Consider the following 144,179-nt stretch of genomic DNA (forward strand, 5'->3'; position numbering starts at 1 on the left):
ACACCAAACTTTGCCTTGATGACGTCTACATGATATAAAAACATCTGGCCACCACCGGGACTCGAACAATGACACTTAGGACACAGCGCACTCAATCAGCAGACAACATTTTTGTTCTTTGCAAGCTTCAGATGATTTCTTGTAGCTTACGAAAGGTCTCTCAGGATGATGGGACACACTCATTGACCTCTTCTGACCGGGAGCAATTTACTTTGTTCTAACTAACCACACGATTTTTTCAGATAAGGAGGTCCCTTGGTAGTGAAAATCCCTCCAGAGCTGAATAAAATCGTCTCCAGGTAGGAAGAAGAAAATGGAAAAAATAGTGTTATAGTGGTAAAAGAGTCAAATAAGGTAGATAGAGCAGGGTAAGGTAGGGCTGGGGAGAAGTGCACGAGACTAGGATACCGTTTGTCTGGAACATTTAAGGGTAGGACACCAACCTACGCCCTGGTTACGTCCAAAGAGGGTTATTATCCCTGGTAACGTCTACATATCAAAACATCTGGCCACCTCCAGGACGCGAACCGTGGCACGTAGGGCAGCGGGAACAATCTGCTGACATCATCAGATTTTTACTCCTACTCTTTGCTAGCTACAGACGGTTTCATGGAGCTTAAGAAGACCCTCTCAAGATGACGGGACAGAAACACTAACTCCTTCTGACCGAGAACGATTTATGCCCAATGAACTCTATTACCGAAAAAAGTATGTCTATTTTAGTAAACAGCAAACGATTTTATTTATGTTAGCTGAAGATACACCACCACAGCTAATGGGTTCAAGTTCACACACGCACACACACACACACACACACACACACACACAATTATTTCTACTATTACTTGCATTTAGCAGGCCTATCGTACTGCCATATCCTATAAGCATGCAGTGCAACACATCCTATATTTTATAAGTCATATGTAAAAGAAATGGCTCACCCCACTATATAATACAGTAGTGGTGAAGATGATGTTGATGAAGTTGATGATAAGGGAGTAAAAGTGCGAGATTAGGACAACGAGAGAGAAGGATGAATTAATCTACTAGTGAATATCGTCTATACTAACGTGACAGATGCAGAGGCAAGCTGGTAGGGGAGATGTGCTATGGAACCAAACCCTACTGTGACACCTGGTTCTCATTTTATCACCAGACTATTTTAATCACCTTAGCAGCAATTCACTGCAGTTATGGGGTCACTGTACACAGTTCGCATCACTCTGACGGCGAGAGATCTAACCTAAGTTCAGCAAACTTGTCTACTGAGAGAAAATACAAGAAAGACATCATGAGAATGAAGAGGCTGACGAAATGATGTGAAAATACAATATGTATTGTAAACACTCACCTATATTCCCAAAACCTACACTCGAGCTTTCTGCCTGTCTCCCTGTCTCCTTCCTTTCCAACTCTGTTCCTCTAACGTAGTGTGTCCATACATGGTCTTGACTTTCACTTGCATCTGATTAACACTCCTTTCGTGCAAACTTGCGTAGGTGTGGAAATATATATATATATACACTGTATATAAATAGAGAGAGAGAGAGAGAGAGAGAGAGAGAGAGAGAGTGTCAGTATATTGTAAATTGCAACTTATTGTTAGGAATGAGGCTGACGGGAACAAGTATGAAAGGAAAAGAAAAAAAAAACAAAGAAAATGTCGGTTGTGTGTGTGTGTGTGTGTGTGTGTGTGTGTGTGTGTGTGTGTGTGTGTGTAGGCAGTAGGGTGTATGTATAGGTGTGGGTAGGGTGTGTGTAGGTGTGGGTAGGATGTGTGTAGGTGTGAGTAGGGTGTATGTAGGTGTGGGTAGGGTGTGTGTAGCTGTGGGTAGGGTGTGTATGTGTGGGTAAGGTTGTGTAGGTGTGGGTAGGGTGTGTAGGTGTGGGTAGGGTGTGTGTAGCTGTGGGTAGGGTGTGTGTAGCTGTGGGTAGGGTGTGTAGGTGTCGGTAGGGTGTGTGTAGCTGTGGGTAAGGTGTGTGTGTGTATAGGTGTCGGTAGGGTGTGTGTAGCTGTGGGTAAGGTGTGTGTGTATAGGTGTCGGTAGGGTGTGTGTAGCTGTGGGTAGGGTGTGTAGGTGAGGGTAAGGTGTATGTAGGTATGGGTGAGGTTTGTGTAGGTGTGGGTAGGGTGTGTGTAGGTATAGATATAGGTAGGCGTGGGTAGAGTTTGTGAAGGTGTGGGTTGGGTGTGTGTAGGTATAGGTGAGGTTTGTGTAGGTGTGGGTAGGGTGCGTGCAGGTATAGACATAGGTAGGTGTGGATAGAGTGTGTGAAGGTGTGGGCAAGTTGTTTGGAGGTGGGGTAGGGTGTGTAAAGGGGTAGGGTGTGTAGAGGTGCAGGGTGTGTGGAGGTGTGGGTATGGTTTATGGAGGTGTGGGTAGGGTATATGGAGGTGTGGATATGGTTTATGGAGGTGTGGGTAGGGTTTATGGAGGTGTGGGTAGGGCGTATGGGGGTGTGGGTACTACTGGTAGGGTGTGTATATGTGCGTAGGGAATGCTTAGGTATGGGTGGGGTATCCGGAGGTTTTGTGTGCGTGTGTGTGTGTGTGTGTGTGTGTGTGTGTGTGTGTGTGTGTGTGTGTGTGTGTGTGTGTGTGTGTGTGTGTGTGTGTGTGTGTGTGTGTGTGTGTGTGTGTGTGTGTGTGTGTGTGTGTGTGTGTGTGTGCGTGTGTGTGTGTGTGTGTGTAAGTGTGGCTTTGTGCATAGAGGTGTGGCTGTATGTGTGACGGTGTTGCTGCGTGTGTGTGGAGGTGTGGCTGTTTGCGTGAAGGTGCAGCTGCGTGTGTGGAGTTGTGGCTGTGTGTGGAGGTGTGGCTGTCCGTGTGATGGTGTAACTGTGTGTGTGTGTGTGTGTGTGTGTGTGTGTGTGTGTGTGTGTGTGTGTGTGTGTGTGTGTGTGTGTGTGTGTGTGTTCTTATCTAATTGTTCTTACCTAATTGTATCTTTACAGGAATGAGCCAAGATCGTACTGTCCCGTGTCTTAAACCATATTTATCGTACAGATTCTTAAATTTGTGAATTGTTTTGGCACACACTATTTCATTCGGCAGTGCATTCCACCGATCAATTGCTCTGTTTGGGAAACTGAATTTCTTCACGTCTTTATCACCTCTCTTCTTATGCAGTTTTTTGCAGTGTCCTCTTGCTGATGCTTCCCCATATGTTAAGTAATCATTTATGTCTATTTTCTCCTTCCCTGATATGCATTTATATAGCATTATCATGTCACCTCTTTTCCTTCTCTCCTGTAGTGTTGGTAGATTCAGTTTATTTAGTCTTTCTTCGTAGCTTAGATCCCTTAAGCTTGGTATCCATCTTGTAGCGGCCCTTTGAACTTTTTCAATCTTGTCTATGTGTTTTTTGAGATGAGGACTCCAGACTACTGATGCTTACTCCAGGGTTGGTCTGATGAATGATGTTATTATCCTTCTTAGCATGTCTTCATTTATGTATGTGAATGCTATTCTCATATTTGCAAGCAGTGTATACATGTTCCGTACCTTCTCACTGATGTGGTCAGCCGGAGATAGTCTGTTATTGATAATCACACCTAGGTCCTTCTCTCTTTCTGATGTGTGTAGGGTTTTATTTCCTAACGTATAATCCCAATCAGGTCTTTTTCCACTTTTACCAAACTTGATTACATGACACTTGTCCACACTGAATTCCATTTGCCATGTATTACTCCATTCATGAAGTTTATTTAATTCTTCTTGTAGCTCTTTACAAGAGTCTGTGTTAGTAATTCTCCTTTGTATTTTTGCATCATCTGCAAACATATTTAGATAGCTTTCATTTCCAGTGTTACTGTCTATATCATTTATATACACTAAAAACATGATTGGTGCCAGCACTGTGCCCTGTGGTACTCCACTAGTCACTTCTTTCCATGATGAGTAGTTTCCCCTTAGTACTGTTCTCATTTCTCTTTTTATGAGAAAATCTTGCATCCAACAAAACAGTTTGCCTCGAATTCCTCCTTGATGGTAGTTTCCATAAAAGTCTTTGGTGTGGTACTGTCAAATGCTTTCTTGAAATCTAAATAGATAGTGTCCACCCATCCTTCTCTTTCCTGTATTGTGTATGTTACTCTTGTCATAGTAGCTCAACAGATTAGTAACACATGATTTTCCTTTTCTGAAACCAAACTGTACTTTCTGTTATCATATTGTGTTCTTTTAGATGATTTACCCAAGCTTTTCTTATAAGCTTTTCTAATACCTTGCTTACAACACTGGTCAGTGATACTGGTCGGTAGTTGAGTGGATTTTGTTTATTTCCTTTCTTGAATAAGGGGACAATATTTGCTTTCTTCCAAATATCAGGTAGTTTATCTTGACTCAAGGATTTCTTGAAAATTAAAAATAATGGTATACTTATCTCCTTTGCACATTCTCGTAGCACCCAACATGAAATTTCATCAGGACCATTTGCTTTTCCTTTGTCTAATTTACTTAACTCCTCCTGTATTACTTTTTCTGCTATTTGTATATCTGGTAGTATGTGTGGGCATGCATGTTCCACATAGTCCCTCTCAAACTTTTTTTCTTCTGTAAAAACTGATTGGAAATTCTTATTTAATGCTTCACAAATATCTTTCTCTTGTGTATAGGTGATTCCCTCGTCCGTAATGGATTGTATTATATCTTTTACTTTGGTTTTGCTCCTGATGTAGCTGTAAAATAGCTTCGGTTGATCACTACTTTTATTTATGATATCCTCCTCAAACTGTTTTTGAGCTTCCCTCCTTATTCTTGTATAATCATTTCTTGCCTGTTTGTAATTATTATATGACCTTTCACTATTGTGTCTTCTGTATCTATTCCACAACAAATCCCTTCTTTCTTTTGATTTTTTACATTCTGTATTGAACCATTTCTGTATTTTCTTATCTGCTTCTCTGTGCTGTGGGATGTACTTCTGGACTCCTATTTCATAAAATTCACAGAATTTTTTATATACAGCATTTAAATCTTGTCCTCTAAGCTCATTTTCCCAATCAACTTCTAAGAAATACTTCTTTAGGTCATGATAATTTCCCTTTTTATAGTTTAGGCTCTTTTCTTAACTTTCATTGCTGTTAACTATGTCATATGCTATCCTGAAGTTGCAATTTAGTACTGCATGGTCGCTTTTGCCGAGTGGAGGGTGATATATTAAACTGTCAATATCATTTTCTTGCCTAGTAAACATGAGATCTAGCATTGAAGGTACATCGAGTCCTCTTTTTCTGGTGGTTTCCCTCACATGTTGCGTTAGGAAAAACTCTTGCACGAGATCCAGGAGATTTTGGTCCCAACAGCTTTCTTGGCTTCTTATATCTAGAGTATTCCAGTTTATATTTGTATTAAAATCTCCAGTTAGTATAAGTCTTTCCGATTTCTCTTCCATTTTATGTAGTAATGCTCTTAAACTCTGAATTGTACTCTCTGCCAGGTCCTCATATTCGTCTCTTTCCCATGTGTTTGATCTGGGTGGCATGTACAAATTGGCTACAATTACTTTCCCTTCAGATGTGTTGATCTCTACTGCAATCAGTTCTACTTGCGGGGGTATATCTAGTTTCATTTCATTGACTTTTAGATTTTGTGTGTGTGTGTGTGTGTGTGTGTGTGTGTGTGTGTGTGTGTGTGTGTGTGTGTGTGTGTGTGTGTGTGGAGGTGTGGCTGTGTGTGTAGAGGTATAGCTGTGTGTGTATCTGTTTGGCTGAGTGTGTGTGTCGGTATTTCTGTGGGTGTGCAAGTGAGGCTGTCTGTATGGAGTTGTGGCTGTGTGTATGTGCACGTGTGGCTGTGTGCTGGGGTGCGCTGTATGTGGGTGTAGGTGTGGCTGTTTGGAGGTGTGGCTGTGTGTGTGTGTGTGTGTGTGTGTGTGTGTGTGTGTGTGTGTGTGTGTGTGTGTGTGTGTGTGTGTGTGTGTGTGTGTGGAGGTGTGGCTGTGTGTGGAAGTGTGGCTATGTGTGTGGAGGTGTGGCTATGTGTGTGGAGGTGTGTCAACGTGTGTAGAGGTGTGGCAATGTGTATGGAGATGTGGCGATGTGTGTGGAGGTATGGCAATGTGTGTGGAGGTGTGGTTATGTGTGAGGAGGTGTGTCTACGTGTGTGGAGGTGTGGCAATGTGTGTCGAAGTGTGGCAATGTGTGTGGAGGTGTGGGTATGTGTGTCATCTCCAACAATGGATAAAGCCTCGTATTTCCTTATTACTGAATCGTCCATAGTCTGTTAAAACACAGTTGACATATATTTGCACACATTCACACAATAGTAGTTCTACCAATGACATATGCAGACTGACACTCATAAACATAACAGTACTTACAATTTTTCCACCTTCACAAACATCACTCTTACTACACACACCTCTTTCCCTGTTGTACTTCGCCAGCATGGGGAAGAGTTAATTCTGCTTACTACTCTCCCTCCCAATACTCAGTTCTCCACTTCCATTTGCATTAGCTTTCCTGCAACACCCCGTTCCCATTAGAAGCTTCACCAGCATGGAGAAGGGCTAATTCTGGATTTCATTCGTCTTCTGAGCAAACAGCTTTTCCACTTTCACATGCATCGCTCTTCCTACACACACACACACACACACACACACACACACACACTCTCTCTCTCTCTCTCTCTCTCTCTCTCTCTCTCTCTCTCTCTCCCATTAGTACTTTGCCAGCATGGGAAATAGTTGACTCAGGCTATCACTCTCCCTCCGAGTAGAAAATTCTGTCCTACACTGAACCTAAAATACACTGAGAGAAAAAGATACAGATTCAAGCTAATACTCCAGGATTATGTTAAACTGTGAGACGAACTAACCAAGTAACAGAGCAAAACACTATGTCGACTGGCCCTTACTACAGTGTACAAGTGTACAAAAAAGTATCGTTACTCACGGGTCCGATAGATACGTAACGAACACTACGATGGCTATTTCCGAAGGGTTGATACATTCAGATCGACACATTACCTCAAACACAGGAAATGCCTCTTGTACCACATGCATAACCAACATCGTTGGATATGCAGGGTTACCAACAGCTTCCTAGCCCTCTGCTTGTTTTTCCTTAACCATTGTCGTTTGTCATATTGTTTAGCACAACGTCGTAACGATACTTTTTTGTACAGTTGTACATGATGTTTATATCCCGGTACTTTTTCTTGTATCTATAACCAATCCCGGAAGCTGTGGCCAAAGACATACTGCCTCCATGTTACTCTGTCATCCAGCGTCAGGCTGTCCTCTCACCAGCCCACACCACCACCGCTCATATATTTCTCTTCCGCATCCCTACGCTTCATACTCGGTCTCCCACTACCCGTCTCCCCTTCCAGTTTACTCGGATACGTTCTTCTATATTCCTTTCACTCTAACTTGGCTTAAGTTTGCTTTCTCTCAGTGTCCAGTACTAAGTTGTAGCAATAAGAACACTGGAATATGATGCTAGTCAAGAAGAATCATTATGGCAAAAATATAGGACCGTAGCATTGTCTTTTCCTGTCACTGACCTACTTGATATAAACTACAGTAGGGCGAAATTCTGGTCGAAGTTTAGGTGGGAGAACTATAGATAATCTCTCATTCTTCATTCTCCCCGCGTGACCAATTTCTCTCAGGATACTTCTCCCCCAAGATCTGAAGACTATAGTCCTTAGATCTTGCTTATCCCAACACTTTCCAGCGCACCCGCATCAACACCACACCGTACCTTTACTTTTTTCAGACTAATACAAAATGTTTGGCACAGCTGAAAGAATTCGTAGTTATCAATGGACTAAAGAACAATATCCTCCCTTACCTTTCCATACTTCAAGAGGATAGGGAAGATTTTTACACACAATTATCACTGACGAAATATACACAGAGATCCTGCGTCCTCCCCCTCTCGCGGTTAGAGGATGACTAATGGGATTCGGAGCTTCTAGGGTTCAGAGACTTCCTGTTCGAGACAAAGATTCGTTTTTATCATGCTATGTAACATTTGTTTTAATTTCATCCTGACTATACTCTTTTCACCATAACTTGACCTACAATTGATATCCCTCCATCCTCAATATTAATTTGTATCAATAGACTGACACGAGAATATAGTCTTAGTCAAAGTCGTCACCCACTTGCTCACTCGCCACCCAATCACTCTGTCGCTCATTCTTTCACTTACTTTCTTCTTCTCCCTCCCCCCTTTTCCACTCGCCCAACCACTCACTCATTCATTCACTCATACATCCCATACTCACTCACTCACTCAGTCATGCACCTCCAAACTCACTGACTCACTTCCTCGTTACTCACTCAATCGCTCATTTATTTACTTTATCTCTCTCCCTTCCCCCTTACTCACTATTCACTCACTCATGAACCTCCATACTCACTCTGTCGCTCCTCGCTCATGCATTTCTTCACTCTCACATTTTCACTCACTCACCAATCTATCCGTCACTCACTAACTCAGTCTTGCACGGTTTGAAAATGTACACTGATCCGATAGAAAAACGCAGTGCCGTGTTTGCCTAATGTGTTTATACTTGCAATACGATAACTTGCCTCATGTATGTGTCAGTGTATCCTTTTGCTCTCATGTACCTTTCCCTTTGCTCCCAAGTACTCTTCCCTGTTTGGTATCTCTTGTACCCTTCCCTGCTTGGCCTTTGGCGATAACGTTTCTTTATAGATTTGGGGATTGTACTGAATGGTAAATAAAGAATCTAAATAATCAGTGTTCTTAGTCATAATTCTTCAGCAAATATACGTACATAGATTGATGGAGAGAGAGAGAGAGAGAGAGAGAGAGAGAGAGAGAGACTGTATTATGTGCTTCCTGTTAACAAAGCTTAAGAAACTAGTGTGATTTATATCAGTGTACCATTAAGAAATTACTAACCTTTAGGCTACGGATGATATGTAAAGAAAAAGGCAATATTTGAATAATTATAACGATGATGGAGGGTGAGGTGCTTGAGGGGGTGCAGCGGGTAGGGGTGGGGGGGTTGCTGGTTCTTTAAGGGCGGTGATGGGAAGCAGGGGGGTGGGCATGGAAGTGGGGGGATTGCTGCATGAGAGTGTTGTGATGCCAGCTCTGGCATGTGGCGGTGGGGCTTGGACGTTGTTGGGGGGACACAAGTCATGAGTGGAAGCAGTGGAGGTGGCTTGTTTGGGAGGAGCCTGTGGAGTCTCATGGGGGGGACAGGCTGGAGGGTTGGGATGTGGGGAGGGAGTTGTAGTGTGGATGTGGATGTGATGGGGAGCTTTGGGAGGAACACACTGATGTGGTTTGGACATGTGGAGAGGATGAAGGGTGAGAGACTGACGAGGAGAGTGTATGTGAGTGAGGTGGAGGGGGGAGAGGAAGGAGGAGGCCGAGGATGAGATGGAGAGATGGAGTGAAGAGGTATATGAGAAAGGGCGGTGTGAGCTGCAAGCAGGGCAGTGAAATGGCGGGGGACAGGGAGACGTGGAGGCGATTTGTTTGTGGCCACCCCGTATGGGATTAAGTGCATCATCAAGGTGAGAATGACATAAATGAAATGAAGTTAAGCTTCATGTTGCAGTTTAGTTTCATGCATGCAAGAGAACTATGGATGCATCCTTTATTGTTGGATGGCTCCAAAAGAAGTTTTGAAAATGGAGACAGCAGTACTTTTTTTTTTTTTTTTTTTATGGTGGTGGTGGTCTTCAGCAGAAGACACAGAGAGGTGGTGCAATGGGTTATGATGAAGATAGAAGCTGATGAGTCGACTGACAGAATGATCATAAAACTATACAAAGGAGCTATAGCTTCAGTGTGAGCGGGTGGTGAAATTGTGACAGATTTTCTGTGTATTCATCAGTGATTTGTCCTATGCCCACTCCTGTTCATTAAGGTGTTGGAGACCTTGTCACTCAAGTTCTGAAGTGGACTGCACTGGGAGCTGTTATATGCTGATTATCTAACACAGACTGTTGAAAGTATGGAAGGTAGCAGTGGAAACCTCTGGAAGTAGAGAGATGGTAATAAGGCCAAAGGCCTGACAGTGAAAGTGAATGTAGGTAAAACCTGGTTAACAGTCAGTAATTTGGATGATGTCCATAAGATGATAACTGGAGAACAGCCTTGTGTTATAAATAGGGAGGAAGTGGGCAGTAACTTAATTCTACAAACTGCACTGGTAACAACATATGAGTACAATAAAATTTTATTACTGTACAGGGTGGGCTGCAAAATACTGTGAAGTTTGAGTGTGACAAAAGCAAAGAGAATCACAAAAATGCCAATAGTTTCCATATGAGTACAATAAAATTTTATTACTGTACAGGGTGGGCTGCAAAATACTGTGAAGTTTGAGTGTGATAAAAGCAAAGAGAATCACAAAAACGCCAATAGTTTCAAAGGATTGTGTAAAGGAATTCTTCTATTAGGGTGATATGATCAGTGCTGGGAGTGAAGCAGATGATAGTTCTACTGCAAGAATCAGTAGTAGCTGAAAGAAGCTCAAAGAACTTCTGCCTCTTCTGACAATGAATGTAATCTCACTTACCATACACTGTAGGGGAAGTGTATGTTGCCACCTGTGGGAGAAATGTCATGTTGAATGACAGTAAACTGTTGCCAGTGAAGGATGATGCATGTTAACAAGCTTAAGCAAACTGTGATGGCTTTGTTGACATGGATGAATACCAGTATTGTCACATTAAGATAAATGTAAATGTAAAGATGGGATGTACCCTTCAGTCAAGCGATGCCTGCTGCTCGTACCAGTTTTCAAATCCTGGCACTACCTGGACAACAGCTTCGCAGCAAGTGATGCTGACCGCTTAGTTATCATGGCAGGACATGCTGAACTAAAGTACAGATTTTATTAATGTACTAGGGAGATGTGAACAGAAAGACTCAGGTGGTTCAGACATGCTGACAAAATGAAAAATGTTAACTGGACGAAGATATGGTGTAAAGTTTTATGTAAACACATCATGGTAAAGAACCTAACCAAAGTTCCCACAACAGACTGAGCATCCTGGAGAACCGCCATCAGGTGACCAAGACTTATAGATTACCACGGTCAAGGCTCTTCAAAATGTAACTGTAAATAAGTATGTATGTATTTAATCTACTACAGACACTTGTATCATACAAAATGAATAAGATTATAAATGGGGCCTCCTCTGCCTTTGATTTCTATGTCCAAAGAAATCTAAGAGACAAACTCAAATTCTTTCCATCCTCTGTGTACACTGTACAAGGAATCACAGTAAGAATGACAGTGATGTACAAATTTTCAAATTTTTACAAACACAATGTATTTCACTTACACCACACAATATAATACTGTTACTGCTACATAAGGCTAACATATCTGTTACAGAAATTATCACAGTCAAATCAATAATGTATGCTCATTCTCCAAAAAAAAATTTCTTAAGAATCACAGTTAGATCAGTTGTGTATTTTCATTCCACAAAAACAAAATTCTACAAGAATTGCAGTTTGATCACAACTGTATATTCATTCCAAACACACACACACACACAAAACTAAAGAATATAGTATAAAAATAACATGAGTTTTACTTCCCCACATACAGTATACATTCCCACTCTAGTTACGTGAACAAACCTGTTCTATCATTTGTCCTTAAAATAAAATTTAAAAAATTACAAAATCTGTTACTGACTACAGTGACACTCAAATTACAGTACAGCATATTTCTAATGCATGAAGAATCTGATGAAAGGTACAGAATTCACCCAATAGACTGAGTGGAAAATTAGTTGTGCCTCCATAAATAATCTAATGACTACACCGCTTCGGTATACTTCTGAATTTTGATGCTGGTTCACTTGTCACCTCAGAAATACTGGAGTAATTCAAAGCTCCAGTACTAGTTTTTGCAACATACATGCAGAAAAAAATGCTTTCGTTTTCAATAAAGTTTCACCATGAGTTCCATTCCAAGCTGAGGAAATTATAAGTGGGTGACCAGAATATAATACAAAAGCTGTTAGCTTAGTAAAAGACTTAATGGACTTTATTTCTAACCTCCAATACATGAGGTCCTTCCAAAGCAAAAATAAAATGATCAGAGATTTAGTAAGTCACTATCCTGTCTAATATGCATAGGTTCAAAGCTTCCAGAGGTGACTAAACTTTGTCATAAAATTGGTATTTTAAAAGTAGGTCAGACTCCTATTTTTACATCTGAACTACAGTAGCTTAGTCTCACATCCCTCATATCTTGAGGAAGTAACACTGGGTTGGGTCTCATCATAATAAAATGGATTAAAGACAGAAATGATAAATGATACAGACACATACACAAAACAAGCCATAAAGGGCAACTAAAAAAGATGGGCTAACATTAAAATTTCTTCAGTTGATGTATTTTCTGCCATCACTGGCCTCAGTACTAACAAGGCATATGGGCCTGATGGGGTCCCTCCTGTTGTTCTCAAGAACTGTGCTTCTGTGCTTACACCCTGCCTAGGCAAACTCTTTCGCCTTTGTCTGTCAACTTGTACCTTTCCTTCTTGCTGGAAGTTTGCTCTCATTCAGCCAGTCCCAAAGAAGGGTGACCACTCCCAACCCTCCAACTATCGTCCAATTGCTTTAACGTCCTGTATTTCAAAAGTTTTCGAGTCAATTCTCAATAGAAAAATTTTAAGGCATCTTTCCTATCACAACCTTCTTTCCGATTGTCAGTATGGGTTCCGTCAGGGACGCTCCACTGGCGATCTTCTCACCTACCTTTCAGACTCTTGGTCATCCTCCTTTCGGGACTTTGGCGAAAGCTTTGCCATTGCACTTGACATCTCAAAGGCTTTTGATCGAGTCTGGCATAAATCTTTAATTTCCAAACTGCCCTCCTACGGTTTCTATCCTTCTATCTGTGCCTTCATCGCTAGCTTCCTTTCTGGTCGTTCTATAGCCGCTGTTGTAGACGGCCATCGTTCTTCTCCTAGATCTATCAACAGTGGTGTTCCTCAGGCCTCTGTCCTATCACCAACTCTCTTCCTTTTATTCATCAATGATCTTCTAAGCTGTACATCTAACCCTATCCACTCATACGCTGATGACTTCACCCTTCACCTTTCCATTCTGTTCCCGCAACGCCCATCTCAACAGTTACTTCAGCAAACAAGGGATGAGGCTATGGCACACCTAATGTCTGACTTGGCTCGTATCTCTGACTGGGGTAAAAATAATATGGTTGTTTTTAATGCATCTAAGACTCAGTTCTTACACCTATCAACCCGACAAAATCTTCCACAGGTATACCCACTAATGTTTAATAATATTCAGCTTAATCCTGCATCATCCTTGAACATGCTTGGGGTTTCATTTACTCGGGACTTATCTTGGAAAGATCACATTACATCTCTTGTAAAATCTGCTTCCAAGAGATTGGGTGTGCTAAGCCAACTCCGCTCTTTCTTTACCCCTGCACAATTGTTGACTCTATACAGGGGTTTTATCCACCCCTGTGTGGAGTACAACTCTCATGTGTGGGAAGGCTCCCCATGTACAGCTCTTCTCAATAGGGTGGAGTCAAAGTCTTTTCCTCTCATTAACTCTCCTCCTCTTACTGACTCCCTTCAACCTCTGTCTCTTCGCTGCACTGTTGCATCTTTATCTCTTTTCTATCGCTACTTTAAAGGTCACTGCTCCTCTGAACTGTCTGCTTGCATTCCTCCACCTCTACGACGGGCGTGTAGCACCCATCTGGCAGCAAACTCTCATCCCTTTTCTGTCCAACTCTCTAATGCAAGAGTTAACTGTTACTCCCAGTCTTTCATTTATGCAACAGGTCAGCTCTGGAACTGTCTCCCTCTGTCTGTATTTCCTGCTGCCTATGATCTCCAGTCTTTCAAACGCAGTGTGTCCAGGCATCTCAAAATGATCGGATCTTGAATTTGGCTCTCTATTGTATTTTGTTTTTCTCTTGGAGGGAACTGTTACTGCGGGCTCATGGCCTTTGCTTCCTTCTTCCTCGCATAAAAAAAAATATATATATATATACTGGGCTGGAAGAGCTATGTTGCACCCTCAATGTCAAGTACCCACCATTTACAGTACTAATACAGTATAAGAAGCCTCGTGGCTGCTACAAAACTGGAGGATAAAAGTGGAATTGAGACTACCTTCACTTTTCATCCACATACTGGAAGACTTTCAAAAGTATGCTGTAAGTTCTTCATATCATGGGAACACGGGAAACAGGGTATCATCAGTTTGAAACATCAGAATACCAATACATATTGCATACCATGAAGTATCCCAGGTTTACAGTCACAATATATATTTAGGCTAGCTACAGTTTTTTTTAATATTCAAGAACTTACGTACACTAAATTCATCACACACTCTCAAAACAAAGACATTATAAACTGGCAAAAATCTTAAGGGCCCAACATATCCTTACGAGCAGATCAACATAGAAGGCTAATTGACATTTTATGAACCAAGGATAATAGTTCTTATCAAGCAATTCAGGACCATATGGTATGGATGAGTTTCTTCAAAAATTTTTTTTTACAAAGTTAATTGTGAAAATAAGGGTAAATTTTTATGTATTACACATTACTGTACAGAACTACACATCATCATCATTATCATCATCATCCTCTACACAACAAAAGATATAATAAAGTGATTTCTAGTAATCTTTTCTATGCTACTGGTACACCTAGAAATATAATTTATTTCATCGAGAAATTCTAGCAGTCAAATGGTTACGGCAACAGCAGGCATTGATAGTGCTGGGCACTATATAGTATCGATTGGTCAACTGCTATAGTTATACTGAATGATGAGCAACTTCCAGTGGTTCATTGTTAAAGTTGACTCTACACCCAATACTTGGGTTGATGCTGTACCTCGTACACAGCACTGAGGTACAAAAATAAAACTTAGAAACACTTTTATCATCCTTCGCATTGAGTTTTTCATCATCCTTCTCATAAACTGCATTCTGTTTTAATCTCAGTGGAGTGCATCAACATGATTTATCTCTATCTAACTGCACTGGAATGGATGGGTTGGATAGACTCACTTGTCATATGTTAATCCCTTCAGTATTATAGCCCCTTTCATTTATTCTTCTTATCACCAAATTAATTTGTTCATCATAGAAGAGACCTTCCACACTGAAGAGGTAAAATTACGAGTGAGAATACTGACATCATCAAAGTACAGTACTTCTGATTACAGTATACACTATTAAATTCAAAGTTAATACTGACTGGCTAAGTATAATAGAGAATTCTGCAGTCTAGCTTAAAAGCTGTTGCTGAACCCAGGTCTGTCTGACCAGGCAGACATGTCTGTCACAGATGATCAACCGCTTCTGTAGGGCTGTCCTACAGGTACAGCACAGTGCATACACCGTGTAGGGATCTGGCACCCCTTTATGGCTGACAGTGCCTCACCTTCGTTGGACTAGGGTCCTTCCTATGGTGAGGCACAGGAAAATACAAGAAAGTTTGATTCCCAGGTAGACACTATGGCTGTTCTACCCAGGTGCACAGTGCCACCCCACGTAGGTTCATCAGTGCCAGGTTAAAGATAAAACAACTTAGTATGCTGGAGGTTTAAGAAACTGGTTGCACAGTCATCCTTTGGTTAATGCGCATACCTTGTGCTGAACATGTTATGTGATAATGAAAACTCACAATGACAAAGACCCAGAATTTATGGAATTTATCCTAATTGGTCTCAGGCACACAAGATCCATCCTCAGTTCGACCATTTAAGACAATGTAGACCTACTATATACATACATAATGTTATCGCAAGTACAAGAAACACATATAGGTATGGTCTGGTTAACAGAAAGTACTGTAATGAAAAAGGGTACAATATGGGAAAGTATTTAATCTGTTACTAGGTACACAGACCTCAGAGAGACTTGAGGTATATTTGATATAAGGGGTTCCAAGGTTGAGGGATGGAGAGTTAGTGGTCCCAACAACCTGGGACCAACTCCTCAAGTAGTGCCTCATCTTATGCAAGTAAAGCGAGTGAGTGTGTTTATTCTCTTGGTTGGCCAGGCATCAGGCTTGGTCCAGCTCAGGCACATGTTAACAAGATTTTGGTCCCCAAAAACATACTAAACTCTCAATTATATGTTGTCGCAATATCCAGCCCAACACAATATCCGATGCTGCTGGCTTGGCTCTACTAGAGCAAAATCCACAAAAATGATGCAACATCCAGTCCCAAAATGGGATGTAACCAGCGGTTCTATGCAATAACTGGCATCAAGATGTACCTACCAGTTTGTAAGTGGTAGCCAACCAGCACCCCGGAAAGCTCCGAAACTCGTCAGCCAATGAGAATGCCCACTACGCACCAGCTAATCAGAATCTGTCATGGTAGCGGCTCACCCAGCACACCAATCATACCACCGGGCTCTCACTCTCACCTACGGATTTTGCATAGTAAAGACGTGTCTGCGCTTCACTCTTCTATCCATGAGGTCGCGAAACCCTAGAGCTGTGACTAAGTCTGTGGTGTACTATGCTCATTGTTGTTGCAAAGCTTATGGCCTGTCAGTGCTTGTGCCCTAGTGCTGTATTGTGATTCCAACATTACGAATGCACTTGGCTCAAACCCCTAGTGCAGTGCTGTACTGAATGGTGTACAACTCTACCCCCCATTGATTCCAATATTTGGTGGATACATACAGTACTACACTATGCACTGTATTACTGTGCTGTATCATTATTGTATTGTATTTTATGCTTAGTTCTCATCTTTAACTCATGGGAAAGTCTTCAGGACAGAGGGTCGAGATGGACAGTAAAACAATATCTGGTTCGATGCCAAAAGTTGAGCCAATGGGGGGGTACTATGCGATATCCAGAGTTTCACTTTATTCAGTGTAGGGCTTGGCTGAATTACACCAGAAAATTGAGAGTTTATAATGGCATCAGTACAGATTTTAATCTAGCCATGATAATGCAAACTGTGATAACAAAGTGCTATAACCTTGGAATTACTGTACAGAGATTGACTTAAAATACAGCAGTTTAATTAATATGACCAAAGTAGTGTGCTGGTTTGATTAATATATGAGTGTTGTAGTGGTTATATCCAATTCAAGTAAACTACAAGAAAATATGATACAAAACACCGACTGTCTGATTTGCTTGTACTTGTTCAATCATGGTCTGTCAGCAAATGCTTCAATAACAGGGCCTACTCATTGTGCTAGTCAATGCCTGGAACTAACTATATAAAAGATATTGTACTCTACATAGGAGATCTCTTTACTAGAAGCAGGACATCTACAGTATGTGAAAATATAGGCTACGTAACATCATTAGAGTTCAAAGTTTCTCCCACACAATGAAAGCTACTGACATTTATATGGAATGTAATTTTCTCTAGGCTCATTTTATTAGTCAAATTACCACTTCTCTCCAAAGACATCATTTTTCATTTTATTCTGTCCATCTCAAGACAATTTTTTTCAGCTTAGGGAAGACTTTTAAAATTAATGCGTTAGATATACATTTCCTTCATAAACCCCCTCAATACAAGAGGTTTTTCCTAAGCTGAATAAAACACTTTGTTTGGTAGAAGCAAGAAAAAACTAAGAAGGATACTACTGAGGGTCAAGCAGTTAACCCTATCCCATGAAGGGAGGAGCGTAAATTTTGGCTGTGCGCGTAACTCTCACTCAAGACCTTTCAGACCAGCCGCGTAGAGATATTTTACTTCTAACGCTCGTAGAAAAGTTACTATTCATCATGGAAGGGCCACTTTGGTCTCATTTTGAAGATGAAGAGCTTTGGTTTGTTGTACATTGTCCAAAAAGACCATCCATCCATCCATCATCCAATCCTACGGTGCCCCACGAGGAGCATTGGAGCCCAGGGCTAGGCAAGTTGGTCCTGGCATTTAAGATGAGAGTGACCAGCCTCACTCATCCCTGAGTGGCATTACATGAGCAATAAACCCCAAACACCCCCTGGATATAAACCTTCACCAGCTCAATTTGACTGGAGTGCTGTTATTACCCACTAAACCACCAGGTCCCAAAATTTGGTTATATGGTTACCACTCAGCATAGTAAACGGTTTCCTGGTGTACAAGAAACCATTTGGCTTGTCACTAAGTGTAGAGTCACCCACAGGCAGAGGGAAGAGGAAAGAATGAAGGAAAAAGACAGAAGAGGGATTATAAAGTCACTCACAGGCAAAAGAAAAAGGAAAGAATGAAGGAAAGAAAGACAGAAGAGGATGGATGGAAAGAAGGATAGAGGAGAGGAAAGGGCAGACACCTGAGAGCAGCACTACATCAAGTAAGTGGATGCTGAGTGCCCCCACCTACAATATATACAAAATAAAATGCAAAAAAAGTGAGCAGAATTTAGCTGACATGTTAAGTTTTACACTGTCCTTTAAAAAAATATTTGCCAAAAAAAACTATTCAAGAAGTAATAATAGTTTTTTGCTTCAGTATATATGTAGCAGAATAAATTTCCTTTCCAATAATGTATTATTTGTTGTATTTTCTTAAATAATAATGCCGCATATATACGCGAAAAAAAGAAGCATAAGTGTTCAGCGGGAGGTCAAGAGGTGTACATCCTACCTGTGAGGAACCTCACACCACACTGAGCCAAGCAAACCAAGTGAGCACGCATGCACCAGCTGTGGCAGGCTTAGCTCCACCCACTTTTGCCCGTCATCCAACAAAAATGTCCACTCCCTATATATTTCTTTTGAGATTACATTGGATGACGGGCAAAGTTGTCATACTGACGTCAGAGGTTGACAAATGCATGACGACCCAGGTCGTCATTGGTAAGTCAAAGGGTTAATAAGCTGTATATGAAGAATTCTGTTGTCATAATTACGATGGCCCTTCATATAATAACATCAAAACATATATACCATGAAAACACATGACAAAACTTAACTATAGAATACCCAGATTTCATGGGCTAAAATCTACTTTCATTGTTGGAGGGGTCTTGGTTGTGGTTTCTACTAGAGGGAGAGGTGTCCCTCTGATTTTCCTCTTGGTCTTCATTCACGTACTTATAACGAGCAGCCAGCACTGCAAACACCCCCATATCGATGAACATCAACACGGCAAACAGGAAGAACTCCATTGCCTGAAAGGTAAAACATCAAGCAGGAAATGAGTAGAGACCAGGTATGTACGATGTGGGGAAAAAAAAAAAAATGTTCTTTTCTTCACTTTCCTAAATACAGCATACTGCACAATGAGGTATACATGGATATGAAGATATTCATCATCATCATCATCAAAAGTAAGAACAAAAAACAAAACTTAGTACTGTAAACTGTAATGTTTAGTGCTTAAAGTCACCTTTGTTAGGCAACAAAGCAGATGCCCTGTTTTGTGACATTATTTAGGATGCTATACAGTACAGTGATCCTTGGTCAATGTACATAACTGGTACTGAGCCTAGTGCATGATAACGAAACTGCACAATAATGAATGCACAAAACCTGGGTATTTATCCTAACTGGTACCCCATTTATTAATCCAAATTTTCCACATTAAAACAATTTACACACACTGAATACATACATACTGATAAGGTAATTGTCAAGAACACACGTAGGCATGGTTAGGTTAATAGAAAAGACTGTAATGAAAGAGCATAGTAAGAAAGAAACACATACCATATAGAGTCCTGAGATAGGCTTGAGATAAGGGGTTCTGAGGCTTGGGGATGGAGAGTTAATGATTTCCAACAACAGGAATTGATTCCTTGAAAAGGGCTTCATCTTTGAATCCCTCAAAGCCATCAGAAACCATAAACTCTGCACCATCAATATAGGTAGAAACCAGATCGTGTCCGCAGTAATGATGTTCTTTAGCCAAAATATGCGCAACAATGGCAGGAGTGCAGATTTTCACTTAGCAGTGATAATGGAAACTGCTATAACCATGTACATGATACCCGAGGGTTCACTGTACAGAATACTACCTGTAACTGGCTATACTTCAAGAAGAAGACCTCCAGCTTACAACAGAGAACAGAACTGAACCATTTACAGGTGTGAGAGCTGGCAATGGACAAAGCATGACCAAAGAGGGAAGAGATATATGTTACAAGACAGTAGTTTTCTGCTGCGGCTATCCCTTGCGAGAGAGCTTTTGGTAGAGGGCAAGACATCAGTGGGACTGACAAACAGACAGATATGGATAATAGGCAGACATGGAGAGATAGACAGAAATAGATAAACAGATGATCCCTACCCTGACGTATGGAAGCGAGGCGTGGACCTTGCAAGAAGGGAACAAGTCAAGAGTGAGAGCAGTGGAAATGAGTTACTTGAGAGGAGCATGTGGAGTGACGTGGAGGGACAGGTTGACGAATGAAGAAGTGAAGGAACGTTGTGGGGTAGATGTGGATGTGGTTGAAAAGATTAGGAGAAATACACTGAGGTGGTTTGGACATGTGGAGAGGATGGAGAATGAAAGACTGACTAAGAGGGTGTATGTAGGTGAGGTGGAGGGAGGGAGAGGGAGGGGTAGACCGAGGATGAGGTGGAGGGATGGAGTTGAGAGGTATATGAGGGAGGGGGGGGTGAGTTGGGGGGAGGGGAGTCAAATGGTGGGTGACAGAGTGACTTGGAGGCGTTTTGTCTGCAGCCACCCTTTGCGGGATTAGGGCGTCGGGCTATAGATAGAATAGATAGATAGATGTACAGTATTTAAGAGCTGCTTTTACTGATCCATATTATCATGCCAAGGATAATCAACCTTTCACTAAGCTACTCGTCTAATGCCAGTTTATCAGTTCAAAATATATTCTGTCATGAAAAACAAACTACACCCATCATGACTGACTGGGTCTGATGGGACTACGAAGTAGCTAAGAATAAAAAATAAATTAAAATAAACAAATGAATAAATAAATACAGGTAATAAATAAAAAAAACAAGAGCTCTGATGTTCTGGTGATTAGAAGCACAGCACATCTACAGTAGAATATAAACTACTTTACCTGTCTACTGAAGAGATGTGCATTAGCAATAATAACCACAATGAGGTTACCAAATGACACAGTAAGGAGCCATCCGGCCTGTACAACTGACTTCATACTGCTGGGAGCCTGCAGAAGAAAATTTACATTTAACAACATAATACATTATATACAATATAACTGTCAAGAGCTACAAAGCAGATTGTGCATTGGAATTACTGCAAGCTGCTATTGCATTCAATAACAAATTATATAAAGCTAAGATACTAAAATACACATGCACTCCTTCCATTTGCCCAATATACAATACAATTTTATAGTGAATTCAAACACACAGCCACCATATGCATCCAAAACAGTCAGTCAAACAGCATTTCCCATGAACCCCCACCAAATAATCATCCCACAGAAAATGCCTTTTCTGGCCATGATGTGGCCATTACCTTTCTCTACCTCTGTATCAATATATCATACAACTCACAATCCATTCTGCCCTTTTTGTAATGCCACCTCACACCACAACATACTTACAGTATGCACCTTATGCACCTCACTTTCACACCACAAGCAAACCTTGAAAAAACTGTATTGCGACTTACACAAGGATTACATTCCCAAGGCCTCACGTTAAGTCAAAAATCGCATATAGCCAAAACACTCCACCTAACACTCCATAAATTGTTCCTAAACTTAAATATACAGTATATATATATATATATATATATAATGTAGGTGGGGGAGCTCACCATTATATATATATATATATATAACGTGGTAGGTGGGGGTACTCATCATATATATACTGTATATATATATATATATATATATATATATATATATATATATATATATATATAATGTGGTAGGTGGGGGCGCTCACCATTATATATATATATATATATATATATATATATATATAACGTGGTAGGTGGGGGCACTCATCACATATATATATACTATATCCATCCATCCATCATCCATTCCTACGTTGCCCCATGAGGAGCGTAGGAGCCCGGGGCTAGGCAGTTGGTCCTGACATTTAGGATGAGAGTGACCAACACTCATCCCTGAGTGGCATTACGTGAGCAATAAACCCCAACCATCCCTTGGATATAAACCTTCACCGGCTCAATCCGATTGGAGCACAATAATTACCCACTAAACCACCAGGCGCCGGAAAGAGGTGAAGAGAGTAAGACAGGGTGGAAGTGAAGTTAGCAGGGGAGTGAAAGATAAAAATGGTAGATTACTAGTGGTGAAGGGAGAATAAGTGAGTAGATGGAGAGAACACTTTAAGGAATTGCTGAACATAGAGGATGGAAGTGATGCGAATATAGGTGGCTGGGGAATGGTTGGGAGAAGGAGGGAGGTGAGAAGACAGGAAGAAATCAGTAGGATAGAAGTTGTGGAAGCAATGACGAAAGTTAAATTGGGGAAAGCCCCAGGAATTGATGGAGTGTGTGGTGAAATGTTGAAGCATGGGGGAGAGATAGTAGTAGAATGGATGTGGAAGATGTGCATATTGGCCTGGGAGGAAGGTAGAGTTCCGGAGGATTGGAAGTCAGGTATAATTATTCCCTTGTACAAAGGAAAAGGGGAAAAAGAAGTGTGTGGTAATCACAGGGGCATTTGTCTTCTTAGTATAATAGGAAAAGTGTATGGTAGGATACATATTGACAGAGTTAGGGAAATAACAGAGGAATTAGTTGGAGAAGAATAGGGAGGTTTTAGGAAGGGAAGAGGTTGTGTAAATCAGATATTCATTCTTAGATCTTAAGTGGAAATGTTTCCAGAGAAGGGATAGAAGTTGTATGCAGCTTTCGTGGATTTGGAGAAAGCATATGACAGGGTGGATAGACAAGTACTGTGGAAAGTATTAAGAATATATGGAGTAGATGGGAAGTTGTTCAATGCTGTGATGAGTATGTATGACAGTGCTAAGGCTGCAGTGCATGTGGATGGTGAACTGAGTGAATTTTCCTCTTTGAAGGTTGGGTTGAAACAGGGATGTGTCATGTCTCCATGGTTGTTCAATCTGCACATGAATGGGGTAATAAAAGAGGTACAAGGTAGGGTAGTGGATGTTGGAGTGGCCCTGATGAGAGAGGGTAGTGTTTGGAAACTCCCTGTACTGTTGTTTGCAGATGATACTGTGTTGTTGAGTGAAGATGAAGGAAAGCTGCAAGGCTTGGTGGATGAGTTTGGAAGAGTGTGTAAGAAACGGAATCTAAAGGTGAATGTAGGAAAGAGTAAAGTGATGGTCTTTGAGAGAGGTGAAGTCAGTGAATGTACGGCGAGGTTGGATGGTGAGGAATTGGAAAATGTGAGTACATTTAAGTACTTGGGTAGTGTGATGAGTAAGGATGGAGGTTTGGAGGGTGAAGAGCTTGAAAGGGTACAGCAGGGAAGAAAGGTTGCTGGTTCCTTGAATGCAGTGATAAGAAACAGGGAAGTGAGCATGGAAGTGAAAAAGTTACTACATGAAAGTATTGTGATACCAACTCTAACGTATGGAAGTGAAGCTTGGACATTGCTGGAAGGGCACAAGTCAAGAGTGAGAGCAGTGGAAATGAGTTATTTAAGAGGAGCCTGTGGAGTCACGTGGAGAGATAAGCTGATAAATGAGGATATAAAGGAGCGTTGTGGTGTGGATGTGATAGGAAGCGTTAGGAGGAATACACTGAGGTGGTTTGGCCATGTGGAGAGGATGGAGGGTGAAAGACTGACAAATAGAGTGTATGTGAGTGAAGTGGAGGGGGGGAGAGGGAGGGGGAGGCCGAGGAAGAGATGGAGGGATGGGGTGGAGAGGTATATGAGAGAAGGGGGTGTGAGTTGGGAGCAGGGCAGTGAAATGGCGGGGGACAGGGCGACGTGGAGGCGATTTGTTTGTGACCACCCTGAATGGGATTGAGGCATCTGGCAATAGATAGACAGACAGAGATATATTAATAGTTCAGAAATCATTCTTTACTAGTTCACATTGCAGATTTACATAGGTGCACTGGACTTATTCCAAATGTACTAGAGCATCAAACATTTACTTCATATTTGTTTGATCTTACTGGGCATCATTCGAAACAGTCCAACATACAGTAAGTCCTTGTTATGATTTTTTTTCCTGTTTAGACCACAACAACGTACAAAACAAAAACTGCACATTAAAATTTAATTGCTACCTGCATAGCCGATTTGAGCTTTTTCCACTTTATAGTATGAATGGTATGATAAAAGTTGTGAGATTTTGAAACACACAGCTACCTAGCTTACATCAGGACTTCTTGTAAAGCAGGAGGATCTTACTGGGACCAAATTTTGCGATTTTATTATCCAGCAAATAACTCCTGACCTGTGTAAATGAAAACTGAAGGCCAGTGATGGAGAACATGACCTCTGACACGGTGATGGTGAAATACTGAGGTACCAGCCACAGCATGTGTATTGAATTGGGTGGAGTCACTTCATACTGCTTCACAGTCTGTAGGGGGAATAAAATGGTTACCTGATGATACCTATGTACAAACATATACAATCCACCACTGCCACATCAGGAGAATAGGAGCCCGGAGACAGGCTACTCAGTCAAGACATTTAAGGTGAGTGAGACCAGTTTGTCACCCCCAGTAGCATTATGTGAGCAATAAAACCCAATTATCCATTATGCTTATATCTTTATGGGCCACATCTAACTGGAATATCTTAATCCATTAGACCATCAGGTATCCATTTGTTGGTTATATGGTTAATGGTGTGATGTGCATTTCAACTATACTGTGTCAGTCCAGCTGAGATTCAATGTAAAGCCAGACCCTTTTTTAGAGGAAGTGTCCTGGCCCTTCCTCATGGTAGATAATTACCTATCAAGAATTGCTGCTTGTAGTGAGTGGAGTACTGTACATGTAAAGTCAAACTGCAGCACTGACTAAGTATGTTTGTGTCTAGGTTTGTGTAAGTCCCTTTCTATAAAGTATGTCAACAATTAATCTCTCTCTCTCTCTCTCTCCCTCTCTCCCAGTTACAAATATGGCCCATGAGAGGCCTTTTGAATATAAAGAACACAAATCTTCCAGGTAAAGACTGAACATACTGTACATGATCGACAATCAACAATTTCTATCATAAATAAGAAACAACTAGGTACTTACTGAGGACCTGCTAGTGTTACTCAGAGACTTATGAACAAGCAGGTTGTATACCGCCCCTGCCTGTATCCACAACTCTGTTGCTGTCTCATTCTCTCTCGTCTCTACAATATTCTGCCTTGACAACAACTCATTCTCATCATTTTCTGTTCCATTATTCTCTAGTTCTTGCATATCCCACGGCACCAGCACATTGTACCTGTGAATAAAGAACAATGATACAATTCACTGAGCTCTGCTCACAGTATATCTTTTTCAGAATTACTTGTCGTGTTATGCTAATTAACAATGTACACCCCTGCTCGGCTTGTTTCACTAACAAGCCTCAACTTCCTTACCTAATACAGCATAACATCATCTTGTCCTATGTCTTCCCTGCATTGTCTGACTTTTTTTTTATTCAGTTCAGATATATCCAGTCTTTTCTGACAATGCAAGTTATCTTATATCCAGCCTAGAAAAGGAATGCTATAATAATTTAAAAGTGTTTCACATTTCTGATACCTACCACGATTTGTCTGTGAGTCACTACTTTCCTTGCAAGTGCCTGATATGTCTGTGAATGATCATTCAGAACGGAAGTGCTTAATTTTAATGTACAGCAAAAGACTTGATCTCACTGTGTACTTGATTTACCTACTATATGCCTGAGATGGCCTATGAGTAATGTATGAAATAAGACCTAAAGATCCTTTCCTACTGCAAAAGCCTGGATGAGCCACCTGAAGGGTGTTTAAAGTGCCTAACCTGCCTGGTTGCAGTTCCTGGTATGGTGTGGCTGAGATGAAGCCCTCAGGCTTTTCCTGCATGCAAAAACTGTAGTTTTTTTCAGTCCCCATCACCACCATACACTTGTTCAGGGCTGTCACTGGCACGTTGTACACAACTCTGAAGAAGTTGACATGAGTAAGGCTACGGTAGTTCTCTAATGTGTAAATGATATAACCCATACCAATACTTCCAATTACAAGGGATGTGTACACATGAATCCTGCACTGTAAAAATGATTTGCAAATACTTTACTGCACAAACTCATCCTTGAATAGTACAGTACCTAAGTTTTGGACGTCCAGAGGGTGACTTGTGGTAATCATCAGGCGGCCGGATGTTGACCACTTTCACAAAATCTGTATCTGCTGTTACCAGTATTAAGTGGGCCTGGATGATGGATGATGGTGGTGGTGGAAGATGGCGGTGGTTGTGGCAGTTGGTGGGGGGCGTCAGGTGAGGAGTGAGGATAAAGATGGGCATAATTAACTCAGTTTGTTAGCCACTGTCAAAAACATTTTGTCTGTCTTGGGTATTTCTGTTCATACACATTTACCATCTTTTGAAGATATTTCTTGTTTTCTACTAATGAAACTGGAGCATCAGCATGCAGGCACGCTAAACATGTTCATATGCTACCTTATGCAGCACACATCCGTTACCTGATGAGGTTGCATTAAGGAAAGTGGATTGGATAACAATTTATTGGATACCAGGACAATCATAACATGGACTCAATGGGGGTATGTTTGAGGCCAAGGGATGCAAAAAAAAAAAATCTCTTTGACTGGTTCCTAGACTTCCTCTAAAGCCTTGTCTTACTATTTTGCTTCAATGTGTCAACTATGGGTATGATGAAAAGAGTAATAAAGTGTTGAAACAAGTGCTGGGTCCTGGCTGAGTCATCATCATGGGTCCTTCCCCCAAGGGAGAGGGATAGTCTTATCCCTGGGCACTCTCTCATCATTCTCAGGAACATTTACATCAGGCAAGGGAGAGCGAGGTGGAAAGTAATGTGATGAGGAAGAAATAGTTGAACCAGGGGAGTCATGAGCAAGGGTTGTGGAGGTAGATGCGCATGTGATCAACTGGTGAAGGATTGAGGCTCATCCTCACTGTTGGTTGAGGGCCTTGATTTAAAGGTGGTAATGCTGGGCTGCTTGGCAGCCCTCCACTTCTCCACTAGGAGCTAGTGTAGCTGGTGACAGCCTTGTCCATGAAGGATGCAGACAGGTCACTGCAAGCTGGATTTGGGTCCCTTTCCTGAATGAGGTTTACCAGTTGTTTATCCTCCACTGAGGATCTACAGCGCTTGTCAGAAGTATCGAGCGCCTATGGCAGGGCGCGCAATACTTTGGTGAAAAAAGAATCACCCGTTTTTGGTACTAAAAATTGGGCCAGATGTTTGGGGCGCTAGCATGACGTCACAGGAGCTTGAGGCCTTACTGCACGCTGGTTGGCTCCCGCCTCAGTTGCCTACTGGCTGTGTGAGAGAGAGGAACTCCGCCGCGTCTCCCTCTCTTCTTTCGCCATTTTTTACCTAGCGTCCCGCAGTGTTCTGGCTTTTGCCACTTTGTTATGGTCCCTACCCATGAACTTTCGAGTGAAATCATATCCCAGACCATTGCTCTAAAGGAGGCAGGCCACCCCACGAAGGAAATTAGTGAATTGGTTGGTGTGGCTTGATCGACAGTGCATAGGTGGTGTGCCCGTTTTTGAGTGGAAAATAGTGGTGACATTCCCACAAAGAAACCGCGGTCTGGTAGGCCCAGGAAAACTTCCCCGAGGTCTGTTAATGTTTTAATATGTGCATTGGTGTCTAATCCTCGTGTGAGTGCAAGGAAAATTAAGGAGAGCAACCCGGAAGTGTTTGGTGAGGTTTCTGTGCGCACGGTGTCCCGAAGAGTCCATGAACTTGGTTACACAAGTCACAGGCCTGTAAGAAAGCCTCTTCTTACACGTTACCAGCGACCTCATAGGCTTGCCTTTGCTAACAAGTACCTTGACTGGGGTGAGGACCAATGGTTGTCAGTGTTGTGGTCTGATGAGGCAACGTTTAGTCTTACCTGTAATTGAGGAGCACGGGTGTACCGGTGCAAAGATAGTGACCCGCTTGACCCCCGTTACGTGGAGAGCACAGTTAAACACCCTGATTCACTCATGGTATGGGCTTGTCTCTCTGGTAAAGGTTTGGGGAAGCTTGTTGTGCTTCCCAAGAACTGCAGTGTGAATCAGGACACTTATCTTGAGCTTCTTTGTGATCATTTACCTGAGTCCTTCAAGCTCACAGGTGCACGAGTGTTTCAGCAGGACAGTGCACCTGCTCATCAAGCCAAATCAGTCACCAATTGGCTTCGTGACTGCGAGGTATCATTCATGAAAGACTGGCCAAGCAATAGCCCAGACCTCAACCAGATAGAAAACCTCTGGTACCTCGTAAAGAAGAATCTCCAAGGGGAGGAAGTGAGATCTCTGCCTAAGCTGGAAGCAGCCATTCATGACTCCTGGGAGAAGATACCACTCCAGCACCTCAGGAACCTCGCCCTTTCACTTTCACAATGTCTCAGGTCCGTGAAGAAGCGTAAAGGATACCCTATCAAGCATTAAAGGTAAATAAAATGCATTATATATATGTTTTTTCAATGTTGAAAGGTTTGTTTCGTAGGAGGGACGCAGGGTGCTCGATACTTCTGACAAGCACTGTATCACTGCACTGCCACGTCTAGCATCAGCACAAGCTCTGCCTTGCTCTCCTCCTGAACATGTGCACACTCCTCCAGCATACTCATTAGTTCTTTGCTGGAAAGCTCCTCCCTGTGACTCTCCAACACATCCTGGACATCATGTCTGTCCACGTCCTGGAATCTGGCCTCATGCGACATGTCCACAATGTCCCACCACTCCCCCTCTTGATGATATGCTCCTCTTCCTCCTCCTCACTCACTGGGAACTCAGCGAAGGAGTGGATGCACTTTGGCCACAACTTGTGCCACCCACCGTTCGTTATTGAAGTTGATGCCTCCTTTCATGCAACAGTTATGTTGTTAATGGCAGTGAGGATATTGTAGCCCTGCCAAAACTGCTTTATGCTGTCACACTCATAGGCACTGCTTGCATTCGGCATCTGTTGCATGGTGCGCTGCAGATACAGAGCTTGAAATGTAATGATGACTCCCTAGTTTACTGGTTGTAGTATGGCAGTAATGTTCGTGGACAGAAAGGTGACTTTGATGTTTTCTACTCAGTCACCCATGGAGGCAAGATGGCTCAGCATGTTGCAAATGACAAGCAGGAAGCAGATGGCAATGCTGAATTCCTCAGTGTAGGCACAAAGGGTGGGGGACAAGCAGCTGGCTTCGTAGGGCCAGCATAACACTGAAGTGTTGGGGTTGGACTCTCAAATTACACCTAGGTTTTTCTTGATGTAATCTCCCAATGCATGAGGATTTTGTGCATAGAACACCAAGAGTGGCTTCAGCTTTAAGCTCCCCCTCAGCACTGTCCCCCAGAAGGAGTGTCACATGGTCCTTCACAGCCTTAAAACCAGGTGCCTTCTTCTCCTCTGCCAAGAATGTCATTGATGACGTCCACTTCCAGGACAGCCCCAATTCATTGAAACTGGTGACTTGTTTCGGGCTGTACCCTCCCTGCTCTGTGCGCGCCTTGGGTTCCCTGAAGAATGCCGCTGTGGCTGCAAGGTGAAAACTGATGGCTTTGTCAGCAAGTGACACATGCCACAGGCCAATGCACCCCTTGCAGTGGCTGAACCACACTGGACTTGTCTTGATCACCTCCTTGAGCTCCATAACCAGCTTTTTCTTTACATTAGACTACAAGGAGAGAGTCATGGTACAGATCAGGCTAGAGCCCAGTGGCATGTCCCATCAGTTCTGATCCTGCACTCACATTGTCAGAGGCTACTCCATCTTCTCCATCAATGGGTCTCTAGCCTCCATGATCCTCTTAGCACTGAGGGAGGACACCTACTGCCCTGCAGCTAACATGTCAGCAGACCTTTTGATGATAGAAGAGATGGGCGACTGGAATATCTGCAGTGTGTCAGCAATGCAACTAGCACTCTGACTGCCTTGATGCTGCCTCATGATAACCATCTTCACTTCAGGGTTGATATTCTTCCTTAGGTGATTCACCTCCTCTTCACCAAGGGCAGCACCCTGAGCATCATGCTTTCCAGTGGGGGCAGCACCTCAGTCTGATATTATCACAAACTTTCAGTTGTTTCACAAAAAAAAACTTTACAGCACCCACACTACATGCAAATGATTGTATGTGCTCTGTGATGTAACGAAGGGGAGTGAGAGAAAGACGCAATGTGATCAATTCAAGAGATGAAATCACTGCCACAGGACACGTGAGAAAGAGAGAGAGAGAGAGAGAGAGAGAGAGAGAGAAGGCGAGTGGGGGATGGAGCAGCTCAGTTGTTCAAAAGAGTGGTGGGAGCTATGGGGCTTGGCCAGAAGCGTCTGAACAGGTTTCAGCACACATGAACACTGATGGTCATGTTGGCTCAGACAGGTTACAGTCGGCTTGTGTGTGTGTTGGTGCAAGAGGCGGACTTTTTGTCTGCTACCTTCAATGTTGTTAGAGCAGGACTGATGCATCAAATACTGGGAGATGATCATAACTTACTTTACATCATTACAGTGATTTATCAATTGCTGGGAGATTGGATAACAGGGGTGTGCTGGAATTCTAAATCACACCTTATCCTTGCTCTCCTACTCTTTTCACTCTTAATTCCTGGACTACTCTATTCATGCATAGATGAAAAATGGTGAGAGTCACTAATGTCTATGATAAGACCAAGATTAGAATATGCAGCAGTGGTATGGTCACCACGTCTGAAAAAACACACTGACAAACTAGAAAAGGTTGAAATAATGGCTATGAGGATGACACCGAAATTGAGAGTGTATTCCTATGAAGAGAGATTGAAGATGATGAAGTTTACCAATCTTATGAAAGAGGAGGGAGAGACGATATTTTATTAAGATGTTCAAAGGTGTAAGAGGATTGGAACAGGAGGACAGAGAGCACCTTTTAGTGATGGATACACTAGGACACTGATTTAAACTGAGAATAATTGGGTGTCTTAATCCGCACACACCAGGCAATATTCACCAGTCATCACCTCACAATGGGCAATTTTTCAGAAACTGCTGAAAACTGCTTGTTTTCAAACCTTCATACCCTGCAAAGTATAGAACGTAGGGAAACAAATTAATGACCATTTTACTCAATAACTCTTCCTCTTACGAATGAAAGTATCCCCATGTCTCAAGTTCACAGCGCTGATGAGTAATTACATGAGGAAGAAAACTCACTTTCACCACGAGAGTGACGTGCGAGCAGGAAGTGTTTGTGCGTCTGCCTGCGGTGCCAACTATGGCTTTGCTTTCAACGCGATAACTCACTCCATTACTAGATAAACTAGACACTGTTGCATCCAAGACATGCCTTATGGCATAATCACTGAGCCCTTTTCTAGTATTCTTGGATAGAGGCTTGGCAGGGGCGGATGATGCAAGGGTCCACATAAGGTGGAAACAGAACTGGGAGAGACATAAGAAAACATTATCCTACACCTGGCAGAGTCACAGAGACGACTGAAGTATACTTGCCTCGGGTGCCGGGAGGCTATCCCTACCCTTTGATGATGAGAAATGGCAGCCACTTCAGACTGTGGTGCGAAAACAATTGCAGTTATAGCCGTTACCCGGCATCCCCAATCCATCAATTTCGCATCGAATATAACCCTCACCTGGTGCATAGGGATTAAAAACCTAAATAAAATTTTGCTTCCTTGGCAGATGCATAGATACTTGGAGCAGCCTAGAAAAGGTGGTGGTGCAAGCAAAGAACATTCATGTATTTAAAACTAGATTTGATAAGAGTAGATAAAAGTGCACTACAACTACAGTGGAATCTCCTAAATCACATGATTCTAAATAGCGGATTCATAATATGCAGCCATATCATGCAAGTTTGCAACATCAGTAAATTGTGGAAATTACAAGAAATCTGTGGATGCAACCATCAAAAGTGACTCTTTTCTGATGCCTCGAGTTACATGCGCTACCATTACCTCACATCCACATATCTAGCTGGGCATAAACCAATCTTGGTAAAGCATGGAAATTACTAATCGTATTCAAGCATATCACTAACTATATGCCAATCACAGTGCTTCCTTCTCACACCAAGCACAAAGGTTGTTAGTGTTTGTTGGTGACCAGTTTGATGTAGGTTTGGGGATAAGGGGGACAACATTTCCAAGATGACACATAAGTAACTTTCCCCATAAGATTAGTTATTTCTAAATTGCAGAATTCTCAAATCGCAGCGTGTGCCCAGTCTCATAAGACCACGATTTAGGAGATTCTACAGTAGGTAAATAATAATACTTGCATTCATGCACAGTACTACCTTAACAAAATGATTTAACTGCCCACTTATTTCACTCAAATGCTATACTGTATGCAGTCTACTCTAAATTTTCCACAATCATTCTTAATCCACCCTTTTATACTGAATGTCATTGTCAACCTGACGAAGAGAGTGTATGTGAGTGAGGTGGAGGGGGGAAGAGGGAGGGGGAGGCCGAGGATGAGTTGGAGGGATGGGGTGGAGAGGTATATGAGAGAGGGGGGTGTGAGTTGGGAGCAGGTCAGTGAAATGGCGGGGGACAGGGCGACTTGGAGGCGATTTGTTTGTGGCCACCCCAAACGGGATTGAGGCGTCTGGCAATAGATAGATAGATAGATAGATAGATAGTCTTTGTCAACATTCATGAAGCCAATATACAGCTTTTTTTTAATTCATACAGTCAAGTCACCTATGGCGCGGACTTCTATGCCACAGTTTTCTATGACATGGCAAGGCGCCAGACCCCCCAAAATGAACCATGCGCATAAACTACCTATGGCGTGGGCGCGCCAAGGTTTGAAACGCGCAGGCAAATTCCCCTGGCAGTGCGCACCCATTTGTAAACAAAGAAGATGGTGACCACTTCAGCTCCATACTACAAGTGCTTCAACTGTGGACTTTTTTCTCTCTTATGAGGAGGTTAAACTTCACCAAATTCATTGTGTTAACAAGTGTGTTGGTGGAGGGTTAGTGCCCCTCCCCATAAAACCATTAATTCAAAGTCAAATGGCCACCCCTTACGAGATTATGGCATCTGGCAATAGATAGATAGATAGAAGTAATGAATCATTAAAGATTCTTTGGGTATTGTGACTAGTTTATAGATTTGTTCGTAAAACCGCTATGAATGGGTTGGTGATAAAGCACCAATCTCTGAACTAAGACGAAGTATAATGCCTCCCATTATCATCATCACATATATAAGAATGATTATTAATGTGTTAAATGTGAGTTTTGTTGACACTTGAACATACAAACTTTATCAAATAAACTTTTTCAATCAGTGCCTGACCAGGCAGCCTCTGTCATCTTTAAAGTTTTGGTCAGTCAGCTGATCTATGTCTACTTGGTCGAGCTTTTTTTCATTTGATCTGTAGCGCGTGGTATTGCCCAAGTAGACACAAGGCTGATCACCCTTCTGTTTTTTTGTGCCTACTGTTACGTGTAATACATGCACTGACTGACTTCTTGATTGTGTGGGGAAAAAAAGGGAAAAGTGGGTGAAAAGGGGGACTTTGGGTGAACGTCCTGAACCAAATTCCATTTTTCCCATAGCTTTAGTTATTTGTATGGCACAGTTTTCTATGGCACGGGCATGGTCCAAAACCAAGTAGCCGTACCTTAGGCAACTTGACTGTATATTTCTCTAACATTTTCAGAGTAAATGATTCACCTGCACATCCATTCCTATTTCTATGTCTTATTATACTTTGCCAAGTTTTGTCTCACTGTATACATCCTTGATCTTTTATCATGCCCAATTTTGACAACTTAAACCTTAACATGTCTTCTGCTACCTTTCTCACATATAACCTGACCTACATCAGTCTTCTGCACTACTATAATTCTCCTCTGGTTTTTATTAAATTCAGCCCAAAACTGGAAAAACCCACAATATGATTCCTGAACCAGTCAGACTCAGGAATTAAAGTCCATTACTCTTTTGACCCTGTCCACTCAGCGGTATAGGTGGAGACATGGATGCAAATTTAACTGTTTCATGTCCTAGCCTAGAGAAAGATCGAAGCAGTAAAAGGTTGACTGTCTACCCTAAAGGCCCTTGTATTGTATAGTCAACAGGCATTAACTTATGTCTTCTTCCTCTACTACCTTACCTGCTGTTGTGACAGCGTGAAGACATAGGATGGATGAGCAAATTTAATGCTTCCACAGCCATTATGGTCTAGGTTCACTGTCATGTTGACGTACTTATCTCCAGTCTCACCTATTTTTACATGCTCCACCACCTGCAAGGAAACACTTCATTGTAAATAAACTACATTACAGATATCTCTAAAAAATAATAAGATACTTTCCTCACCATTTTGCACAGTGTGGTTAAAAAAAAAAATCCTGTTTCCAATTAATCAAAGCCATGCCATTTTTTTAAGCCCTTGAATATAAGTACATGTGAGTGAGGTGGAGGGGGGAAGAGGGAGGGGGAGGCCGAGGATGAGATGGAGGGATGGGGTGGAGAGGTATATGAGAGAGGGGGGTGTGAGTTGGGAGCAGGTAATGGCATTTTTAATATACTCTTGCTGATATCAGACGATTTTATCTACCTCAGGAATGCTTTCAAATATTAAAAGGGTTTAATTACTGATACATCTAACCCCTTAATCCCTCCGTGGCCGAAGGCCCGGAATTTTCCTTGCACGCCAGGCCGACGCCGGGACCATTTTTTGAAGTTTCAAAAACTGATTTTTTTTTCTTGCCATATTGAAGAGAAAGTTCAAATGCACCTAACAGTGCAAATCCCAGCTTCCTAGACAAATTTTATGGCTTGCAATGGAGCGCGGAAGTTGCAGAAATATCGGCAACCGATATCTGCTGCCCAGGGGTCTGCTGCAACGCAACTGGGCAGGTGGTGTTATTTTTTTTTTTACCTCTCAAAACAATATGAATGGTGCTGAAATGTTGTGCACAGTAGATGAGATATGATGATATCGAATGATTTCAGTACATAATCTGTTTGGAATGACTGGAAAAAAAAAATTTTATGAATGCTTTTTCACCTTTTTGATATAAAATATGTTTATGGTAGTTTTGAGTTATTTTTTAAGTCATCGTTGTACCCATGCTTGGAAAAGGGAGTGAAAGAGTTGAATTTTCAGTCCTAAATGAGAAAACTGCACGTCCTCCAAGGTTAGACTCTGCCATAGGAGAATAAAGTGGAGGGTCAGATCCGATTAGCAATACGGAAGTTGAGTCGCAACTTCGAGCTCCCACACCATGAGCATGGCTAAAAATAGAATCGTAATGCAGTTTCAGAAGTCTAATTATTACGAATACAGATACAAAGCAGAAATAAATAAGTTTACAGGCGGGGGAAAACGAATTTTTTCCGTAATAACATGTTCATCTTTCTCTGTCATTTTACGTTCATCTTTATCGTTTTACCTTGTTATTTTCGCAATATATATTGCTGTCTCGTAAACAGGGTGGTTGTATGTGTTTTGCAAGGGAGGAAAAAGATTGTATTTTCTGTCTGGGTCGAGAAAATGGGTGTAACTATGTGTTTTTAGGCATGGCCACGAACGAAAAAATCATACATCCACCCGTCATAACAGCAGGCGGTGAACTGACAGATGATATGTGAGAGGGTGAAGTCAAGGTCAGTCTCATGTCCCAGATTTTCATTCACTTCTCGAAGGTTTTCACAGTTTTCTACACGTTGCACTGCATCAAATGATCCAAACCATTACAGCAAACCTGAGCAAATAGGTAAAGATATCAAGACAAAAATGTATTTTTCATTTATTATCATGTCTTTTATTGTATGTGCCTGTATTACTTCATAATCGTAAACAGGTGGTTGTGTGTGTTTTGCAAGAGAGGACAAAGATGATATGTTCTGCCTGGGTCAAGATAATGGGTGTAGTTGTGCTTGTTTAGGCATGGCTAAGAGCTAAAAAATCGAAAATCCACTCATCACACCAGCAGGCTTTGAACTGCTTGATGAGGTGTATGGGAGTGTAGTGTAGGTCAGTATGAAGACATTCAGAACGTTCGTTCACTTCCTTAAAATTTTTGCAGTTTTTTATAGGCCGCGCTCAAACGACGCCTGCGGCCATTGATCGGCTAAACGTCATTCGACGCCGGCGGCCATGGAGGGGTTAATTACTGATACATCTAACCCCTTAAGTTCAAAAAGTTTACCCTAAGCTGAGTAAAGTTGTCAGGAGATAACAAGACTAAATCAAAAAAGATATCCCAAGCAAAAAATAAAATACATAATTAAATAAATAAATGAAAAAAAGGTGAAGCAAAATAAGGACTCTTTGTGTAATAACCCTGGCTGCATACCTGACGTTGCAGTGGAGTGAGAGATGTGTTGGGGGGAAGCCAGGGAGCATCCAAGGTGACTTCACAAGGCAGGGCATTGACCAGGGTCACACGTGCTTCACCACCCATCACCTCAACTGGGTAGGTGCTCTTCAGTCCAGGCACAGAATGTGAAAATTTCAGAACTAACAAGACAGAATTAAGATAAGCTGACTCATGCCATTAGAGAAAAAAATATATCCACATCTGAAAAAGTTGCTTATTATATTTTCCTTGGCATAAACAAACCTCTCTCCACCCTCTCTCCTCTTGTTCTACCTTCCCTGCCTCAACTCTAGACATTTCTTTCCTTCCCCAGTCTCCTCCTCTTCAACTTTCCCTGCCTCACTTCCATACATAACCGACTTCTTCCTTCCATCCCTTAGATGCTCTTCTTCTACCTTTCCTACCTTACCTCCAGACATAACCTACTCCATCCTTCTTTTTTATCCTTGCCTCCCCTTCTTCTACCTTCCCTGCCTTACCTCTAGATGCATTTCCAGGAAGGCTGAGATGAGAAATGCCACACCAGCTAGTGACCCACCTAACAGCATTCTGGTCAGAGGTCGGGTAAGCCATCCTCGCTTACTCAAGCATGGATAAACCCAATTCTCAAATATGGGGATCAGCACCAGGATCAGCAGTGGGTTAATTATCTGCAAGACAGACATTTTTCAGTCTTTTCACCTTCTGTCACATAAGTTTAAAACAGTCTATCCTATCACAGACCACTGAATTATTACAAAAGTAAACAAATAAATAAATTCAACCAATTCAACCACCAAATAACTACTCAGCTTAGTAGTGACTTATAATCTTACCATCCATCCATCCATCCATCCATCCATCATCCAATCCTGCGCTGCCCCATGAGATGCGTAGGAGCTCAGGCCTAGGCAAGTTGGTCCTAACATTTAAGATGAGAGTGACCAGCCTCACTCATCCCTGAGTGGCATTACGTGGGCAATATACCCCAACCACCTCTTGGATATAAACCTTCACCAGCTCAATCCGACTGGAGCGCCATAATTACCCACTAAACCACCAGGCGCCAAAATTTGGTTATATGGTTACCATCCGGCACAGTAAATGGTTTCCTGGTGTACAGGAAACTATTTGGCTTGTCACTCAGTGTAGCGGCATCCACAGGTGGAATGAAGAGGAAAGAATGAAGGAAAGAAAGACAGAAGGAGTGTAAAGTCACCCATAGGTAGAAAGATGAGGAAAGGATGAAGGAAAGAACGACAGAAGAGAATGGAAGGAAAGATGGGTCGAGGAGAGGCAATGCCTGAAAATAACCTAACCTAATCCAAAACCTTGGACAACAACAAAAATATCAACCATTATATTCTCTCTACCATTAACTGATATTATTCTGACAAGGAATGGCTTCTTCCCACACAGGAGTTAGGTAGGACTAAACTAACTGCTCCAGCATGGTGGTCTAGTAGGTTACAGTGCTCTACCCAGGTGGGGCTCTTAATGGTTTAAATCCAAGGGTTGGTTGAGGTTTACTGCTAATATAATGCCACTCAGGGACAAGTGAGGCTAGTCACTCTCACCTTACATGTTAGGATTTACTACCCAAGCCCCAGGGCCTGACCACTATGCTCCTAACGGGGCAAAAAAGGACTAGATGACAAATGAAAACATCAAGACAGACCACTCCTAAGTTGAATAAAATTATCTAGCAGTTCTAAGAATATAATACTGAATACTTCTGCGGTCATTAGAGGAATATGAGTTTTTAACTGAACACAGTGGATACTGATAAGAGCAGCTATGAGTTTTAAGTATTTGGTAACATTATATTAGCTTTGGACTGTGTATATTACAGCATAACTTATTAAGCACTGCATAAAGAGGAACATCATACTGTAAAGAGAAATATCAGGATTGATGTTATTAATGTGTTCAACTGTGATATAATAATCTTTTTTACTTTTACTATAATAGTGCTCACTTTGCATGATTTACATCAGAACTGTAATGAACAAAGGACACAACTGAAATGACAATTATTCTTGCATTCTGCCAAATCTAATTACAGACTGCCAATCACACCTGCATCTGATCTGGCTTGATATCCCAATTTCCAAGCTGTCCATCCATCCTAGTAGCCTGAAAAGTCCACCGTGATCCCTGAAAAAACAAACAAATGCACAGTATAAATTCTCATTATATAATGGTGATGCATTCTTAAGTATAACAACTTTTCCACACAAATGGCACTGTAAACTGGGAAAAATGGTAAATCAGCTTTTGATGAAAAATTGAAACTTTGATAGGTAATTTTGTTGTAATCAGCATTAGACTTGACTTAAAAAAGGGCTACAAAAAAATAAATAAATAAATAAAAAAAGAGCAACACAAACTGAGAACATCTTGCACTGTATCTGTACAATATTATAATGACAGACCATTGTGCAAAACAGTCAATGCAATGAGCAGTAGTAGTAGCAATAGCACAGTAAATCTAAGAATCAAACATCTCAACATTCATTACTTTACTTTATGCATCACAAGTACAGTTAGGGAACGTTTCGCATTATCCACTTTTCGAAGCACTGGTGGTCGACGAATAGTCACAAAGCAGCAGCCAGACCCCACACGTCTGGTAACTGTGAGTGAGTGGGAGGGTGGCTGGGGGTGGGAGGGTTTGGAGAGTTGCTCACATCACAGTATCAATAGCCAATAACAATGCGTCCAACGTATTCTCAGAGTGCAAAACTTGGTGTCACACTGTTCTCTGAGTCTGTCTACATAACTGCATATGTAATACAGTACATGTTTACTTTCAAAGGTATGCTTCTTTGCCTTCGCTTTGCAATGTTCGATAGGAATGAGAGTTACAGAGATTGATCTTATAATTAGGACTTCCCATGTCATTTTGTCTTAAGGAAAACCAACTGTTATTCGCTCATATAGAGAGTTTTATTATGATCATTATTATTATTATTATTATTATTATTATTATTACTACACACTACCCCAGACTCTTCGAGATGAATAATTACCAGAATAACACTGGAAACGTTTGCAGGCAGATGTTTATAGTGGGATGACAGAAGATTAATGATTAAACAAGTTTATAAGAATTTATATACAGTAAGACCACACTATAACGGACTTATTGGGGCCCAAACCATTCCGAAAAATACAAAATTCTGATAAAAGCGACATCTAGACTTCCCCCTGCTAATCTGGACTTTTTCCGATATACAGGTATCAGACATTAGTCTGGATAGCATGAACAGTTTTTAAACTGTTTTGACTACCATTCTGGTACTGTACTGTGTAATAACTTCACAACATCAATAAAATGGTATAATATATATAATAATACTGTACTGTACACTGATAAACATGTATTTTATTTACCTTATTGTGGTGAACACAGCTGAAGTGGTCAGGCAGTCCAGACTGCTTCTGGCTTTATCAGACTTTTTTCAATATATAGGAATTTAGTCCGGTAGCTCCTCGAGTCCGATAAAAGCGAATTCCGATCTATTGAAATCCGTTATATTGAAGTTTTACCGATATATATATATATATATATATATATATATATAATAATCCCTCCACTATCCGACATAATAGAGTCAAAGGCATGTCCGGAAAGTGGTCCTGTCCGGATAGTGGGCACCAGCCTCCTGGACTTGTACTTATGGACCCTAACTCAGAAAAACACCTATACAACTCCCTCTGGACATGCATAGCACCTATTTAAGACCCAAATCACACCAATAAGGGACATAAAAGACTGAAATAAATGCAATAGAACCATAAAATGAGGTTTTTGAGGTAGGTTTATACAATATTAAACATTCTGCGTACTTACAAGTCCCTGGCTCCTGGACTGATAGTTATGGACCCTAACCTAGCCTAACTCAGAAAAACACCTCCCTACTGCACATCCATGGCACCTAAGACACTATTCACACCAACAAGGGACATAAAAGAGTGAAATGAGGTGTTAGAGGTAAGTACAGTATGGAAAATACAGTACAGTACAGTATGAAACATTCTGGGTACTTACGGCAAGTCCCTGGTCATCTCGATGAATAACCGCCTCCTCTCAGACTCTGACAGTAAGAATCCTGAAGCACTTGCAGTACACTGTTCATGAAGTCTTGCACTGAACTTAGTCATTCGCACTCAGAAGTCCATTCTCTTAACACTGTGCACTGTTATCTTACTTATGCTCCATTGTAACTTAATGAAATAAGTGTTGCACTCTGCACTTTAAGTCTTTCCACTCATAAAACCATCTTCTAAACACAACACACTCATGTTAATTTACGTTACATTTACAGTCCAAAAAATCTTTGTCTTTTCACTCAGATTTCTAATTTCTTAACAAAAACAATGCACTGTTTTTCATTCACTGCACAACACTAAATTCCCGTGTGTTCTAGTGGAGAAGCTCTTGCCGTTTAATCACTGTCAGAGTCTGAGAGTAGCACAGGGAGGTGACCTAGGGGTGCGTCGCTGGGTCGTGGTGATGGCATACCCACTGCAGACGACTCTAAAGATAGGCGCAAACTCACGTCGAGCGGTGACTCCACCGTGGCTGATGTGCTGGGCTGTGGCTCGGAGCATGAGGGCCTGTCCTGGGGAGGCAACGGAGTGGAGCCAGGGCTGGGCACAGTGGGGGTCATGGGCCTGAAAAAGCTGTCAAACGTTGATTGACGCAAGGAATGACGATTCTGACATTTAATGATGAAAGAACGCACTTCCTTCACAAGTCCCAAGGGCCCCATCTCCCTGTCACAGTCCGGGTGTTCCAGGTAGTCCAGAACGAACTTAAGGTGTTCCTGAAGTGCACTCAGCTTGGGGATGGCTGGAGTAATATCATGCTGAGAGGAGTCTGCATCATCGTCGCCGTCTTCGTCGGAATCTTCAAGCTGGGTACTGACACCTGCAAATGAAGATGCGATCTCGATATCAGACAGGGTCTGATACCCAGGATCGCCCTCGTCATCATCCAACCACTCACACACTTCGTCCACATCAACATCGTCCCCATGTGCACACAGACGTGTATGGAAGTCATCCATGTCGAAACCTAGGAAATCGTGCTCCACATCCGTTCCGAGAAGCAGACGAGACCAACCATTTTCTAGAGTCTTGACAGGGACTTCCTTCCATGCACTGGCCCAGTTGTAAATGGCAGACTTGATGTTGTAGTGGCAAAGGTTTTCCAAAGTCCGCTGGCCTCGTGTGTCCCGTCCCTCCCTGCGCTCATCCTCGTCCTCGAGAACAACCATCACCTCATCCAGGAACTTCCGTCGGTATAGCCGCTTCGTTGCCACGATCACTCCTTGGTCCATTGGTTGGATAAGAGCAGCAGTATTAGGTGGAAGAAACATGCACCTAATGCGGCCATTCTCAGCCACCAAGTCCTTGTTGCACGGGTGGACAGGTGCATTGTCGAGGAGGAGGGCCTTTACCTGGTCGCATGGGATTCCCAGTTTCTCCATCTGGTAATGTATGACCTCCTTGACGAATGGCGGTGGAACCAGTCTTCGAAGATGTGGGCTGTGAACCATGCCTTCAAGGAATGGTACCAAACGACAGGAAGGACATCCATCACCCCACAAAGACATCAAGGCTGTTTTGCATGGCCAACAATAACGGGTTTAAGCCGGTGCATGCCGTTAGCATTAGCACAACACAAAGCAGATATCCTTTATTTGGAAAGCTTGCGGCCAGGTACACGCTTCTCCGTCTCCTCGGCTAGAGTGTTCGTAGGCAAAGAGCGATAGAATAAACCAGTTTCGTCAGCGTTGTAGACTTGACCAAGAGTGAGGCCCTCCCTGTCGATTAAGCCCTTCACCTTGTGCCGAAATTCCTCTACTCCATTCTTGTTAGCGTCCAAAGCTTCGCCATGAGACTTGCGGTTGGTAAGGCCATGTCGTAAATTAAACGCGAAGAGCCAACCCTCGGATGCCTTGAAGTCTAGGGCGTCATGAAGCCTTGCGAACTTCTCAGCAGCAGCCTTCAGCTCCGTACCATGCATCATCACACCAGCAGCTCATTGCTGTCGATACTAAATCAATGTGGAGCGGTCGACTTCAGCATACTTGGGAGTAAACATCATCTTCCTCTCCACGTTGTGTTTGCTTTTCGACAAGAAGTCAGCCGTGTACTGCATGAGTTTGTCTCGGGATCTCTTGATATCAAACAAAGTAGATCGAGCCAGGTTGAACTCACAAAGGATGCGTGACGAAGACCATCCCGCATCTACTTTCTCCAATATCTCCCTCTTCTTCTCCAGAGTCAAAACCACTCTCTTCCACTTCTCAGGCGGCGGGGCCATCATCACACACACGAAGGAGAGGCACGAGAGCAGCAGGAGAGCCTGCAGCAGGTAAGGCACCACCAAAAAAGTAAGCACATGGGCAACCATGACGACAAGCGTACACTCCTGACAAGAGACGGGTGGTAAGTGGGGAGGATGCAGGGGCGCTCTAGCGGACGTCAGAGGAATAAGGCACCAAAATAAAGCTGTCCCGCGCCGCGTGTGCCAAGTTCAAATTACAAGCGGGAATAAGTCGGATTTTTTTCTAATTTTTTGCGGTTTTCGGACCATTTTGGGAATATTGGATCCCGAGACGATTATGTCTAGTAAGTGGGGATGTCCGGAAAGTGGTCATCCGGATAGTACGGGGATTACTGTATATATATAGTGTGTATATATATATATATATATATATATATATATATATATATATATATATATATATACAGTATATATATATATATATATATATATATATATATATATATATATATATATATATATATACAGTACTCGTCAGAAGTATTCAGCGTTGTCCGCCGGGCGCGCAATACTTATGGCCCAAAAAGAATCACCCATTTTTGGGGGTAAGAATTGAGCCACAAGTTTGAGCTCCGAGCATGACGTCACGGTAGCCTGAGGCCTACCGACACGCTGGTTGGGTCCCGCCTCAGTTGCCCACGGGCTGCCTGAGAGAGAGGAACTCCGCCGAGTGTCCCTCTCAAATTGCGCCATTTTTTACCGAGTGTCCCACAGTGTTTTGGCCTTTAAAACTTTGTTATGGCACCTACCCGTGAACTATCGAGTGAAATCATATCCCAGATCATTGCTCTAAAGGAGGCAGGACACCAGACAAAGGAAATTAGTGAATTGGTTGGTGTGGCACGATCGACAGTGCGTCGTTGGTGTGCGCGATTTCGGGAGGAAAACAGTGGTGAAGTTCCCACAAAGAAACCGAGGTCTGGTAGGCCTAGGAAAACTTCCCCAAGGTCTGTTAATGTTTTAAAACGTGCAGTGGAGTTTAATCCTCATGTGAGTGCAAGGAAAATTAAGGAGAGCAACCCAGAAGTGTTTGGTGAGGTGTCAGTGAGAACAGTGTCTCGTAGGGTGCATGAGCTTGGTTACACAAGTCACAGGCCTGTGAAAAAGCCTCTTCTCTCTAGCAGCCAGAGAATTCGTAGGCTTGCCTTTGCTAATAAATATCTAAACTGGGGTGAGGAGCAATGGTTGTCAGTGTTGTGGTCTGATGAGGCAACGTTTAGTGTTACCTGTAACAGAGGAGCACGAAAAGGTAGTGACCCACTTGACCCACGGTATGTAGAAAGCACAGTTAAACATCCTGATTCACTCATGGTATGGGGTTGTTTCTCAGGGAAGGGTTTGGGGAAGCTTGTTGTACTTCCCAAGAACCTCAGAGTGAATCAGGATGTTTACCTGGAGCTTCTGTGTGATCATTTACCAGACTCCTTCGAGCTAACAGGTGCACGAGTGTTTCAGCAGGATGGTGCACCTGCTCACAAGGCCAAATCGGTCACCAATTGGCTTCGTGACTGCGAGGTATCATTCATGACAGACTGGCCAGGAAATAGCCCAGACCTCAACCCGATTGAAAACCTCTGGTACCTCGTAAAGAAGAGTCTCCAAGGGAAGGACGTGAGCTCTCTGCCTAAGCTGGAAGCCGCCATTCGTGACTCCTGGGACAAAATACCGCTCCAGCACCTCAGGAGTCTCGCCCTTTCACTTCCAAGACGTCTCAGGTCCGTGAAGAAACGTAAAGGCTACCCTACAAAGCACTAAAGGTAAATAAAATGCATTATTTTTATGTTTTTTCAATGTTGAAAGGTTTGTTTCTCAGGAGGGACGCAGGGCGCTCCATACTTCTGACGAGCACTGTATATATATATATATATATATATATACAATTTGCTTGCCTACTGCACGAGCTCAGAGTGCGTGAATCACATTGTGCGCGAGTGACCAAAAATCATACCCAGAAACTTTGAATGCGCAAGTTTACCTCACAGAACGCGAGGCAGAGGCAAGGAGTGGCTCAAAAATGCTATTTTCCATTAGTACGTGGACCCCCCCCCCCACACACAAAGTGTCCATCATCACGTGTTGTCACGTTGATGTGCAGAAATTCCTGGGGCATTCCACTGCGCACCTCGGGGTAAGGGACGGCGCACCATTAGAGACAAGGCTCGTGAACAGTGCAGATCCTTTCTCTCAAGCTAACCTGTTGTGTACAACGTGTGGCGTTTTTTTGCTGCTCCATCCTGGCCTGTATTTCGCCGAACCATGCCTCCACCCCCAAGGGTTTAGAAACTTCTGACACAAGCAACCAAGTTAAAGATTATCAAGATGAAAGAGGCGGGACAAGGAAACACCGCTATCGGGAAAGCCATGGGACTGGCAGAATCAACAGTGAGGACTGTTTGGAAGAACCGTGATGCCATCAGGGCACTTGTGAAGATGTATGATGCATCTGAGCCTGACGGCCATTCCCAGGTGGGAAACCGTGTGATGATACTTATGGAACGGTATCTTGCCACCTACATTATGAGAAAGGAGAAGGTAGGTGTACCACAGAATGGCAGATTTATTCGGAACCAAGCTCTGCTACTTTACAAGGCAGCATCTCGCAAGTTTAATGTGGAGAAACCTTTCAAGGGATCGGTTGGATGGCTGCACCGGTTTTTGAAATGCAAGGAACTCTGTCACATCAAACTATCAGGTGAACGTGCCTCTGCCGATAAGCTGGCCGCGAGAGAGTATCCTGCGATATTTAGAGCGCTAATTGAAGACGGACAGTACACCAAGAACCAGATCTACAATGTCGACGAAACGTCGTTTTACTACAAGGCCATGGCCAAAATGACTTAATCGCTAGAAAACAGAAACAAGCCCCTGGTCGAAAGCTCCAGAAGTGTAGGATGACGGTAATGTTCACTGTAAACCTGTCTGGGAGCCACACGATGAGGCCAGTTGTTGTACACACAGCATCACACCCAAGGTGCTACAAAAGCCTTATGAACATGGACACTAGTGGTGTGTACTGGTACAAATCAGCAAATAGCTGGATGACCGGAAACATTATGGCAGGCTGGTTAATGAAGCACTGCATCCCCGATGCCAGGGCAAAGTGTCGGGAACTTGGCATTCCATTTAAGATGCTCCTTGTGCTGGACAATGCACCAAGTCACCCTCCACACCTAGAAGATCTGCACAAGGATTGTCGTGTTGTGTTTCTGCCGCTCCGGACGACATCACTCATGCATCCATTGGATCAAGAATTGATGGCCACTGTCAAGCACTTCTACCATAAGCAACTATAAGACTACCTACACAGGAAGACTGACACACAAGAGGAGCTTCATGCCCTACAAGAAGATCACAACGAAGACCTCGATGAGGCAGGTGCTCCCGTATCATCTCCGCCAGTGGCTGTATCCCAACCCGCCACACCTGACATGACTGTTGAGGCATTTTTGCGTCGTTTCACAGTGAAGGACACAGTTAACTTTCTCCTACAAGCCTGGCACCAGATTACACCTGCAACGATCAACCACGCATGGTGACTGCTTGTGCCTCACTTATGCCTGGAGAACGAGACGGCCATTCAAGCACTGGCCGAGGCTGAGGCTGCAACACTGACAGCAGCGCAAGCTGTACCAGGTTTTCAGGAAGTTATGATGGCGGACATGTGAGAAGTGCACGCTGCTACTGAGGAAAACAGCCTCCCGAGGAAGTCTTGCAACGGATAGACGAGGCTGACGCAGAGCCTGACGCCAGGCAGAGTCAAGCTGAGGAGCCTGGTGTAATGGAGGGCATGACAGAGCTGTGTATGTCAAGAATAAGCAAGATCTTTGCTGCCATGGATAAACTCAGGGAAGTGGTGATGGAACATGAAGTGAGCAACCTAAGAATGGAGGAGGTTCTCGGTGGTATTGACAAACTCCTCTGTTTCTACACAGACAGGCATGGGCAAGAAATAAACAGGAGAAGACAGATGCTAATAACAAGTTACACACAGCAGGCTCAAGTTAGTGACAGTGAGGAACCAGTGACATCGTCTGATCCTATTCCTGTTGTGGATGAAGAGGATACAATGTCAGATGTGTCAGCATTGGACTTCGAGGGGTTTATGGCCGAAGTGAGTGAGTTAGAGGCTCCTTGGGAAGGAGCTCAGGAGGAGTCTGTGGAGGGAAGTGTTGGTCCGGCGGGAGGTGCAGTGCTGTAAGTGTTGCCACGCCTCGGAACCCGTTATTTATGTCCATCAGGCCTGTTGTCTACTGTTGTTAAGGTGACTGCCCATATTTTTGTTATTGTTCCTATATCTGTAGTACAATGTCTGAAAAATTTGACCTTTATTATGTCTCTAAGGGCCAAAAAAGGTCCAGGTATGAGGGAGTACTGCCCATATGTAATTTTTCCCATAAGATTATGTATTCTAAGTGCGCGAATTTACACTGCGCGAGGTCACGGACCGCCCAATCTCTCACGCACTGTGCGAACAAACTGTGTATACACTCTATATATATATATATATATATATATCTATATATCCATCCATTCATCCATCATCCAATCCTATATTGCCCCATGAGGAGCATAGGAATCCAGGGCTAGGCAAGGCGGTCCTGACATTTAAGACGAGAGTGACCAGCCTCACTCATCCCTGACTGATATTATGTGAGCAACAAACCCCAACCACCCCTTGGATATAAACCTACACAGGCTTAATCCGATTGGAGCACCTTAATTACCCACTAACCACCAGGTGCCACAATTTGGTTATATGGTTACCACCGAGCATAGTACATGGTTTCCTAGTGTACAGGAAACCATTTGGCTTGTCGCTTAGTGTAGAGTTACCCATAGGCAGAAAGAAGAGGAAAGAATGAAGGAAAGAAAGACAGAAGAGGGAGTGTTAAGTCGCCCGTTGGCAGAAGGATGAGCAAAGAGTGAAGGAAAGAAAGACAGAAGAGAGAGGACGGAAGAGAGGAAAAGGCAGACACCTAAAGCTGCACTACATCAAGTGAGTGGATGGTGAGCACCCCCACCCACCGCAATAAATATATATATATATAATATATATATATATATATATATATATATATATATATATATATATATATATATATATATACATATATACAGTATACATACATACAGTACACATATATAGTGTGGCTTTGTTTTCGAGTCAACACAAAATATAAACATATGTTATATCGTTATGCATATCTCCTGAGGAAAAGTCTCATGTTAAAGTCGAGAAGGAATAAAAGCATTCAAACCTCTGTCCGAACCCAGCAAACTCCATAACTTTCCTGACTACACTTACTCTACAGACATCTATGTAATTTTTCAGGTAAAATGCTAGCATCATATTGTCATCTACCCTTACCAAATTAACTCAAACACACCATCCAAGTCATACATTGCAGAATTACATGAGATTCCCAACCTATCACCAAACCCTCCTGTGCCCCCAATCCCCCTCCATCACACTCACAGTTACCAGACATATGAGGTCTGGCTGCCGCTTCACATTCACCCATCACACATCAGTGCTTCGAGAGGTGGGTAAAGTGGAACTTTCCCTGACTATACATGCATAATGACTGATACTCTCACCTGTTGGTCAAACAGAGCCCAGAAAAGAGGAAGAGGGAGGAAAAGTACAAGGACTCTTAGTAACCTCCTCAGATCCGGAGTCAACTCTGAGTCTGGGGTTACTTCATATTCCCGGTTGCCCCTTCTTGTGACTTTCAGGAATACACCCTTCACTGCAGCCTGTTCAAGGTGATGGAAGTACATGCATAGCAGTAAATCAGTATATCAGTATGCACTATGCTATAAACATGGAAACTATATAAAATTACAGGTACTTTGTAGCAATCACCATCATCATCATCATCATCATCACGACCTTTTATCTCAATTGATGAGGTGAAGTAGGATCCTAAAAATGGAGAAAGTACAAAAGTGGGAGTACTATCAACAACATGACCAATAAAATGGGTTAAACACTCATTTACATATGATATCAGTTAAGCCTCCAGAGTCCTGGCCCCACATCACAGATCTAACCATCTGCACATTTTTAAAAAATTACTCTTAGAAAACATATGACAAATAAATTAGTATGAAGAGGTGCTAGACAGCCTCCTAAGCTACCTGAAACCTCTCTCAAATCTCACGCTATGGACACACATAAAAAATTAGATTTATAAGTATGCAGAAATTAAATTAACAACAGCAGACTAATACACTGAGGTGGTGTGGACATGTGGAGAGAATGGAGAATGAAAGACTGACTAAGAGGGTGTATGTGGGTGAGGTGGGGGAAGCGAGAGGGAGAGGTAGAACGAGGATGAGGTGGAGGGATGGAGTTGAGAGGTATATGAGGGATAGGGGGGTGAGTTGGAGGGAGGGTAGTCAAATGGTGGGTGACAGAGCGACTTGGAGGTGTTTTGTCTGCGGCCACCCCTTGCGGGATTAGGGCGTCAGGCTATAGATAGATAGATAGACTAACCATTATAACCAAGTACTTACAGCAAAACATGTGGCAGCTTCCATAATGCTGCTACCTTCTGCTGGGTTCTTGATATACATTTTTGAACCGAGCACAAACATCACTGTGAAAGAATATACATCATCTCAGTTGTCTGATAAATATATGGGATCATTTTATTACAAAAGCACACCTTGCCAGAGTACTTTAAGACAGAGAAATTTTGACTACAATATATTATATATATATATATATATATATACAGGATCATTTTATTACAAAAGCACACCTTGCCAGAATACTTTAAGACAGAGAAATTTTGACTACAATATATTATATATATTGCACTTCAAGTATAGTACAGTATATGGCAGAAGTAAAATTACACTGCATTGTGATAGCTTTGCAAACCATACTGGAAGTAGCCTCATACCCTTATGGCACAGTAGAGGGGAGATATAAGGGATTGTACACTTGATAAAAAAAGTATCAATGCACATTTGGCATGAAACAATCTGACTCCAATGACAATGGCTACTAGAAACTGCCGGATGATTTTTTCCCCATGCTGGTAAACCTGTCCTCATAAGGATGTCATATAATGCTTGCGTTTGACCTTTCCCGGTTGGTATTGTTATTATATGTGAATTCAGGTGATAACAGATGAATGTTCATGGGACTTCATAACCTATACTGATCAATTCGGATATCATCATCCCTCTCGTGCATGTTAGTTTTTTTTTATCAATTGTACACGGGGTTTCCTTCATTCTCTGTTTCATCCCCAAACCCGTGTTGCTACTGTTGCACACCCCCAGTCTGTCTGGCCAAGCAGACCCATTGACTAAATGTATGCAACTGAAAATACATCCATGGGGCTGTCCTACAGGTACAGTGCAGTATGTATACCATGCAAGGAGCCAGTGCCCCCTTTTGGTAGACAGCAACTTGCCTGAGTCCAGGGTCCTTCACCATGGCAAGGAGCATGGAAGTAATGAGTAGGTTTGGCTCTTGGGTGGATACCATAGCTGCTTATTTCCACCCATGGTGCACAGCACCACCACATATAGGCTCCTCATCAGTGCTTCCCCAGCCCATGTAAAGGTAGGAAACTGTGTTGTGATGATGATGATGATGAGTAATGATGTTTATAAAATTTCACTGGTATAGTAATTTACAAACCTGATAGGCTACATCTAACCAGCCAGCACCCTCAACTTCCCTGAGATGAATAATTAGCCTAAATGCATGTACTGTATCTATGAACCATTTGCCTGATGCCAAATCCAAGAACTCACCCATGGTGGCCACAATAAAAACACACTTAAGCTTTTTTGACAACACTCATCACTGGCCCGTCCCACTAACTCTCCTTTGCTCAAGCACTCTTCTACTCCATCACTTAACCTTGTTTTCAATCTTCCTCTCACCATTCTCTGAACTGTACAGTATTATGATAATTTTTCATCATTCACACATTCAAAATTCCAAACCTTCTCTTTAAACATTACTGTAAATCATGCCTATCAAATGTTAAACTCAACAGTATAAAACATAGGTTCATAACTCAGTCAAGTATTCACTGATGACAAATAAAAAAAGACAGACAGTACCCAGGGCAATAACCATGAGGATAGCTGGCACAGCAAAAGCCAAAGGGTAGCAGTCTTGCTGGAAGCAACTCACATCCGCCCTCAAGATTGGAGTGATGAAGGTGGACAACAGCGACCCAGCGTTGATACTATAATATGAATCAGTGATCAGGCATGGTTCTTATCAATTACATTCAATAAAGTGCATGTAAAATCAAAGTCAGGCTTACAAACAAATTATAAATTATAGACTGTTACTATCAGGACTGAGAGAAATTATACTGTGATCATTAAATGACTTACAGATATAGTATATAAACATTAAAAAAATCCTTAATTTAACATGGTCTGAAATATTTTTTACAAGTTACTTTTGTTTTGAATTACCAAGCACTGCTGTTCTGCACCAAATTTCAGATAATTAAAAATAAACACATTACATAAGAACAGGGAATAATGAACATAAAGAATATGACAGTTGTTGTTGATCACCCAAAGTCTGACTGAGAAGACTCATCAACCACAGGCAAGCAACTGCCCCCAGAGGGTTGTTCCATGCAGTGAACCAATGTTCCCCTAAGGTCAACTGTAACTCGCAACAGCAAGGCATGAGGAAAAGTGTGGAGGTTTGGTTCCTGGATGGATGCCACATTTGCATCTCTCCACCTAGTTCGCTAGGACACCACAGCAGGCTCCACATCACCCTATTACCTGGTTATATATTTATCACTCAGCACTGTAAATCACCTCCTGGGTTGCAGGAATTCACTAAGCTTATCATTTAGTGTAGAGCAACCTGAAGTGGAAAGAAGAGTAATAAAAAGTGACAAAAAGGAATGGGAGAAGTAGGAAAAGAGGAGGAAAGACACAGAAATAGAATGACAGAGGTGAAGGAAGAAGTAGGCAGCAATACATTATGAGCGGATAATGGCTGCAACCGCCTACCACATGAACATGACAATATAAGATGCAAATTTTGTTCAATATACACCAACTAGGGAGCACAGAAGCTGAAGAGAAGGAAAGAACATACAGAAAACCCACTACTACTTGAACTTCTCTCACGTGATTTAACTAATCTGTTGTTAGCCTGAACAAAGACATCCAAATGCATCAAGAACAGTGAAAGGATTAACTAACAGTTTTTAACTTCCTGACACCAAAGATTTCCTACTGCCAATAAAAAATCCCTTATGTTAACCTGGCTAAAATACCCAAGCGCAAGAAAGTTACTGGTAATTAGCATCCTTATTTCTGAATATTCTTACTTATCGCATTCAGGAAACTAGTGAAAATCTTTCAAAGTTTCATACATGATGAGCTTCATATATAATATTTTTCATTATATACAAAACATCAATGCATATACCTGAACTACTTTGCAAGCTTAATACTAAATAGTACTCTACAATCATTAAAGTATGGTTTCTTTCTGTCAGGTTCCCATAACATGGCTTTAACTCACCCCACATCTCATCTTACTACTGTCCATGGGCGATTTATCCACTCAGATGTTTCAAGGTTAACATGCTTATGAATAATAAAGAATAACCTAAAAAGGCAAATATACCTGTTTAGGGTAAACAATAGGAATATTTGCACTGGCCTAACTTATAACAACATATCAATACTCTGCCCATTCCATTATTTCGTTCCAGATGGTTTGTTTTCACCTGACAAAGCTTTTTAGCACATTTTCATTTCAGATGATAACCAAAATATTCAGACTGGAGGATGAATCTGACAAATAACCAAGGAGTCTCATTCCTACTTCATAACTATGGTTCATTAAATTTCATGCTGTTATATTTCTGCATTCAAGTTGCGAGAGTAGGCCAGTTTTATCAAATGAAAACAAACCAGCAAAAAGTCTGCTAGAACAATGAAAGACAAAATTACAGTCTCTTATTGCATGGAAGAGTGCCCGCTTTTACTCTAAGAATCATGTTTCTGTGTGTGGTTATACAAATACTGTAATCAGTTTTTTAAAATCAAAGTATAAACAATAAAAAATTATATCCCCAACAGCTAAAAGGTTATCATACCATTGTAGTAGAATGAAGAAAGCAAATTCCTGAATCATGGTAAACAATTATTAGGAAGAAAAAGAAAACAGGTATTACTGTACACTAACACATAACCCTACATCCCTACACTCCTGATGCAACAATATGGGATGATGCAATGGAATCAATACATGAAAGAGGACTGTACCTGAAGTAAAACATTGAAAAAAATTTAGCCAACTGTACTTCCTGGCTTGGCACAAGGAACTGGTCCCCTCCAAAGGCTGAGACACAGGGTTTGATGCCACCTGTTCCCACTGCAATCAACAAGAGACCAAGCATGGAAAACACACTGAGGAGGAAAAAGAAAAGTATACACAATTTAAAAAATAAGTATCATGAAGGTTGCATAAAATAACAACACGTGCTAAGAACAAGATAGAAAAAAATCACTTTGAAAAAATATTGCAGAACATCATGAAAGAAGCACTATGAACACCTGGCGCTTTGCAACATTCATTATCTCCGGTGTTACATTGCCCTGATCGGATTATGTAATGATATTTTTTGTTCATCGCACATACATGAGACTGCAGTACAGGAGTGGCTGTGACTTGCATGATGAGAAGGGAATGTAATATATAGTAGGTTAAGTATGAGCACATACACAGAACTGAAGTAGTGTATCTTCAGATGAATGGCAGACAGTAATGGTATGATTAATATAAGGGTGTACTAATACAAGATTAATGTATGTCTAGTTGAACTCTGTGAAAAAGTCCTATAAACTGCATTTGAATTTTGTTATGGAAGAGAAAGACGGACTATGGAATCTAATGAGTACAGGTATATGAACCATGAGAATGTTGCAGTTTAAAAGCGAGTGGGTAATGACAGCAAAAACATGAGTAATGTTACACTGTTTATGATGGATGATCTGAATAATGGAGTTGGTACAGTATGAGTCCTGTTATTGAAGCGAAGTATCATTTTGGCAAGCTGAAAGAAAATTATAAAAGGTGATGATTGAAAGAAAAGTTAGAAAAGAAAGGACAAATTAAGTAACTCATATTATAAACATACAGAAGTACAGGTACTGATACATAAAAACGCATAATACACTATTGAGCTATTAGAGTAAAAACAAAAGAAAAAAACAAACCATTCATCCATCCATCATCCAATCCTACGTTTCCCCATGAGGGGCGTAGGAGCCCGGGGCTAGGCAGTTGGTTCTGACATTTAAGATGAGAGTGACCAACCTCACTCATCCCTGAGTGGCATTACATGAGCAATAAACCCCAACCACCCCTTGGATATAAACCTTCACCAGCTCAAACTGATTGGAGCACAATAATTACCCACTAAACCACCAGGCGCCAAAATTTGGTTATATAGTTACCACCCAGCAAAGTAAATAGTTTCCTGGTGTACAGGAAACCACTTGGCTTGTCACTCAGTGTAGAGTCACCCATACGCAGAATGAAGAGGAAAGAATGAAGGAATGAAAGACAGAAGAGGGAGTGTTCTTACTATTGTCAATTTAAGCATACCAGGGCCTCACCCCCCTACATTAATAAGGGTACTAACACACCCTTACTGAGTCCTCTTTTAGTTCCTTCACTTAATTTTTTGTTCTATACAGTAATCCCTCATTTATCCAGACATAATGGAGCCAAAGGCGTGTCCGGGTAGTGGCAACATCCGAATAATGAACACTAGTCCCCTACCACACCCAAACCCTACTTATACCCACCTCCAACGTATACCTAACTTATCTGTGCAGTACCTATGCTTAATTTGGCAGTGTTTTCTGGTCATTCAGGCATATATAAATACACATAGGAATATCAAAAGCAATGCTAAACACTAAGAAAACTATGCACAAAAACCTGTGAATTCCAAAAAACTATCTATCTATCTATAGCCCGACGCCCTAATCCCGCAAAGGGTGGCCGCAGACAAAACGCCTCCAAGTCACTCTGTCACCCACTATTTGACTCCCCTCCCCCCAACTCACCCCCCCCTCCCTCATATACCTCTCAACTCCATCCCTCCACCTCATCCTCGGTCTACCCCTCCCTCTCCCTCCCTCCACCTCACCTACATACACCCTCTTAGTCAGTCTTTCATTCTCCATCCTCTCCACATGTCCAAACCACCTCAGTGTATTTCTCCTAATCTTTCCAACCACATCCACATCTACCCCACAACGTTCCTTCACTTCTTCATTCGTCAACCTGTCCCTCCATGTCACTCCACATGCTCCTCTCAAGTAACTCATTTCCACTGCTCTCACTCTTGACTTGTTCCCCTCTTGCAAGGTCCACGCCTCGCTTCCATACGTCAGGGTAGGGATCACAATACCATCATGCAGTGACTTCTTAACTTCCATACTCACCTCCCTATTTCTCATCACTGCTTTCAGTGTGCCAACAACCTTCCTTCCCTGCTGTACCCTTTCACGTACTTCATCCCCCAAAGTTCCATCCTTACTCATCACACTACCCAAGTACTTGAATGCACTCACATTCTCCAAAAAACACCCTACCTAAACACTACTGTGTGTACAGTACCCCTCCTTATTCTGGTAGTGTTTTCTTGTCATTCTGCCATATTTTGACATCAAAAAATATGTTGGATTATCCAAAATAATTTTTAAAACCAAGAAAACCATGCAAAAAAAAAAAAAAAACTGAAAACCAAAAAACACTGAAAACCAAAAAACACCCTACCTATACACCACTGTACTTACAGTACCCCTCCTAATTTTGGCACTGTTTTCAGGTCAATCTGCCACATTTAGACATCAAAACACACATAAGAATGTTGAAAGTCATGCAAAACACCAAGAAAAACATGAAAAAAAAAACTGAAAACCAAAAGACATCCTACCTATACACGACTGTATGTACTGTACAGTACCCCTCCTATTTTTGGCTCTGTTTTCAGGTCACTCTCCCATATTTATACATGAAAACACACATAAGAATATCCAAAGTAATGCTAAACATCAAGAAACCATGAAAAAAAACACCGAAAACCAAAAAACACCCAACTTATATATGAATGTATGTACAGTACCCGTCCTAATTTTGGCACTGTTTTCAGGTCAATCTACCATATTTGACATCAAAACATACATAGGAACATCCAAAGTCATGCAAAACACCAAGAAAACCATGAGAAAAAAACAATGAAAACCAAAAAACACTGACCTATACACCACTGTATGTACAGTACCCCTCCTAATTTTGGCACTGTTTTCAGGTAAATATGCCATTTTTAAACACCAAAACACACATAGGATTATCCATATTAATGGTAAACATCATGAAAACAATTCATAAACAACAAAAAATCCACAAAAAAAATGACAACAGTTTGAAAATCTGTTGTCTGTGACAAGTGACTGCCCCTTCCACAGCCAAATATGCCACCGTAAATTGGTTATACTGTATTGGCATATGTCGTACACCATCATCTTCACTGGTATTTATACTATAAGCTTATAAAAACACATAAAACTGATAAGTAAGAGTATGAAACTCAAGCAGGAATAAAGTGTTCAAGAGTAAAGCTTACCTACATATAAATTCCCACCATCCTAATTCAAAATTTTGCCAGCATCTTCGAAGAGTTAAGCATAAGTCTAGATGCAGAATTTCATGAGCTTTCTTGTGGTCACCACGAAATTTCCATACAACCAATAGCTGTCAAACAAATTGTAAAAAAAAATGTGAAAACTCACAAGTCATTACTATCACCACAGAAGAGGATAAGGAATGAAGAGGGAGTCAGGAGGGTATGGAGGAGGGATGGGAGGGGGAGATAGAGAGGCAAGGCTGTGGGGAAGATTCTCCCCCTTCTGTCAACAGGTGGATGAAAGCTTTTGCCAACATTTACTCAAGCCTTGGTCTGTTAGATGCCGAGCGGCCATGCGGAAACACAACGCAACCGTGACCGGGGAACTTTCGACCATCGATACAGGAGTAGACAGCCGCTGTCACCGAACATGCACTCATGGTTTGTGGTCTGTGTTCGATGGAGGTGGTGGTTGGGAAAGACTCAGCCGCCATGGCCGTCTGATATTAGACATTTTATGGGGAATGAGCACGGACGTTTTGACACCGTTTGCGGGTTACAGTCATATTACTTGGATGCTGGAGGTTCGTTGGGAGTGATAGGACGAGTGAGCAATTTTGACTATTCAGTACATGGGCAAACGGACATTTTAGCTCTGGTTGTGGGTTACGTACTACTTCCCTCTCACAGCTCAAGCCCAGCAGCAAAGATACTGAATGTTTGGAATGTCAGCTGGCCGGCCGAAGTTCTTGGGCACTTTTATGTCCGGATAATAGCAAGTAAATTCAGGAAGCAATCAGTAGGATAGAAGTTGTGGAAGCAATGAAGAAAGTTAAATTGGGGAAAGCCCCAGGAATTGATGGAGTGTGTGGTGAAATGCTGAAGTATGGGGGAGAGATGGTAGTAGAATGGATGTGGAAGATGTGCAGATTGGCCTGGGATGAAGGTAGAGTCCCGGAGGATTGGAAGTCAGGTATAATTATTCCCTTGTACAAAGGAAAAGGGGAAAAAGAAGTGTGTGGTAATCACAGGGGCATCTGTCTTCTTAGTATAATAGGAAAAGTGTATGGTAGGATACTTATTGACAGAGTTAGAAAAAGAACAGAGGAATTAGTTGGAGAAGTACAGGGAGGCTTTAGGAAGGGAAGAGGTTGTGTAGATCAGATATTCATTCTTAGATCTTTAGTGGAAAAGTTTCTAGAGAAGGGAAGGAAGTTGTATGCGGCTTTCATGGATTTGGAGAAAGCATATGACAGGGTGGATAGACATGTATTGTGGAAAGTATTAAGAATATATGGAGTAGATGGGAAGTTGTTGAATGCTGTGAAGAGTATGTATGATGGTGCTAAGGCTGCAGTGCATGTGGATGGTGAACTGAATGAATTTTTCTCTTTGAAAGTTGGGTTGAAACAGGGATGTGTCATGTCTCCATGGTTGTTCAATCTGTACTGTACATGGATGGGGTAATAAAAGAGGTACAAGGTAGGGTAGTGGATGCTGGAGTGGCCCTGGTGAAAGGGTAGTGTTTGGAAACTCCCTGTACTGTTGTTTGCAGATGATCTGTGTTGTTGAGTGAAGAAGAAGGAGAGCTGCAAGGCTTGGTGGATGAGTTTGGGAGAATGTGTAAGAAACGGAATCTAAAGGTGAATGTAGGGAAGAGTAAAGTGATGGTATTTGAGACAGGTGAAGTCAGTGAATGTAGAGCGAGGCTGGATGGTGAGGAATTGGAAAATGTGAGTACATTTAAGTACTTGGGTAGTGTGATGAGTAAGGATGGAGGTTTGGAGGATGAAGTGCTTGAAAGGGTACAGCAGGGAAGAAAGGTTGCTGGTTCCTTGAAAGCAGTGATAAGAAGCAGGGAAGTGGGCATGAGAGTGAAAAAGTTACTACATGACAGTATTGTGATACCAACTCTAAAGTATGGAAGTGAAGCTTGGACGTTGCTGGAAGGACACAAGTCAAGAGTGAGAGCAGTGGAAATGAGTTATTTAAGAGCAGCCTGTGGAGTCACATGGAGAGACAGGCTGACAAATGAGGATATAAACGAGCGTTGTGGTGTGGATGTGATAGGAAGCGTTAGGAGGAATACACTGAGGTGGTTTGGCCATGTGGAGAGGATGGAGGGTGAAAGACTGATGAAGAGAGTGTATGTGAGTGAGGTGGAGGGGGGAAGAGGGAGGGGGAGGCCGAGGATGAGATGGAGGGATGGGGTGGAAAGGTATATGAGAGAGGGGGGTGTGAGTTGGGAGGGGGGCAGTGAAATGGCGGGGGACAGGGCAACGTGGAGGTGATTTGTTTGTGGCCACCCCAAACTGGATTGAGGTGTCTGGCAATAGATAGATAGATAGAAATTCAGATAATGGTTTAATAGAGCCAAAACCCAGCATCTTGATACTAAACACGTACGGATAATGAATGTCTGGATAACTGGGGGATCACTGTATTAAGATTATCAATTTGTTTAGTGTGATTCATTTCATTTTGTTTATAAAAGCTCCAACAACCCTGCATGCGTTGGCTTTGGTCACCTAATAGAGGCTCTCCATGCTGCTCGACCTCTGGCAGCCTATTCAGTCCTTTATCCCTGATGTCACACTCTATGACCTCATCCCAGGTCTATTTTGGTCTGCCTCTCGTAACCCTACCCCCCAACATTCACACTCCTCACTTTTTGCACCCTACCATCATCCCCCATCCTCTCCACATGCCCAAACCATCTCAATCTATCCCTCCTCATCACAACACCAATACACTATTACATTCATTTACTTACTTTATATCTTGCTACCACTAGATCATTTTATTCAGCTTAAACAGACTTCTAACAGTGAAGGGATTACCGGCAATGAGGGCTATCTCTACCTCCTCCAGTGTGAAAAGACACTTCAAAGCTTAATATAATCATTTGGTGACAGCAATAACAGAAAATATACCAAAATACATCACTAGAATGATGTGGTTAAAGCATCAATCACACTATTTCCATGACCCATTCTATTCTTCACTTCCTTTGCATATTTGTCTCTTTTCCATCACTGCACTAAGGTATTTATAATCTTCCAACAACTCACACCTCTCCATTCATCACCATATCACGTTACAATTCAAAGTTTCTTTACCTAATAATAAAATTCAAGGGAATGAACTCTGCCCACACCCAGATTTTGCAAAACATGAATTCTACTTACTAAGTTAAAATAAGCATAAATCAAATGAAAATATGGATGAGTTTAAAAAATAATGATACATTTTTACATAGAAGCACAACTGAGTACAATGATTTATACATACTGCATCATCTTTAAACAAATTTGGGGTTTCATTCTCTTGGGAGTTATCATGGAAAGATCATATTACCTCACTTGTAAAATCTGCTTCCAAGAGATAAGGCATGCTAAGTCAAACTCCATGCATTTTTTACCCCTACGCAGTTCTTGACTTTATATAGGGGTTTTATTCGTCCCTGTGTAAAGTACAGCTCTCATGTGTGGAGAGGTTCCCCACACACAGCTCTTTTCGTCAAGGTGGAGTCAAATGGTTTTCATCTCATTAACTTTCCTCCTCTTACTGGCTCCCTTCAACCACTGTCTCTTCACTGCACTGTTGCATCTTTATATTTTTTCTATCTCTGCTTCAATGATTACTGCTCCTCTGAACTGTCTGTTTGCATCCCTCCACCACTACGGTGAGCACGTAGCACCTATCTAGCAAAAAACTCTCATCCCTTTTCTGTCCAACTCTCTAATGTAAGAGTTAACCATTACTCCCAGTCCTTCATGTTTGCAACAGGTCAACTATGGAACTGTCTTTCTTTTCTGCCCAACTCTTAATGCAAGAGTCAACTGTTACTCCCAGTCTTTCATGCATGCAACAGGTCAACTCTGAACTGTCTTCTTTTATCTGTATTTCCTACTGTCTATGACCTCCAGCCTTTCAAATGCAGTGCGTCCAAGCATCTTGAAATGAACAAATCTTGAATTTGGCTCTCCATTATCTTGTTTTTGTTTTATTCTTGTCGGAGGGAACAATCCTTTCAGGCTTCTGCCCTTCGGTTCCTACTTCCATGCATAAAAAAATAAAATTACAAACTATCAACAATAACAACAAAGTTGCTTATTGTCCTCTGTCCTTATTAATTTGGTCTAAAACTGCCATCTCTCTATCTTGATTGCTAAGCTTAAACAATGATGCTAGTCATAAAGAAGTGCTATGAAAACAATGTACAGGTTGAGCTGCACTTTTATCCTATTCTGTTACTAACCTATAGAAAGTAAGCTGAAAAAAAAAGAAAAAAACTGTTCCCATTAAGGCAGACAAACTGTAAATAACTAATGAGAACTAACATTTTGGCGGTAAGATCTGAGAAGAGGGGAGGAAGTGCAGCTGTTGCCAAAACAGTGTTCCCAATTGCGTACACTATTCCCAAGTAGAGGATGGTCCTGAGGAAAGAAAAAGATAGTTAGAACCACATAAGAAAAACACTGCTGCTGAAATTAATTAAAAATTCAATCACGTTAACCCCTGCTGTGCTGATTCTCTGTAAGGTAGTTTAACTTCCTTGAGTCATTGTTTTACAACCAAAGTAAATTGTACCTCACATGAGGCTTGCAGCATGGTCTGTGCAAACCTTCATAGTGTCTCATATGAGGTCTGCAGCTTGGCATGGGTTAATGCGTCTGTCTACAATGGACCTATCTATCTAAAGACATGATGCCTTAGTCCCACAAGGGGTGTTCACAAAGAAATTGCCTCCATGCCACCCTCTCCACAGCCATAAGACTGTCCTCTTTCCAACTCACCCACCTCACTAATCTCTCTCTCATCCCATCCCTCCATTTCATCCTTGGTCTCTCTTTTCTGCCCCTTTCATCTCACTAACATACTCTCTCCTAGTTATTCTCCATTCACTTCATGCAGCTAAATCATCTAAAGCTACGGTACCAGTGTTCTCCAGCACAGGCACATCAACACTAATAACCAAAAAGGATACATGTATATACCTGTATTCATTTTTTTGCTTCAAGGCCTGGGAATGTGTGGGCCAAGGATACTTTAGTAACAATCAGTCTTAAGAGTACATATACTCCACTCATACCCACCTGCAGAACAGGCATGAAAATACTAGAACTCCACCCACAGTTGAAGGGTTACAGATTCAACTACTAACATAAATACGGATGTCTATTACAGTATCTGCATAGTAATAAAATATCTTATTAACTGTTCTCCGTAGACAGATAACTAGAAAGTCTTATTTAAACTGGGTAAACATATCCATTTCTCATCATAAAAGCAACATCAATGAATAGGCTTTTAACCCGTCAACTGCGCAAGGCAGTTTTTTGGAGGTGTCCGTGGTGCGCAGACATATGGGTAAAAATGATATTTCCCAAAGGCCAAATTTTGTCTTAAGAATTGAGAGAACACATGCCAAAGTATATAGTAACGAAATATTAGCTCAATATTTACCTTGGTAAAGCCATGGATGAACATAGAAGTGTCTGATTCCCTATTGGAATGTATGGTTTTCGTTTTCTTTTTTGGTTTCGGTTTCGGTTTCATTTTTGAAGGCTCAAACATGCTTGCAAGGGTTGGCCTTGGTCACCATGGCACTATATTTGAAATTCACCAGCGCAGCCAGGGCTGTATTGAGCAGTCGCACTCGGAACAGCCCAGGCTGTATAGAGCAGTTAACGGGTTAATATGCCTCAAGCAGTTACAACAAACATGAGCACCACTATTGGCAGACAGAAAGTATCAGTGAAAATACAGTTATTCACTAGCTATTCATCTGCAAAACTTCAAACTCTGGTGCTATCACATCCCTACATCACTTAAATGAGGGGAGAGAGTAGGCTTCTGAACTGACAGCCACTCCTCTCAAGCTAACAGTCAAAGCTCTATAAATGATAACAGGATGCACAAAGATCTCTCATATAAACCACTTGCAAAAAGAAAAATAAGGTACAGTACATTCAATCAGGTGCAAACTTCACAGCTTCAACCCACCCCATGCCAGTGACATATATATACTGTACACTGGTTCCTGCATGTGTACAAAATGCCAGCAACATATATATACGTCATTGAGTTGAAATATTTGCCAAAATTCATAAAATTCAATATTGGAGTGAGATACCTGCTAGGGATACTCCCGCACCTGTCTAGGCCCAATACCCACACTGAGTCATCACCCAGTCCCTCCTCCCATGCAGGCCCCCCCCCCCAGCTCAGTCCCACTTTGTGAGTGAGTGAATGAGCACCACGATGCATCGTGGTATTCCCCAACACGAGATTGACGAGCTCCTGAACATCCCTTATGATGGTGAAAGTGATTCTCTCATTGATGATGATGTTGCTGATCAAGACTACATCCAACCTAAGTCTGACTCAAACAGCAAGGACGAGGTTCCATCACCAAGAAAGGCGAGGTATATGGCTGTCTGCATGACTGTATCTCACCCTGCACCACCACCAAACGCCACTTCCCTAAACTTATCATCGCACAAGGAACAAAAAAGATTCCCTAACACAGGTGCCACGTCTGCCAGCACAGCACAGCATGGCCGCAGACCCAGCGGAAGGACACCAGGTACCACTGTGTGGAGTGTGACGTGGGGCTGTGTCTAATCCCATGCTTTGAGGAATATCACACCCTTCTCCGCTTCTAAGTGTTAGAACCCTGTGTTATGTGCGAAAAAAGACGCCTATGAGTGTTACTGTAATGTATATATAAATTAGTGTAGGTTATTTCATAAGTAACTGTAATGTATATATAAATTAGTGTAAGAGATATCATAATAATAAGTGCAGTGTAAGTACTTCATACGTAAGTTGTGTAATGTGTCTTGTGTGTTCGAGAAACGACACACATAATGAGTACAATGTGCAAGAATAATTCATTGTGCGAAAAAAAGACACAAATGTAAAATATATATGTACAGGCAAACACTTGTGTGAAAACTAGAAAATTCAATAGTAAAAAATCGGAAAAATGCCACTCACTCACTTCATTGTCATAATGCGCCCCTGCACACAATTATGCTTGTGGACAGTTCCCACATCATCTATATACCTTCCGAGAGTTTCCCTGGATCATCTGGGATACTTACCCATGAAGGAAACAAAGATCTCCTACCTCAACTTGCTGGGAGTTGGCAGCAGCCCATGAAGTCTATGGGAGTTACTCCGAACATTTCAGCCACTCGCCAAGAAAGAATCGACCTCAAAACCAACCTTTTAGGCTTCTCTGAGTACTTTTATGGTTGTTCTCAATGTTTTCTCATCATTCCTAACCTATCTAGCAAAAAAAAAAAAAAAAATTAAAAAATTGACCATCCCTGGGGTGCCAAGAAGGTCCCAAGTCGGCCGGCACGCCGTAGGTTAAGATTACTCTCTGCCAGGTAACTGTCTGCAATATGTTACATTAAATCTCATGAAGCTATAACAAGATGAATTTCCTTGCACTATACATAATACATGTAGCTACCTTGAAAATATGAGAATTTCCCCTCAGAAACCATTCATTTAAATTACACAAATAAAATACCACTCCATAAACCCTTTCACGCCTTCACTTCAAAACTCAGTTTCTACATCTTTTGATCCACCATATCTTCCACTGGAGTGTCCATTGACATTTCATAATATTCCACGCCATCTTCCATCATCTCTGAATATACAGTACTTGAGAGTTCATTCTCTTGTGACATAACATGGAAAGATCATATTATTGTACTTCTCTTCCCAAATCTGCCTCAAGGAGAATAGGTGCACTAGGCCAACTCCAAACCTTCTTTATCCCTGCACAACTCTTGATTTTATACAGGCATTTTGTTTGTCCCTGTGTAAAATAAAACACTCATGTGAGGGGGTGCTCCCCACATACAGCTCTTCTCAACAAGGTGATATCAAAGGCTTTTTGTTTCAGCTCTCTTCTTCTTACTGACTCCTTTCACCTTCTGTCTTTCTGTCGCACTGCTGCATCTTTATCTCTTTTATATCGCTATTTCAACGGTCACTGCTCTTCTGAACTGTCTGCATGCATTCCTCCATTATAGCAGGCATGCAATAACTGTCTGGCAGCAAGCTCACACCCTTTTTCTGTTTAACTCTCTTATGCAAGAGTTAACTGATACTCCCAGTTGTTCAAATATGCAACAGGTCAAGTTTGGAACAGCCTTCTTCTTTCTGTATTTTCTTCTGCCTATGATCTCCAGGCTTTTAGATGCAATGTGTCCAAGCATCTTGAAATGACAAGACTTGAGTTTCTCTCTCTCTCTCTCTCTCTCTTTCTCTCTCTATTTTTTGGAGGGAACAATCTTGCCATCTTCCAGCCTTTGGTTCCTTCTATCCTACATAAAAAAAAAAAATCTTATTCTTGCTATCTCAAGGCAATTACATTCAGCCAAGAAGAGTTTTTCTTTTCAGTGTGGAGGTGTTGAATGTAGCATTCTCCAACTCTTTCAATACAGGTTTTTCCTAGGCTGAATAGCTCATCTGGAGGCAACAAAAATAAACTCAGCTACAGTACATTACATCAGCTCTAACCTGAAAAAGATCCCTAACCTCTTTCAGCTCAATTGATGGTCACGTGCAGTCAGACTGGAGGGATACTTTAACTTGTGCCCAAGGTGATTCATTCATACCTCATAACTATGCCTTATCAAGTTTCATTCAAACACAACACTGTATTCGAAGTGTGAGTGACCTAGTTCTCTTAACTGAAAATAAACCAACTACAGTACTGTACCATAAATCATCACAGTGAAAGGATTGAGCCAACTCACTCACACTACTGTAAATCCCATATTTTTCATACCCTCGCTTTGATTCTTTATTACAATGTTATTAACTAGTACGTAAATAGTTGAAAGAAATGTAGCTAGTGCATGTAACCTGTATTTCCCAAGTAAAGCATCTGCCAGGATGGCTCCAACGATGGGTAAGAAGTAACACAACATAGCCCAGGCATGGAAGATGACAGTAGTTGTATCCTCATTGTATCGCAGCTGGTGGTGCAGGTACAGGGTAAGGACAGCTGTGGGTATGATAAAGATAAATCAACATGCAGTACTGTAGTTATGTAATAGTAAAAGTCACAGCCACCCCATATTACTCCCATTAATGTGTAGGGACTTGAGACTAGGCTACAAAAGTCCCATATTTAGAGGCAGACAACCAGCCTACTTCCTTTGACAGCATTACATGACTGAAAATACTCTCAGCCCAGCTACTGGGCTATTGGTGTCACACAACTCTCATGGTTAAATATCCCAGACAATATTAACCAGTCATTTCCCGAATGTTATAAAAAGCAGAATTAATCTTACAAAAGATGCAATCCAACCAAACATCTCCCTAAATATGAGGAAAAAGTTAAGTATCAACAAATATAACATTCAGTCCATTTAAAATATACCATATACATGCAAAGAAGAGCTTCTTTACTTGTGAATGATAGTTGTCATGGTATAAACACTGCAATCTCTCATATATTTTTGATGGGAAAAATAGTTATAAAAATTTTCTCAAAATCTTCAATCATTCATTTATCATCTAATCCAGTGTTGCCCCATGAGGAGTGTACGAGCCTGGGGTTAAGCAAGTTGGTCCCGGCATTTAAGATGAGAGTGACCACCCTCACTCATTGCTGAGTGGCATTAGGTGAGCAAAAAAAAAAACCATCCACTCCTTGGATATAAACCTGTGCCAGCTCAATTTTATTGGAGTACCTTAATTACCTATTAAACCACCAGTTGCCACAGTTTGGTTATAATGTTACCACCCAACACAGTAAATGGTTTCCTGGTGTACAGGAAATCATTTGGCTTGTCACTCAGTGTAGAGTCATCTGTAGACAGAGGGAAGAGGAAAGTATGAAGGAAGGAAAGACAGAAGAGGAAGGAAGGAAAGAAAGAAGGAAGAGAGGAAGGTGCAGGGACCCAAGAGCAGCACTACATTGAGTAACTGGATGGTGGGTGTCCCCACCTACCACTACCTTATTTAAATAAATCATCACTAATAAAACATTACTTGGCCACAACATCTCACATATAAAGCAAATACAAGCCACAATGAGCAGAAGTATTGGCAGTTTTCTGATCTTTTCCAAATGCAGACTTACAGAAATGGGAAACATAGACTCACAATAATGGGAATATTACTGCACTCCCAAAACTAATTATAAAAAAAAATATAAACTGTGCAAAATCAAACATCATGAATCTGAAACCAGTGAATATGGGATCCTGATTGTAATTCCTCTAGGATTCAAACACACTGCTGTGTTGGTCATTTCCTGATACAATGATACAATAATTTCCTTTAATCTTATGTTAAAAATATTTTCTTAACATGTTCTCTGACGTTCATCATTTCCTCACCTTTAAATTCAACTTTACTTATACCTTAAAATAAACTCTGCATAACACTTATCTTTCTTCAACCTCATTTTACTGTATCCTCTAAATAACAACATCTATTCCCCCATAAACTATAACAATGCCAATATTAGCACATTCTCTGAATAACATGTACCAATCTCTTTATCCCTAAATTTTAACAGCTCTACCAATACACTGACCACTCCTGCTGATACTAAACTTTGAAAGATTATGTACTGTAGCTCTAACTTAATACTGCAGTTAACTTTTTGCTTTTTGTGGCAATATACTACTTCTACATTATTCTATACTAAAGTCATATAATTCTCCTGTGTTTCTACTGTTATTTAGCCTTTACAGCCAAACTTTACATGATACAGTAGGCTTGCACAGTGCGCGAGAGATTGGGCGGTCCACGACCTCGCGCACTGGGAATTCACGTACTGGGAATACATAATCTTATGGGAAAAATTACATATGGGCGGTACCCCCTAATACCTGGACATTTTTTGGCCCTTAGAGACATAAAAAAGGTCAAATTTTTCAGACAGTGTACTACAGATATAGCAGCAATAACTAAAATATGGGCAGTCACCTTAACAACAGTAGACAACAGGCCTGATGGACTTAAACAACAGGGGTTCTAAGGCGCAGCAACGCACTTACAGTGCCCCCGCCACCACCCCGGCCGCACCACGCTTGTTTAACGGTTGCCAATGTTGTATTATTCCAGGCTTTGACGAAGAAATTTACGGCCTGTTGAATGTTACATTTCTTCCAGAATGCAGCAACAGTCATTATGGTGGGGGTTGCAGGTATGCCAGGTGAAGCAGGTGAGTCAGGTGGGGCTGTGAAGGTGGAGAGGAAGGCAGCTGGAGAGTCAGGTGGGGCAGCGGAGGACAGCGGTGGGCGAGTCAGGAGAGGTGGTGAGGGGAGGATCCTCCCTCTCCTCCTCACTAGTGCTCACATTTTTGGCAATTTCCTTCATCTCTTCTTGCTTGTTTGTTTCATTCCTCATCTTGTTATGGACGTATTGGCAGTATAACAACTTGGTATTCGCAAAATAAACATCATTATTATAGAAACTGGGTATCTATTCTAACTTACTGTTAATGCCAAAAATGTTATTATTGAAGCAGTTATTGGCGACAACTTATTGTAGACTCCTCTTAAGCACCTTCCCCAAGAGCCTCTAGGTCACTATTGGCACGTTGTGTGGGGGGGGGGGTTGTGTACTGCTGGAAAATGGCATTTCCAAGCCACTTCTTGCCTCTACCTCGTGTTTTGTGGGGTAAACTCGCGCATTCAAGGTTTTTTGTTATGATTTTTGGTCACTCGCGCAAAATGCGATCCGCGCACTGTGATGACGCGCACAGGGTGAGCCTACTGTAGTTCTAAGTTTACATAACAGTACCCTAAACCTCTTTAAAATACTGCTTCCCACCACTCTGACTACAAAATACCTTTCCAACTGCTTTCTTTTCCTTTATTATTAGCTTCTTATTACCCTGACTGTTATCAATGCTTCTTTTGTATTCTCTCTTGATCCACCTTTTCATGCTATCACTGCTTCTTTTGCATTCTCTCTTGATCCACCTTTTCAAAGCATATTCTGGGTTGTTATTTAAAAATCCAATATTATTAACTAGGTCTAACTGACTATTAAACTCACATTGTCCAATACTAAGCTGTAATCATGAAAATATAGTAGTCAATGTCTATATTGCTTCAATTTGTTTGTGGTATACAGTATTTTGAATTAATTTCTTTGCTACTCGCTCATATTTCCTTTCTTTACTTTTCATTTCAATGACAGATTTTTCACCTGCAATCTCTTTTCATAACCTCATTTTCCACATTCATAATCTTACTTCACTTACTTTTTTTTCACTTTCCTTCGGTATAAACATTTAAGCATATAAATCAAGACAATATGTGCACACCTGCATGATGACTATGCATACTTATAACACCTCTCCTAGCCTAATTTAACTTTCTCATCTAAGGAAGAACTTGTGTATATATTTCTGGCCAAACAAGAATAGGACAAGAAACTATCTTAATCAAGCCTAGCTCTTTCACTGCTATGGAAATGATGACAAAGTTTAAATTCAGTCTACCATCAGATGATAGTGTTACCTAATACAAGTCTTTAGAGTACAGGCTGAATTCTAATTGAATTTGTGTCTTAATTTTCACCTTCAACAGTTTCCTACTCTATTTATTTATTTATTTAATATATATTTATGTGGTAGGTGGGGGCGCTCACCATCCACTCCCTCGATGTAGTGCTGCTGTTGGGTGTCTGCCCTTTCCTCTCCTCCATCTTTCTTTCCTTCCATCCTCTTCTGTCTTTCTTTCCTTCATTCTTTCCTTGTCTTTCTGCCTACGAGTGACTTTACACTCCCTCTTCTGTCTTTCTTTCCTTCATTCTTTCCTCTTCCTTCTGCCTGTGGGTGACTCTACACTGAGTGGCAAGCCAAATGGTTTCCCGTACACCAGGAAACTATTTACTATGCTGGGTGGTAACCATATAACCAAATTTTGGCACCTGGTGGTTTAGTGGGTAATTATTGCACTCCAGTCGGATTAAGCCGGTGAAGGTTTATATCCAAGGGATGGTTGGAGTTGACTGCTCATGTATTGCCACTCAGGGATGAGTGAGGTTGGTCACTCTCATCTCAAATGTTGGGACCAACTGCTTGGCCCTGGGCTCCTACGCTCCTCATGGGGCAATGTAGGATTGGATGATGGATGGATGGATGGATATATATTTACTTATTTTTATTCCTGATTTTATTGTATTTTTTTGTCTCCCAGGCACTTCAGAAGGATGGGTCACAGAGATCTCAGGTTGGAGGAAAGCATGCACTAGCCCAGCAAGATTCAAATCCCAGAGGTGCATGGAGGCTTTGCTGTTATCTAAATAATGACAGGAATGGAGGGTGGTTTTCAGCAGCTTACTGTAAATGATTTGCAGAATAACAGACCCTCAGATCCTCCTATGCCCAATGCCTTCCAAGTCCTAAAAAAGGAAAGGATTGGATGTTCCCACATTTTTGCCTCACATGGTGTTCATTATAATTAACTTGGCCCTCTCCAACTTCTCACAACCAGCAATTACAAAATATATATTACTTTGTAAATTATACAGTATACTGGATCTCTCCCAATAAAATAAATATATGTGCACTTTTATACCAGCAAGTACAGTACAGTACTGATATTGTATTCAGGCAACAGACTCTCTAGCTTTATGAAGGTATAGTTCCTAGTTTTAAGCCCTGTCTAAGACACTACATGAAAAAGGGTGGACCTTTTCCATTTACAGTCAGCACCCGTATAATGCGGGAATATTGTCCCAGGAAGCTCCTGTTTTATGAATATTCTGCATTATAGGGCCATATGTTTACATGTTAAAGGGTTTCATGGTACCTATGCCAACACCATGTTCACCTTTTGGGGCAATATTCAGGCTTTTTTTTCCAGGAAATTTCCCTACCTAATACAGACTTCATTACATACAAACACTGGAGGATTCCTCACCTTGAATGGAAGAGGTTGTGGGCTTGCTGGGGGGAGGTGGAGGGGGGGTTCCATGGCCAAAAAAAAAAAAAAAAAAAAAAAGAGCATAGGTCACACACAGCATGTGTGCTGCCAAAGGGAGGGGAGAGGGTAGGCTCAAATGGGGCAGGAATGCTCAAGTGGACCATGACAACACCCCACACAGACATGTGACAGCAGTATGTCATAGGATGATGCAATCCACGCTCTATCATTTGCCACATTCTTTGAAATCTAGCCGTAATTTTATGCCTCAAGTCATGTTCTGTCTATCACTAGCCATGTAGTGTGACTTTCAAACATAAACTGGGGCCTCCTGCCACGTTATGTCCATAGTCACCAAGTAGTCAGGTCCTGAAAAAAATTATCAGCACCCTCCGACCGCATTATATCAATTTTTCCCGTGTTATGACATTTTTGGACACAAAATGGTACCTCCCATGTTAAGAGAGATTCAAGCACTCTGACAGCATGTTATGCAAGCACTGACTGTATAATGGTCCACTTGCTAACCCAACATCAATTCAGTGTAGAGAGATAGGGCTCTACCCTCCTTGGTGAATTGTCACACACTGGACAAAAATTACCAAGGAAAAGAGAAGAAACCTCTTCTCACAAATACTGTAAGGTACAGACAAAGAAACAGGTATTTTCCCAAAGTTTGATGAATACATGGCGGAAATATCGAATCATCTGAAACACACATTAGTAGTGTTCTCAATGTGTTTCGTCAGTTACAAAATTTTTTCGGACAGAAATGGGAAGATAGTTGTTTGTCTGACTGTACATATCAGTATACTGTATAGGCAACATATGGTCTGATGAAGAAGAATGAGAATTCATATTGCAGTTATCATCATGATATTCATCACTCTGATTATGTTCTCTTCTGGATCTAAAACAAGAATATTTTATCTGCTCTCAGAACATGAATAAAGGTAGCAAGAAGAACGTACCAATTATAATCTTCTCCCACCAACTCCCTGGCTGGTATGGGGTTTCATCAGCTTAATAAACTACAGTATATTCCTGAAGCAAGAAAACATACTTACTGGTAAGTGCAACGGTAAGAATGAAGATGTGGGTGAGGTAATTTAATACAAAAGAAACTGAGTACAGAATAACTCGACACATAATTATACAACAATGCATATGATAGATGTACAGTACATTTTATTCACAACATAAGATGGGGGCAATACATAGGATGGTGTGGGGCAAGGTAAAGTATTCTCATGACCGTATTATCAAAACTGGGGGTGGAAAGGTCTATCCAAGTCTCCAAAGAGAAGTGGTCTTTTACAGGACAGAAGTAGGAATTTGATGTGGTTAGCCTGCATGCCATCTTAAAACAGCTCATTCAACAGCAAAGCAGAGGAGCCAAATACTTGAGTACATCCTGTACACCTTACAATATATTCATCGTGAGTTTCACAAATTAATGTCAAAAAATAGAAATTTGCTGACCCTTTCAGTTTTAATAATATGGCAAATAAACTCTTGATTCTGACTGACCTCTCATGCCATAATACGAAAAACGCTCGCAGAACTCGCTGCCAACAATAAAGAAGACGGACCGAGGGAACCTCTCCGCCTGTAAAAGGTTAGTCAAAGACAGGGTGGCATTAAAAAGTCCTTGTTATACAGTACATTTATGGTACTCATTTATTTATCTATTTATTTATTCATTTTCTGACAACATTAAGTCTATGATAATTTACAGAAAATTATCTATTAAAGCTCAATTGCTACCTGTATGACTGATTTGGCAATGTCCTTCATTTTGAAACACCATTTGTATGGAAAAAGCTGTGTTATTCTGGAACACATAATTGAATATTAGCAAGAAATAAATGCACAGAGTCCTCATTAAGAGTAAAAAATGTACAGGTATTTTAAAAAAATCATCTTCCTCCAAATAACCAGTATCATAAATCTGGGACATTTACAAATCACCTTTACAGGTAACAATGGTACTTTAATTGGTAACCTTCCTGATACTTATAGTGGACATAATGGCAAGTGTGTGTGTGTGTGTGTGTGTGTGTGTGTGTGTGTGTGTGTGTGTGTGTGTGTGTGTGTGTGTGTGTGTGTGTGTGTGTGTGTGTGTGTGTGTGAGAGAGAGAGAGAGAGAGAGAGAGAGAGAGAATCTTTATAGTGAGAACTAAGTGTAAGTGGATGGTTCTTTAGATTTTTGATAAACTGCTTTTAGTTCTACAGGCAGCTCTCAACACAAGTCAAGGATGTGTCCCAAATTATCAAATATTTCACCATACAGGTGGTGCTGAAAATTTAGGAACTGACACATAAGCTTTACAGGTAGCAACTAAACTGAAAAAGTAAACATGCCACATGTCACTGTGGATTTAATTGCAATAAAAAGTGCACTAAAAAAGACTACTTATATGAAGTACTATCTGTATTAATTTTCCTAAAGCTTTAGATGTTCAACCATTTATGAGGTTCCCCATTTTGGTAGCTATCATCTACCTGCTAGTCACTCCTTCCAGAAAACCATGCTCTAAAAAGTTCAAACATAACCTTAAGCTATGTTACAAACAAAATGAGTTGCTTTTACCTGACACAGTTGGTTATAAAAATTCTCAAACATTCTTCTAAGAGGTTGTTGTGGAATAGTCATCAATTTAATCTTATGTAATGATGGAAAATTTATAATAATTTGAGAGCAATCTTAAAATACAAGTAGAAGAAAAGTTATAACAATTTTATCATTACCAAGTACAGATTCATGACATTACAGTTCCTGTTTCTTCTCTTTATACAACTAAAATATACAGGTAAGTAAGTTATAATAATGGAAATCAGAACTTTTAATGATATACTTGAATTTACATTTGTGATGGATTAATAAGTATACTATATATTTACAATATGGCAATATGGCAAATTTACCTTTTTTTTTTTCTTCCACCAAACAAAATATAATTATACAGGTATATGCAATTTTGTAGTCAAGGTCACCAAGATGTTATAATACTGAATTTACCAATTTCTGTAATACAGTATCTCGTTTTGTGTTAAATACTGGATTGCATTAAAATGCTTCAAATACACTGCCTGTAGGTTTTCCACATAAGTTATGTGTTACAGGATGCAAAATATTGATGTTACTGAGAAGTTAAAATGACCAATAAGGAAAAGGCCACACCTATCAAAATATTTCATGACTTATTACTAATAATACAATTCTAAGATGATTCTTGAACTATGCTGTATACCCAGTGTACTGAATATGCTATATATGTGAGGCAAAGTTCTATCTATCTATCTGCTGCCAGACGCCTTAATCCCTTATATGGGGTGGCCACAAACAAATCACCTCCACGTCACCCTGTCCCCCGCCATTTCACTGCCCTGCTCCCAATTCACACACCCCTCTATCATATACTTCTCCACTCCACCCCTCCATCTCATCCTTGGCCTTCCCCTTGCTCTCTCCCCCTCCACCTCACCCACATACATTCTCCTTGTCAGTCTCTCACTCTCCATCCGCTCCACATGGCCAAACCACCTCAGTGTATTTTTCTTTATGCTTCCTATCACATCCACATCCACACCGCAATGCTCCTTCACATCCTCATCTGTCAGTCTGTCTCTCCAACTGACTCCACAGGTTCCTCTCAAATAACTCATTTCCACTGCTCTCACTCTTGACTTGTGTCCCTCCAACAACATCCAAGCTTCACTTCCATACGTCACAGTTGGTATCACAATACTGTCACGTAATAACTTTTTCACTTCCATGCTCACTTCCCTGTTTCTTATCACTGCCTTCAAGGAACCAGCAACCTTTCTTCCTTGTTGTACCCTTTCAAGTACTTCACCCTCCAAACTTCCATCATTACTCATCACACTACCTAAGTACTGTACTTAAATGTACTCACATTTTCCATTTCCTCCTCATCCAACCTCACTGTACATTCACTGACTTTACCTCTCTCAAAGACCATCACTTTCCTCTTCCCTACATTCACCTTTAGATTCCGTTGCTTACACACTCTCCCAAATCCATCCACCAAGTCTTGCAGCTCCCCTTCGTCTTCACTTAACAACACAGTATCATCTGCAAACAACAGTACAGGGAGTTTCCAAACATTGCCCTCTCTCATTAGGGTCATTCCAACATCCACTGCCCTACCTTGTATCTCTTTCATAACCCCATCCATATACAGATTGAACAACCATGGAGACATGACACATCCCTTTTTCAACCCAACCTTCAAATAGAAAAACTCACTCAGTTCACTATCCACATGCACTGCAGCCTTAGCACCATCATACATACTCTTCATAGCATTCAACAACTTCCCATCTACTCCATATATTCTTAATACCTTCCACAATCCTTGTCTATCCACCCTGTCATAAGCTTTCTCCAAATCCATGAAGGCCACATACAACTTCTTTCCCTTCTCTAGACACTTTTCCACTAAAAATCTAAGAATGAATATCAGATCTACACAACCTCTTCCCTTCCTAAAACCTCCCTGTTCTTCTTCAACTAATTCCTCTGTTATTTCCCTAACTCTGTCAATAAGTATCCTACCGTATACTTTTCCTATTACATTAAAAAGACAAATGCCCCTATGATTACCACACACTTCTTTTTCCCCTTTCTCTTTGTACAAGGGAATAATTATAAATTATACCTGACTTTCAATCATCTGGGACAAAGTTGCTTTGATAAAAAGCTTAGAGTGAATGTGGATTAAAAATGCACACTGAATACGGTCCTTGATCCCACTTGATTATTTCTTTGTCAGCTACTTACTCCTTCAGCTAGAGGACTTCAGTTTTGTCTTATTCTTGCAGCCACCTTATGATTCTATGAAGTTTAGCAGAGACCTATCAGAGTGGTAAAGTTTATTACAAATTATTTTATACCCTCCTCTACCATACTATAGGTTTTCCTACATTAAAATAAAATTATCTTAAGGCACCAATCATACACAGTAAAAAATGACAGCTTTGGATTTAAAGGATTAAGGCTGGCTCACAAGTATGTAATTAAAGCTTATACAATATTAAAATTTTACAGTTCTGGAAAATTGAGTAAGCTGAGAGTCAGGTGTACAATCTTTGACTATAAATCTCAAAACTTAAAATGTGTTCTTATCTAATTGTATCTTTACAGGAATGAGTCAAGCTTGTACTGTCCCGTGTTTTAAACCATATTTATCACACATATCCTTAAAGTTGTGAATTGTTTTGGCACATACTACTTCATTCGGTTGTGCATTCCACTGATCAATTGCCCTATTTGGGAAACTAAATTTCCTTACGTCTTTATCGCCTCTCTTTTTATGCAGTTTTTTGCAGTGTCCTCTTGCTGATGCATCCCCATAGGTTAAGTAATCATTTATGTCTATTTTCTCCTTTCCTGATATGCATTTATGTAGCATAATCATGTCACCTCTTTTCCTTCTCTCCTGTAATGTTGGTAGATTCAGTTTTTCTAGTCTTTCTTCGTAGCTTAGATCCCTTAAGCTTGGTACCCATCTTGTAAGGGCCCTTTGAACTTTATCAATCTTGTCTATGTGTTTTTTGAGATGAGGACTCAAGACTACTGATGCATACTCCAGGGATGGTCTGATGAATGATGTTATTATCTTTCTTAGCATGACTTCATTTATGTATGCGAATGCTATTCTCACATTTGCAAGCAGTGTATACATGTTCTGTACCTTCTCACTGATGTGGTCAGCCGGAGATAGTCTGTTATTGATAATCACACCTAGATCCTTCTCTCTTTCTGATGTGTGTAGGGTTTTATTTCCCAACTTATAATCCCAATCACGTCTTTTTCCACTTTTACCAAACTTGATTACATGACACTTGTCCACATTGAATTCCATTTGCCATGTATTACTCCATTCATGTAGTTTATTTAATTCTTCTTGTAGCTCTTTACAAGAGTCTGTGTTAGTAATTCTCCTTTGTATTTTTTCATCATCTGCAAACATATTTAGATAGCTTTCATTTCCAGTGTTACTGTCTATATCATTTATATACACTAAAAACATGACTGGTGCCAGCACTGAGCCCTGTCGAACTCCGCTAGTCACTTCTCTCCATGATGAGTAGTTTCCCCTTAGTACTGTTCTCATTTCTCTTTTTATGAGAAAATCTTGCATCCAACAATACAGTTTGCCTCGAATTCCTCCTTGATGGTACAGTTTCCATAAAAGTCTTTGGTGTGGTAGTGTCAAATGCTTTCTTGAAATCTAAATAGATACTGTCCACCCATCCTTCTCTTTCCTGTAATGTATCTGTTACTCTGTCATAGTAGCTCAACAGATTAGTAACATGATTTTCCTTTTCTGAAACCAAACTGTCTTTCTGTTATCATATTGTGTTCTTCTAGATGATTTACCCAAGCTTTTCTAATACCTTGCTTACAACACTGGTTAACGATACTGGTCGGCAGTTGAGTGGATTTTGTCTATTCCCTTTCTTGAAGAAGGGAACAATGTTTGCTTTCTTCCAAATATCAGGTAGTTTACCTTGCCTCAAGGATTTCTTGAAAATTATAGATAATGGTTTACTTAACTCCTTTGCACATTCATGTTGCACCCAACATGAAATTTCATCAGGACCATTTGCTTTTCCTTTGTCTAATTTACTTAACTCCACCTGTTTTACTTTTTCTGATATTTGTATATCTGGTAGTAAGTGTGGGCATGCATGTTCCATATAGTCCCTCTCAAAATTTTTTTCTTCCGTAAAAATTGATTGGAAATTCTTTAGTGCTTCACAAATAACCTTCTCGTGTATAGGTGATTCCCTCGTTCATAATAGATTGTATCTTTTACTTTGGTTTTGCTCCTGATGTAGCTGTAAAATAGTTTTGGCTGATCACTGCTTTTATTTATGATATCCTCCTCAAACTGATTTTGGGCTTCTCTCCTTATTCTTGTATAATCGTTTCTTACCTGTTTATAGTTGTTATATGCCCTTTCACTATTGAGTCTTCTGTATCTATTCCACAACAAATCTCTCTTTTCTTTTGATTTTTTACATTCTATATTGAACCATTTCTTTATTTTCTTTTCTGCTTCTTTGGCAGTGGAATGTACTTCTGGACTCCTATTTCATTAAGTTCACAGAATTTTTTATATATAGGCTTTAAATCTTGTCCTCTAAGCTCCTTTTCCCAATCAATTTCTAAGAAGTACTTCTTTAGGTCATGATAGTTTCCCTTTTTATAGTTTAGGCTCTTTTTGTAACTTTCATTGCTGTTAACCCTAGTTCAGTAGCGTCATCCGGGATTCCTAATTTAGGCCTACTTTGCGTTGTGGAGGAGACGCTCCAAGGCGTACGGCGCTCAGCTGCCATGACATTTCAGTTTGTACTCTGTCCTGTGTGTGTGAGGTGTATTCGTGTTGCTCCCGTTTTTTTCTCATCTGCTGTAGCCAATTGTCCAGTATTCCGTACAACGCTATTAAAATAGGACCTTGTGAGTGTGCCTACGAAACATATACTGTAAAATTTCGAATTTTGTCTAGGGAGGCTGGTGCATATCGGGGGACGTCTGGACTTCATGTGTGGCACAAGTCATCACCATCAGGCAACAGTATGGCTGGCAGTGGTGAAAAGATTACAAGGATGTAGCATTGTTTGTCATTTTTACACATCTTTTTTTTTTTTTTTTTATAATGTTGTTTTAGTTAAATACATTTAGTTCACAGTTCCTAGAGTTAAAATTAGCATCTAATTTAAGTGAACATTTTTTGAAATAAACTGTACCATTCCTATATGTATATTTCTACCCCCAAAGTTTGTCCGGGATTCCGGACATCGCTAGTAGGCACGTGATGCTGACAATGCTACTATTCCAGGGTTAACTATGTCATATGCAATCCTGAAGTTGCAATTTAGTACTGCATGGTCGCTTTTGCCGAATGGAGGGTGATATATTTAATTATCAATATCGTTTTCTTGCACTGAAAATATAAGATCTAGCATTGAGTGTACATCGAGTCCTCTTTTTCTGGTGCTTTCCCTTACATGTTGCGTTAGGAAAAACTCCTGCACGAGATCCAGGAGCTTTTGGTCCGAACAGCTTTCTTGGCTTATTATATCTGGAGTATTCCAATTTATGTTTGTATTAAAATCTCCAGTTAGTATTATTCTTTCCGATTTCTCTTCCATTCTATGTAGTAATGCTCCTAAACTCTGAACTGTACTCTCCGCCAGGTCCTCATATTCGCCTCTTTCCCTTTTTTTTTTTTTTTTTTTTTTGATGTGTCCAACTCTGGGCACAGGCTTCACAGCCTGCTTTCAAGGCCCGGTAGTCCTCCTACGTACCGTACACCTCCACATGTCACCACTACACTTCAGCGCTAACACCCACCGTCCATATTGAATACATGCTAGAGCTGTCTCATATAGGACTGGTGTATTGGTATTAGCGGGGGTATTTTTACGACATGTCGGCGGGTCATCTGGTAGATCAGTAAAGTCTGATTTTATGAAATTCAAATCCTTAAACTGCTCCCTGCCTCAGCAGGATTTGAACCTGGGTCTGTCAGGACTGCAGGCCAAATCTCTCCCGATTGAGCCACCGCCTCTAAGTGGCATGTACAAACTGGCTACAATTACTCTCCCTTCAGATGTAATGATCTTTACTGCATTCAGTTCTACTTGAGAGGGTATATCTAGTTCTATTTCTTTGACTTTTAGATGTTTCTTAGTTAATATTATAATTCCTCCTCGTTTTTTTAAGTTCCTATCTCTTCTCCATATATTGTATTCCTGTACGTTTAGGATGTCATTTGATACCCTTGGTGTTAATTTTGTTTCAGTTAGGCATATTATATGTGGTTCATTTTCTCTGATATAATCATTCATCTCTAATAATTTAGATACCATTCCATCAACATTTGAGTACATCAACTTAATCATCTTGTTTATATACTTGTCATGACTTGGTTCTACTACCTTCCTCCTTTTTATTCCCTCCTGTTCGTGTAGCACTTTCGTACCTGCAATCCAATTACCTTGTAAGAAAATGTATTCTTCTCCTCCTCTGATCTTCCCTCATTTTTTGTTTTTGCTTCGTCCCTCTTCTCTTTCAGTAATTCCAATTCCTCTTGTGTTTGGCATCTTTTTATCTATACATTTTTGAACTCCTCTTTTTCCATAAGATTATTTGCATTTTTCATTATCTCCTCCACGGTGTTTACACTCTGGAAGGTTACCTTTAGAGGTCTTGACTTGCTTCTCTCGTATTTCCCTAACCTTTGTGTGTGTGTGTGTGTGTGTGTGTGTGTGTGTGTAATTCACCGGGTTGGTCAGGATCACTCGATGGTCGTGATGGTCAGCTTTTACCCTCCCGGAAGGGAGCTGAGAGCTCATATAGTCCAATCTAAGGGCAAGGCTGTGACCTTCACACACCTACACACCCGTCCCCTTGCTCAAGGGGGACAGTAACCTCCCACTTCGTCAGTGAAACTTTTCGCAACCTGAGCGAGGCGCGAACTCCCGTCCACCAGTTGGCAAGCAAAAGCGTTACCACTGCACCAGCAAGCGGTGTGTGTGTGTGTGTGTGTGTGTGTGTGTGTGTGTGTGTGTGTGTGTGTGTGTGTGTGTGTGTGTGTGTGTGTGTGTGTGTGTGTGTGTGTTTAACCAACAAAAGAGCACATGCACACCAGTTATATTATATCTATCTATCTATCTATAGCCCGACGCCCTAATCCCACAAAGGGTGGCCGCAGACAAAACGCCTCCAAATCGCTCTGTCACCCACCATATGACTACCCTCCCCCCAAATCACTCCCCCCTCCCTCATATACCTCTCAACTCCATCCCTCCACCTCATCCTTGGTCTTCCCCTCCCTCTCCCTCCCTCCACCTCACCTACATACACCCTCTAGTCAGTCTTTCATTCTCCATTCTCTCCACATGTCCAAACTACCTCAGTGTGTTTCTCCTAATCTTCTCAACCACATCCACATCCACCCCACAACATTCTTTCATTTCTCAATTTGTCAACAGGTTATATTATATACAGTACATAATAATGATCCTGATCATTTTTATATGATGGTAATGTAGGCTGTAATATTTCCACATATAGCCTTAGCTTCCTGACCAATGAATTCTTTACTCTGAATATTCCAACTGTAGTTGGTATTCTTTAAAAAAAACAAATACACTGTATATCTTGGAAGCCTATTGGATCATGTTCATATAATACTGTAAAGTATTTCCTAAAGCTCTTGATATCTTCCATTTAACAGTGAAAATCTTCTATGCCTACATGGTGTTACTACAGTTAAAATTCATCAACAATAAGTTTGGTATCTCCTGGTATTACTGTACTAACAACATTATATTAATCCTCTTATGTTTGGAAGAACTCTGATTCTATTCCAGGTAATGAAAAAATTATTTTACTCTTCTGATAATAAAACAACAGAGCCTAAAAGAATTACTGCTGTCACTGACAACCTACTCATGATCAAAACAACTCCAATGTTCAATTAGAGCTAATGCTAGACAGTTTTATTAATCTGAAAGTGGGTCACAGGAATCTGGGACAGTTAAAGCACAGCCTCAACACATCTGAAGGAGCAGCGGTGCTTTGTCCACCTTAACTCGGTGGAGAACTTCATACACAGTAACTGTAACTTTTATTACCCATAGCTCAGTGTTGGAGTAAGTCACCACTTCTTCATGATTAGTACAATACTGTATTCCAGTGTTAATCTCTTGTTACAGTTCAGCATTCAAGATGGAGAGATGTGAATTTAAACCAGGATAAAGTGGAGACAGTATAGCAACAACCTTATATGCCAGTGTCTTGGGGCCCTCACCTTCTCTTCCTTCCCTTCAACTTCGTGGTCTGGGTTATCATGGTAGACCTTCTTGCCCTCACCCAGGAGCTTCGTTGCTGTGGGGTACATCATACAGAAATTATTAAAACTAATAATAATAAATCTATCTATCTATCTATTGCCAGACGCCATAATCCCGTAAGGGGTGGCCATTTGACTTTGAGTTATTTGTTTTACGGGGAGGGGCACTAACCCTCCACCAACCCACTTGCTGACACGTAGGGAGCACGTATGAGTTGGTTATATGGTTACCACCCAGCGTTGTAAATGGTTTCTTGGCTTACAGGAAACCATTTGGCTTGTCACTCAATGTAAAGCCACCTGTTAAGGAAAGAAAAGCAATAAGTGACAAGAGACATGGGAGAAATAGGAAGAGAGGACAACAGGCACAGAAAAAGAATGATAAAGGCTAAGGAAGAAGTAGGCAGCACTACATCAAGTGAGTGGATGATGGTTGCCACCACCTACCACCCATAATAATAAATAACTATATAAAATAAAATGAGAAATAGTGAGAAATTTATTGTGCCACACCTGAACACTCTGTAATCAAAACTTAATTAGCCAGCAAAGATTACATGTACAGTAAAGACTTACACAGCACAAAAATGCTACTACTGTATTTATCATGCAACATTACTCAATTATAATTTACTGCATTATCAGAAGAGCATTCATTAATCTTCAACAACTTTAAATGCAATGGGTATGTACATAAATCCATAACCCAACACCATCACAATCGCCATCATCATAATAATCATATTCATCATCATCACCACCATCATTATCCCACCAAAATATACATCAAGTATGACCTAGAAACGGGAAAATTAATAAATAAAATGACAGTAAGTATAAACTGATTGCCCACTGAAATGCATCATACATCCACTCATTCATAACTGAAGTCTCTGAAATTGTAAGCTCTACCTCTCTGGCATATCAACCAAAAACGTTTTTTTTAACTGCACTTCCCAAACAGTTAGGGTAAATTTTCTTGTTTTGACCGTTCACCTTATTACAAGTGCAACCCCTATCACATGCATTTCAATACATACAAACAGCACTTTATTTATATATTTATATCCTTTGTCACATATTTTCATTCCCTGATTTCCATTCAATAATTACTTTTTTCTGGCATTCACAAACCATATATGTCCATTTTAAATACTGTTTCCTTTTCCATTTCCGCCTCCCCCTTTTATTTGGTTGCTTGAACACTTCTGTGCAGAGCAAAATCATATCATGTTAACCAGAATAAAATAACTGAGTGTGTCCATAGTTGCAAAATAATTCCTATAATCTTGATAGTCTTTTACTGTCTGACTATGATAAAGATTTCTCTTAAATGAATAAAATCATTTGGTGTTTGATAAAATACAAGTCATTCACAAAATCTGGTAGGGTTAACTAAGTTCCACTCTTATACTTATCCCAACCACTTCCTTTTTTCTTCCACAGCTCCTTTTGCTTCCAAGTTGTTTGTCATTTTAGCTGGCACTCGACAAAACCCGATCCTTTGGCCTACCGCAACTACGTTTTTTCTCTTGCACTGCTCTTTTTGCTTCCAAGTTGTTTGTCTCTTTAGCTGTCACTCTTGCAACACCACACACACCCTTAGCATTCATAATCTTTTTACATGCGATAAAATATCAATATCCATTTATTCTCAACTCACTGATCCTAGCCCCTCTACATTTTGCTCACACTCATGTAACAGTGATAAGTTCTCTGTTTCCACTTCTATTCTCTCACTCTAAGCAATGGAGTTATGCATAAAGAAACAGCTGGAGAACTGAAAATACTGCTTGGTATGTTACATAATTTCACCATATCTCAAGACAGGAAAAGAGTTAGGTTGGACAAGATCCAGAATAATGATAATGATGAAAAGCTTGAGGAAGCAGATAATTTCAAGTATCATGTAGCTATATTATGCAAATAAAAAAAAAATGAAGACTATAGTTAGGGAGAGATCATTCTGAGAGAGAAAAGTTGTATAACTGGAGAGCTAAAGTATATCCTGAAGGGTATGAGGGCTAGTATGGATGTTAAAAGAAAGCTGTGTGAAAGTATTTTACAGGACACTCTTGTATGGGAGGGAAACCTGGACAGTGAGTGACAGAGAATTATCTAGGTTGCAAACTGTAGAAATTACCTTTCTTAGAACAGCTGTAGGTACAGTATGATGAAGATGGAGGGTGTAAGTAATGGAGAAACTTAGGGATGTTATGGAATCAAACCTAATGTGATATGGAATAAGTGAGTAGCTCAGTATATTGATGAAAGAAAAAGAAGTGGAAGACGAGTGTCTGAGAGAGTGAAAGTGGTGTGTGTAAGGATAAGGTACTCTCAACACATTTCTATCATGGCCATACCCTATTTGGGGGTTCTGAAAAGGAAGCAAGGCACTGAAAATGATGATGATGATGATGATGATGATGATGATAATAATGTTGATGCTATTGTATACTGTATTATGGAGTATATTAATGAGGAACAGAGATAATGCTTTCTTTGCCTACTTATGACACTGATATACTGGCATATACGTATCTCCAAATTTCAGTGTTGCTGATACTGGAAAAGAAGATTGGTATAATACTGGAGGATTAGCACAAAGGAGAAATCAACTGTGAACAGAAAATGGGAATGAACCAGGCACAGAAAAAAGGGTAGCTGAAGAAGAAGGACAGGTCCTAAATGACAACGCACAATTTGGGACAAATGTTTACTTAACTTTTCACTTCTACTTCTCATTTCCCTCTATATTCCAAGGGTGTACTTCTCACCTACCTCTATAGGCCTATACCAGGCTGTGAGAGGCTTAGTATGTTTCTTTGCTCTTAGGTGACTCTCTCTGATGAAATGTCAGAGAAGAAAGGGAAAGATATGCCCTAAGTGTTGTGCAAAAACAATGGAACAGTAGATGAAATTTTATTCCTGACTGTACCAAGAAGACATTCATTAATGATCACTCTCATATAAAGCATAAGCACAAGACAAATACAGTATAAAAAAGAATACACACAACAGACATACGTACACTCCCAACTAAACACCTCCACCTCCTCCTCTTCCTCCTCTTCTTCCTCTTCCCCCTCCTTCTTCTCCTTTTCTATCTTCACCCAGCCATCCTTTTCCTCTTGGCTCAACAGTGGACGATACATTACTTAAAGGATGGAAGAGGAAACGAGGACAGACAAACGGTGGAAAGCAAAGTATGAGCAATCAACTTAATAATACAGTCACAGAAATGGTGTGAGATTGGTACGCACAACAGGAAGTTCAAAATATATCACAGACTTAAATAGGTAAAGCTGTGAAAGCAATATAAGAAAGTGAAAAGTGTATGTGTGGGCAGAAGGAGGTAGAGTGTACTGTCCAGGAGGAAAATACTGTATGGGGAGGAAAATACTCTAGGAGAGGAAAGTGTTGTAGAAGGAAGAAAATACTGTATGGGGAAGAAAGTACTGTATGGGAAGGAATGTACTAGGGGGTAGGGAAAGTAGCTCCAGTAGGGAGAAGAAAGTGTTGTAAATTAGATTACGATAAAAAGTGGTGAGATGTGGGAGACTTTGGGATAATGTGAGTAAAGTCTGAGGGATGGTATGAGCTGGTGAGCTTGATCGAAAGGTGCGAACGTCTGGGCCAATCTGTAAACAAGTAAAACAATTAGCAAAACAAACAACTATAAAGAAATCTAAGAGGAAAAAAATGAAAAAAATAAATAAGTAAATAAACAAACAACTGTAAAGATGCACAAAAGCTGAAGAAAAAATGTACAGAAAAAGTCCTGTAATATGAATGGCAGGGGACTGAGGGTCTTTCAAACTTATTTTTTCGGACTATTGGGAGGAACCTCCGAAAACAATAGATATACAGTATGTACATGATCAATAACACTTTCCAGTTCAGTGATACTATTTTAATTCTGGGGAAAATTTGAAAATGTGGCCAAAAAAAGCTTATAAAAAAAAGTGTGATAAACATTTTTATGCACTCTTTCAACTTATACTCATCACAAGTACTTTAATTTAGGCAATATCACTTTCTTTTGTCTTTTATCTAATTCCACAAAGCCTCAGCTTTCTAACAGTATAAAAAGAAATCCAAATATTTCAGGGTGAAAAAAATGATCAAAAAAGAAAAAACTCTAGCACGCAGCAGTGTAGGAGGGAGGGAGAATGGGGAGGGGGGGAAAGCGGGAAGGCTCTGCTGGTTGAAGGGGGTCAGACCTTGAGTTTATCACTTATTTTGTCACATGCTTTCATTTAGCAGTCTTCTTTCCACCATGACTAGTAGGCGTGGGTGCCACTGCTACTTTGTTATAGTCACTTATTGGTCCAAAAATCAAGTGGAATTATCAAAAGAGCATCAGACTTGGCACAGATATAAACTGAAAATGGCCGTCCTCCCCACCTGCTGTCACTCCCAGCCACCAGCAGGATTTTGGCACCACCTTGAAAAATTCGGAGTACTGGGATAATTGAATTATTGATGGTCAGATTAATGGACTTTCACAGTAACTAATAAAATAAATACAGTACTGTAAATAACCATAAAGACATATCTTAAGAAAAACAAGGGAAAGAAGCAGTAAAACAAATAACTCTACACACAGTATTGTACATACCAAATCAAAATCAAGGGAAACAATACAGAAAATAAATAACTGTAAAGGCACATCAAGCCTAAAACAAAGGAAAGAACTGATGATACGAATATAAAACTCTCAGACACATCAAGGAAAAAATGACAAATGAAATAGCCAAAAAAATAAACAACTGCACAGTATATGAAAAACAGTGGAAGAATAATTACAGATAAAATGAGAAATATCTCATGAAGTCTGACATCTGGCAAACTGACTGGAAGTTGGAGTGGTATGGAATGTGTGGACATAATTTTTCAGAAGAGCATGGGAGACAGTACAGAAAAGATACAAGATGGATTGAATGTAAGACATGTATAGAATCTGTGGATCTGGAAAAAGTGTACGAGAAAAGGAATAAGGAAGGACTAAGGAAAGTTTTATGAATCTATGGTGTGGATGGATATCTGCCCCATGCTGTAGAGAGTATGTATGATAGCAATGATGCATATGTAAGAATGGTGTCTAAATGAGTGGTTCAGTACCAATGTCAGAGTGGGATAAGGGTGTATGCCATCCTCAGGGCAGTTCTGTATATATACAAAATGTGTACAGTACTGTATATGGACTGTCAGGAGGGCAATTATTACTTGAGCTGTGAAGATGGGTTGGGAGGGTTATTAATGGAGAACAGTCAAACACCTCAAATCTGATGTATGATGGTGAAATTGTGCTGCTTGTTAATATAAGTTCACAGCCTATCATGCAAATTTTTTAATGTTATCTGTCTAGAATACCACTCATGACTGACAGAACCCTAGAAGCTACTGCATGAATTCTGACAATGAAACCTACTAAATTCAGCCTCTGTAGGTAACATTTGGCCCCCCTCCTCTACCCTCTATACAGACTTCTGTGTCCAGAGCTAGTGAGCAGCTGGGAGTGTGATGGAGAAGAGAGAGAGGATAAGTGCCATGTGAAAAATGAAAATTTTCCATTTTATCACGGCTGTAGGCATTCCATGGGCATTTTACCATTTGACAATGGTGTTAGTAGCATTTTGGTAACTGGTGGTCAGCAACAGGAGGCCCAATAGTGGGTTACAGGGTCAAAATGGGGATTTGGGGCTTGAGGTTGGGACAGAATTACTTCCATAAAATATATATTTGTAATATGCATTTTTACTCTACTGCAATGGAAGTTTGGGGTGGAATTCTTGCAATACAGACCATCAGTCTGTAGTGAACAGGTGTTTGGCAGACTGGTGCTCAGTTATGTGAATGTTAGTAACCATCATGTCTTGAAAGCAAAGGTAGCTAAAGGTAAACTGATGGCTGATGAGAGATGAGGTAGCTCTCAATGTGATGTGCTGATGAAGGGAAAGAAATTCAAAATGGTAAGGAAGTTTAAGTACCTATGTGCAGTACCGTAATAAAATACTGAAATATGCAGTATCTATGCAAAGGATGTGAAAAGTAGCATGACACAAGAAAGTAAAGTGGCTGTTTTGAAGGCAAAGAGTCAAGGGCAAGAGCAGTGATTAATGAATGATGTAAAATAAGGAACTGTTGGTAACACGGTAAAAGAAAGTGTGCTCAGACAGATGAGTAATATGGAGAAAATTGATGTGGACAGGGTGGTGAGAAGAGTATAGGTATATCCTGGTTTAACAGTGCAATTGGTTAAGTAAAAACCTATCGCTAGGCAGGGTATCATATCTCAAGGAAGATTCATGAAAAATATAGTAATCCCTTTATTATCCGGACGCCCACTATCCGGCCTCCCCACTACCCAGACATTTTGGGCCCGGGCCTTTGGAACCCCAAAATGGCCAAAAAAAGTAAAAAACAAACAAAAAAATTTGACGTTTTTTTTTCAACCATACTTTGAAATTGGTGCGCAGCACCAAACAGCTGTGTTTACTTATGCCCCTTGCTTCCCCCTCCCCAGTTACCACCTAACTACCGTCCTGACTAGAAACTCATTGCAATACATGCTGCACGTGCTCGTTATGGTGAATAAACTGTGAACAAACTGCAATACCTCGCCACTAGACCACATGGGAATTTACAGTGTTATGCAGTATTATGAAATCAGAATTCAGAATGCAAAGATTAAGTACAGAGTGCAAACTGGTGGTTGAAACTTGCATGGTTCAATTAAGAACAGACTGTGCAGTGTTAAACAATTATAACTCGTAATGCAAAGGATTAAGTGTAGCACAACACTGGATTACTGTACGTGCTTCAAGAGCATTTTCACCACTGCCAGAGCCTTAGAGGAGGCGGGTTAACCTTCGTAACGAACGGCCACGGACGTGTTGTAAGTACCCTGTACACTGCTAAATATTTTCCATACTCACTTCTAATTCCTCATTCTCTGGTTCCTTTTCATTTATTTCATGCTTTCTGTCCCTTATTTGTGTGAATAGGGTCTTAAATAGGTGCCATGCATGTCCAGTAGAGAGTTATGTAGGTGGTTTTCTGAGTTAGGCTGGGTTAGGGTCCATAAGTACCAGTCCAGGAGGCAGGGGCCCACTATCTGGACAGACCCCACTTTCCGGACATGCCTTTGGCTCTATTACATTGGATATTGGAGGGATTACTACATAAGGATGTATTTTTATGCCTTGGGTTCCCCCCCCCCAACCAAGTCCTAAACCCATCCAAATGAGTCTAAAAACATGTTTCTAGCTAACCTAAACCCCAAAATAGCATTAAAACAAGCTAAACTATGCCTAAAAGCAGTTATAACTCACCTAAATCCAAAAATACTCTCTAAAAATCATCAAATTTTAGTCTGGAAAAAATTAATCTTAGTAAATTGTACCCCAAAATCACAATGTTCACCCCACCCATGACTAAAACACATTAATCTACGTCTAAAAACAGTTTATAAATCAACCTAAACACAAAATTTGTCTAAAATATATCGGTTTAAAAAAATCAAATCCCATCGCCAAACCGGGATTTGGCCATGGTTACGCAGGATATGGTGGTACTGTATTTCTACCCCCCCATCGCTAGGCCGGGGTATCGCATCTAGCAGTATCGTGTCTCGAGGTATACCTGTATATGTCAGGAGTCAAAAGGTGGGAGGATGTAACAAAAAATGAAGGTGGATGGATATGGTCAATGCGTAAGAAATCATGGTATAGGAAGTCATGCAGTTAAGGAACTGACAGGGGACTGAGTTATTTGGATGAATTATGGACAAAGATGTAGATGACAAAGGTCTGTTACCTCTTTTTCAACATGACAGTCAATGAAATTATTCTATTTGGCAAGAGTCTATGAAGGGCATTCATTGTATAAAGAAATACTGTATACCAAAAATAAATATGTGCAGATGGTTAGGCCTGAGAGGTGAAACCAAGATTCCATGGGCAGGGATGAATGGGAATAAGCGTCTGGCCTGTTTCACTGGGAATGCTGTTGATAAGCTTCCCTCTCTAATGCTATCTATCCTTATTTTCTGGATCCTAACTCATTCCAGCCTTAAAAAAAAAAAAAAAAAAAAAAAAAAAAATCTGAATAGAGATGATGATGATGGGGAGGGAGGGAGGGAGGATTAGCCACATTAAAAAAAGTGCACACATATCAATGTACAAATAAAACTGCACTACATAATGAAGAAAGCCATGCAATTAACACTGAGTAGCTTAGTTAGTGTAATTTGGTTTTTCAGTTATTCACCCCTTCAGTCTAATAAGCTCCTCCTGAGCTGAATATATATATATATATATATATATATATAAATATGGGAGTATGGATGGGGTATATAAATAATATGGCCTCTTAGGGTTTAATGACCAATTACCTAGGTAAAGCACTCCTACCAGGGCCTATATTAGCATCCCCTATTAGGCTACATGAGAATTCCGTTCAAAATGAAGATCATTCTGCTTTTGGTACTGGCCTCTTGACCAAAAACCATACCCAATTAATTCCATTTATGGTACCACTTTTTTTAACAAGACATAATGCATAGATACTGTAGCTATGCCCTCTCACATATGTTACTCTCCTCTTCAGACTCATTCTACATGCACATTAAGCTCAAAGAATCATTCTAGACTTACTCTAACATATAATCAAACACTCTTACATACATATTTCCTTGTTCCACTGTGAACTGTAGCCAATCACATTATTAACCTGCTTCAGTTTAATAAGCAGCTGACTCAGGTGTGCCTGCATCAGTGTCACTGTACCACTTTGTAACTTCAAAAATTTGATTTTGGTAATATTCTCCTAAGTAGAATACCTCCATAATGAGACAAAAAAAATGTTCAGCCAATCACAAAGCCCTCATGTTGCTTGTATTCCTCCTTATTAACTCTGAATGCAACAAATCAGACACACAAACATTTGTTTTCTATACTGTAACAATTTTTAGGGCAAGGCATCTCAACATATATTATGTGATCTAACACTTTTCTTTATTTTCACATCACTCATTGCACCAGTCACTTGAACATTTGTGAATAAACATTTAACACTGGAACTCATTAAATTTGAGTGTAACACTGGAACTCATTAATTTTTTTTTAAGTCTTGATAAGAACTTTTCTAGCTTCTCAGCTGAACTTTTTCACTTCCTCATCTGCCAGCCATGGTATGTGCTTGGGGTAAGTACAGTACAGGTGTCAGTTAGCATGGCCTCCATTTTCTCTGCTGTCATGTTATTTATGATGACAAATTCCCCAGCTCAGATGCTAAGGAATGTTACAGGATGCTAACATTTAATGTATACTTCTACACTGTCCTCCTTCCCCCTTAAGGAAAGCCTTAATGGTAACCATGACAGTACATTCAATGCCTTGTGAAGGAAATGATCAACTTTATTAAACATCATACATATGTTACTCAAGAACTCTCATTCCCACTCCTCATTCAAGCCTCTACTATTCCAGACAGCTATCTATGTCTGTCCAACTTTACAGGGTCCCAGGTAGAGGCATGAGATCCTGTTTCTGGTATTATGCACAATTTTTTGTTTTAATCAACATAAACCCCTGATTTAATCAACATTTCCCAAATTTAGATTCTTAAGTTGGGAAAACAATGAAAACTAATAATAATAAACAAAAAAAGAAAGTGACACTACACACACAGTACTGCACTATGATCATTCTGCTGGAAGAAGAAGAAAAACATAATACTGTACTCCTGTATTTTAATGTCTCTGACACTGAACAACATGACAGGAAGTCCATTATCAAGTGACATAACCAACACACTAACAGACAGCCAACACATTAGAGTACCTGGTACTGTGTACTAATACTCATCATCTCTGTTGTGATATGCTAGGACTATCACATTCACAAGGCACTAAAGTGTCAGTGATGGGTGTTTTCATAACATGTTAAGGAGACTGTAACAAAAAGGAGTGTACCTAATAATATTAAGTTCAAATTCACAAACTGTTCCCTTCAATAGCTGAGATCAAACCGCCAATCACACAGACATCAGCTTTACCAACATCAACATGAAGTTCCCCAGTGCATGGAAAGATTTCTTTCACTTTACATTAGGTTTAGTATTACTGATGTTGCTTAACTAATGATTTTAAACACAGAATGTGCCTCACACTCAACCCAGCAGATTATAAATTATTACGTATATAAACTCATTTGCTTTGGATATTTTCAGTTACAGGATGTACAGGTGAAAGTACCCACCATCCACTCAAATGATGTAGTGCTACCTTCATGTGACTGAACACACAGTGACAATCCAAACTGGCATGAAAGAAACTGTGTGTCCCAGGAAATTCTACTCATGTACAGTAGTCTTTAACACTTACTTTTTCTGACGCTCTATCTATCAACAGGCCTATTCTTTTCCAGACCTGCTGTCTTGCCCCTTGTTTGCATGTAACTTCCAAAGAATGGTTGTGCAAAAACACTTTGGCACAATTTCACTTCCAAAGAGGGAGAAAGTGTTAATAGGTCTGGAAGGTATGGTAGGTGAAAAATTAACCTGTATGGAACCAAGGAACAATATACAATCATCAGATGGGTCCATGTTGGCAGAAACTAATGCTTTTTCACAATAAGCACAATTTCAATACTGTATAGTATTAGCAGTAGCTACAGACCCAGATTCACTTGAAACATGAACCTAGTGTACTGCAGGCTGAAGCTGCCCTTCTCCAACAGTAATCATCCTCTTTTCAGAGGACAGGGAATGAGCTGAAGAGCATTTTATAAACTACTTGTTATACCAGTGCCTCCACATAAAAGCCCTATATTCCCCAAGTGGCTTTCATGCTTACCTTACTTCCAAAAAAGATACTGTACTGATATTTCCAAAGTAGCTATATTTCATATAAGCAGCAAGTTCAGAAATATATAAGAAAAATCTGTTAATTTACTCTGAGAGCATCCAGTATTTTAAGATTTCATAATTTTAAGAAATAATTTAAAAAAATACTAACAAAAACAAATAAAATGCAAAGCCTAATTACTAAGAAACTACACAGCTGTATACAGTAGTAGTATAACATACTGGTACAGTATACAATACGCAGTTAAAATGTCTCAATAATTACAATTTTACTATATTATATTCATTTACTTGGCCAAATACAATGCTGTCATGCATTATAAGATAACATCTCCCATAAAAAAGATTAAGTGGGAGCAGCTGTGACATAACATACATAAGGGGATAAAACTATGAAGAACATTACAATGTAAGTCAGGTAAATGAGGATAAAACATGCCACTGATGAAATGATGAGCTGCACACACAATACTTACAGTCCTGAGGAGGGTGGTGGGGTGACTTAGAGGACATGGTGAAAGACCAACTGGGTTATGAAAGAGAAGTGTAGGGAGGTATGATATGACCAAAAGGTATATGGAAAGGAAAGAAGTAAAATAGGAAGACAGATAAAAAAAAAAAAAAAGGCATGTAGTACCGAAAAAAATTATCTGAATCAAACTACAAAACAAAAGAGAACAAGGCAGTACAAAACAAATTACAGTATTGAAAAAAAAATCAATCACAGAAAGAACAAGGAAGATAAAACAAAAGAGAGAGATTAAGACAAACAAAATTCAGTGAGTTGATAAGTAAATTATCTACCACTGGTTGGGAAGTTAGTACAACAAACAATAAGGCAAATCAGAAGATGGTAAGATCAGTTCTAACAAAAATACTAAGTTGGTTGGTCAACAGATTAACAAGCAAAGTAATATGCAGGTTGGAACATAAAAATATCAGAAGGCATATAGTATAAGTTAGACAGGAGATATGCAGGGTGGTGGATGGAAAAGAAGAGTGTATGTGTTATTAGTAGCACAGCTGCAAAGGGTCTGATATGTTCTGGTGCTGCACACCTGTACATACCACCACCACCACCACCACCACCACTGCTACAGCAGTTGACTCTTCCACAGCTACAAGCTATAACATCAATACTACACCCATCAGTAGCTACATACTGTATATTTCCACCATCACCACCACCACCAGTGTAACAAATGTTAACTCTACAACAGCAAAAAGCTACAAAATCACTAACACACCAATCAGCAGCTATATACTGTGTGTGTGTGTGTGTATATATATATATATATATATATATATATATATATATATATATATATATATATATATATATATATATATATACACAGTATATATATTAACTCTATCACAGCAACAAGCTACAAAATCACTAACACATCAATCAGTAGCTATATCTATATATATAGATAGACAGATAGAGAGATAGTTATAGATATAGATACATACATAGATAGACAGATAGAGATAGATATACAGATGGAAAGACATACAGACAGATATAGACAGATAGATAGACAGGTATAGATAGATAGATAAACAGATATACTGTATATATATATATATATATATATATATATATATATATATATAGTCGTCGCCTAAGGCGCGGGTAATTGGTTTTGGACCGTGCCCGTGCCATTGAAAACCGTGTCATACAAATAACTAAACATATAGGAAAAATGCAATTTGGATCTCGACGTTCATCCAAAATCCCCCTTTTCACCTCATTTTTCCCCATTTTTCCTCACTTTACACACACACACACACACACACACACACACACACACACACAATCAAGCAATCAGTCAATGCATGTATTACACACAAATTAAACACTAAACAATAATAAAGGGCACAATATGTAACAATAGGCACAAAAAATGGGAGGGTGATTAGACAGCAAGCGCTCTGGCTACACACTCAGTGGGGCTTGAACGGTGGGTGAGGGCTGAGCTTCGCTCTCTGGGCGTCAAGAGAATTTGCCTGAGCGTTTCAAACCTTGCCACGCCCGTGCCATAAGTATAGTTTATGCGCGTGGTTCATCTGGGGAGGTCTGGCACCTTGCCGTGTCATAGAAAACTGTGCCACAGAAGCACGCACCATAGGCGACTTGACTGTATGTACATATGTATATACCAGGTATATAAACTGCCATCAACACATCACCAGTATAACATCACCACCACAACCATCAGTAGCTATACATCTCTACAACTGCCACCATCACATCACCACCACAGCCACAATCAATGACATTATATCACCACCAAAGGTATAAGCACTACTGCAACCATCAATAACTCTATGAATATCACCACTGCAGCTACAAGCAACATCATTACCACACCCATCAGTATCTCTACAACTGCTACCATCACATCACCATCAAAATTGCGAAAAATACCACTGCTACTGTAGACAGAATCGTTGCTACCATAATCATCACTAATACAATTAGTGTGTCCTCATTCAAAAGAACTGAGCCACTCTCAGAGTTTGGTTACTAAGTCATCCTCAGTTATTCCAGTCTATTACCACTCTATCAAAAGCACAGGACAAGACTACTCAGTTCAGCCATTTAAGGCAAGTGATCAGTTGCTAATCCATGAGTGGCTTTATGTGAGCAATAAACCTATATCATCCCCTGAAATAAGACCACATGGGTCACATCCAGCTGAAGTGCCTTAACACACTAGACTACCATGCATCTGTATTATTTGAGAACTACGGGGCTAATGCACTACCATGCCTCAGTACATGGTACAAAGGCCCATCCTTGATCTCCTAAGTCACAGCCCCATGCAATTCAATGATCATTAGTTTAACACAGAAATGAATCTCTGCAATTACAAGTCATATCAACCCTCCAGTCTTACTACACTTGACCATCATCAAGGTTGAAAATGATTAGGGAGCTCTGCAAGTTTAAAATAAAAGCATTAAAAGAATAAAGTAGAATTTATTTATTTTCCTTCATTACATGTAGTCAAATTGTACCAGTCTACATTATACCTACTTTACAACTTATTTTTTTTTTTTTACTTCTACTATTACTGTACTAGTATCCAGTCTCATTTATCATACCCTGTCAAGCGGCCTCAATATAAATTCAGTACTATGAGCTGGTGAAGTAAAGGCTTATGTAATAGATAGTTTAAATTAATCAAAGACTAGATATTATGAGAGTACATAAACATATGTGGAAGCATCCAGTCTGCTACATGACTTTGAAGAATTCAAGTTCTGTCAGCTGGGTTTCTCAATAATATCATACTGCATACTGCAATTTTTCTGTACATGAACACTTGTGGCACCATGTGCTCTGCCGAAGACTCAGAGAGATACAAGCTCTGCCACTTGGGTTGACCTATAATAAAGCACACCTCATTATATGCTCGGGCATGTTTGGAAAAACCCAACTGAATATCAAAACATTGTAAGTCAAGAGGGTTTTAAGGGTTCAATGGGGTTAAGTCAGGTGGCCAGCCAAGGTCACTTTTAAGGGACATAACCAAACCCTACCTGAGTTAAAAACCAATCCCCCAAAAGAGCATAACAATCTAAAACATCACAATACACTTGTACTGCTATTATAAACCTATCTATATATAGCCAGATGCCTTGATCCCATAAGGGGTAGCCATACTATTAACTGCTGCAGATAAATTGCTTAGCATAAAACACAGAGAAATCAAAGTTTTGTCAATGCACACACACACACACACACACACACACACACACACACACACACACACACACACACACACACGCCGCCGAAAGACCGGAAATACCATAAGACCAGATGCTGAATGAAAGGACTTGTACTGTGCATATATATATATATATATATATATATATATATATATATATATATATATATTAGATAGATAGATAGATATAGATAGATAGAAAACTCTTGATATAATGAACTCTTTTATAGCAAACTTTGGATATTACGACCCACTATTCCCAGAGCAAACTTCTACTAGATATAGCGACCAAAGAAGTTCGCTCCCTGGCATGATAAGTGTACTGTAACAGTACTACATTATAGGCATTGTATTTATATGTACAACTTCATACAGGAAGGTATTTACTATACATGTACTGTATAACTACATTAATCATTGAATTCTCCATCTGAAACTCCACAGTGTAAGTTGTGGTTGAGCATAAAGACCGAACGACTCCACGGATATAGCAACCTTGGGTCAGTAATCCCTCGGTTAATAACGACCATCGGATCTAGCGAACTCTCAGATGTGATGACCCACCCCTCCCCCTAATTAGTTTGTTATATCGAGGGTTTATTCTATATATACATATATATATATATATATCTATCTATCTATCTATTGCCAGATGCCTCAATCCCGTCTGGGGTGGCCACAAACAAATCGCCTCCAAGTCGCCCTGTCCCCCGCCATTTCACTGCCCTGCTCCCAACTCACACCCCCCTCTCTCATATACCTCTCCACCCCATCCCTCCATCTCATCCTCGGCCTCCCCCCTCCACCTCACTCACATACACTCTCTTCGTCAGTCTTTCACCCTCCATCCTCTCCACATGGCCAAACCACCTCAGTGTGTTCCTCATAACGCTTCCTATCACATCCACATCCACACCACAACGCTCCTTTATATCCTCATTCGTCAGCCTGTCTCTCCACGTGACTCCACAGGCTCCTCTTAAATAACTCATTTCCACTGCTCTCACTCTTGACTTGTGTCCTTCCAACAATGTCCAAGCTTCACTTCCGTACGTTAGAGTTGGTATCACAATACTGTCATGTAGTAACTTTTTCACTTCCATGCTCACTTCCCTGTTTCTTATCACTGCTTTCAAGGAACCAGCAACCTTTCTTCCCTGCTGTACCCTTTCAAGCACTTCACCCTCCAAACCTCCATCCTTACTCATCACACTACCCAAATACTTAAACGTACTCACATTTTCCAATTCCTCACCATCCAACCTCGCTGTACATATATGTACATGCTGTATACTGACATACAGGTGACTCTCCATGTTCACTGAGGTTAGGAAACACAGACCCCAGCAAATGTGGATTTTCCGCACATTTGGTGCACCCTCCCGTAAATGCCCCTACAACCGCAAATCACCCCCTGTGAGCATGTGTGCACATACTGTACCTAATAAACCATATTTGGGACCTGAAAGCAGCATAAAATATCACAAATAGCTGATGACTCACGTGTGGGCAAATCATCAGCTACATATTTTCCCCAACTTCTTACCACCATACCCATAAAATTCAGTCTTGGCTCCACGAAGGGGCAATCCGCGAGTCTGTGAGACCCGCGAAAGTTGGTTCCGCAAATGTGGAGGGCTGCCTGAATTTATACAGCAATCCATCCAAGATCTGATGTAATAGAGCCAAAGGCATGTCCAGGACTTGGGAAAATGCCCCATGGACAGGTACTTATGGACCTGAACCCAACCTAACTTTGAAAACCACCCAACAAACTCTCTACCAGACCTGCACAGCACCTATTTAAGACCCTATTCACACAAATAAGGGTCAGAATGCATGAAATAAATGAAAAGGAACCAGAGAATGAGGAATTAGAAGTGAGTATGGAAAATATTTAGCAATGTACAGAGTACTTACAACACGTCCATGGCCATCACAAAGATTAACCTGCCTCCTCTAAGGCTCTGACAGGGGTGAAAATGCTCTTGAAGCACATACAGCAATCCAGTGTTGTTCTGCACTTAATCCTTTGCACTGTGAGTTATAATTATTTAACACTGCACATTCTGTTCTTACTTGCACCATACCAGCTGCAACATGCCAGTTTGCACTCTGCACTTAATCCTTTGCACTCTAAATTATAATTTCTTAACACTGCACAACACTGCATTTTCCCATGTGGTCTAGTGTCGAGGTATTGCAGTTATTCACTGTTTATTCACAAAAACGACCACGTGGAGCAGCCACTGCGACAAGCGTCTAGTCAGGACGGTAGTTAGGCGGGAACTGGGGAGGGAAGGATGCAGGGGGGTGCTCTACTATGTGTGAAAACACAGACAGCGTCAAGTTCAAAGTATGGTTGCAAACATTTGTTTTTTTGTTTTGTTTTTTTTTTTTTTGCCTTTTTATGTTTTTTGGCCATTTTTGGTTTCCGAAGGCCTGAGCCCAGAATGTCCGGGACTTGGGGTGTCCGGGACTTGGGATGTCCAGGACTTGGGCATCCAGGTCTTACAGGGATTACTGTAGCTACAATGTGTGGTGTGCAAAATACAAAATGAAGACAAAGAACATGGTAAATAATGCATAAATGATAAAAGTAATGCTTAGTGGTGAAGAAAACGAGAGTGAGTGGGAACTCTGCTACTCTCACCCCACCGTGCGCCTGGTAACAAGTTGCCACAAGTGCTACTCTGCTCCATCTCGCACAGCCAGCTGTCACATTGTATCGTGTAAGTAACACCCTATACCTTCATTTTCATCTACAGGTAAGCCCTTAATTCACGTGAGGGTTACGTTCCCAGACCCTTCGCGTATGTGGTAAATTCGCGTATATGTTCTGCCCTTGTGTGCACATAATTACACGTCTACTAAGTATATTATGTCTGAATAATACTGTTTATGCACTACATACACCTTATAAACTAGCATAAAGTATGAAAAACAACAAAAATGTAATAAATTTAACACTGAAACCTGACAAGCACAGGCGTAGGTGGAGACACTTCAGCAGTCTGGTGCACAAGCCCTCACTGCCTCCCATATGCTACATTCTGCCTTCTTTATTGTCCAAACAGTTGACTCGTTCACCCCAAACACACGGTTCCGAGCCAGTTCACAGGTGTAGGTGGAGACACTTCAGCACAGTCTGGTGTACTAGCCCTCACTGCCTCCCGTATGCTACGTTCTGCCTTCTTTATTGTAAGAACAGTTGACTCACCCCAAACACACGGTTCCAAGACAATTCACCACAAAGTCAATTCACCATCAAAACATGGGCGATTTCCTGTCATTCTATAAATATACTTATTATTGATTAATTAATACTTTAATAACTAATTTTCTGGGGGATATTATAACTCATATAAGTAAAAAACTAGTGTACTGTACTTGCTAAATAAACTGGTATGTAAATAAATGACAGGGAATCGTCCTGACGGAGAATTGTCGCCGACATTCCTCCCTTAAGTTTGTCCAACCCTTTAACTTTCTCTGTCAGCAACATCACTTTACTAGTCCGTTTTAGTGTGTTACCACATGCGTCACTAGCACTAGCTTAGGCCCCATGTTGGCAGACAAGGCAAGCAATCACTGGAAGGCAGAAAAATAAGCCACAATTAACGATTCGCGAGTCACGCATGGTTCGACCGTCGGATTCAAACTGACTGTGTGGTGCGTGGTAGACCAACCTCCCACACACACACACACACACACACACACACACACACACACATACATATATGTATGCACACGGGCAGCAGTTAGGCATTTTTATATTTTATTTATTTCTCTTGTATATTAAAATTATTTACTTGAATACTATAATTTTGTTTTAATTATTGTACGAAAAATTCGTGGATAACCGAAATCGAGTAAAAAAGTTCGCGTGAATTAAGGGCTTACCTACACTCACCAGGATGTGTCATTGCTCGCAGAAATGAACGGTTTACGAGATAACTGATTTTTTCCTTCAGTACAGCAACAGCCTGAACCGTGCCGCCATGCAGCCAAGTTTACCAACAGTAGAAGGAGCAGGTCCCCCTTACATTGTTATCAGTATTTTACGTTCATTTTAAACCGTTATATATGCATTTTATGATGTTTTGCACCGACTTGACAGCGTTGGCATCACGTGACTTATGAAAGCCAATCACAGCTATCCCTCCCTCTTCATCAACTAATCGCATTTAATTTCATTCCACCAAAGAGCAAATTTTCCCGCATCGCCAGATTCAAAAGTCAGTCCTGTCATGTTTGTCCCATGTACTGGTTGTGCTCTGAAGCCTTGGGAGATTTTCAAGGCTTTTTACCAAGAACCTGAGGCTTCTGTCGGTTTTCTGCATAAGCACAGCGTCCTTCCAAGTCAGGTGGAGTCTCCTCACTGTCACATACGACATCAGTTTTGACAAGAAAAACATCTCTGGATGTGCTGCCAGTGGAGTCTGACCCACTATCTCCACAGTAAGGTAAGTTAAACCTTGTTAGGGAGGGTTTAGGTTAGGTTAGGTCAGTTAAGTTAGGTAAAGTTAGGTTAGGTTAGGTTGATTAGGTTAGGTTAGGTTGGTTAGATTAGGTTAAGATTATTTTACTTACCGTACTTCATTCCCTGCCCTCGGTAAATTTTTAGAAATAACCAACGTTCCTTTTATTATTATTTTTATGGTTTCCAATGCAAAATACTGTGCTTTAATTAGTTTTGACCCTCATTTTGGGGGGAAAATCCCCCTTTGGGAATTTTGAGTAAGATTTCCAAAAATGGGTTTATTCCCCAAAATCAAGATCAAGATTAATTAAAAACACTATTTTGCATTAAACTAACCCAAACTAACCTAACCTAGGGCCTGACATAGACCGAATGCACACACCTGCACCAGCCAATATGGTGCAACATTCATCCGCTACTGAGCGACAGCCTAACCTAAGCCACTATATGACTACCCCTACAAAATTTGCTCCCCCAACGCAAACTAGGCTTAAAAGGTAAGTCTTAGAATAGTTCAGGGACGTAATATAATAAAAATTGGTAACGTCGGTTACTTCTAAAGTTATACCCTGCCCTCTTTCCAGGGCTTCAGTTTTGAAACAACTTCCAACATGGATGTTTCCAATGGTTTTTGGTGTGATTGTTGATGATTTTGACAAATTTCTGTCTGAAACTGGTTGCATCTGTGATGACAAAAAATGGGCCACAGCTCATAAACTCTTGATTTCCGATAGAAATGAAGGTCAAATTTGAACAAATCACACCAAGAACCATTGGAAACACCCAGGTTGGATGAAAAAATTGTTGTGGGACCGATACTGGTACTATAAACTGACCAAGATAGCTTTGCTTGTTGGATGAGCCAAAAAGGACCATCAGGGTAAGTTAGGTTACTTAAGTTAGGTTAGGTTAGGCTAGGTTTGGTTAGGTGGCAATCAAGAGCTCCTGCAAGGTTAGGAGGTAACTAAGATTGTCATGGTCATATTATGGTTATAATTCATTTGCAAAACAAATGAGGCCTCAAAACACTCAAATGAAGTAAAAACTATCAAATGAAAGAAAAACACCAAAAATAGGAAACAGCAATAAAGGAAATATTTACCAAAAAAGCATGTAATCCTATACTCTTCTAGTAATAATGTCTGTCATAGTAAACATTAAGTATCCAGCTAGTGCTTCACAGAAGAGCTAATAGTTGCCTAGTAATTTGTTTCATTTTCATAACTATCGTCATAATCATTGCACATATACCGTAATGGATAATTTCGGTTTTCAGCCCATAATCATTCCCGTCAATTTTATCATGTTCTCCACACTCATCTCTTCAACATTTTAGTCAATTAACAGCTGTACCGGTCTTGTCTGCTGTGCAATGTGACTACCGTAGAACATGCTTGAACCTTCTCAACTTTATTCAAATCAAGCTAAACTGTAGCTAATGTGTTTGAAACCGTTAAACATGATACATTAGGTGGCGTTCTTCCTTACTTGGCCCTCTGATAACGTGTGTCGCTTGACAGCTTCAACCAACTTTCTTCCTGAATTTGCCATATGCCAACCATTGGACTTCCCCAACGCAGCAATGACAGTCAGCTGATAATTGTTTGTATACAAGGCTCCGTGTCGTGACAAATGAACTACGCTTTGCGCCTTCTTGTACTGGTATAATTTGCTTTTAATATCTGTTTCTGTTCATATTCTTGTAACCACATCTGGCAGGTAAGGGGATATCTTATGACAGGTAAGGAGATCCTAAATTATATTTCACTGTTTGAAAAAGAATTATGACATTTGACACTCGATCTTGTTCACTGCCATATGTTTACCAAAAATTTGCAATATTTATTCTCTTATATTGAAATAAAAAAACAGATAATGTACAAAATTTACAGTTGTTCTTCGAGCTAATGCATTAGGATACTGAGTAGTTATACTGTATCACATGACCGTGTTCAGCACTCTCCCCTCACTATGGGGCTGGGCAAGAATTTACGATAAAATTGGAATCGACGATTCCGAGTCTCATTGCCAAAGGAATCGATTCCTCATGTGTGCATGTTATGCAGCGTATTCTGAGTCCCGACTTCTCAGGTTCAGGTACGGTGCAACGTCGGGTTCTTTGTTCTCGACCGGGTCAGTCACAGGCAAGGAAGGAAAGTCGAAACACAACTGGTCAGTCTTTTAAATATTCTTTCCATCTTTTACTTCAGTTCCATTTGTTAGTACTGTATTCTTCCGTTTTCATCCCTCACGCTTTCGCACTTCTTTCCATCCTCATTTTCGCACTTTTTTCCCAGTGTTTTCCATTTTAAGTGTTATGCTAGGTGTTTAAGGGTCAGCTTCCCGTCCCTTGAAGCCTAGTATGCTGCTGGGTTCTCTTTCTAGACCGGAGCTTAGACAAATAAGAGAGAGGCAGGACACAAAAACTCAAGGCAACAACCTTACACGTGTATTGACTAATTCTACTTGTGGAACAGGTAGATATTACAACAACAGGAATCTGGGTAATTACAAGTCATATACTGGTGTCGTAGTATATCGCCAGGATAGGCTACTATTCGGTCAGTAGTTCTGGATAGCAGGTGAATGGCACAATAAATAATGTTCGTAGTATCTCGGGCAGGGGGAATAGCTCGCTGTCACTTGGAGGGAAATAGAAGCTGTACATAGGCTGGGCAAGTATTACACTGGTCTTGTAGTGCAGAAGAATTACACTATAAAGGCTGAGTCTGAAGTTTACTGAAATCACTGCACTGTTATTAAATCTCTCTTTTTACTCCCACTGTGTCATGTTTGCCCGGATCTTGATTAGCACATGTTACTAGGCTTTGGACTTATATTCTATTGGAGATCACCTGCCCGATATTTTAGTCACTATCACACTGTCACTGCACTATTCACTGTCACTCACTGTCGGTGGGGCGGCGGCGTGGTTAGTGGGGCGGCTGGAGGACTCACAGTCCGACTCCTGTTTGGGGGCTGAGTCCCACCTGTGGCCTCTGTATCCAGCGGCCACGGAATCACTCATAGGGGCGTCCTGTCTCGTCTGGGGCTAGGGGGCGGCGAAGGGCCCTGTACTGTCAGGGTTGGAGGTTGGATTGTGGCCCTCAGGGCTGGGGCCGAACAGCTCCCTGAAATGCGCACTCGGGTTCCTGATGGAGGACGAGGGTCGTCGGCGTTGGGGTGGGGAGAGGCCTCGTCCAGGGGTCCTGGGGGCGACCGCAGGGGCCCGGTGACTGCGGCCTCCTGCTGTTGGAGACGCCATCAGGAGTGAGCTGCGGCGTATGTCGTCGTCGGAGTCCATCCGGTAGGATCCCTCTGGAGACGGCTGGGCGAAGTACAACCCTGGGGATAGCTCAGGACCTCTCCACAGGTCCTCGGGACTGGGACCCTCCTCCTGGAGGATATCACGTCGTGGGGGTGTGGCAGCACCTGACAGAGGAGCAGCTGCTGGCCGCCTCCTTCCGAAGGGCCCGACTACTGGCCGTGCCCTTTTAGGGGCCTGGCTACTGCCCATGGCCTGTGTGGGGGAGCAGCTACCGGCCGTCTTCTGAAGGAGGGGTGAGCGGCCACTGGCTGTCTCAAGCGCACCTTCAGAGTGGCTACCAGCCGTCTCAAGATGAAGGCAGGAGCAACTACTGACCGTCCCCTGGAGGAGGGGTGAGTGGCTACTGGCCGTCTCAAGGGCACCTTCAGAGTGGCTACTAGCCATCTCAAGACGAAGGCGGGAGCCGCTACCGGCCATCTCTTGAAGAAGGGGTGAGCGGCTACTGGCCGTCTCAAGGGCACCTTCAGAGCGGCCGGTGGCTGTCTCAAGACGAAGGCGGGAGTGGCTACCGGCCGTCTTCTGAAGAAGGGGTGAGCGGCTGCAGACCGTCTCAAGAAGGGCATGGCCACTGGGCGTCGCTGGGGAGCTGCCTGGAGCTAGAGTAATAGCTCCACCCCGATCCTGCCAAGGGTCAGCTTACCCGCAAGGTAGTCTCCTTTTCCCGCTATGGCGGCGGCGGGCGAGTTCCAGGTCATTGGGGAGCGCAGCCCAGGCGGACTTATGTCCCTGTCTCCCAGGGTCGGGTCGTGCTCTGCCTGCCCCTCCGTAGGCTCCTCCTGGGGGTATTGTGTGGCCCTCAGTCGCTTTTCCCGGCATTTTATTAAGAGTTCAGTAATTCGCATTAGCTTATCTTATAAGATCGTCACTTACCCCACATCTTTCTTTTCTAGTCTCTTTCCGTGCTTCTTCCTTTCAGTGTATTATCTTCTTTCATCTGATCCCCTTTCTTACATCCACTCTAGCCACTCTCCCTCCTTTCCAGCCGAATAAAACTGACAATAAGAACACAAATTATTTTTTACATTATTTACCATTCAGCATAGGCCTAAAAACTCTGAGGAACGTTGTTGTAGAAGGCCAAGCAGGGAAGGATACATGAGAGCAAAGAGAAAGGTACATGAGAGCAAAGGGAAGGGTCCATGGAGCTAAGGGAAGGGTTCCATGAGAGCGAGAAGGGAAGGGTACATAAGAGCAAAGGGAAGGGTACATAAGAGCAGAGGGATGGGTACCTGAGAGGGAAGGGATACACTGACATCCATCAGATAAGTTACCGGTATCGTGTTGCAAGTACAAAGACATTAGGGAAACATGACGCAATGTGTTTCCATCGGATCGGCCAGCATTTTCAGAATATACAAGACAGTGATTGAGCGGATAGTGAGTGACTGATAGATTGGCGAGTGAATGAGAGAGAGAGAGAGAGAGAGAGAGAGAGAGAGAGAAAGAGAGAGAGAGAGAGAGAGAGAGAGAATGAACGATTGACTGAGTAGGTTGCAACTTTGATTAACCCTGTATTTTCGAGTTAATCTAGTCTTACAAATCAGTATCAGGGATGGAGGGATGCCAGTTGTAGGTCAAGTTAATGTGAAAAGAGTACAGTCAAAATGAAATTGAAATAAATGTTACATAGCATGATAAAACTAGTCTTTTGTCTCGAACTGGAAGTGTGTGAACCATAGAAGCTCCGAATCCCACCAGTCGCCTCCAACGGCGAGAGGGGAAGGACGTAGGAGCTGTGTGTATATTTCGTTAGTGATAATAATGTGTAAACAGCTTCCCCATGTTCATGAGGTATATATAGGTAAGTGAGGATATTGTTCATTAGTCCTTTGATAGCTACGAGTTCTTTCAGCTGCGGCAAACATTCTATATTAATTTGAAAAAGTAAAGGAGCACTATGGTGTTGATGCGGATGCTCTGGAAAGTGTGGGGAGGAGTACCTTGAGATGGTTTAGTCAGGCGGAGAGAACGAAGAATGAGAGATTACCTACTTACGGTTCTTCCACCTTAACTTCGCCCAGAATTTCGTCCTTTTGTAACTTATTTCACGTAGCTCAGTGGCAGGAAAAGACAGTGCTACTGTTCTACGTTCTTGCCATAATACTTCTTGATTTAACATCATGTTCTAGCATTCTTATTACAACACCTCAGCACTGAAGACTGAACGAAGGCAAAATGAAGCCACATTGGAGTGAAAAGAATATTGAAGAATGTAGGTGCTTTAGGTAGAAGGGAAGACGGGTAGTGGGAGACCGAGTATGAGGAGTGGGGATCTTGGTATTCTGTAGTGAAAGAGACACTCGAGATGCTGTGCGCTGTTATTCAGTTAGTTCTCTCCGCTTGACAAAATTCTGGAGTTCTAGCTAGAATCTTTATCTTTCTTTTAGTCTATTTTAAGTTCAGTGTAGGACTGGACTTTCTACTCGAAGGGAGAGTGATGGCCTGAACTACCTTTTCCCCATGCTAGCGAAGTACTAATGGGAAAGGGGTGTGTGCAGGAAGGGTACTGCATATGAAAGTGGAGGATGGTGTAGCTGGAGGGAGAGTGATAGGCAGAATTAACTCTTCCCCATGCTGCCAAATACGACTGGGAAAGGGGTGTGTGAAGGAAGCGCGATGCTTGTGAATGTGGAAACATTGTAATGATTATGCTTGCGTGTGCCAGAGTCTGCATATGTCATTGGTAGAACTACTGTTGTCTGAATATATGCAAATATGTTAATTACGTTTACTAATAATCAATGGACGAGTTTGTAATTTAAGTAAATAAGAAGCTTTATCCAATGTTGTTATGTTTATTTAGACAACATATTGCGGAGATGGATAGTGTAATATTATCCTACAAAGACACTCAGCCATATCTGTACACACACTTATACACCTCTGTACATATAGCTACACCACCTCAAACCTAGCCACACCTCCATACACATAGCCACACCTCCAGACACACAGCCACACCTCCACACACCCAGCCAAACCTCCACACACCCAGCCAAACCTCCATACACATAACCACACCGCCACACACATAGCTACACCTCCATACACATAGCTACACTCACACACACATAAGCCACACCTCCATACACATAAGACACACTTTCACACACATAGCCACACCTCCACACACATAGCTACTCCTCCACACACAGAGCTACACCTCCATACACATAGCCACACCTCCACTCACACGTAGCCACAGCTCCACATAGGCTACATAGTCACACCTCCACAGACACAGTCACCTCTCCACACACACACATAGCCACACTTCGACACACAAAACCACATCTCCACACACACACAACAACACCTCCACACACACAACCACATCCCCTCACACACAACCACACCTCCACACACACAATCACACCTCCTTACACAAAGGCACACCCCCACACACATAGCCACACCTCCACACACACATAGTCACTCACACAATACCACATCGCCACACACACAACCACACCTCCACACTCACGCAACCACATCTCCACACATACACACACACACACACACACACACAACCACACTTCCACTCACACAACCACACCTCCACACACACAATCACACTTCGACACACATAGCCACACGTCCAAACACGCAACCAAACCTCCATACACAAAGTCACATCCCCATACACAAAGCCACATCCCTATACACAAAGCCACATCCCTATACACAAAGCCACATCCCCATACACAAGGCCACATCCCTATACACAAAGCCACATCCCTATACACAAAGCCACATCCCCATACACAAGGCCACATCCCTATATACAAAGCCACATCCCTTTACACAAAGCCACATCCCCATACACAAAGCCACATCCCTATACACAAAGCCACATCCCCATACACACATAGCCACATACACAAAACCACACCGCCACACACACACACACACACACACACACACACACACACACACACACACACACACACACACACACACACACACACACACACACACCTCCACACACACACACACACACACACACACACACACACACACACACACACACACACACACCTCCACACCACACAACCACCCCTCCACACACACAGCCACACCTGCAAACACACACAGCCACACCTCCACACACACATAGCCACACCTCCACACACACATAGCCACACCTCCACACACACACAACCACACCTCCACACACACAACCACACCTCAACACACATTACCACACCTCCACACACACAATCACACCACACACACAGTCACACCTCCACACACATAGCCACACGTCTAAATACACAGCCACTTCACCACACACACAGTTACACCTCCACACACACACACACACACACACACACACACACACACACACACACACACACACACACACACACACACACACACACACACACACACACACACACACACACACACACACACACAAATACTTTAGTAATTCTTCATTGTTGTTTTAACTGGGGTATGAATTGGTGTTTCCTTTGTATTCACACACACACACACACACACACACACACACACACACACACACACACACACACACACACACACACACACACACACACACACACACACACTCTCTCTCTCTCTCTCCAGATACCCAGCCCATTCCAAAGCACACCCTGCCCACACCCTCACACATCCTACCCAAATCTCAACCACTTACCCACACCTCCATACACCCTACCCAAACCACACACAATCTATCCACATCACACACACCCTACCCACACTTCTGCACACCCTACCCGCACTCCATACACCCTACCCACGCCTCCATACACTTTACCCACACCTCCACATACACCCCATCCACACCTCCATACACTCTACCTAAACCTCCAGACACCCTACCCCCACGTACACACCCACTCCCTACACCTACACACACCCAATCCACCCCTCTGCACACCGGACCCACACCTACACACACCATACCCGCACTTGCACACACTCAACCCACATCTCCATACGCTATCCACACCTGCACACATCCTACTTACACCTCCACACGCCTTACACACACCCAACCCACACCTCCCAACCCACATTTTTCTTTGTTCTCCCGACCCCCCTCCTTTTTTTTTTACCATATTATTCCTGTTCGCCTAATTCCCAGTAGTAAGTAGTAGTATAAAATATATGGATACCATTCTTTTCCAGATAGAGAGAATCAAAGGCTGAACACCTACGGAAGTTTACAGTAAAGCCAAACAGGAGCAAGCCAGTCAGCACCATGCCTCTACACACTGCGCTAGAAAAAAGGAAATGGAAGGAATGGGGAGACGGAAACTGAGGAAGAAAGTTCAAGGGAGCAAATTATGGTAATGCAGGTGAGCGATATCAATATCAATATACACAGCATTTTAACATCATTTCATCAACCTCTTCATTTCTGTTGACGTCTTGCATTCTCTCTCTCACAAGAGGAGTTTGACAGTCTTATATATATATATATATATATATATATATATATATATATATATATATATATATATATATATAAAGGGAGCCTGTGTGGTACAGTGGTAGAGTGTGCGTTTCGTAAATGGGTGAACCAGGGTTCTCACCTAGCCAGGATAATAAGCTTTGGGAGTGATCACTCGGCCACGTACTGCATTGGCGGACACAAGGGGTGCTGTGGTTGAACCAGTGACTCTTACTATAAAGTATGCTTGCACCCACTCACAGACTACACACACATCCAAAGCCACTCCAACACTACACTTACAAACACTTCTCACCCTACATACAATCTCTACCAGACAGCCTAAGCCACTTGGTAGAGATACTGTACATTGGCTGTATCGTTCCGACTTCGGTCGGGATAGGCCGGTCCTGCAGTGGATACTCAAACGGCTGATGGTGATGATATATATATATATATATATATATATATATATATATATATACACACTTTTTTTTTTTTTTTTTGCCAGAGTTCATCGAACATAAATCGATCTCAGTCTGATGAGCTTAATGTTTCTGTCCCGTTCATCCTGAGACGGTTTTCTTAAGCTCCATGAAGTCGTCTGAAGCTAGCAAAAAGCAGGAGTAAAAATGATGCCCGTAGACTGAGGGCACTGTGTCCTTGTGCCACTTCGAGTCCCAGATGGTTTGATGTTATGTAGACGTTACCAGAGCGAGTCCCAGATGCTTTTATATCATGTAGACGCTACCAGAGCGGAGGCTGGTGTCCTATCCTTAAATGCTGTGAACTAACGGTAGCCTAGCCTTGTGCCGTACGTCCCAGTGAAAAGAATTTGTTAGTTACCTGAAGCACATTAATTACTGCAAGCTCATGTACGCACACACACACACACACACACACACACACACACACACACACACACACACACACACACACACACACACACACACACACGTAATTAACTGCTAGATATTACAATTTTTCATTTGCTGTGTCATGATTCGTAATCACTATTTCTATTTCAGTAATATTTCAGTGTCTTTGCTGTAGGTAAGATGTAATTTAATGAAAAGGTTTCAGATATTATTTTTACAATTAATTTGAGATATAATGTATTGCATGGTAGGCTAATAATTAAAGGTTATTTGATTATGTGTTGACTAACTGAATGAAAGAAGAATGAATGGTAGATTGGACAGTTAATTTATAACACTTACTGTACCTAAACGAATAATTGATTAACTAAAGAAGATACAGTATTTTGAGAGAAGTTGATTAGTAGATGAGAAGGTTCACTGATTAACCTATTGATTGGTAAATAGGCTGACAGATTCCCAGATTAAACAGCCAGTCACACTCTAAAGTCTAGACTGATAGATTAATGAACTGGCTTCCCTTGTCTACGTTGACATGCTGTATATTTTACTCTTGCTACCTTCAGACGATGTTATTCATATAGTCCTGTCTTCTGAAAGGGCTCAAAGTAATGGTTCTAATCCCCCCACTTCAAAAATAACCTTCACAATTACCTCCTCGTGTTTAAGGGGTAAAATTTTATTATTAGATTGACTGATGAAGATACTGAATTATAAATGTGAATTTCCCTACCCTGTCTTACGCTAACTTTCCCTTACCTAACTTTCCCTAACCAACTCTACCCTAATTTTCCCTACCCTTTTCTACCCTACCCTGACTTTCCCTACCCTACCCTACCCTACCCTAACATTCCTAACCCTACCCTACCCTAATATTCTCTACCCTACCTTAACCTAACATTTCGTACCCTTCCCTACCCTACCCGCAAAACTTCCCCTACCTTACCCTATCCTGTTTTACCCGAACTTTCCATACCCTGTCCCAACTTTCCCTACCATACCCTAGCCTATTGTCCTCTACCCTGCACTACCCTACCTCAACCTACCCTACCCTATCCTGCCATAACCGGTCCAGCCTTACTTAACCGTACTTTTATTTAACCCCTTTACCACAACAACACTATTTTTCTATGTTCTTTCAACCTCTAGACGATTTTATTCAGCTCAAGAGGGACTTTACCACCAGGAGGAGTTAAGTACAGTCATCATAAACCCTTTCAATTGCAAGGAATTTCCTAAGCTGAATACAATCACGTGGTTAACTAGAATAAAGTAATCATTCTCGGTTTGAAAGGGTTAATGTGTCTGTCCCATCATTCTGAGAAGGTTTTTCTGAAGCTGCAGGAAATCGTCTGAAGCTAGCAGAAGTAAAAATGTTGCCTCAGATTGAGCATGGTGTGTACTACTCGCCACTGTTCGAGTCCCGGAGGTGGACAGATGTTTTTATATCATGTAGACGTTTTTATATTTTATTGTTGCTACCTTCAGACCATTATAGTCAGCTTTAGGCGGCATTATCTTATGGTGGGGCTCAATTAACTTTATATCTAACCCCTCCAGTTCGAAAAATAGCCTCCAGAAGTGCGTCCTCGTGTTGATGGAATATTGTTTTTATTGTTTGATTGTGTGACTGATTTAGATATTGAATTATGTACATGACTGATTGATTCATCATTATTATATGTATATATATATATATTTTTTTCAGGCTGACGCCCAAGGGTCCTAGATTGGCTGACTAGAGATTATAGTTGAGACTCCCCTGGCTGCAGGCTCCAGGCTCCATCCGGTCAAGAAAACCATGGACTTCACGCATTCCACGCTCTAGATGGCGCCACCACTGCATTTCAGTGAAGGGAGAACGTCAAGAGGATACTATGTATTTTTTCACATGTTGTTTAATCACCTTAACTAGGCGGAGTATTTCGTCCTTTTGTAGCTTATTTTCCGTCGCTCAGTGGCAGAGTGTATTTTGGGCGGATCCAGGGATGTTGCCCATGCTGCCCGGACGACATCCTTGCAGTTTATCACCTTAAGGATATGTGGATATATAAAATGCCAATTTTACTGGTTATTCTGTCTATTTCTTCCACACAATCCGTCCTTGCTGATAAATGTTACTTAGGTGGTTTAGAGAAAGGGGACGTAGAACCCTCATTACTCTGGATGATACGGGCAACACCTAAAAAAATATTCCTGGATCCACCCCATTACGATGGCTCTGCATCCTCTCCATAGCACTTCTTCGTGACCAGCATCGTATTTTAGAGTTAAAGTATCGCTACATGTCAGAAATCAAGACGGAGAGACGGCAGTTTTTTCCCGCCTAGTTAAAGTGAACAGTTTATTGGATTTTATTATCTATCTCAGGCCCCTATGGTCTACTCAGCCGGACTAAATCGTCTGGCGTCAGCTGGAGCACAATATACTAAGAGTTACGCCGGCCGTGAGAGGGTTTATGGTGACGGTATTAACACCGTCAGGCTCCTTGGACACACTCAGCCGAAAAAAATAATCTGTTGTCAGCTGGAATAAAATGTACTAAAGTAGATCCGAGCATCAGAGGGTTGAAGTAGGCATTGATTAACCTCCTGATGCTCGGAACTACTCTAGTATTCCATTCCAGCTGACTCAGGCGATTTTACTCAGCTAAGTGAGTTATAGGAGCCCGAGGGAGTTAATACAGTCACCATTAACCCTCTCACATGACCGGCCTAACTCTAGTATATCGTGTTCCAGCTGACGCCAGACGATTTAGTCCGGCTGGGTAGACCATAGGGGCCTGAGAGAGATAATAAAATCCAATAAATTGTTCACTTTAACTAGGCGGGAAAAAACTGCCGTCTCTCCGTCTTGATTTCTGACATGTAGCTAAGTGGGTCATAGGAGCCTGAGAAACAAAGAATGAATATTCAATGGGGGCTATAAAAATTTTTTTGTTCAGGTGTATTGGAAAATTGGAATTTTTAATAAAACCCCCTTCCACATCTCGTCGTATTTTTATGTATGTGTCCTCTGTGGCTGTTTTGTAGGGTGGCATGTGTTTGTGTCAGGTGGAGTGTGTGTGTGTATGTCTGAGCTGTGTGTGTACGTATTTATGGTATGTAGTGTTGGTGTGTGCATATATGTATGTATATGACCATGGAGGCTTCAAGGAAGTCTGCTACGCAAACCTTCCTGTTTTCCAACCAAGAGCTTTCTCTACGAGAAGACCCTAACACATTTTAAATGTTACTCCATATCACCGGGAGTTGAACCCGGGTCCACCTGCTTAGCAGGCCACCTCTATACTGACTCTGCTACCGAGCCCCCACTAGGATTGCACCTAGAACCTGTACTGTATTTTATTTATTTGGTATCAATAATAAACAAGGGGAACTGAAGTATAATGAGCAAAATGTCAGTAAGGAAGATGTATTATTTATTCTCCAAAGCCACTTAGAAAATACTTCAGACTGTGATTTAATGCTAGTCACGAAGAAGCAGTATGGAAATGACATAGAGCCGAAACACTGTCTTTTCCGCCACTAAGGTAGGTAAAATGAGCTGCAAAGGGACGAATTCTTCATGAAGTGAAACTGAAAAGAATGTAGTGTATCTGCTTACATATAAGAAGAAAAAGAAATAGAGCTTGGTATTTGTTCTTTTATTTTTCCTGGTTATTTTGAATAATTTACAATACTTTCTTTAACCCATTTAATCTGAGTGACGTCTTTGGTACGTTATTCTTGCTAACTAGAGCTTGGTATGCCTTTGAATGTGTGTGAAACTGGAAATTATAAAATCTGTATTCCTATGGTGTTTTTGATTTTCTTACCATGATTTTAAAAAATGGATTATCTTTTCTGAAAAAAAAAAAAAGTGTACCATGCAAAAATTCTTAAGTCCGTGCGCCAACAATAAACAAATACTGGAGTTTTATCAAAGCCATGAAAGATGATTCAGATACTTCAGATATACTTCAAAATCCCTGGACATGAACTAATAATATTTTATCCACGGTGCTAGGTCAAACCCTTTAAAATTTTAAATTAATGCCCTGGGAAAGTGAGCCACACTTCCACTCCCTAGCTGTATCAATCGTCTTCATTTTTTTTGTTTTTTAGCCACATTCAGAGCGGGTGATATGCTTTGATAGGGGAATAGTGTCTACCTGATTTGAAATCCCTGATGAAATTTTGGCAAACATGACTATGAAATAAGCAATTTGATAACAGTGCAAAATAAATAAGTATATGGAGCAACCTTGAAATGATCATGACCAAAAGGAATAACCATTAACTACACAAATAATGGCTTGGATAAAAGGGTACTAACTGAAAACTACCTGCCGTGGTCTTGATAATACAGGCAGTTCACATCATAAGTCATGGATGTCTCTTGAAAACTTGACATAAAACTTATTGCACTGGAGGAAGATGGCAAAATCCCTTTCAAAGGCAGCAAGGGAACTAAGTGCTTCTGCTTCACTATGTGCTTAAAAAGTTATGAGAACTTCCTGTATTGGCTATATTAGTAACTGAACAGCTTTAAATAGGATTCTTGATAAAAATATAATACCTGCTGAAGAGTCTGGATAACTAGACAGAACTTGTATAAGGTAAGTTATATATAATGTCCTTATGAAGTAGTACTGCTACAAGAAGAATAAACCTGATCAACTAAGAGGACCTGGAGGAGTAGTTTACAGGGCCATTGCCAGGTATCTCTCTTAATATAAATGTCTGGTAGTGGCAAGAAATTGCTGGTACATGAAGCTAGTATTGTGGAGGATTATAAAGCCCAGCCGAGATGAGGCTATTAAGGTTACTCAACATGGCAGTAAATAAAACGTGGAACTCTCAAACTGTCATAACTTTACAAACTTCTTATACTTAACCATGAAGTAGAAGACTACTGTAGTGTCGTTACCCATTAATAAAGTTTGAGTGATGAAAGTACTGGTTTTGTTTTCCTTATAGGTGGATTCTGAATGTTCTAAAGTTGAAACAAAGGTTTTACACTAGTGGTATTTACTCCAAAACCTCTTTATGGGCCTAAATATTCTCATTCGAAGGGTATTTGAACCCACAGAATTTATACCATATTCGCTTCGAAAAATTTCTAAGTTGAAATGTGGATTTTTATATACGTATCCCTAGACTTTTTGCCCAGTTCCATATGGTCCCAGAAAAAAAAAAAAAAAAGTTGAAATGCGGGTTATTGAACCTCTATAGTTCATGCCAGGCTACCAAGTCTAAAAAATTAAAGTGGAAGTGTCTTTTTTGTGCCCCTAGAGCTCTAGTTTCTCATTAGTTCCACTGAAATACTGTTTTGTCTTGTAATTCACATTTTTTGTAATCACACCATAAAAGGTCAAATAAACAATGTAGATCTATGTACTTTTTACTAACTTAAAAGTTTCTTACAAATGTTTTCATTTCCAAGGCTGTAGCACCAGCCGATCAGAGTGGTACTCCTAGGGAGGATGCGAATGCTGATGATAGGGAGACCTGGAGCGCCTGTTTTACATCATCCGGATATCCTGACCATCCCCCTTTGCTGACCTTTTTCAGTGTGTCACTAACACGGAGAGTAGGCCAGCATACACTCCCAAACACTTTTCTCTATCTCATGCACTACTCTACATGGACTTTACTTTCCACACAACGCATCCCATTATATACAGGGGTCAGCGTCTGCAAGGGCATACGGCGGGAAAACTTTGCCCCTGCTACTTAGTGGCAAACCTCAGGGGAGGCGTGGCATGTTCTTTGCCAACGCAGTTTTGGGATTGGGTTGGGATGAAGTTTGGACCTGTGCCAGAGGGTACAGGACATTGTGGTTCTCGGGCTGCCACATCCGCCCAAGAAAGAAGGTTGAACCTGGGAGTTCAGAGTGAAAACGTGGAATGTGGTTAGTTTGAAGGGTAGAGTGGGGGGACTAGCAGAGACACTGAGTAGGAGGCGGGTGGATATTGTAGTGTATATGAAGTCAGGTTCAGGGAAGGGTCAGCCAGAATGATTTCTGGGAGGGTCTGTAGGTGTGAGCTATTTTGGCAGTGAAGTGTAAACAGATATGGTGATGTGGGTGTGCTGGTCGAGAAGAAATGGGTGTAATGTGTCATGAGTGTAATGAGAGTGAATGAAAGGATTATAACAATGAAAATATTTTTGGTAAGCTCATGACTTCTATGTTGGCGTATGTTCTGCAGGGTGGCTTAGATGATGCAGAAAAAGATAGATTCTGGGATGACTTGATATCTGTGGATGGCGGTATGGGGAACGATGAGACTGTGGTTTTGGGTGGAGATTTAAATGGTCACGTGGGGGAAGTAGCTCAAGAATATGAAAGGATACATGGGGGATGCTCATATGGAATGAAGAATGCAGAAGGGGAAAGGATGCTCGAATTTGGGGAGGCAACGAACATGACTGTGAGCATCATGCATTTTAGGAAGAGAGAAAGTAGACTGATTCTATATGAGTTTGGGAGTAACAGTAGCCAGAATTGACTATTTTCTGGTAAGGAGGGCTGACAGGAAGTTGGTGAAGGATGTTAAAATTATAGGGAGCAAAGATTGTATGCAGCAAAACAAATTACTGATATGTGACATGGTGCTTAAGGAGTGGGTGGTGAGGAAGTGGAACAATGCACCCAGGAAGAAAATATGGAAATTGAAAAACTAAGCAGTAAGGGATGCCTTTTATAGTGAGATAAGCAGAGCAGTGGCTGAACAGGAAACTCATGACAGAAGAGTTAATGGACAATACAGAGCTCTTACGAACAATCTCTTTAGAGTTACTGATTCACTGTGTGGATGGACAAGGCGCCCTTCAAGACAATGTAATATGGTGGTTGGGCGAGGGTGTAGAAGCCGCAGTTAAGAAGAAAAGAAGAATTTTCTGGATGTGGAAAAGGGTTGTTAAGAGAAAGGAATATTTGACTGCCAAGCGTAAGGCAAAAAAGGAGGTATAGTTCAATATCTGTCTCAGAGACTCTTACTAGATAACCTAAATAGTGCTGAAAGAAGGAAGACGATATTAAAGGTGGCAAGTCATAAAGAGGGAAAACAGGGATATCATGGGCGAACAGTGTGTGATGAATGATTAAGAATGGAGACTGCATTATAACCAGTTGCTGAATGAGGAGTTTGACTGGAACAGGAAAGGTTTGTTGTCAACGAATCCAGTGTTTGGTCCTTGGCCTTTAATTGATGCTGCAACTGTGAACAGGGCAATAGGTAGGATGCAGCTAGGGAAGGCGGCGGGTTTGTCCGGACTGAAAGCTGAAATACTGAAGGTCTCAGGATATATAACAGTAAGTTTATTTACTGATTTGATAAATTCGTTTATATATGAGTGTGTTGTCCCAGATGACTGGCTAAGTGTGACTGTAAACGTGTTAGGTGAAGGGTGATGTCCTGGAAAGAGGAAATTATAGACAATAATTATGAACCAGAAAATGAAAGTAATGGAGAAAGTCCTATAAGGATTGTTAAGGGAATGAGGGAATACTGATAAGATGCAGCATCAGATTATGTAGGGCAAAGGGACCATTGATGTCATATTCAATGTCCGACAGCTTCAGGAGAATTATATAAGAAAGAAAAGGTAGCTGCACTTTGTTTTTGTTGATTTGGAAACCTTGACAGAGTTCCTAGGGAGGTGGTTAGGTGAGCAATGTGAAAGCTTGGATCGAGGAGTGGCTGGTTAGAGTGGTTATGTCCATGTATGTGGGCTATCGCACCCAAGTGAGAATGAATGGAAACTTGAGTGAAGAGTTTTCCGTGAATGATGGTGAGCATCAAGGGTCAGTTTTGAGCCCCTTGTTGTTTGTCATGGTGCTAGTAGCTCTCACATGACTTCTGCAATGGACTCCCATGAGCGATATTGTACGCTGATGTCTTGGTGTTGATTGCAGAGAATGAATGGGATGCAGAGGAAAATGATTTAGGAAATGGAGAGATGGAATCGGACACAAGGGTTTTTAAATAAATGTGTATAAAACAAAAGTGATTATATTATCAAGGGCGTGTGGTGGTACTCGTACTATCAAAGCAGATGCAGTGTAGCCTTGTGTTTCTTGCTACATGGGTGTGGGAAGCAACTTCATCTTGAGCAATGTTTGCGATAAGTGGGTGCAAAAGAGATGTAATGGTACTAGAAGTTGACTGAGAAATACTGCTGATTTCATGTGTGCACGGTGTGTCGGGGAGGGCATATAAAGGATTGTTCTTGCCAGAGAGTTTCTTGAGAGTATGGAGGAGTTTTGTTAAATGGGGGACATGCTATGTGCTGGAGGTGGGGCTGGGATAAGGGGTAGGTGAAGTTTTGGGAGCTGTTGGCTCTCCTACCACTGAGAGGGCTCTCCCTCCGTGCTAAGGGATCTTTGTATACGGCATGTGTTAGGAGTGTAATGCTGTATGGTAGCGAGAACCTGCACAGTAATGGAAGAGGATATTCGAAGGTTCAAGCGTTCGGAAATGACTATGATCAGATGGATGTGTAGTGCGTTCTTGAATTCGAGGCTTACGGAGGCTAGGATTGCGAGTGATGAGTTGAGAGGAAGGATGGGACTGGAATGTGCTGGTGTTGTGACGAGAAGGGGTAGATTAAGATGGTTTGGGCATGTTGAGAAGATGGAGTACGTGGGAGAGTCGGAAGTAAAGTTGCGAGAGGCAGACCGAGAAAGACCTGGGACGAGGTCATAGACTGTGACCTCAGGGATAAGGGACTGAAGAGGGAGGCTGCCAGAGATCAAGCACCGTGGAGAGCCGCCATTAGGTGGCCGAGGCCGACGCATGCAAGCATGTTGGAGCCTTTATAAACGATACGGTATGATATGATGAGTAGCTTTGACGGCAACATGTAAAGGTGTTCTGGGTGAAGGTTGTCCTACAGTATATACCAGTAAATTGCGCTTTGTAAGCGAGTGGCGAGCGAGCGAGCGTTTGTACATACGCCTATCATAATTTCATCTAGGTGTATACTTTCAAAATTTCTTGTGAGGTAGTTGAACAATAACAGCAGAATGATTGAGCTAAAACGCGTACTTTCTCACGTTTTCTCTCTGGATGTGCATATAGCGAGGCGTCGTATCATTTACCACACATGCAATGTTCAGTTCTCTGGTCCCTACTTGCCATGTCAACGAACTGCTTCGGTAAACGTTTGATTATTGATCGAATAAAAAAAAAAATGGGGCAATTGCCCTTGCTGATTTCATCTCCTAAACATAGAACACTCGCTCATGTAAAATTATGAGCTTAATATCCGATTTTTTATTCATAGAATTCATGCAAGAAAACATAGTGTTACAACAGGAAATCTTTTAAAAATTTGATTTCATAGTGGAGCATGTCAACTGCAGCCCTCTGTACATTCCCTTGGAAAGCTGGGATTCCAAGGGTTTTTTTTTTTTTTGGTGTCATGAGTGAATATATAGCTAAAAACAAAATTTATATTACCACCTACTGAAAGAATCTCTTATCTATCTCTCATAATAAAAAAGTTATTAGTCTCTGAAAACCATCGCGGTCGGGCCGGGCCGGGTCGTGTCGGGCCGCTCATTTTGCAGTTGAACTTAAATATTGCTTCGCTCGCTGGGCTCGCTCGTTCGTAATCAGTATGTCAAACCATATTAAAAGTAAACTGAAAAAGAGGTTTCTAGTACAACATGTCGCAAAATATTTAAAGTATTATCACAGTTTATCAATTAATAGAATGAGCAAGTTACTTTTTATAAAATTTTTGCGCAATAAGCCACCAGTATCTCTATCTCCACTTCGCTCGCTCCCACGCACGCTCGCTCTGCTACGTTCCTCTCTACTACTCTCGTTCTAAAATGATAGAAAAAGGTCAAAGCACAGAAAAGGAAGAGACAGGGAAGAGAAAGCAGCAGTGGAGAATATGGAAAGCAGAGACGGCATAGTCACACACCCAGTACAACACGCTGCACTGGAGACGGGCAGACAAGAAAAAAGGAGAGGAAGATGGAAGTGGAAGCACCAAGTACCCCGTCTCCCCTCAACTCACCTCCCTCCTGACCCACCTACCTGACCCAGACACGCAGCCTAAGTGCTAAGACACAGACAGACAGGCAGAGAAATACTATTAAAAAAAAAAAAATCGAAACTTTCGCATACAATCACACCCAAAACGAAAAATACAACAAGTAACCTGTCCAGTCCGACACTCCGATCTCCTCTTTGGTGTCTGTTAAAAGTCAGGTCTACCCACAGTACAAAATACCTGCATATAGACTCAAGAGAATTAAACTTATACGAGATGTAGTAGTGGTGGTGGTACTGGAGATGTGGTGGTAGGTGTGGTTAGGCTAGTCGTTCTTCCTAACTTCTGTCCTCTTATCTCTTGTTATCTTCAACTTTTCAGATCCAAATCAATCTGAAAAAATAAATAAGATTAATAGAGGCTCTTCAGTCACCTGATAAGAGCAGAACATTCTCCATGACCCTCCCAACAAAATTTTGTAAACTTACTTTAATGGAACTTATCATTATGACACTAGTATTTCATGGATGTGACAGGGGAAGAAATAATACAATAATAATAATAATAATAATAATAATAATAATAATAATAATAATAGCGGTGGTAATAATTATAGTAAATACTACTACTGCTACTGCTACCAATACTACTATCACTCCTACTACTACTACTACTACCACCACTACTACTAAAACTACTACTACTACTTTTGCTGCTGCTACTACTACTACTATTACTAGTACTACTAATACTTTTGCTGCCACTACTATTACGACTACGACTACTACTACTACTACTGCTACTACTACCACTAGAACTACTACTACTACTACTACTATTATTAATACTGCTACTACCACTGCTGCTGCTGCTGCTATTGCTACTAAAGCTACTAGTACTGCTATTGCTGCTACTACTACTATTACTACTAGTACTACTAATACTTTTGCTGCCACAACTATTACGACTACTACTACTACTACTACTACTACTACTACTACTATCACTAGTACTACTACTACTATCACTAGTACTACTACTACTATTACTACTACTGCTGCTGCTGCTGCTACTACTGCTGGTACTGCTACTGATAATAATAATAATAATAATAATAATAATAATAATAATAATAATAATAATAAATTTACATGAACTCAAGGTGGATGAGAAAGTAAAGCACCATAAGGGGCCTTGTTAGAATGAAGGGCCTTGCCTGTGAAAATCTTTAGGACTGACTTACTGACAGGGCCGCTCCTCGAGGTGCTCCCTCATCTAAGAATAACAGTATAAGATAGATATGAAAAGTGCCCTAAGAATGACATGGTGGTGGTGGTGGTGGTGGATGCTGTTCTCTTTTGTCCTGTCGCCTCTTGTCTTCTTTCTCTGGTCTTCTTTACCATCGTCTTGTCCTCAATATTTTCTTCTTTAGCTGCCCTGGTTTAAGCATGTCTGAGAAAAAATGAACTATCAATATTCGAACTAAACAATCAATATCGGAACTATCGAGCAATAAAGATAATAGCAGCAAGAATAGTAGTATAAGAAACTGTTATAAAAACAAGAAAAGTCATAGTAATAGCAGAACACCAGCAACATTAGCTGTAACAATAGCAATACGAATAACAGCACTAGCAACAATACGCGCCAGTGAAAATAGCGGTAAATATTTCCTTTATTGCCGTTTCCTATTATTGTTTTTTCTTCCATTTGATAGTATTTTAGTTCATTTGAGTGTTCTGAGGTCTCATTTGTTGTGCAAATGAACAATAACCATAATATGACTATGACAATCTTAGTTACCTCCTAACCCTGCGGGAGCTCATGATTGCCACCTAACATAACCTAACAGAAGTACGCTAACCTAACCTAACCTATTTAAAGTAACCTAACTTACCCTGATGGTCCTTTTTGGCTCATCCGACAAACTAAGCTAAGCTATCTCAACCTAAGATACCACAACCTAAGCTAACCTAACCCAAGATCATGGAAATTAAAAATATTCATGAAAAATTGAAATATTCATTTCCACACAAACACGCACATACAGGCATACTCCATATGACAACACAAATCCACTGGGTGTGGTAAGATTGCCCGCTAAAGAAACTACAATAAAGGAAATAAATACCAGAATAGCAATAACAGCAACAATACCACATTCAACAAGAAGCACTTAGGGCACAACACCCTCGCTAACCAACTGGTCTAGGGGCCGAATATTTGATTTTCCTCTGTGTCCTTGACCTTCCGATGGATTTACTCAAAATTGAAATGCTCCGTTCTTGCCTAACCCCTAACCCTTCCACCAACTGTGGGTCAATTAAGATCAAAACCGTCAGAGTTGATTTTGTCTTGTGAAACTGATATTTGACCTTTCCCAGTGATCTTGGCATTATACTGCTTGTTCAGTATTATTTTACATTAATCCCAGAAAACTAACTGTAAAGGTGCAATAAAAAAAAAAAAAATCCCACAGGTAAACGTGCTACGAATCCTCCAATGTCTCCTCTAATTGCCGCTATTAAGTACCAAATGGGGAAAGCCCCAGGAATTGATAGAATGCATGGTGAAATGCTGAAGCATGGGGGAGAGATAGTAGTAGAATGGATGTGGAAGATCTGCAGATTGGCCTGGGAGGAAGGTAAAGTCCCAGATGATTGGAAGTCAGGTATAATTACTCCCCTATACAAAGGGAAAGGGGATAAAGAAGTGTGTGGTAATCAAAGGGGCATTTGTCTTCTTAGTGTAACAGGCAAAGCATACGGTAGGATACTTATTGACAGAGTTAGGGAAATAACAGAGGAATTAGTTGAAGAAGAACAGGGAGGCTTTAGGAAGGGAAAAGGTTGTGTTGATCAGATATTCATTCTTAGATCTTTAGTGGAAAAGTTTCTAGAGAAGGGAAAAGTTGTATGCGGCCTTCATGGATTTGGAGAAAGCATATGACAGGGTGGATAGACAAGGATTGTGGAAAGTATTAAGAATATACGGAGTAGATGGGAACTTGTTGAATGCTGTGAAGAGTATGTATGAGGGTGCTAAGGCTGCAGTGCGTGTGGATAGTGAACTGAGTGAGTTTCTCTATTTGAAGGTTGGGTTGAAAAGGGATGTGTCATGTCTCCATGGTTGTTCAATCTGTATATGGACAGGGTCATAAAAGAAATACAAGGTAGGGCAGTGTATGTTGGAGTGGCCCTAATGAGAGAGGACAGTGTTTGGAAACTCCCTATACTGTTGTATGCTGATAATACTGTGTTAAGTGAAGACGAAGGGGAGCTGCAAGGCTTGGTGGTTGAGTTCGGGAGAGTGTGTAAGAAACGGAATTTAAAGGTGAATGTAGGAAGGAGTAAAGTTATGGTCTTTGTGAGAAGTGAAGTCAGTGAATGTACAGTGAGGATAGATGATGAGGAAATGGAAAATGTGAGTACGTTTAAGTACCTGGGTAGTGTGATGAGTAAGGATGGAAGTTTGGAAGGGTGAAGTGCTTGAAAGGGTACAACAAGGAAGAAAGGTTGCTGGTTCCTTGAAAGCAGTGATAAGAAACAGGGAAGTGAGCATGGAAGTGAAAAGTTATTACATGACAGTATTGTGATACCAACTCTGACGTATGGAAGTGAATCTTGGACGTTGTTGGAGGGACATAAGTCAAGAGTGAAAGCAGTGGAAATGAGTTATTTGAGAGGAGCCTGTGGAGTCACATGGAGAGACAGACTGACAAATGAGGATGTGAAAGAGCATTGTGGTGTGGATGTGGATGTGATAGGAAGCATTAGGAGAAACACACTGAGGTGGTTTGGCCATGTGGAGCGGATGGAGCGTGAGAGACTGACGAGGAGAGTGTATGTGAGTGAGGTGGAGGGGGAGAAAGGGAGAGGAAGGCCAAGGATGAGATGGAAGGATGAAGTGGAGACACGGCTGGATTAAGCATGTGGGAGGCCCGGGGCCCGCTTGGAAGGGAGGCCCCCTTTCCAACTCCCCCAATGGCATACACCACAGACTGGTAACCTAAATCCTAATATATAAATAGGACACTTTTAGTTAGGAAATACTGAACGGGGACTATTCATCCAATGCTGTAATATGTAATGCATAAACACGAAATGAAATGAACACAAGTTGCTCTGGTGGGAGGCCCCCTCTTGGTGGGTGGCCCAGGGCCCGGGCCCCTTGGGGCCCCCCCCCCTTAATCCGGCGGTGAGTGGAGAGGTATATGAGAGAGGGGTGTGTGAATTGGGAGCTGGGCAGTGAGATGGCTGGGAACAGGGTGACGTGGAGGCGATTTGTTTGTGGCCATCCCGTAGAAGGGATTAAGGCGTCTGGCAATAGATAGATAGATCGAACTACCAAACAACCATACCCTGCTACAAATCTCTTCTGGCTTTCAAAATGCCGGAAAACATACTAACCCAGTAAGGTACCTCTCATCCTGGCTTAAGTCCTCCACCAGTAGTTATTCACGTATATATCAAGTCTGTTCCAAGGTAATATATCGTGATTTTCTTATAAACTTGTAATGAAGAAAAATGTCTAGGAGAAGCCTTCCATAGCCTTCTTCTTTCACAGCACGACTCCACAGCAAACTGACTCACCTTACAGTTATACCCTTCCCCCTGCCTTAAAATAATCCGCACTGGGTCACATGCATATCAGCCTAGTCTACATTAACATACTATGAATTTTTGTACATATATTTACCTCTAATGGAGAAAAGATGTTCCAGAGAAGCCATTAGCAACCCCTCACCTCAACAGTTCAGTCTACACTGAACACACTATGAAAAATTTGCTTTGTTTCTCGGACGCCTCTCTGTTCGAAAATTTAAACTTGAACCTAATGCCTAAGCTGCAACTCAACCTGGCGACGAAAGAAAACGAAAGATTGAACCCTAGACTCCTGAAGAAAGCGTAAACTTCGACCGTGGGTGGAGAATGATCAACAAAGCTTTTTCACCTTAACTTGGTCTACTTTCTTGTCCTTTTCTGGCTAATTCAAGTAGTTCAGTGGCAGGAAAGGACGATGCATTGTCACTACATCATTTCCATAGCATCTCGTGACTGGCATAATATTTCATTGTTAATTTCTTACTATAAATCAGCATTCAAGATTGAGATAGGGCAATTTTAGGCCAGGTTAGAGTAAAAAGAGTATGCCAGTCCCCTTCAGACTTAATTCGTGTGGATGCATACAGTGCTAGAGGGCGTTTTCTCTAGTCTGCCGAAGATTCCTAACCCCTTTCGATCAAGGCGATGGCCAGTTGTAGTGAGACTGACGATTAATTTGACTAACAATCACGAAGACCCAGTTTTCCTTCATATCCGAGGCTAACCTAATTTCATGTGACTATCACTAAGGAATTCAACTGTGGGAGTGGCCCATTTCAGCCAGATAAAAACAGACCAACTAAAGCATATTAGATATTTTATATGTTCCTCCGAATTTCTTTAGTTACCCATTAAACATTTTTTATTTTTTTTTATTTTTATGATTCCATCTACTGACGATTTCATTCAGCTTTGGATATACTTCAAACTGGAGGGGTTAGATGGAGCTTTACTACACCCAATCAGTGCGAGAGGCCGTAAGCTGAATTATACCGTCAGGGAGCACCAAGAATAAATTGAAAAGAACGTCACCCGGATTCAAAGGGTTGATGGAGGAATGGGCATTCTTTAGATTATATAATTATTATTACTTTATTATTATCATTATTATATTATTATTACCGTCATCATCATCATCATCATCATCATCATTATAGAGGGCATCTTGGCGACTCTCTGCCAGGCCCTAGCTATTCCCGTTATCACTCGTATACAGGGGGTGGGTGAGATCCACAAAGAGGCAGAAGGAACAACAGTGCATGATCCTTTATTAGAGTGCTGGAATCAGTGTCGTAATCAAAATGGCATAAGAGGTTTCGTAATACCTCTCCATTGGCGATCTCGGCCTGCTTTATCTACAGCTCACTCCACATTCACTCATAATTCTCCGTCCCATCCTCCCATCTTATTCTTGGTCTCCTCTTCCCCCTCTCCCCCTCCGCTTCACTCACATATATTCTCCTAGTCAGGATCACATTGTCCATCCTCTTCACGTGGCCAAACATTTTTCACTTCATCAGGACTCAATGAAACAAAATATAACACTACTATGCTTTTATTATATTTTAACTGGATTCTTTCAGAGGACATGTGAGTATGTTCATTCAGCATTAAGAACCGTATGCTCCTCAGCTTTGACTTCCAAACATCTCTTCCCTACAAGTCTTTTTCTGCATATGACATGTTAATATTATCTTGGATGATATATTTTACGCAATGTGAATTGGTTTTAAAAAGATGTAAATAGCATAAAACACAATACCGAGCTGCAAGAAACAGGAAATAAGTGCAAGAAATCCCCCAGTGCTTATGAGCATGCTGTCCTGTAAGTTGTAATAGAATATATTAAGAACAATCCCAATGATCTCCAGATATGAAAATGCAGATAAAGAGTTGGTACATCAGAGGTACTGTTGTGCAGCAGAATATAATAAGGCAATATACAATCTGCCTCCACAGTCCTGTCACCTCTCCTGATTTTCTCTCCATGCACTTCGAAAACCAATGTCGTAATCCGCAGCAACTGAGAGTGATGAATTCATTTTACCTCTGCTCAGTGTCATAAGCGTCGTTTGCTGCAGGTCCACCAGACTGAATGTCAAAGTCTAGAGGGGCACGTGAGGCAACAGTAATTTTGATGCCGACTGTACCCTGTTATCTTTTTTTTTTTTTTTTTTTAATCGAAGGAACAATCTTGAGGGCTCCTGGCCTTTGGTTCCTTCTTCCTTGCATTAAAAACATGAATATAGAAATATAACTACATGATATTTCCAGGAACATCCCTTGCGAAAGAAGAATAAATCCACCGATCACAGAAATATCTTTTATTTTATCGATCACAGAAATATCTTTTATTTTATTCTTACCATCTGTTATTTTATAATTTCTCTCTCTCTCTCTCTCTCTCTCTCTCTCTCTCTCTCTCTCTCTCTCTCATTGGGGGAGCTCTCAGTCGAACAAGAAGGCATAACGTCCACTGAGCTTGAGCAAATAATTAGCACCTCTTATATCAACTCCCCCCCTTCTCTCTGTCTCTGTCTCTGTCTCTCTCTCTCTCTCTCTCTCTCTCTCTCTCTCTCTCTCTCTCTCTCTCTCTCCAGTTTACGTCTCAAAGCTTGGTTGTGATGTACATAGTCGTCTGTACATGGCGTAGAAGTTGGCATCGGAGTACTTTTTAATATCCCGCCACAAATCATCACAGGTCCTCTTGCACTCCTCCTCTGGTATCAGCTCCACTTCCTTGTTGGTCGACATAGCCAGCACCTGAAGAAGGAACATCAGGTGAAGTGAGAATGTCAGCGAATTTACACATTTTAATAAGTGAGAGTGCCAGACAGTTCACTGCTTTAAGTCAAGAGAGAGGGAAGAGGCCAAGAGAGTGCCATGGAGTTTTTCCCTTTAGATTAAAACAGTGTCAGAGAGTTTACAGTTTGAAGGCATGAGAAAGTGCCAAAGCTTACCCTTATCGGTCACACACACACACACACACACACACACACACACACACACACACGTAAGCACAGAGAGAGAGAGAGAGAGAGAGAGAGAGAGAGAGAGTTTACTTATTTAAGTCATGGGTGAGTGGCAGACAGTTTATCCTTTGACACACGAAGACGTCCTCTTTGATTTACTGTTGCAACTACCACTTAAATTTATTCACCTCAGGAGGACACAGTGGTAATGGAGGGGTTAATAAATTCTATTTACGCTGTAAGTCAATAGAATGTTACGGAAAATTAAACCATTTCTGTTTCATTCTTTAATCTCGTATGATTATCTTTAGTTTGACGATAGACTTTTCAAACGGGAGGGGTTAGATGCGTCTTCATGCAAATCTTTAATACTAAGGTTCTCTCCTGAAATTAAATAATCGCTAACGGTAACAGCGACGAAATAAAAACCACATCATCATAGTAACAGGGTAACTAAGATGCTCTGCAGTGAGACAAGTTTCAGAAGGTTATACTTAGACGATATTTAAATGATATACACTATTAAACATTGTCTCTTTCAGTAGTCATTAGGGAAAACAGATTTATGCCTATCGACTGCACAAGGGTCGTTAAGGCAGATAATCATTACTGGCTTGAGATCTGAGGAGGGTACCTTCTACGTCTCCCCACCTCCCTTCCTTTGTTACATGGTTCCAGTTCTCAACCTCTGTGGAGCTACTTAAGAACAATACTAGAGAGACCAGTTTAACCGAGTTTTCATTAATTTATTTGTTTATTCATTTATTTATTTTTATTCTTTTCCATTTAGTAGCCTACAAGCCGAAACACACTGAGAAACATTGTCGCTGAAGGCCAAGCAGGAATAAGTAGTGTAAAGCAAAGTGAGGTACATTAGCACATACATGATATAAAATTACCCGTAGCTAATAATAAGAATAATGTAGAATGAAGAGAAGTATACAGATCAGTGACTATCAAAGGTATTGTACAGACACACTTCATACATACCCACTTGAGCCACAAACTCACCTGAACCTGCGCCGCTCGTTCAAGGTAGTAGAGGTTGTCGAAAGCCAGGGCCACAGTAGGAGCCACCACAACCACCCCGTGATGACCCATGAAGAGTACGTCCTTGTCTCCTGTAAGTATATTAGATTTTTAGAACGTGTTTAACCTGACAAAGATCCCTAACCTTTTTCAGTTCAGCTGATGCCCAAGTGTAATCAGATGAGAGAGAGGGAGGATCAAATTAGTAGCCAAGGAGACTCATTCCTACCTATTAACTACGGCTCGCCTGATTCCATGCAACCACGACTTTGAATTAAAGTTGTAGCACTGATCCAGTTCCATATGAAAGCAAACCAACTATTGTCATTATAATTACTGTCATCATGGTGGAAAAACAGAATTCTTGTATTACTGTGTTAGCAATTGTATCACCCCGTACTTGCCATTTTAGCTTACATGTGTCGATTTATTTCACCCATCCCTGCTTAGCCTTCATCGACAATGTTCCTCAGAGTGTTGGGGCTTTTTTTTTTTAATGGTTAATAAAGAATCCCTCCACCTCCCCCCGCAATATATATATATATATATATATATATATATATATATATATATATATATATATATATATATATATATATATATATATGGACTGCAGACTGTACTCTTACAACTAAAGTAAAATATAGCTAGACGATACCTGCATAAAAAAAAAAATATATATATCCACTCTCCACAATACTGTATCCCACCACTACAACATCTCACACCAGCGCCCTACAGCACTGTACCAACTCACACCAGCGCACTACACCAATGCACCATCTCACACTAGCGCACTACGCCCGTACAACTCACACCACCAAACTACATCACAATGCCTTACCACTACACAGTCTCACACCAGCGCATTACGCGACTATATCACCGCACACCACCAAACTACATCACTATATCTCACCACTCTATCACCTCACACCACCACACGGCACTACTATACCACTCCACACCATCACACTACACGACTGTAACACCTTACAAAAACACACCACCATTATGTCTAACCACTACACCATCTCACACCAGCGCACCACACCACTATGTCACCTCACATCACCACAAACACCATTATACCTTACCATCGTACTACCTCATACCAGCTCACTACATCACTATGCCCTACCATTACACCACCTCATATTACCCTACATTACCACTATACCCCACCATTACACCACCTCATGCCACTTCACTATACCACTATACCCACCTAATACCTTCCCCAGTCTGCGTCCCTCGTCTATAGCCAGTGCCAAGCCCCTATAATGTTTGTCGTAAGCCACTCGCTGGTAGAACCGAGTCGAGTTCTGGTGCACCATCAGCAGTGTCGGGTCCTTTAGGCAGGCTGGTGGGTAAACAAGAACAGAGAATCAACCATCATCTCAGTTTAAAGATAAAACTATATTCCCTTTTCACTTTAACTTGGACTAAAACTTACATCTCTCCGTCTTGAATACTGAGCTGTAACAAGAGATTAACAACAGATTATGGTAGTAGTCACGAAGAAGTATTATGTAAAAAAAAATGCAGAGCTGTGGTGTTGATCTTATCTGCCACTGAACTACGGAAAATATGCTGTAAAATGGCGAAAATTTGGACCAAGGTAAAGTGAATGAACTATGGTTGCTTTACCTTAACTTGGCCCAGATTTTTGCCCCTTTGAAGCTCAGTTCACGTAGCTCAGTGGCAGAATAAGACAATGTTGTGGCTTTACATCATTTTTTGTAGCATTTCTTCATGACTCGCTTCGTTTTCTAGAGTTAATCTCATGATGTTGAAATGACAATTTTAGATCAAGTTAGAGTAAAAAAGGTGTAGTGGAACATTACCAAAGTCTTAACTCTTCGCTACTTGAACGTCTTTTATTTCGTTCATGGTATCTTCTGTTTTTATTTTTAAGCTAACGAACGACGGCTAACAGTGAGGGGGAACTTAGGCTGTATCTAACCCCCCACTTGAAGAGCCTTTATATCACTGCTTAGAGACAGCGAGAAGGAAATGAAGATTACGTAATCTGCTTGAAGATCAGGCCAACATAACCATTCCTTATCTCGAAGGGTCTCACTTTTCCATGATGTGCTCACCAAACCATAGGAAGATAGTTCATTCCCATACTGTACGTCGGGAGAATGACAAACAAACTAATGTATTTTTACTTCCCTTGTGAAAGTAACCTATGGTTTTGCTGGACGGACAAGGAATAGAGGTTTGGAGAATCATCTCTTGTTTCTTATGCTTCCCGGAACAATAAATCATGGCTTTCTAAGACTCGCTAAGTAGGAAAAAGATAAACTGAAGGTACCTCTGCTGCATATTATATCTCATATCTCACATCAGTGTTCAGAAGAGTCAATAGCCCTCTCCACCGTATTTTATATTTGCAAAAAATGGCTGCTTTATACAGTGACTTCAGATCAGAACTGATTCACATGTACTGTGAAAGGACTGCCCTGTCTGGTGAGTTTCTCGAGTGTGTAGAAGAGTTTTGTTATTTGGGGGACATGTTATGTGCCGGATATGGGGCTGGGTGGCTAGGGTAAGGAGTGGTTGGAGGAAGTTCGGGAAGCTGTTGCTTCTCCTGACACTGAAAGGGCTGTTCCTCCGTGCTAAGGGATCTTTGTATGCGACATGTGCTTGAAGTGTAATGCTGTATGGTAGTGAGGCCTGAGGTGTAAAGAAAGAGGACATTCGTGGGCTCAAACGAACAGTAATGACAATGATTAGATGGATGTATTGTGCGTCTTTGAATGTGGGGTCGGGGAAAGGGGGGGGGTTTAGGTTACGATTGAGGGGTTGAGAGGAAGGATGGGACTGAAGTGTATTGGTGAAGTGATAAGGAAGGGCAGATTGAGATGGTTTCAGCATATGGAGAGGATGGAGGATGACAGTCGGGTGCGGAAAGTGAGAAGTGTGAACGTATGGGGTAGGGTTGCGAGAAACAGACCGAAAAAGACCTGGGGAGAGGTCATAGCGTGCGACCTTAGGAATAAGGGACTGAATAAAGAGGCTGTCAGAGATCGGGCAGCGTGAAAAACCGCCATTAGGTGACCAAGGTCAGTGCACGTAAACATGCTGGAGCCAATTATACATAAAACGATACTATACGATACTGTAATGCTCTTCTTTCATTCCGCAAGGCGAATTATCACGTTGCAGGAACGGTTCGGTCACCAGTACCAGTGTCTATCCTGCATCATTTAATCATTCACACCTACACTAACAGACCACTAGGTGAGTTTCTAGAAAGCATTGTTCACGGACAATCATTTGTATGCCATTACCATCAACAAAGCATATAACCTCATTTGCTGAGCACCATAAAATGTAGGTAAAAGCACTGAACCATTAACAACTTAATTTTCATATCAAAAATCCAAGGGGATGGGTCTGTTATGATGTGGCAGGGGTAAACCAGTTCTGCTGTCGGGCCCTGCTGTGGATGTCACTGATTGCATTGCGCAGTTGACCCTTGTGCGGTGTGATGCGGTGAGGATCTGTCCGTTCTCCCCTTTGGGGCTAAGATGCAAATGAATGTGTTTGAATGGATGAGTAAATGGAGAGTGAGTCGTCCTGTCTCGGCTACCTCCCTTTCCTTGGGGGAAGCAGCCTAGGTATATAGATAGATAGATAGATAGATAGATAATCCAAAGAAGATATGCATCCGTCAAGAATGAGTCATAATCTTTTTTTTTTTAATTATTAATCAAAAGTTCCCTCCACAACATCATAAAGTTGCTTGATATTTCCACAACAACTTTTCGGAAATCAACATGACTGGAAATTTCCGTACCTGTTTACGGAAAGGTAAATCGGGGTGATCATGAAGGTCGTGATAAAAGATAAAGCGATAGCAGAGGAATAGATTAAACAAACACTTAACCAGGCTGAAAAAATTACTACATTTGATCGAGGAATAGTTGAATTTAAGGAGGAAGATTCGGTGTACAGGTTCCTATGTTAAATGCTGAGATCGAATAATACTTTGGGTTGTGTGTGTGTGTGTGTGTGTGTGTGTGTGTGTGTGTGTGTGTGTGTGTGTATTTTTATGTGAATATGCATGAGAGAGAGAGAGAGAGAGAGAGAGAGAGAGAGAGAGAGAGAGAGATGCATGACTAACCCAGCGCAGTGGCGTATGGCTGGTGTGTATGCATGACCACCTTAGCGTCTGGGCGTATTTCTCTGATGCCAAGGTGGATGCAGGAGGCGGCGATGTCAGGCTCACCATCACCTCCCACCACTTTGGCCTCCTTGTCCACTTCCAGTAGTCCGCTGGCCGTTACCTGTAAAGGGTGTGAGACTATTTTTAAGTGTTTCTGGTTACGAACAATTCTGTACATGTAAGTATATGCACAGAAGGTAGCACAGACTTAAGGACAGACGTAAACACACACACACACACACACACACACACACACACACACACACACACACACACACACACACACACACACACACATCTAATCGCTAGAGAGGTGACCTACAATCCTAATGGGCCCAGCCTCAAATCCCGGCTGGAGCAGGGAACAGTTTATGGAACTTAATTTTATTAAAAGCAGACTTTACTATTCTACCAGAAGACAAACGTAAATGTAAAACTTCCCCCTCTAATACCAAATACCAGTCCTGTGTGGGAAACCCCAGCCATGTATTCAGTATGGACGGTGGATAATAGCGCCAAAATGGTGACAGGTGGAGGTGTAAGGTATGTAGGGGGAATACTGAGCCTTGGGAGCAGTGTGTGAAGCCTGTGCGCAGAGTACGTCACAGTAAATAAAAATGTGTGTGTGTGTGTGTGTGTGTGTGTGTGTGTGTGTGTGTGTGTGTGTGTGTGTGTGTGTGTGTGTGTGTGTGTGTGTGTGTGTGTGTGTGTGTGTGTGTGTGTGTGTGTGTGTGTGTGTGTGTGTGTGTGTGTGTGTGTGTGTGTGTGTGTGTGTGTGTGTGTGTGTGTGTGTGTGTGTGTGTGTGTGTGTGTGTGTGTGTGTACGCTATGCATAACCACATTCCTCAAGCTACAGTGTTGACTATTTGCACAGATGTAAATATGACCAAATGGAAGATAATGAGCACCATTCGGACAGCGAGGAAAGGGCCGGGGGAGGGTTCTGGTTCTAAGGAAGAAGCGCAGATCCTGATTATACTTGCAACATGCATTTAGGCAAGAGTTGCAATGTGGACATGACGGAACACTGAATGGCCTCGCTCCCTTGTGGTAAATAGAGAGTCTAGACTGTTTTAAGTGTAATGCGTAATGAGGCAAGAACGACCGTATGTGACTGACTTACACTAACTTCTCTCCAGCGCAGTTCGTAATGAGCCAAGAGGGACTAAATAAAATTGACCTAGACTGACCTGGCTCAATTTCAATCCGTAGTGAGGCAAGAGCGACCCTATGGATTTGACCCAGACTAACCTCGTTCCAGTGTAGTCCATATTCTACTACCAGCATCGCCTCTCCTTCGCCATTGGACCGCGGAGCCATAATGCTGAGGTGGTTACAAACACCCTCGTTCAAACCCAGCAAGTCCAGCCCTCGGTATGCTGCAGCCAACTCCAGGCGGGCTGCCCTGTGTGTAGTGGTGGTGATTTAGATTTCTTTCATTTTCCTTCTAACAAAGTGTGTGTGTGTGTGTGTGTGTGTGTGTGTGTGTGTGTGTGTGTGTGTGTGTGTGTGTGTGTGTGTGTGTGTGTGTGTGTGTGTGTGTGTGTGTGTGTGTGTGTGTGTGTGTGTGTGTGTGTGTGTGTGTGTGTGTGTGTGTGTGTGTGTGTGTGTGTGTGTTCTATCTTACTAGCTGCATCTCTGTCTTTTTGTCTTCGATTACCTACGCCTGTGTGTTTTATCTTTTGTTAACTACATCTGTGTAGTCTTGTCTTCCATTAACTACATCTGTGTGTGGTTTGTCCTCTGTTAATTATATGTGTACGTATTTTTGCCCCTGCTAGTTACATCTGTGCGAATTTACTCCTTAAGTAGCTACTTCTACGCTGTGCTAAATCAGGAGGCGATAATCAGATGCATAGACACACATTGCCTTACATGTTCTCCTTCTTCCATCAACTACAGTATCTCACCCCCATTGCTTTCAAGGCATAATTTTCACTCCTATTAAATACTGTCTAGTGTTTATTTACGAGACAGTTATTAAATGCAGGGATCCTTATACCCAAAGATGGTCTAGGCAGGCCTGAAATCGGTACACCTCTAAAATAAACAGTTTGTAAATATGTATGAATGATTCTTTTAAATATTGCCTTTCCTCTTCCCCCCCTCCCCCCACACACATGAGTCCCCCTGCTCTGTGTAAGGCAGTTTGTGAAATGATGCCAAAGTCCTGGTGACGATCTGTAGGACTTATAACAATCACCATGCACCTGGCTGCTGTGAGTCTTTGATGTCTTAATATGTTATGACTGATTAGATGTTATTCAGATGCAAACTGCCTTCTGTTAGCTACTTCCTTGTGCTGTGTATAATTAAGAAACAAGTAATAAGACAAACACACACCACCATACCTGTTTTCTCCCTGAGGACCCTGGGGTACTGTGTACGGGAGCTTATGAATTAATGACAGGGTCCTTGTCACCTGTGTCTGCCTCGTCCCCGCCGCCACCACCTGCCTCATCCCGCCCATCACCAGCCTCCCCGCCTGTAGCATCATGACCATCTGCCAATAAGGAGTCGTTAATTTATTTTCAATTAATGGACCACTCTCAGAACTTGAATATTATACTGTACTGTAGTTACATAATATTCGTCGTCTTAGTTGTGATAGGAGTAAGTCTTTTTGGTTACTAGTTAAACAGATCCTCCAATCTGAGTATACTTTGGCCATTAACTGAGCTGAAAGGAGTTCAGGATTTTTGTCAGGTTAGAAACAACGCGCCATAGTCGGATACTTTAGTCGACTTATTCATTTCGACTACGTCATTGATAGTTTACTTCAATTCTCACTGTAGTGCGTTTACTTTAACCTGACAAAGGCTCCTAACCCCTTTCAGCTTAGTTTATGGCCAGCTGTAATAAGACTGGAGGATAAATTTGGCCAATAACTAAAGAGAAGCATTGTTATCTTATAGATAAAGCTTATCAAATTTCTTGCAACAACATGTTAGAATTTGAGTTTTTGGAGCAGTCATGCTCCATCAGATGAAAATATAAAACAGCCATTGACGGTACTATTCAACTGAGGAAGATGCATTTGGTTGTAAAGGGGTTAGCGAAGGCTGCATCTAACCCCTGCAGTTCGAAGTCTCTCCTAAGCTGAGGACGATCGTTTAATAATGGTACGAATATACTGGAAAAAAAAAAAACTATGCTATACAGGTAAGACAAACTGGCTAAGAAGAGGAGATAAGATAACCTCCTCAGCCAATGAAAATATAGATAGAATATAGCCATCTGTCGGGTCAAACACCTTGTTGTTAATGTGTTCCCACCCACATCCGGACGTAAAGCAGTTGGACTATAAGCTGAACCTGCACTTCTCTTGCACTCCACCGTCCTACTTTGTGGGGACTGGGAGGGAGTTGAGGGCCACTTGTACAGACACTTGAGCCCCCCGGTTACTGACAAATTCATTCCCCTCGATCGGATGATGTATATTCAGTTTTTCAGGCTACCACATCATATTACATAACCTAGGAGAGACCTTCAGTGGTAGCAATAGTAGTAACAATAGTTGTAACAGTAGCAGTAGTGGTTGTGGTGGGGATGGTGGTGGTGGCAGTAGTAGTAGTAGTCGTAGTGGTGGTGGTGGCAGTAGTAGTAGTAGTCGTAGTGGTGGTAGTAGCAGTAGTAGTAGTCGTAGTAGTAGTGGTACTGTAATAGTAGTAGTACTGTAATAGTAGTAATAGTAGTTGTAGTAGTAACAGTAAGTAGTAGTAGTAGTAATGGTAGTAGTAATAATAGTCGTAGTAGTAGTAGTAGTAGTAGTAGTAGTAGTAGTAGTAGTAGTAATGGTAGTAGTAGTAGGAGCAGCAGCAGTAATAATGAAAATAGTAGGAGGAGGAGGAGTAACGGTAGTGGCAGCCTCAGGCTCATCTGAAACCGGTGGACTGCTGACTGAACTTGCCTTTCTCCGGCAGTTCACCATCCTCCTTTCGGGGATGGGGAGGGAGTTGAGGGATGTTTGTACAGTCGAGCAGCGCCACCACATGAAGGTTTCCCTCTCCAGCACCCTCTAATAGTGAAGAGGGTTACTGATAGCTACAGTACGTATAACCCCTTCAGTTCGAAAAGTCTCCCCAAGTCTGCATAAAACTATCTGGACATAGTAAGATCAAAACAAAATACGGGGTGGTCAAAAAATAGCGCTCCACTGGAAACTCACCTGAGAGTATCATGTCTTGCGGGGTTTGCTAAGTCTGCTGGTGTGGGTGTCGGTGTTGCAGTGGGAGTAGGAATTGAACAAATGATGCAGGACAATTATGATTATAAGATAATGTGCAGGAATAAAAGTAAAAATATGCCAATTTCTTAGTAAATGAAAAAATAATACATTAAACCCTCGTGAGCGGCAACACTCACGCAGACCCAGACTAACCCGGCCAGAGCCTCCTCGTGTCACTTTCCCTTGTGTCCTTACCTCCTGGGTGGTGTGGAAATAAAGTCAAATTTACAATATGTACAATATAATGTAAAAGAAAATAACCAAAATGTATCCTAAAACACCACTGATGAGAGAGAGAGAGAGAGAGAGAGAGAGAGAGAGAGAGAGAGAGAGAGAGAAGGGGGGGGTAAGGCAGGCCAGGGGAGGTGTTGAGGGAGAGAGAGAGGATGGGAGGGAAGGAAGGAGGGAGAGAGTGACTGAATGAAAACATATCATGGCGCCGCACCAGCGAGGTCATCTGGCGACAAATGTAAAACAATAATAAATATTTTTAAATATAATTAGATATAATAAAAAGAAAGTAATGAAAGCATAAGCTTATGTCACTCATAAAAGAAACAAAATTCCCCAGGGTGACGCACATCTCCCCTAGGAGAGAGAGAGAGAGAGAGAGAGAGAGAGAGAGAGAGGGAGGGGGGCATCGCGCCTATGGAAAACGTGGCACTACTGTCCAGAACTTCGTGCCCCGCCCTAGCCGCCAGTTTAGATTTGTCCTACCATAATGTTGAGTGAACCGTCCCCTCGTAACACGAGAAAATGCCCGGCAGAGTGGAGAGGAGGAGCGTTTTTTAAAAACCACCCCTCATACGTGAACATGAAAATGTAAAAGCTGGTGTGAGGACTCTTGTAAGCCACGTCGCAGAACAACATGATGCAGACACTTACATAATTCAAGGTCGTTTGCTCACTTCATGTCGAAGAAAGGAATGCTGAAAATTGTCCTCTATGAGTCTTTCACTTTTACCTAGCCTGAAATTGAAATCTCTAGATCCTGAATGATGCATTTTAACAAATGATTAAAACCAGAATTTGATGATAGTCACGAAGAGGAGCTATGGTAGTCATGAAGAGGTGCCAAGGATAGGACCTTAGAGTCGTAACACAGCCTTATTTGGTAATGAGTAACGTAAAATAGGCATTAAAAGGACGAAAATCTGGGCCAGGTTCAGGTGAAAGAACCATAGTACCTTAACAGATCAGACAACAGCATCAACCCTCTCACTACGAGGATGTCATTTGTTTTTCATTCTCGGTATCTCCAGACGATTTTATTCATCTCAGGAGACACTTGTCGGACTGGAGGGGTTAGATATTGTCTTAACACCCGCACAAACAGAGTTCCTGCTTGAGTTAAATTAAATCGGCAAATTAATCTCTTCTCCACAATGCCGAGGTACTAGAGAGGGACACCTTCCCGTTGTGGCAGTGATATAACCAAGGGGATTCACAGCCCAGTTACACAGACTCCTATCTCCCTCCCAGTACCCCAGGAGGGGGATGATGAACTGTTAGAGATAAGTAGCTTCAGCCTGCAGTTCATTGGGTTCACGTTACGGATGAACTTGGGGCTACTGCTACTACTACTACAACTACACTGACGTCTTTAATCCATTCAGTCCAATGACGTCGTTTTTATTTTACTCTCGTATGAGGCGAGTAAATGGAGCCTTTTTGTCTCCACTCTTTCACTCCTTACTGTCCTCTTCTGCGCATCTTTTTTACCTCTCTTCTTGAGATTTCTGTGTTTCTTCCGGGCTTTATTTTCCCTCTACTCCTTAAGTGCCATATAGTCATATTATGGCTTGGTGCTAATTCTCCATTATTCTTTCCTTCCTTATATTACTCTTGCTATTTCCATACGATTTAATTCAGCTTAGCTGAGACCTTTCGAACTAGAGTAGTTAGAGTCAGCCTTTATTTACCCTTTGACTTTATTTACCTCTTGACAAGAGTTCCCCCTTCCCTTGCTCAAGCTGAAAAAAATGGTCTGGAGGCAGCAAGAATCGACCAATAAAAGATGACAACGTGCTGAAAGGTTTGCAGTGAAAAAAAGACGTCGTCGTAGAGAAAGAGTGACTTATAATCTCGTTTATCTATTGAATCTGGTGACACCTATTAACGGCATATTCTTTTCATACCTATACATTCTTATTCATCCTAGGGGAGGGGGGCGCTGGAGAGGGACGCCTTCACGTGGTGACCCCGATATGGCCAGGTGGCTCCACTGGCTGGTCTTAGACGTCCCTCGGTTCCCTCTCTATCCCCCGAAAAGAGGATAGTGGATTGCCATAGAAGAACATCTTTCGTCTGCAGTTCACTGGGTTTCCATTCAGATGAGCCTGGGGTTGCATCTACTATTACTGTTCAACTAAGGATAAATCTCTCGTATGTAAAAGGTTAATGAAGACTACATCTAATCCCTCCAATTCGGAAAAGTCTCCCCTGAGATAAATAAAATCGCCTGGTAGTAACAACAACGAAACGCGTCATCTGAGAGAAGGGGCTGAGTGATGTACAGGATGGTCCATGTGCATTATAGCTCTCCTCACTCACTCCGCCGGGTGATTCTCGTGTGTTGTGGGGACGGCTCAGTCAGGGTTATCAATGTCTACTTTGTTCATTTCCTGCTCACAATACCATACCCACATCCACACCAGCAGACTGAGCACCCTCCAAAATCCACAAGATACCGCCAGGTGACTGAGCTTCTAGAGGAGCGCTATTATGAACCAGACTGTAGATAACGGAGCATTTAATGTTACGTAAGCGGATTTGATAAGAGCCCGTATTCTCTCTGGCATTCTCGGACCGGTCAGACTGGTAGATAAAGTTCGTCTCCCTTTTGTCCCTGTTCACCTTGTAGTATGTAAATGAGGAGCAAGACGGATATTCAGTTGCTGCAGCTCCCATTCTAAAGAAAGATTGGGACTCAGCAAAAACTGATTGTACATCTTAGTTCTCTGGATCCTTTGACACTTGAATGAATGTCTGGCGTTGACATACCAGAGCTGTTCCTACCATGAGAAGGTTAACTGTTGTAATATTAAATCTCAAGCTCCCATGACTCAACTAAATAAAATGGTCTGAAGTTACGCGGAATACAGTAAAATACTATGGTTCATTCACTTCAACTTGGCCCAGATTTTCGCATTTTAGCATCTTATTTCATGTAGCAGAGTGGCTGAAACAGACAATACAGCTTCTCTGCATCCTTTCCATAGCATCCCTTCGTGACTAACATCATATTCTTGTGGTAATCTTTTGCCGAATCTCAGTATTCAGGATAAAGAGATGGGAATTTAAGGCCAAGTCAATGTGAACAGACACTAGCTTTCTCGAGAATTACGTCATCGAGGTTAAAGTAACACCGCAAACTATGGGAACACCTCTCCTGTTTATGCCGACAACGCAGAGAATCATACGGTTTTCACACTTAAGGTGAAATCATAGGAGGCTAGGAGGAGTGAAACAGGAAACAGTGGTAGTAGACAGTGATACGGTGAAGGCTAGTAGTGTAGGACAGATACAAGACACAGCCGGTGAAACAGAAGATAGTGGTCGAAGGCAGTGATAGGGTGCAGATTTGGTTTTCATGTTTAATGCAAACTGAAACTAGTTTATACGTTTAATCCACAAACTCAGTGGCACATAGTGGGACTCGACCTCATGAGAAAAACGTCCCCCGGAACATGGGGCCAATATCAAACCGACCGAGACACAGCGTCCTCCCCAACACCTACCTTTGGCACTGCGCACCGCGGCTGTATATACACACTGGTGGCACTGCAGCCCACACCTACACACACCTGACACCTAGCAACGCACTGCCGGCTACAGATAGTGAGACAACACTGGACTTGCCAACCTCAGCTAAGTTCGTAATACCGCTAAACTTGCTCCAGAAACGCTAGAATGTTACCATGATAAGACCCACTAGTAAATTGTCGGAAAAAAAAAAAATATATAAATCTTTAGGATATCACCAATCAATGAAGGTCTGGAAAATATCCATAGATATCCTGCAGCTAAGTGACGGCTACCAGAAGAAAGCTCCTATCCCTGAAACAAGCGAAAAGAAAAAGAAAAACGCTAAGCTGGCAACTATATACAGATTGCAACACACGACTTTGTGTTGTATTCTCGATGGCTTAGGAGGCTTCATAGCATCTCTTCCTTGGCACATTATCTTGACTAGAGCAATGTCTTATGCAACCTATCTATATCTCTTTCATACCAATATGGAATACATAAATGGCATGCAAGAGTATATTAACGTAACAGATACGGAATTAGCCAGTCAGGAAGAAGTGCTATGAAGCCTCCTTGACAGACGAGAATACAGGGCTTTGTCGCCTTATGGTAGCGTGTCCAATTTGCCCACTTCGGTTCATTAATATTCTTACAAATTTTACGAGATTTCTAATTATTCTCTCTCTCTCCCTCTCTCTCTCTCTCTATCTGTCTGTCTATCTGACTTTTTTATTTATATATTTTTATTCATTTATTCGTAGTCTCTCCCTTTGGCAATTATTATAAACTTTCACACAGAGTTATTTCGCTTACTGTTTCTTTTTTTTTTCTTCTTTTTTTTATGCGAGGAAGAAGGAACCAAAGGCCATGAGCCCGCAGCAGCAGTTCCCTCCAAGAGAAAAACAAAATACAATAGAGAGCCAAATTCAAGATCCGATCATTTCTAATGCCTTTAAGCTGGAAATAATGTTTTGATTATGAGTGACACGACAAACAAGGGATATATGACAGGAACTGTGTATCTGTTTATCTATCTATCTATCTGTGGATCGATCGATCTGTCTGTCTGTCTATCTGTCAGCCTATCTATAACCTTAACTGTCTATTGTATTATTTCTGGAAGGGGTGGCCACAAACGAATCGATTCCCTATCACTCTGGCCTTGGCCGGAACTAATCTCACGGTCGGAACTAATCACACGATCGGTACTAATCTCATGGTCAGGACTAATCTAATGGCAGGAACTAATATCACGATCAGAACTAATCTAGCGATCGAAACTAATCTCACCATCGAACTAATTTCATGGCCAGAACTAATCTCGCGGGTGGACCTACTATCAAGGTCAGAACCATTATCACGGCAGGAACTGTTCTCGCGGTCGAAACTAATCTCAAAGTAGGAAGCAAACTCAATCGGAGCATGTCTCACGGCCGGAACTAATATCACTATCAGAACTAATTTTGCGGCCGGAAACAACCTCACTGTCGGAACTAATCACACACACACACACACACACACACACACACACACACACACACACACACACACACACACACACACACACATTATAACACAAACAGTTGGTGTCATGAAAGCATTTTTAAGAAAAGCTTTTCTGATAAAGAACTCCTTCTGCAAACAGAAATGGTATTATTTTTTGTTATAGTGATAGGTGGGGGCGCTCACCATCCACTCACTCGATGTAGTGCTGCTCTCGGATGTCTGCCCTTTCCTCTCCTCCCTCCATACCTTCCTTCCTCTTCTGTCTTTCTTTACTTCATTCCTTCCTCGTCCTTCTACCTACGGGTGACTTTACACTCCCTCTTCTATCTTTCTTTCCTTCATTCTTTCCTGTTTCTTCTGCCTGTGGGTGATTCTACACTGAGTGACAAGCCGAATGTTTCCTGTACACCAGGAAACCATTTACTACGCTGGGTGGTAACCACATAACCAAATTATGACGCCTGGTGGTTTAATGGGTAATTACGGCGTTGCAGTGATTGAGCCGATGAAGGTTTATATCCAAAGGGTGGTTGTGGTTATTGCCCACATAATGCCACTCAGGGATGAGTGAGGCTGGTCACTCTCATCTTAAATGTCAGGACCAAATTGCCTAGCCCCGGGCTCCTACGCTCTTCATGGGGCAACGTAGGACTGGATGATGAATGGATGGATGGATGGATCAAGCTGTACTGTTCGCAGTGAAGTCAAAGGATTCGAAACTAAATCATCATTATGCCTCCGCCTACCTATGGTGGAGGAGGCATTAAGTGATTGGTCTGTACGTCTGTGTGTGGATGGATGTATGAGTCTATACATCCGTAACACTCTTGTAGGAGCAGTATCTTCTGAACCCATTGACGGATTTCCACCAAACTTTTGTCAGTGATGCAATTTGAGGAGACGGTTAAATGATTATGTCAGCTAAGTAAAGGGGTCAAAGGACAATGTCATTTGGGGTCAACTTAATTTATCCTTGTGGGTGTGATATCTCCAGAAGCCCTCTGGATTTCGACCAAACTTTGTCAGAGATACAATATGAAGGGACGTTGAACTGTTTAGGTCAGCAAGATCAAGGGGGCAAAGGTCAAGGTTATAAAGGGATTGACTTAGTTTATCCTTGTGGGATATGTCCTGGACCCCTCAATGGATTTCAGCCAATCTTTGTCCGTGATACAGTATGAAGGGATGATGAACTGATTAGGTCTGCAAGGTCATGGAGGTTGTTTGGCGAGTCCTTGCACTAGGTTTGGCAGACCAAGCGACACTTTGGGTCGACAGCTCGGAGCCTGAGTTCTCGGCATTTAATTTTTCCATTTTTTTTTTTTCAGGTACCAAAAAACCTATATTCAGCTCATGGGAGACCAATTACAATAAAGTTAAAGAGAAAACATTCACCTCAAAATTGCCCCTTCCCGTAAATTCATCTAACAATTCACTTTTTGCATTCTAAACACACATTCCAATTTCGCCACTGCTGTCCCTCCTACCCTTATCTTGCTTAGTTTGGCACCGAAGTCTCCCATCACAAATATGTACTGGGTTTTATGCTTTTTCATCTGCATACGTTTTCTAGTCACTTCATCACCATAAGTTCATATTAATAAAAATACCAAGAAGCAGTGCCAAGGCATAGCAAACCGGTCCTCGGCAGTCATTTTAGTGCTGACGTATAAACACAACAGGATATCTAGTCAAAGATGTCACATATCAAATTTGGAGTAAATCGGGTGAAAATTGACGATTGTATGCCCATTTGAAATTTTTGGCCCGACACGCCTGACATTGGCCTCCTACCACTAACTGGGGGATGACCCCCCTGATGTAATGAGGCACGTTATAGGATGCAGATTTGAAAGATGCACCTTTGGGTTTTGGTTTCATGTCAATATGACGATTTTGAAAGGAGTCATAGCGAAAAACAATTTTTTACTTTTTTTTTTTTTTTTTACGTTTTTTATGTCTACAGCGTGGGCCTTGGCCCAATTTGGAAAATTTAATCAGGTGATAAGAAGGTCAT

The 144,179-nt window shown here is 41.4% G+C and overlaps 2 protein-coding genes across 2 annotated transcripts; both read right to left on the reverse strand.

The window, feature by feature from the left end:
• Positions 1-18,902: 18,902 nt before the first annotated feature.
• On the reverse strand, positions 18,903-103,304 carry LOC145398975 (peptide transporter family 1-like). Its single transcript, XM_080271707.1, has 19 exons — positions 103,188-103,304; positions 95,358-95,502; positions 81,140-81,216; positions 71,817-71,895; positions 65,251-65,392; positions 60,696-60,791; positions 52,976-53,119; positions 50,783-50,910; positions 48,290-48,375; positions 38,410-38,487; positions 36,831-37,001; positions 36,328-36,456; positions 34,137-34,268; positions 26,141-26,244; positions 25,834-25,974; positions 25,090-25,285; positions 24,294-24,422; positions 20,969-21,076; positions 18,903-19,099 (listed from the first exon to the last, which is right to left on the reverse strand). Exons 1-19 carry the CDS (start codon positions 103,302-103,304, stop codon positions 18,926-18,928), a joined length of 2,376 nt encoding a protein of 791 aa, XP_080127833.1. The 3' UTR covers positions 18,903-18,925.
• Positions 103,305-127,101: 23,797 nt separating this feature from the next.
• LOC145398977 (putative aldolase class 2 protein PA3430) lies at positions 127,102-135,172 on the reverse strand. The gene is made up of 6 exons (XM_080271708.1): positions 135,030-135,172; positions 133,930-134,083; positions 132,637-132,799; positions 129,730-129,864; positions 128,484-128,593; positions 127,102-127,263 (listed from the first exon to the last, which is right to left on the reverse strand). Exons 1-6 carry the CDS (start codon positions 135,170-135,172, stop codon positions 127,102-127,104), a joined length of 867 nt encoding a protein of 288 aa, XP_080127834.1.
• Positions 135,173-144,179: the final 9,007 nt, after the last annotated feature.

Source organism: Coenobita brevimanus, chromosome 47 (assembly GCF_032717465.1).
Source record: "Coenobita brevimanus isolate Jiangsu-jjx chromosome 47, ASM3271746v2, whole genome shotgun sequence".
Taxonomy (NCBI): Eukaryota; Metazoa; Arthropoda; class Malacostraca; order Decapoda; family Coenobitidae; genus Coenobita; species Coenobita brevimanus.

Coding starts and splice junctions, on each gene's coding strand:
- LOC145398977 (XM_080271708.1), bottom strand. CDS start 135,172: ATGCTACAGGCGGGGAGGCTGGTGATGGGCGGGATGAGGCAGGTGGTG. Junction 132,800..133,929: donor ATGGACTACACTGGAACGAG/GTTAGTCTGGGT, acceptor CACCCTTTACAG/GTAACGGCCAGCGGACTACT. Junction 129,865..132,636: donor GCCATACGCCACTGCGCTGG/GTTAGTCATGCA, acceptor TTTACCCACCAG/CCTGCCTAAAGGACCCGACA.
- LOC145398975 (XM_080271707.1), bottom strand. CDS start 103,304: ATGAGTGATTCCGTGGCCGCTGGATACAGAGGCCACAGGTGGGACTCA. Junction 25,975..26,140: donor TCTGGACGTCCAAAACTTAG/GTACTGTACTAT, acceptor CAACTTCTTCAG/AGTTGTGTACAACGTGCCAG. Junction 21,077..24,293: donor TTCAGTTTTCATTTACACAG/GTCAGGAGTTAT, acceptor TTTCTTCTGCAG/GCTCCCAGCAGTATGAAGTC.